The sequence below is a fragment of the Athene noctua genome, chromosome 1, assembly GCF_965140245.1.
Source record: "Athene noctua chromosome 1, bAthNoc1.hap1.1, whole genome shotgun sequence".
NCBI lineage: Eukaryota > Metazoa > Chordata > Aves > Strigiformes > Strigidae > Athene > Athene noctua.
Genome location: NC_134037.1, coordinates 6,755,541 through 6,891,819, shown reverse-complemented (window position 1 = coordinate 6,891,819; position 136,279 = coordinate 6,755,541). Strand labels below are relative to the sequence as shown.

At 40.1% G+C, this 136,279-nt stretch overlaps 4 protein-coding genes across 4 annotated transcripts; all 4 read right to left on the bottom strand.

The window, feature by feature from the left end:
* Positions 1-7,330: 7,330 nt before the first annotated feature.
* Positions 7,331-16,166, bottom strand: LOC141967627 (cytochrome P450 2K1-like). Its single transcript, XM_074921605.1, has 9 exons — positions 15,981-16,166; positions 14,008-14,170; positions 12,748-12,897; positions 12,304-12,464; positions 11,247-11,420; positions 10,504-10,645; positions 9,629-9,813; positions 9,298-9,439; positions 7,331-7,518 (listed from the first exon to the last, which is right to left on the bottom strand). Exons 1-9 carry the CDS (start codon positions 16,164-16,166, stop codon positions 7,331-7,333), a joined length of 1,491 nt encoding a protein of 496 aa, XP_074777706.1.
* A 7,434-nt stretch (positions 16,167-23,600) lies between these two features.
* RHAG (Rh associated glycoprotein) lies at positions 23,601-41,999 on the bottom strand. Its single transcript, XM_074895489.1, has 10 exons — positions 41,864-41,999; positions 35,183-35,366; positions 33,802-33,952; positions 33,462-33,609; positions 32,544-32,710; positions 31,492-31,629; positions 30,552-30,673; positions 29,826-29,911; positions 29,118-29,191; positions 23,601-28,313 (listed from the first exon to the last, which is right to left on the bottom strand). The coding sequence occupies exons 1-10, from the start codon at positions 41,997-41,999 to the stop codon at positions 28,236-28,238; spliced, it is 1,284 nt and encodes a 427-aa protein (XP_074751590.1). The 3' UTR covers positions 23,601-28,235.
* Positions 42,000-59,477: 17,478 nt separating this feature from the next.
* On the bottom strand, positions 59,478-107,773 carry CRISP2 (cysteine rich secretory protein 2). The gene is made up of 7 exons (XM_074933465.1): positions 107,573-107,773; positions 63,732-63,860; positions 62,396-62,486; positions 61,721-61,866; positions 61,059-61,153; positions 60,269-60,357; positions 59,478-59,605 (listed from the first exon to the last, which is right to left on the bottom strand). Exons 1-7 carry the CDS (start codon positions 107,771-107,773, stop codon positions 59,478-59,480), a joined length of 879 nt encoding a protein of 292 aa, XP_074789566.1.
* Positions 107,774-112,189: 4,416 nt separating this feature from the next.
* Positions 112,190-125,929, bottom strand: LOC141974132 (cysteine-rich venom protein TEL1-like). The gene is given in 9 exon segments (XM_074933450.1): positions 112,190-112,317; positions 116,204-116,292; positions 117,793-117,887; positions 118,616-118,761; positions 119,808-119,895; positions 120,374-120,493; positions 122,504-122,565; positions 125,756-125,905; positions 125,908-125,929. Coding segments are annotated over 9 exon segments (900 nt in total).
* Positions 125,930-136,279: the final 10,350 nt, after the last annotated feature.

The following is a 136,279-nucleotide window of genomic DNA, read 5'->3' as shown; positions in this document are numbered from 1 at the left end:
GTCATTAAATACTTAGCCTCATGTTTATCTACTGAACTGCAAGGGGGAATGATTACAGCACCTCATAGGAGTCAGGTCCAGAATAAAAGGAGTTCTATTTCCTTTTGACAAGGAGATAAACGAAAGCCTGAGTGAGAACCAGTTTTGGCAGTCCTGTCTGGCAAAGGAAGGAGAGCAGAATGGAGGACAGACAAAGGCAGAACAGAGTCCAGGTGGTGGAAGGGGACCCTATAAAGGTGTGCAGATTTGTTCCTGAATTTGTCTGGGGAACAGAGCAAAAGAGAGAAAGAGACAAGCCGTGGGGGGAACGGAAAGAATATTTGAGGGGCTAATCTGTTGGAGAAACAAGGTTAAGTCAGTCTCCCTACCTGAGAAAATGAACCGCGAGCTTCAGGGGAAGGACCTTAGAGAAGTAAGCCCACTGAAAGTTTCTTAAGTGTCTGGGGAGGAAATGTTGGCTTGTTCACTATATTTTCTACCTATATCTTCTGGTACTGACATAAGGGTGTCCTTAGTACTATATAAAAGTTGCTGTGAAGGTTTAATGCAGACAGCATACGCCCAGGAGGTGTATTATAGAAAGCAAGAGAGGAAAAAGTGCATCCTACACAGATTCAAGTATTGGTTAATACCGAAGAGGCTGTTGCTTCTTCCAAGGTTTGCCTGTCCTCTAAGCTACTGGCTTGATTTACGTCAACACTGTCACTCAGATCTCCCTTGTTTCAGATAATGTGGACTAGAAGCGTACCAGTGGCGCATCGCTGGCCAAAAAACTGCCAGGGAGACTCTGAACAACAGCTGTCAAGCTGCTAAAAATTCAAATAATATGAGTTCTGGCTTTATGCAGTTTCAAAGCTTCACATAGTACTCAACTGATTGGCCTGATAGTTTTCCTCCTTACATCTTTTGGCATCACTAACAGTGTGATCTAATGGGTTAACTAACAACTGCTCAGGTGAATGAGAAAGGTAAGTTTATGTACACAGACCTTTGCAAGGACCAGAGTGGTACAGGACTGGATGCCTGCCGGTTTTTGAGAAGATGATGCTGGACATATTCATGGGCTGACTCCAGGGTTACTTGACTTGCAGTGTGTACCTGACAGGATAGTACTAGTGGAAGGCACCGCCTCTTGCTAAATCTATGCCTGGAGCACAGGAGGCACGTAGCCTTTTAAGGCACAAAGGATTTTGAATTATCACCTGGACTTAAAAAAATGACACAATTTTCTAAAAGAAGGACAAAAAAGGTGGATTGAGGCATTTAATTTACTGATATTTAAAGATTCCATTATTGGTTTAGCTTTCTGAGGTTCATACTACAGTAAATATCAGAATGTCACTTGTATGTGCACTTCCATTTGAAACACGTGTATCTGAATCACTCACACAGGGCTGGCAGCTTTCATTTCAGAAAACCAAGCTATGATTCTACTTCACCAAATTTTAAAAACTGAATATATTTTTTGAGCAAAGCAAGGATTCCTGGCAGGAGGGGGTTATTAGCATGCAAAGAGAATGTCTGCAAGACCACAGAGAAGTGGGAATGCAGGAAATGATAGTGCTTTGTTAGTGTGTGAGCAGGGGCACAGATGGATACACTCCTGATTCAAACACCAATCTGGGTTTAAGGCAGCTCAGTATTTTAGAATAATGGAATATATCAAGATTATAATCCTTGTCTTTTTCAATTCCAGGTAAATTCTGCCATTGCCTTTGGTAGGGCCAGATGTCTACCTCTAGATTCTCTCTCATTCAGCCCAATTAGACCATTTTTACAAAAGCTGTGGAGATTCTATATTTATCAAGAGGGGGAATAATTTCCAGGTAACTACATCCAGTGGTTGTTTGACTTGAAGACACTAAATAACCATCTGATAAAACAGAGGTACCCCAGCACAGAGCCTGAGGTGGTCATGCTATGTAGGATCCTGCCATATGAAAGGCAGCATTTCAGGCTGCTGAGGCAAATAAGAGCAGGATCAGTTCAGACAAGACTGACTTTTTGGTTGAAAAGCCTCAATGTATAGTCAGTGGAGGGAACTCACTGAAGCACTAATACAAGTTCTGCTGCTTCTATCTTCTTGCCTTCAGAAAGATATTGATGAGAAGAACTTGAAATTCTCATGTAAGTGGATTTATCTTCACCTACTCCTAGAAGTATTCAGTTAATGGAAGAGCATGAGGAGCCCTCTGCCATGTGAAGAGAAGATGGCTTTCCATTCATCAAAGAAAAAGTGACATACTGGGGTCTATAGACTCAGTACTGGAGAAGGCCGTGGCCACAGTGTAGACATTTTAGACTGTCTATTAGGAAGCATTTCTTTCCAGAAGGGGTTGTTGGGTGTTGGAATGGGCTGCCCAGGGAGTTGGTGGAGTCCCCATCCCTGGAGGGGTTTAAGAGTAGAGTCGACACAGCGCTGAGGGATCTGGTGTAGCTGGGAACCGTCAATGTTAGGTTAATGGTTGGACTGGATAATCTTCAAGGTCTTTTCCAACCTATAGGATTTTGTGATTCTGCGATTTTGATGTACTTGCAACAGATTCTCACAGAGGCATACATGATCTTGTGCCTATCCATAACTCCTTCTTTTCTGGTCATACTTTGTATATTAGTCCCAAAATGATATGAATGCTTCATAGGTGATCCCTTTTAATTGCCAAAAATATTTTTTGAGAGAAATGAGAAATTATATGGTGGCTTGATAAAGGAATCTACAGGAAAGAGAATGAATAATGTAGTATCTGAAGTTTTCCTCCTATAGCACTTTTAGGTGGATATTGGTTTAATACATGCTATTCTGCACCTGGATTGAAGTTTAGACAGAGCACACCACAAATTATCATTGACTGCATGGTGGGACAGCAGGAAGAAATATAAGGTTTACACTAGCAATATCTAGGAGGGCCCCTTCTGATCTTTGATGAGCAGGTTTCCAGTGATGTGTAAAGACTTTTGTCTGGGGAAAATTCTCTCTGCAATGTCTATTCCAAACACTTTTTATTCTTCAGAGTCAATAGAAAAGTCAGGACAATCAATAAGTGCATAGAGAAGAGATGACCATCATCATGTTTTGTGAGGGAAGGGTCCCCTACGCACCCTGTCATGATTGCTCAGTAAACAATAATGTTCTTTGCTCCAGCACTTGGCCGATGAGCTGCGACGTCTCTGGGTGACTCCCCGAGGATGCTCTGGGCCTGAACCAGGAGTACCCCTCAACTCCCATGCTGCTTACAGGGAGAGAGCAGACACAGAGGCTTGAAGCAGTATTGTCCTCGGGCTATTTCAGCTCTGAGAAAATGTCAACTTCCTTTTACTGCTGCCAGGAGGTGGGAGCCCTCTGCCAGCTGGAATTTGCAGACAGTATTTATGCAATGTTTAAGAGCAAGACAAAAAGTTCATTACAAAAGCACCAGATATTTGCCGTGGGTGCATACTTTATTTACCGAGGTTATCCAGTTACGGAGTGTTCAGGAAAAATCTTAACGACCCTCTGGACTCAGGTCAACTTGGATTAAAGTTTTTCCTGAGGAGCAATCTGCTGTAACAAGTCCACAACAGTGTTTTTTTTTTGTTTGTTTTGTTTTTTTTGTTTTTTTTTTTTTTGCGTATGGTAGGCTGTGTCAGAAACATCTGTTTTAGTGAAATAAATTTCCAGAGCTGTTTGTCTTACTTGTAGCAGTATTGGCCTTTCATCACTGGAAGAAGGTCAGCAGAAAATACCAGGGAAATGAGAGAGAAATAATGATTAAAGAGGAAATGGCCACTTTACAGATACAATTGTCAGGTGATGTGGGGAGAGTTTCTGTTTCTCCTCAGGTTGGGAAGCACTCAGTCAGCTGGTGTGTCTGACACTAGTGTGTCCAAACTGTCCAAGGCAACTGGGCAGATCAACAGACTAAGTAAACTTGTGATTGTAACTGGATCTTTTGGGTGAATATTAGATGTGAATGAATGTTGTGTTTCTGGTACTATTGGGTTCTGCCTTCTTCTGAAGTGTGTGGGTCTTGCCTGGAGGAGTTACAGCCTCCGTGGCAGTGTTCATCCTGGTGATCCTGCAAACATCAAGCAGCTGTTCCATAACTCATGAGCAATCTGGCATTTTCCTCTTTCAGATGATGTCCACCTTCTTCTGAAGTAGTAAAGACCTAGAAATGGAGGTTTAGTCTTTTCAGGGCTGATGGTAGCTCCTGGCAAGAAGTAGTGTAAAGAATAGGAGTCTGTTTTGCTCATGAAAAAATCATTTATTTTCATCACTTTGTTTCCAACCCGCCAAGTGAAAAAACAGTGATTAAACTAGGTGGTTTTCTTCTGAAATGTTAAAGCTGAAAAAAGACTACAAAATCCATTTTGATCTGGTTCTATATTGGAAGGTAAGTCGATGGAACAGTCTCAGTAGGTTAGTGTGAATCAATATGTACAGAGATGGTTAGATAAGATTAGCTGATTTGTACATACAGAAACTCTCTCAGGAAAACACAGTGCAATTGTATCAGCTCTCTTCATACACTGCAATCATGCTTTCAATTATCACATTCTTATGGCTTCAGAATCTTTATTTATAGGATAAATTCCAAACTTCTTGTTCAGTTAGATGTCTTATATAATTGAGATAAATGTGTTTTGCTTAAAGGTCAACGGGAGCAAGAAATGCAAACACCTGGTCTGTTTTGAGTACTATGATGATACGAGAAGGAATAGCTTCAGAAAACGAAATGTGATCACCAACTTCTAATACCTTTCCTACAGTGATTCCCTTTTGAATGTCTTGCCTGCAGAGGAACTTCCTATATTTTCATAAATGATTTTAAGATTTAAAATTCAGGGGCAGATAATGAAAAAATAATTTTTATTCCCGGTAAAGCTAATTAAATAGTAATTTTCACAGACATTATCTAACTGATGAAAAGTGTCACTTTCTCCAAGTGCAAACCTAGCTCAGAAGACAGACATACATAAGATTGCAATGGAAACGTCCTGTAAGTTACATCAGGTTTTCTCACAGGATCCTTGGGCTAAATAGCAACAGAGGCTGTGAGTATCTACAACTTCCAGTGCAGCAGCTCTGATTTTTTAAAGTTGTTCCCCTCAAGATACAAAATGGTACCCAGTAATGAGATTGTACAGTTAGCAGAGTTGGTGCTTCAGGGGGGATAACACCATGAGGACAGACAGCTCAGTAAGCACCGTGAAGATATGTAGGAGTGTTCTGCTATTGTATCCAACAGATTTAACCATCATTTGGCATTGGTTTTCTGGTCTGTCCTCTACTAGAACTGGAAAAAAAATGTACTGTTTAAATTAGCCAGGCTGAAGGACTCATTTGGAGACATTTATAATTGTTTGCAAAAAGCAGAAAAAAAATAGACTCCTGTCACCATTACACCTGTACAATCCTCTGTGGTCACAGGAGTGTGTGGATGTATGTATTTGCAAAAAAAAAAAAAGACTTTCACACAGAATCACATAATCATCTAGTTTGGAAAGGACCCTGGAGATCATCTAGTCCAGCCGTTCACCTAGCACAGTTCCCACCTACTGCATATCCTTAAGCTCTAAATCGACCCAACTCTTCAACCCCTCCAGGGATGGGGACTCCACCACCTCCCTGGGCAGCCCATTCCAACACCCAACAGCCCCTTCTGGAAAGAAATGCTTCCTAATATCTAGTCTGAACTTTCCCTGGCGCAACTTGAGGCCATTTCCTCTTGTCCTGTCGCTTTCTACTAGGCTAAAGAGGCTCAAACCCTCAAGTCATAGGTCAGATCCTAAACCGCCTACTAAAAGGCTAGGGCTTCTTACTGTGTTCAGGCCTGAAATGGATGCTCCAGGGGAAGGAAAGAATATGAACTTTCTCAGGACTCTTGTAATGAACAGGAAAAGCTTCATCTTGCCAAGGTTTTCACCTGCACCTGCTCTGCCACCTGGATTGGAAGGTAGGAGAGACACAAATTTTATAAGTTTTTGCCTCCGGAATTTGGAAACAAAAATCTTTTTATCTAACACCTTTGTGAATCCAGAAACTGAAATAAACAGATCTAAATGAGAGTTTACTACTTCTTCGTGAAAATTTTCCTTAAAACTAAAAGGAAATTATTACATTAGAAGAGTTCAGGAGGAGGACAAACTTTCTCCTGAAAATAAAAATGATGCAACCGCTCATGTAATTTTTGGATTTTCATATTGATTTCACTTTTGAGTCTTTAATCATTGGTGTCTATCAGGCTATCTACATTTGAACACTCACAGATGTTTGAAGTATCTACATTACCTGAAATAGGCTCATGGGGCTTATATAGCACTGGACCTGTCCCCCTAGCCTGGCAGCTGAAGGCTAAGCAAAAGACCCCAGGGTATCTGAAATGGTGACAGAGGCTTGAGTTTCAAGCAATTGAATTGTGCTCTGTATATCAACTTTAAAGTGGATTGAATCCCCTTGTAATTATTCAATTATTTGCAGCCTAATGATCAGAATCTTATCTGGGTAGGGAGGCAAAGGCATATGGAGAAGCATTGATATGAAACCTCCCAAACCAAGGGAATGAGATCAAATGAAAGGGAATGTTCAGAGGAGTGTCTCCTTTCAGGAGAAGGAATGAGTTGCTTCTTCAACACCTACTCTTAGGAGAAATGGCAGGACAAGGAATATTGTCCTTCTAGTGCCAAGTAAAATAACCAATCTAAGAAAAGCTGAGCTTGAAGGCATACCACAGGGGGTCAGCACGGATCACTGCCCAGAGGCAGGGACTGAATGCTCCTGAAGATGGGAAGGATTAGGGAGAAGAGCCAAGGGGAGAAGCTGCAATGAGGTATCGGGGAACATTGGTACATCCAACCCAGCTTCAAACCTATCTATCATCCTGCCAACATCAAACAGCCCTTCTGTTCTGAAGGCCTGAAGCTCTGAATATTCTACCTTCACCACAGAGGCTCTGCAGTGCTTATCTTTAAGCAGGGTAGTAAAAGTTAGGCACAACTTCATGGTCCATATGTCTCTTTGGAGAAACCTGGACTTAAGCATGTTTCTGGAGGATGTGCTTTCAACAAAGAGGCGAAAATTGAAGTAAGACTGTGCAAGCTGAGAGTCTGTATTATTTAGCCCAGATTAGGTGATCTAATAGGTTAATCCATTAATCATCAACTAGTCCACACTTCTGATCTACTTCTGCCTTCTCCTGATTAATAATAAAAAGATAAACAACTCTGTTTTAGAAGTACTGAAAACTGTCATTGAGATGTAATGTTGTGAATTATTTTGGCTAAAGAATTAAGGCAGATATAATGGAAAATTAATATAGAAGTGGGGTTTTTTTTAATGCTGATTAGAGCTCTAGGAACGTGTTACAGCACATATTTTATAGGGTTTGGGGATGACGTTAAATGAAACAGCAGGGCTGAGGTCCAGGTCTGAGATAGAAACTCCAGGGGGAGGGTGGAAGGTGAACTTCTGCAGGAGACTGGTGAAGAAGAGGAAGAGCTCCATTTTGGCAAGAGTCTCACCGGCACAGATCCTCCGCCCTGGAACAAAATGCAGAATGGTCATAAGAGAGTCAGTGGGAACTGCTTCTTCAACAGTTGGAAGAAATAAAAAACCTCTGAGCAAGTAGCTTTGATTTAGAGGAAGATCAGTGAGAATCCAGAACACCTGAAATAACATATCCTAGATATGAATAAAGAACACAGTAGCTCTTAAAAGTGTATTGAGTTCAATAATCATCTGAGAGAGAGGATCCTTCATCTTCAGAGGTATGATAATAAAGTCACCTGGTGATTTTTTTTCTTTTTTCTTTGTCTAAATGCTTGCATTTGGGGAGAAATATATGGAAATGCAATCTGAATTCCTTAATGCCAGTTTTCAAGAAAATTTGTATTTCTCTTCATTTTCAGATTTTTCTGCTACTTGGTTCAATTTTTGGATCCCAGACCAATTTTGTTTAGTTTAGTCTAGACTTTGGCTTCATTAGTCTAGTCACAGGCACTTTTTTGTATTAAAACTTATCAGAAAAGACCCTGGAAACTCACAAATGCTGCCTGGAGTGGGACTGAGGAGAAAGGTGGTGGAGATATTCTGTGGAGCCCCCAATATAAGACTTTCTTCAAAAGTGCTGTGAATATAATTTTTTTTTTCAGTCATGGACAAATTCAGCAGCTTGTAAACTCCATTAATCAGAGCATGACAATTTGAGGCCAGAACTAACAGAAACCTGAACTAAGATTTGATTTTAACTCCCTTGTATGACAGAAAGTGGAAAATAAAGAGCTATGGTATGGCTGTGCTATGAAATAAGCCCTCCAGGGAATGCCCAGACCTGACATTCCCTGGATGTGCTTTCAGCAAGGACATCTAGACTTAAATCAGAAAAAGAAAGACCGTGAATCGGAAGTATCGTAAGTCCTTCTATGAAAAAAAAAAAAAAAAAGTTGCATGATGAGTATGACAGGAAAAAAACCTTATTCAAATATCATGCTGAATTGAAAATACACATATGGGGTCTATAAAAAAATGCGGTGTGTTGTGGATATGATAGACAAGTTAGACAGAGACTGAAGTATAGAACTTAACTGAGCAATGACAGAGCCCGCAAAGCAAGGAGAAATGCCAGAGAAGGAGAAGTCATCATGGCAGTCAGAATCTCCCATGCTTTGGCAAATGGTGCAGGTGTGTAAGCTTAGGTGAACGCCACGCTCTGTGGAAGCCTCAAAAGGCAACCCCTTTCTGTGATTTTACACATAATTTTGGGGGTTTATATAAGGCAGCTCCTCTCTATTGGTACAGTATATGAAGTTTTAATCCCAGCTGACGTTATTTGAGACTTTTTAAAAGGGATATGCAAAAATGAAACAGGAAAGACACAGAAGCCATCTCCCCTGTGTGCTCCGTGTGTGGTCATAGACAATGCAGCTGGGTATGGTAAGAGTCAGAGACAAAGAAACCCAGGCCATAGAGAAGTTGTGGGCTACAGATTATAATGCAGAAATGTGTTATCTAAACCATCATGGAATTGACTGAAAACTTCCCTTATATTTAAGAAGGCACTATAAATTCTCATTTATAATCACTGAATACTAACTGAGAAACCAACATCATCCAGAGGCTGGAGGAATTAGCAGACATTTGTGAGTGCTGTCTCGTATCAGAGGTGTGTCCCGAGAAATCTGGGAAATATGGGTTGTGAAATGGTCCCATGAAAAAAGAGCAGAGGTCAGTGTGGAGGCCAACAAAAAAGCCCACTGATACAAGCAGTTCTTTTCTAAGATCTGTATTTGCAACAGCAGTAAATAGGAAAGAGAAGGTACCTGCTGAGAAAGGCATGAAAGCATCTTTCTTCACAAATTTTCCATTGGCATCAAGAAAATGCTCAGGATAGAACGTGTCCGGTTTCTCCCACTGCGATTTGTCTTGCAGGACAGAGGTCAGTAAGGGGATGATGTAGGTTCCCTGCAAAATAAGGCCGTGGAACTAATCTGTGGGCAAACATTGTAGTGGCAGTAACGGCAATGAGACTTAAAGATTGTCAGCCTGGAGAAGGAGCTGTTATGTGACTTCACTAGAGGGTTCATGTCTGTCACATTAACCAGGTTTGAGAAAGAAGGAATGCAGAAAGAAATGATCCTGTAGGCATCTCACCTTGGGAATGAAATAGCCGTTGAGAGTGACATCGGCAGCAGTCTCATGAGGCAAATCCAATGGCAGGATATTAGCGAATCTCTGAACTTCATGGATGACAGCATCTGTATATGGCATCTGAGTCCGATGCTCAATCCGGGGGGGGTTTGACCCTATCACTTGCTCTATTTCTTCTTGGACCTTTCCTGAGGAAAGAATCAGCTATAAAAAAGAGACAAGGACTCATTCGTCCTTGAGACATACTGTGTTTTACTGATGTAAAGTATAAAAGACCTTGAGTGAAAACTGTAAATTCTCCCAAAATCTTTTTTCCTTTCAGAAATAATCAGAGGTGGACAGAGCTACAGTGATTATTTCTTAACCAATAAGAAACCAAAAGACTTGTATTTTTCTGCCCTGTCTTCTACCTGAAATTTCTTGCTCTGACCAAGAGATGTCTCAAAAACCCCACATGACTCCTAACAACCCTGTACTATAAACTGGAATAGAGATGTCAGACAAAGAGCAGTTCCCTGAATCTTCTCAGGTATTTAAAGCCTCAGTACAGTCCATTTAACATCTGCACAGGCCCTTGGTTTATCAACAGCTTGTTTTTGAGGGAAACCTGGAACAATTTAATTGGCCAGCAGAGGACAGCTTTCTTCTTTTTAATTACTGAGCAAAGGACCTGGCCCATATGAACTCTGTTTATAATCTACTGGTAGGTTGACTGGCGTTCCCCTCACTGGATCTGAGTCACAGGGCACAGTGATACTTAGACAATAATTAGCTGGAAATCTTGTTTTTTAGTGTATTAACAGATATGTTGACCCTCCAGGTTCCCCTTCAGTTCCCAATGCACTGGGTGTAACAACATCTGTCATAAACCCACTTACTCTGAATTTCAGGGTACTTCAGCATCAGCAGAAAGCTCCAGTTCAGTGTGGTGGAAATTGTCTCAACACCAGCGGTAAACAAATTGGTCACCAAGCCTATCAAGTTGCCATTATGGAAATACCCATTGGTAGTGGATTTCTCCTGAAAGAAGTGGTTGAAATAGAAGGATGAAAACTTAAAGCTTTGCGTGTGAAAATGCAAGTTACGCAGCTAAACATTTACTAAGGAATAACTCCTATATCTTTAAAAAAAGTGTGAAAGATAAAGAGCTTTAGACTTGTACCTGGAAAAGAGTGTTGACATAGGTTTTATGTTTTGCATGATCTCTGCATTTACTGGAGCCAGCTTCAGAGCTGGTTTCTCTGTGGAGAAGGTAACTCAGATATATTAGACCCCAAATAAGGATCCCAGTAAAGACCAGGGAACACTTTTGTTCTGTAATGCATTGTTTTTGAAAGAGCTAGAAGGGCTAGGACAACAGAGAGAGCAGATAAAAAGATGCAGCCTCTGTAAATATATTGATACAGTCTGAAAAGAAGCATAAATAAAGATAAATGTTTGCTAATTAAAAGGGTTTGCAGCAGGGTGAAATATCTGTTCAGCTCTACCAGTTCATTATATGTGTTTTGTCAAAGATAGATTCCCTAAAGAAACATAGCTGTAATTATAAGGATGGAAAGGAAATCGTAAATGTCTTCATATAACCATAAAAGTTGGAATAAATGAGAAAAGATTCAGTTACCTCCTGCTGTTTAACCAGGAAAGCATCAATAAAACTTCTTTGAAAATTTTTGTCTAGGGTGTTGAGATGTTCCACAAAAGTAACTTGTATATAATCAAGGAATTCTTTTCTGTTTCGGAGCAGATTCTTGTTAGCTCTTAGGAGGAATCCAAGGTATGGGAAGATGTTGTACAGCTACAAGAGCAAAAGACATTAAGGAGAATTCACCAGCTAGAGGTCTGAAAAGACTACAGAAACAAACTAATAAGATTGTGCCTGTTTTGCAGATACAAAGACTTAACTTTAATATCTTGTTCTTTAGAACATCAAAAACTGACTGGATGAATTTATGGTAGAATATCCATCAAGGACCACCGAATACATGGAAAACTCTCAGCCCCAAATTACTGTTTTGCAGGAGTAGTGTAGATGTCAGGCTCAAACACCTGCAACTTGCCACCAGGGAGATGAAAATGTTGGTCAGCAACTTTTTTAATGTTTTAGCCAGCTCTTCTGCTATTTTTTTTTTTTTTTTTTTTTTTTTTTTTCCGGTTTCAAAGCCTAAAGGAGTAGAAGTGAATCTGGTGTGCGGCACCATTGCATGTGAGTATCAGAGAGTATTTATTACTCACTGAGAGATTTCACTGCGCTAGAAGCATGGGAAAATAGATTTTGTATCAGGGCTCCTTGCACAGGTAGACCATATACTCTATAGCTTCTTCCTGCCCCTTGTTCTGAGCGTGCACTGTTTTGCCTGGTCACTTTATACCTGTGAACGATTTTTTTGGGTAATGCTGAGCTTGCTGTTCATGCACTCCATGGTCTGATTTTTTTCAGTCCAGATTTAGCACTCTTCAGACTAAATCTTAAGTATGTTTTTGAGAGACTGAGGGTTTGATTGTTGCTTTCGAGATTTTCAGACTGTCTCTCAAGCTTTGTTTTGCCCCAGAAAGTGCTTGTAAGCCTATTATCTCTCAGAGTCTCAGATTTTTCTGTTTAATAGAAACAATTGACTACCAGTATTATTACATTCCTATAGCATCCAGTGAAACAGCAACATAAAAACATTTATCATTACCGTAACCAAAGGTTTCCCGGCAAGCCTCATGTTTTCGTTGGTCAGCTGTATAAGTCTCACAAATCTGGAGTCTTTGTAGTCAAAACGGTTTCCAAGTAATATTGACACGATTATGTTAGCAACTGCTGCATTAATTATTTTACTAAGGTCAAAGGGCTTTCCTATACAACAAGCAAAAGAATACATTACATTGTGGCAAGTGATGTAATTTGTAAATGTAAATTTAATACTAATTATTGCTGTTTATTTGTTATGATTGCTTGCTATTATTATTATTCAATGTTAGAATACCATGCCAAGACGCAAAAATGCCAGAGGAGCCAAATTCATCCAATTGGTTCAGCCTGAAGTTCTTAAAAATGTCTGAACTTGACAAGGCTACTGGCAAGCTTCTGGATACTTGAACAAAACCCAAGAGGTTTGCAGAATGAATCATCTACCCACCTTCTTGTGACCCAATGATATCTGCCAGATACCTATACTCCTCCACAATGCGGTCCTCAATGGCCCTTTTCCCCATTCCGAAGTCCCGTAAGGTTGTGAGAGTAAATCTTCGCATCACTTTCCAGTTTTCCCCACGAGCAAAAACAACCCCTGGCACAAAGAGAACATTTCAAGGCGGCAGAAGATTTTAAATGTGTAGACAAATAATGTAGGTATCTAGTAGCAGTCAGTTTGAAAACAAGCTACATTACATCTGGTTGAGGGAAAAAAACCTTTCCATTAAGAATTTTCAGGCCTTAACAAAAGATTTATTGCACAAAAAAAGGAGGATAAACTATTGAAGAGTAATTTAGTCAAATCTTAAGAAGAATGTATATCTCTGAGAGACATTTGTCACTGAAAGAGGGCATTGGAAATTCAAGTTCAAACCACAGATCATCATAGTTTGGAAATGGAGTTGAACTGAGATCTCATGTCTCTGATGACTGCAAGAGAAACTTGACCATGCACAAATGTCTTTAAAATTTAAGCAGCATCTTAAATCCTCCTCAATCTTTTTTTTTTTTTTTTTCACTGAAATCGTTGCACCATGTAATTAATTACTTACTTTAGTTATATTGTTTTCAAGGAAAAATATAAGGTGTAAAGAAATTTTACATTCAATAATGTGATCAAAAGCGTCACAAATGTTCACAGAATTATTCCTGATTTTGTCCAAGGGTTCTTTGGAGATATAAATATGAAACTCTCATGGAAATTTAGAATGAAGTTTGGTTGTGAAATTCTCCTTTGGAAACCCAGCTCAGTCAGTATATAGTATTTCCCTTATTATAATAAATCCCAAATTCTGTCTGTGTTCCATTCTATTGTTGCATTCAGGTTTTAAAAGCACTATTCACCACTTGAAATGAGGAGCAGCAGTATAATAGTCATTTCAGGAAAAGAAGGTTTAATGATAAACCCAAACTAACAGAAGTTCAGAACTGTATCATGAGAGCTAGAAACACCTTCTCTGGAAGATCCTGAAAGTGTGACACTATCCATTATCTGTTGCTGTTCTTATTGCTGTTAGGGTTGTTTTGTTGTCACTGTCAGCAGTTTCAAATTTGAATAAATGCACTGAACTCAATTAGATTGCTCCCTATTTCCAATGCCTCATACGATCTCTGATTTAAAATGATGTGCCAGCTTCTGCTTTGTCTGTAGGGAAAAAAGTTTTTTAATAAGTCAAGCTGGTAAGGAAAAATAAAACAAACTTACCATTTCCTTTGGTCAAATCTTCAAAGATTGGGACTTTAGGTCTCTCTGCAAATGCATCTGCATGGTTTACAAGAGCTTCCTTCACTGTTTTATACCCAGAAATCACTACTATCTTCCTTTGCCCCATCTGCACACTGAAGACTGGACCATATACTTTTGACAGCTGCCAGAAGAAGAGAACAGTGATTTACATCTTTTACAGCTTACAAAGAAACTCACCACCTTTTCGGTGCTCCCTATTTTCATGTCCTACCTCCAAGTTACTAAAATGTTAAATATTTTCCTAAATAAAGAGAAAGGGAATTGATTTAAATAATGTGAATGTGCCAGACATTATGATGGTGAATGACTAAATGGCACATTCAGGAGTGGAGTCCCGTTGTGCTAAACTGAGCAGAAGTGTTAGCTGAAACCCCAAGTCAGGCAGGGATTGTGCTGACATCTCTGTCTTTCCCTCAGGAACCCCTGTAAATTCAGGTCTTGATTCATGCGTTCACACTGATCTCTCTCTCTATGCTATTGTGTTTCTTTTCTTTACAGGCTAAACCCGTTCAAACATTTGCTACCACTATTGCAAAAAACCCCAATTTGTTTCTGGGCCAGGATCAAGCATTAGGTAAATTCTAACTTTTAATAAATTGCTACATCCACCACGAATCTGTCTCAGAGACCATGTTTGGCCCAAGTTGGTACCTATTTAGCTTGTACAGACAGATTTATTTTCATGTAGCTAAATGTTCCTGATTCTCCTGAAAATAGGAGGGGTTTTTCCTGACTTATTTTCTAGTGTGTTTGCACAGGGAAACAGAAGCAACTCTTTGGCATCGATATGCAAAATGTTCAGCAATTGGTAAGTAAGTCCAGCCAACTATATGAAATAATGTAGCAGCAGTGACTTGCCTGGATTAAGAGTAGCTTCTTTGATGGTGATACTGTTATCCCAGGCTGCTGTAGCTGGGGCAGAATATGATTTTTTCAAAGGATGTTCTCCAATAGGGACTTTCCACTGCTTGCAGTGGTGATGCTCAGGATGAGCATATGATCTCCAGTTGCATTTACATGCTAAGTATGTGTGAATATTAAACTCTGAGCTAAGCTCAAGTCAGAGAACCAACCTCCTTCATTAGAATGGATTCACTGAATTACAGCAGAGATATGTTGGTTCTGTTAGCCTGAAAAGAGATGGAGCTTGCTTTTGCCAACACAATTAGTCTGCATTGGATAGCTGCACTGATTTTCCAGATCTGATCTTCCAGATCATTTCCATCTGAGCAGTCTTTTGATATGTAGATGTAACATATATACAGATATGTGCGTGCAAACATCCCTTTTAAAATGATCAGCAAGAAGGATGTGCAATTTCAATGTCTAAGTAGAAAAAACTCAAAGAAAAGAGCAGGTTCATAGAAGTCTTCTGACTCAAAATCAGGAAAGTCCTACAATAAACTAGGTAAAGAAAACACTAGAAGAAAATCGAGATATTTATTACTTTGATTTGCTTAGTTCTTTGGTTTGTATTCTGGCAACTGTTGGTCCTGAATATTAAGAGTATGTAGTTATCTTCAGCTTTTGGAGAAGACAGGAGGAAAGAGAGATGCTAAATCAGTCAGGGCAGGAAGCTGCAGCCACATTCCTGAACACATTAATCGGTGGAAGGTGGAGGGAGTTAGATCACATATCAGGATCCCTCCTTATTCAGTTACCTTATTCTAAAAATTGCTATAACAATAAAGTGAACACTTGTTATTAATTTGAGAGTTATTTAAGGCTGAAACCTAGATGCATGGAGGAAGTATTACAGTAAAAAACAAATCTTGCTACATTCAAAGATTCCTGCTCAAATAACCATCTCCTGTCCCCTGCTAAGGGTCACGCAACACATCAGGTGCATTAGGAGAAACTCTCTGAAATCGTGGACTATGGGGCTTGGTGATATGTGCAATTATGGCACCAATAGAAAAGATAATGACTACCTGTAGATAAGTCCTGTAGGGTCTCTTCAAATCAAACAAATGCAGATTTCCAATGATTGGTAATGCTCTTGGTCCTGGGGGAAAATTCTTTCTCCGGTGGTTGTTCCAGAAACCTCCTATTTTCAAAATGTATAGAAAAGCCAGGATGAACACTAAACCAATGGAGGTGCAGTTGCTCCAGTCCATCTCTATTCAGCCAAGTGTTTGCTGCAGAAAAGAGAAAATCTGGACTCTGAATCTCTGTCCTCCTGCAAAAATATTCTGAGAGACACTTGTACTAGTCCATAAACCCCTTTTCCAGTGAAGGGTGTGCTTTTATTGTGATTGGTGACTGGTTTTATTCTCTTCCTCTGTGCTTGCTAATGAATCCTCAGTATGGTACAGAGGCAAGTAAATGTTTGCTAGCTAAGAGTGTGTGACTGGGTGAGCATGTAGCTCACTGTCCAATCATGAAAGTCCAAGAATATGAAGAACAACAGGTCACCGACCTGGTATTTGGCATAAAAGTCATAAATTCTGCATGTTCTTCAGATTATTGAGTAGTTATATTTCATCATTAGTACAGGCACAGCCTTGATACACTGATAACTGAAATCAGACTATCAGTAACCAAGTTATTAGTGCACAAAGATTTGAGTTTTTTTAAACCACTTTAGGAATTGATATAGTTTTGCTTCCATTGAATTAATTGGGAATTTCAAGCCACAGAATCACAAAATGTTTGAGGTTGGAAATGACCTCTGGAAGTCATCTGGTCCAATCCACCTGCTCAAGCAGGGCCACTGAGAGCCAGTTGCCCTAGACTATGTCCAGATGGCTTTTGAATATCTCCAAGGAGGGAGACTCCACAACATCCCTGGGCAAGCTGTGCCAGTGCCTGGTCACTCTCACAGTAAGAAAGTGTTTCTTGATGTTCGGAAGGAACCTACTGTGTTTCCATTTGTGGCTGTTGCCTCTTGTCCTGTCACTGGGCACCACTGAAAAGAGTCTGACTGTCTTTGTACCTTTCCCCCAAGTGTTTATACATACTAAGATCCTCCTGAGCCTTCTCTCCTCTGGACTAAACAGTCACAGCTCTTTCAGTATTTCTTCATATAAGAGATGCTCCACCCCCTTTAGCATCTCTGAGGCCCTTTGATGGACTCTCTCCAGTATGTCCGTATCTCTTTTGTACTGGGGATCCCAGAACTGGACACAACACTCCAGGTGTGGCCTCACCAGTGTTGAGTTGAGGGGAAGGATCACCTCCCTTGACCTCCTGGCAACACTCCTCCTAATGCATTTCAGGATACCTATAGCTTTCTTTGCGGCAATGGCACATTGTTACCTCATATTGAACTTGATGTCCACTGAGACCACCAAGTCTTTTTCTGTCAAGCTGTTTTCCAGGTGGTGGCCCCTTAGCATGTGCTGGTGCCTGATGTTGTTCCTCCTGAGGTGCAGGACTTTCTTGTTAACTTCATGAGGTTCCTGTCAGTCCATTTATCTAACCTACTGAGGTACCTCTAGATGGTGTCACAACATTCTGGTTTATCAGCCACCCCTCCCAGTTTGGTGCCATCAGCAAACTTGTTGAGGGTAAATGCTGCCCCATGATCTAGATTATTAATGAAAACATTAAACAGGACTGGATCCAGTACTGACCCCTGGGGTATCCCACTAATTACTGGCCTCCAACTGGGCCTCACACAACTGATCATTAGCCTCTGGACCTGGCTTTTTAGCAAGTTTTCAACCCACTTCTGCTCATCCAGCCCATACATTAACAACTTGTCTATGAGGATCTTATGGTAGATAGTATCAAAAGCCTCACTGAAGTCTAAAAAGACTTATTCTTGTGACTAAGACAACTTTTCTTGTGACTAAGATGCTACATCAGAGATGTATGAGAAAGAAGTTGGGGAGGCCTAAGAGGTGGCACAGAAGGGCTCGTTTGCTCAGTTCCTGCTGGGAGCACAGCACTGGTTGTCAGTTCCAGGCAAAGGTGCATCCCCAGAAACTATTTCAGGTGTGGAAGAAGATCTTTCCAGCTTTGAAGACAATACTGACAACAGTTTGATTTGAAATGGAGAAGGACTTGTTATTTTTCTGTGCTTTTATCTTTATCATTAATATGCACATTATTCTGTAGTAAACTAAATTAATTTTAACTTCCAGACAGTGTATAACTACACATCATCACCTGAGAGCCCTCTATGCATCTGCACTGCAGTTCTGCACCAGCGAACAGCCTATGGATGTTGGCTGTGAGCCAAGGTGCTCTTGGGCTAAAAATCCCCGCTGGATTTAGAAGTACCAAACTTCATACGTGGGACTAGAGACACAGGTCTTTCATCCGGGTGTTTCAGGAAAAGGAGATGCCTAAGAAGAGCCCTAAGAACATGACGCTGTGAGTCACTGAGGGGAAGGTGATGTCGATGGAGGGAGAGAGATCCAGGTCTGAGATGGAAACTCCAGGGTGAGTGTGGAAGGTGAACCTCTGCAGGAGGCTGGTGATTATGTTTAAATTAACGTGTGCTTACGTGTACATTAAGAGTATCATCTCTCCTTATCCTTGATAAGTATCACCATACATTGTTTGATTTCCCCCTCATTTCCATTGCCTCACATGCTTAGCAAAACAAAGTGAGATGTTCTGCACTCTCCTCTCCATGGAAGAAGTTTCATTCTCCTTTGCAGTATGCAGGTGTATGGGGAATGGAACAGCACACTCACCTTTTCCTGTTTCTTCAACGACTGGTATTTTAGGTGTCCCTGCAAATTCACCTGGTTCACCAGAGCTTCCTTCACACTGTGTCATATCCTGATAGCACCACCATTGTCCTTAATCTCATCTGAATGCTGAAGACTGGGCCATACATTTTGGATAGCTAGTGGAATGAAAAGGGACGATAAAAGAAGATGATTTTCAGATTACTTCAGCAACCTCAGAACACTTGTTTTTCAACAAGTTTAATGTTCTCTTCCCTGCATGGCATTGGCTATTCATTCACTGTCCAAAATGTGGAGAATTTGCGATAGAAATGTTGAAGGTCTTATGAAGAAAAAGCATCACAATGGCATCTGTAATTAGGTATTTTAAAGTATTTTAATATTTATATATTTATATGATATATATATATAGAAATAGATATCTATATTATATTTATATTAGGTATTTTTAGAATTTTAGAGGGGCTAAAGCAAAGTCTGAAGAGCAGACAGGCTTGGCCCTGTGTTCCTTTGAAGATGCAAATGGGAAATGAATTTCTCAGTAATTGTGCCAAAACCTGTTCAGTTCCTGGTATACAAATCTGGAGAGGTACAAATCAGCTAGAATCATGAGAAACAACTCTTAAATAGTCTGGAGTTATGCCTTTAGGTGCATCTGGAGTTACTGTTTTTAGTGACAAGGTGCAAGAGCTGCAGCTATAATACAACCAGGCAGGAACAGACTGCATGGGTCATATGGGAACGAAACCCAGGAAAGCAGGTTAAGAATAGCTTCATTTTGAGTTACAAGGTAACTGCGTCCACCACACAGGCTCTGTAGGTAAATTTTAATTGACAAGCTGAGAACTCATAGAGGATATGTTGGAAATGTTCACCAAGCCACATAGAGACTGGTTTTCAAGCTGGTAATACACCAGGACACAGGAACTGTCTGAAACTCAGGTTTGCTGTTCATGGCCTTGAGGAGCAGTGCAGTGAGAGGACCCCAAAAGTCATATGCTATCTAACTATCACACACCATTTTCCCTGAAATCCTGGAGTCTACTGCCACCAGCTATGAAAGAATAAGCAGCGTTTGTTTGTTTCCTACTTTGCTTTGGGAAACCAGGAAAGTTCCTCCTTCATGGTGAGGATGAAGAGAGAGTGTTTTCTACCAGTTCCCTGATGTCTGACTCCACCAAACAGCCTCCAGAAAGTTCTGGTCTCCTCCCTAAATCTTTCCAGCAGCACCTGGTGGAAGTTCTATAGGACCTGTAGGGCCCTTCTCTTCTAGTTACCCTTGTCTAGAGAACTCCAGCATTTCTTGTGTTCCACAGAAATAGGTCAATCTTCCTGATGTGGCTGGAAGTCAGTTCACCTGCACTGACACAAGATCACATAATAGGAAGAGCAGTTACTGCAGATAATTAATTCTGCTGCATTTATGTCTACCTGTCTGGAGAAAAATGTATACCCCTTTTGGGGCATTAGAGGCTGTCTTAGACAAAGGGGTCTAAGAAAAGGATCAACAGAAGGCTAGCATTGTCAGGTAAGGTGTCTTCAGATCCGTAATGTGCAGATTTCCAGTGATGGGTAAAGGCCTGGGTCCTGGAGGGAATTCTCTTGCATGGCTCTTCTACACATGTCTTTTCAGAATCAGCAGGAGAATGAGTATAAACAGTAACCCTACAGGAGCAAGATTGACCCAGTCTATGGTCTTTCAGCAAAGGCTTAGCTGAGAAGATGAAAATTCAGGCAAAGATTGCAATCTCCTGTCAGAAGTTGTTTCAAGCATTAATGACACTTCTACACAGGCAGAGATATAAGCTTGATCTCTAAGAAATGGTAGAAATGCCTATCTGGGGATTTTACTCTTGCAGAATCCCTTCTAGGCACTCTCAAGACCATGTGCATTCCCTTTACCCTATGTTAGTTACTGTTTAATGGGTGATGTCTAAACTAGTCCTGTGAGTTGGTAAAGATTTCTGTGGGCATAAGTCCAATTTAGAAAGAGCAACTCAAACACTGCATTGAACTTTGAGACTGGGAAGAAGTGGGACAAGAAGGAAGAAGTTCCACTGGTTGCTCGGACATTCTCTTTTCTCTTTATGGAAGATGTTGCAGATGCCAAATCTTGATAAAAGCAGAAGCTCAGCTGACTAGGTATTTAAGACAATAGTGGAGATTCCTTTGTGTAGTCTAAGTGTGGGTTTATGGCCTTGATGTGTTGTGGGTCCTATAGTGGAAATCTGCATTGAACAGAGGTACTCAAAAGAAGAAGGAGTCAATGCCAAGCTCCTCTGAGCTAGCTGAATAATTTATTGTGGTACACATGTTTTTGTTCTAGTAGGAGTTCAAACAGGGTGCAATGTAGGGTCAGACTGTTCTGGCCAAATGGTGAGGTCTGTGCTGATCTGATAGCTTCAGATTCCTTTAAAGTGAATAGAGGGCAAGGGGCACCTTCTCCCTCAAAACCAGCAACTGAAACTGATCACATAATCCATGCCTTACATGTTCCTGATTTTCACATAATGGTTGAGGCTGGAAAGGAACTCTAGAGGTCATCTGATCAAATGCTACTGCTCAAGCAAGGCATCCTAGAGCCGGTTGTACAGTCAGGACTGTATCTTCAGCTGTGGCTATGCCTTAGTTATCCAGCTATAACCATTTCAGGAAGACAGAAGGAGAGAAGAGCTTGTATGATTATCTTTGAATGGGGAGCCAAAGCTGAGAGGAAAATTGAGAAAAGATGGCCTCTGTTGGTTGAGGAAAAAGGGCTGGGGTACAGTGTGTCTTAAAGGCTACGAGAGTGAACAGCAGAGGAGTTGTTAAAAAAAGAAGTTATGCAGGAGAAACCACCCAGGGCTCTCATTGACATTGATCAGAAAAGATGAATGCCAACCTTCAGAACAGTGTCTGGAAGAGCTTTGTAGCAGAAGTGTAGAGAACTAAATTATACATGACCTTGAGGCAAGAACACGAAGGCTGTGTGAGGTGAGGTGCCCAGGCTGAGCACCTTGTCCTTGACTCTTTAAAGCATCAGGATCCCTGCAGAGACATGACCAAAAGCATAGGAGATGAGACATCCCCTCAGGGGATGGGGGTGCAGATACCTTGGAGAAAAGAACACCAACATTTGGCCAGGAGCCTGGAACAGGAGCTAGAGCAAGCCTGTTCTTGTACTGGCTTGCCCCTGACTCTGCTGCTGCCCCTGGGGTCTCTGGAGGAAAGACATTTCACTTACCTGGAAAGTGTCCTGGAAAAAGTCCAGGGCCTATGTCCAGCTGTGTGTCAGTTGGCCTGTTCCTACTCCACCTCCCCAAAGGAGGTAAAAAGGCACTGAGAATGTAATTCTTTCCACATATATCTGGGATTTAATTATTAACAAAGCATGAGTCAGATACTGACTCCTGAGATATGAAAGGAAGGAGCTGAGTTGTTTCCCAAGAGATGAGCCCAGGGTTGGGTACCTACAGGTACAAGACCCTCCGTGTTATTGGAAAAACACTGTGGGAACTAGGGGACCTCCTGAAGTGCACTAGGAGAAGGAGGCAACCCCTCTCACCCCATTGCCCTTGCTTGCTCAGTCCTGCTGGTTTCCTCCAGCAGATCCTGCAATCCTGGAAGGTAGTGAGTGAGCCAAGCAGGGTGAGATTGTCACAGACACGAGTGACACGCTATGAATGTTTCTTCCCTGCTTGCACACGTTTCCACTTGGCCTTATTTTGAAGTGGAGATTCAAAATCCTGCTTTGGGACAATATTTGTGGCTCCTCCAAAGTCTGAAAGACAATGTCTAGACACATGTCTTGAACCCGATGCGTTGTTTCTAAAGCGTCTGTTACGTTTATTATAGTCAAATACTTCACTGGTCTATGGTGTTTTACACAATGCATGAGGAGAACTTGGCCAGGTCCTTTTAGGAACTGGAGAGAATTCTTGTGGTGCTTAGTCATCTCAGTGAGCAAAACTCAGTAGAACAAGAGACTTTTTTTTTTTTTTTTTTTTTTTCACTGTCCCAATTCTCCTCACCTAACATGAACCCAAGAAAAAAATTAGCCAAAATGGATGCAGACATAGGTGTCATTGGCCAAACTTGCTGGAAAATTGGGGAATCTAGTCATGTTAGCTATGTCAGTCATAATAAAGTCAGCAACTTTTAATCTTTGAAGACAATGCTGGACACATTGATTCTAAAGTAGGAAAGCTGTGGGTTTTTTGTTTTGTTTTTTTTTTTAAGAGTTCAGTGGATCTCATTCATAGGCATATTATTCTGAAGTAAATTAGTTCCAAGTATAGGATTTCCTCTAGTACCCTTCAACATGTTTGCACAGTGGTTCTGAACTAGGACTACATCTGTCATTTTCTCACAGGAGGTTATACTAGTGTTTGTATGCATCTCTGTGTATGTGTCTGTATTTGGAGTAATGTGTAAAGAACCAACATCTGCCTTGAAGGTCATGGAAAAGAAAGTTTTGTCTGGGTATCTGATCTGTGTAGGATCAGACTGGCCTCTTTGCTTGATGAGAAGATGCATAGGTGTAGGGATACATATGTGGCAGTGGACTGTTAATATATTTCATACTGAATGTATGTATTTTCAGTTTCTGTGTCAGAAATACATCTGAGAAAAGCTCTAGGAAGTTGGTATAGTGTAGATCTTATAAATCTTTGGGTGGATAGAAAACCCAGTGGAGGGGAAGAGGTCCAGGTCTAAAATGGAAACTCCTATGGGAGGGTGAAAGGTGAACTTCTGCAGGTTGCTTGTGAAGAAAAAGAAGAGCTCTCTTTTGGTAGGAGCTTCACCATACATTCTTTGTTAACAGGTTGATCCCAGTGAGAGAGAGAAAACTGTATGTCCCCCCAAAATATCAAGCAAATACTACTGATAATCTGATCATTTCATTTATGCATTTAATCAGCAGTAGGTTTGAATACAAATGTTAAAAGAAACTTTGTAAGTAAATGTTCAGTAAATGGCTTTAAAATAAATTCGCCTTTCAGTTATGAAATACAAAGATATTGGTCTGAAAGAGGTAGTACTGAAAATCTGTAACAGAGTCTTCGAAGTTATGATCATCCACTGGTGTTTTGGAAATGGGCTGAGTGTCAATATGCTTGATCTTTCGTTAGTTTAAATAAGAAATAATTGCTAATAAAGGGGAATAATAAAAATTTTTATTTAAGTCCCTTTATTTATTTATTTAAGTCCAACTCCTTTGTTCAACTTCAGTTAAATTTAATCTATCTGTATTTAATCTCTTAAAAAGAAAAAAAAAAAAAGAAAAAAGAAAAATAGAGATGCACTGCATTAGAAATATTAAATTTGAAGTTTTCACTTGGAAAACTGTGAATCCCAAGTGGGTTCTGTCAGTTTGACCCTTACAGAGAAATAGTCTTCTGATTAGGACTGGATGCAGAAAATACCTTTTAAAGGATGTTTGACCTAACCTCCAAAATGCTACTAATTTGAAAAATATGAACAGTCTCTTAAGGTTTCTTCTGAGAATGTCAGAAACCTAAGAAAGCACTTTCAGCATCCTGGTGGTGGAATCTAATTTCAAGTTGAAAGTTACACACAGTTGCTGCCATTTAACTCATCTTTTTCCGCTATTTGTATGCACAGTTTAATAAATGTCAATACTCAGTGAGTTTCTACACACTTTTTTTTTTTTTAAAAAAAGCACTTTTTTAAAGCTTTTTTATGTAAAAACAAGGTGAGAACAAAGATAAAACAGAAAGAGTGTTCAATGGTTATTGGAGAGGATAAAACATTGGCAGTCTTTTATGAGAAAGAAAAGAAATGCTAGTCATTGTGAATCTCAAATTTAAAGTAGCTGTAATCTAACTTTATTTTTCAGTCCCATCCTCAAAGCTCATCCTCCACCCTGTGTCTAGTTTAACTCCTTGCTTTCCTTTACTGCCACTGTTCCTCATTGACAAGCAAAATGGTTCGCAGCAAAACATTTTAAGTTTCTGTAAGGTTGAACACCACTCCATAGTGTCCAGTAACGTACTACACAGAAGTTGTAGCTATATACAAAAGAAGCCCTACTGACTCAGCATATTCAAAGCTTCACTTGGGAAATAACCAACTAAAGAAAATACCCCAAGACAGAGAACCAAATGCCACTGATACGTGAAGTATGGATATGAGTGATTAGGGTAAAGAACCTTAGCAGAAACAAATCATACACTTCAAGGGCACAGTTACATTGAAAATAAAGTAATGTTTAAAGCTCCGATTAAACAAATGTTATTTAGAAAGCCAGCAACTGCTGTATTTAATTTCCTGATGATACCATCACAGACATCATTGTGCACTGTCTGTTGCACAGAGAGAGTCTATTTGGGGTGAAAAGCAGGCTGAAACATGCTGCAAAAAGTCTGAAACGTGCTGGGCAAATTCCGTGTCCAATCTATTCATACAGGGTGATCAAGCTGTAAGGCCTGGATTCACTTGTCTTGAGCTGAGGCACTTGTCGAAGGGTTGTGACTAAAGCGAATGAATGAATTTTGGGTTGTGCGTGATCAGCAGCTCTTCACCATAGCAGGGTGGAGGCTACAGGAGGAAATCAACACTCATGGATGATCAAAACAAGAAATCTGTTTTACTGTCTTGTTTTGGGCTACAGTGATCTATCTCAGGACTGCTTGACAGATATCCCAGCAGCCCTCATTACAGGGTTTTTTTGGGTGCCTCATTGTCCCTTTTCCTATTTCTTTGCCTTCTCCATCTTTACCCACTCCCTAATTAAATTCTGGTCTCTGATTTTCTACATCTGTACCTGAGGTTGGTATTTCAGCTGTACTTACAGGGGAACTGCTGGCCTTTCAAAGTTATGCTCCTCAGGAGGTTTCCAATTCTCTCTCCCCTATAATTATCTGTGCTATTAGCCCATTTCTCATATAATCCACTTTTAACTTTCTGTAATTCTTGTCAGAGTGTTATATTCAGAGATACATTTGTAATCCCTCTTCTATTTGTTAAAGTCATATAATCCTCACGTGATTTTAGACATCTAAAATATAGTTTCCCAGGCTAAGCTAGACTTAGAATCACAGAATCATAGAATGGTTTGTGTTGGAAGGGACCTCTAAAGACCATCTAGTCCAACCCCCCTGCAATGAGCAGGGACATCTTCACCTACATCAGGTTGCTCAGAGCCCCGTCCAACCTGGCCTTGAATGTTTCCAGGGATGGGGCACCTACAGCCTCTCTGGGCAACTTGTTCCAGTGTTTCACCACACTCATCATAAAAATTTTCTTCCTAATATCTAGTCTGAATCTACCCTCTTTAAAACATTTTACCTTTTGTACTATCTCTACAGGCACTTTGAGCTATTGCTACAGGCCCTACTTCTAGAGTCCTTTGTCAAAAAGAAAACAAATAAATTCCTGAAAATGATAGCTAGGTTAGGTAGAATAAATATCCATGCAAAGGGGTTCATCTCCTTGCCTCTCTTTTTTTGAGAGAACCTGAAGGACTGATTTCTCTGGAGCAGTAATCTTCCAAAGAAAGGCAGAAGAAAAGAATGAGTACTTAGTGGATGAGGGTCTAGGTTATTATGGAAGGATTATAAGGAGAACTGGTGAACAAAACTTCATAGTTTATTTTCCCTCCTTTTGCTTTAAAGAACTAAAGATAACTACTGAGGGCATTCTGAAAGACTTACTCAAGTGAGTGGTACTTTCTGACTCAGGTGTTCCTTTGTGGTCAAGACTCACAATCAGTGAAATTACCTCGCAGCTGTAGGTGAATGAAAGACCCTCTGAATTCCCAAGGAGGATTTTGAAGGGTAAGCTCCATGTATTGAGGATAAGACTTGTACAGTCTGTCTACATATGGAATCTTTTTCAAGTACTTCAGTACTTTGTGTTTATATATTATGCACAAAATACTTCTAAAATGTTTACATATGCAATATTTACATTGTTAAACGCCTTCTTAGTTTTTACAGAAATGATTGTGTGAAGAATAAAAGATGTCTTCTAGCCAACAAGGTAGAAAAGTCATTCATTGCACATCTCCAAAAGAGCATATCTGAACTAAAGTGTGCTACAGTGTGCTACAACGAATGTATCATTCATAGGTAGAAATCTGACACATAGAGCAGTATAGAGTTGATATAATGTATGGGACAGCCTTGCCTAGTATCTTTCTGAAGTTTTTCAAGGAAAAATACATCAGCAGAACTGAAATTATCGGTGCTATTTTATATGGGAATTTCCCCTTTAAACCTGATAATTAAGACTCGAAAAAAGATGCTAAGGTAAAAAAGTCTTGAAGGTTTATCCACTGTAGCTTGACCTTCTGACACATGAGTGGTAGCTTTCTGCATCTGATTAACACCTAGAGGCATCTTTCTGTTCGATTTTCATCTCCCATCCATTGCCCCTCGATGGATTGCCCCCTGTAGGTAGGTACAGATGTGTGACTCTGCTCCCAGCTACCGTCATCTTGTAGGGTTCCTTCAGATACCTCATTTTTGGTGTCTGTTTTTGGCAGCCATTATCATCACTTCTCAGGTGGAGTTATTTTACCTTAATTTAGCTTCGGTATTTTTCTTTCTGCTTTCTGTTGTTTTAGGAAGCAGTGACTTCAAAGGTAGTGACTCACCACATGGAAGTTCTCCACTGAGTCTTCTGTAGCCTGAACATCGTTGCTCTCTGACCAGTTCCTAACAACTCACACTTTTCCTTGGAGCTAACATTTAGTTCAGTTTATATCTATTGACATTAACAGTGCTGCTAACCACTTATTACTGTTGGACATAAGAAGACATCTTATGTAATTACCTGTTTGTCATAGTTCCTACTCAATTCCCTTATTGTGTCCTTGAAACAGTCAACAGTCTAAAAAATCTATGCCAATAATTATTTTTTTCACTGTTATTTCACTTTACTCTCCCTTTCAATAAACCTATTAACAAAGAATCTTGATACTCATATTACCACTTAGTATGTATACCTCATCAATCACCATATTCTGTGCTTTGCCATGGAAATGATTTCAACTTTTATTTTCCTGTCATAACCAATCTTCAAAATACAGCGCATTTTCTCCCCCATCCAAAACTAGGACAACACACTTTCTTAAAAAGTTAATCTGGGATGCTCTGGTGAAAAGCTTGTTAGAATCCAAATAAACAGTATCACTCTATTTCTTCCTGATTACCTCTATGCAGTTGAAGAGTGTGATGGTAACTCAGAAATCTTGCAGTCGGGTATGGTATCTTGTAATAGGCTTGAAACACAAAGGTTGTTTCAATGGACATATCGACACAGTGATGACAAAAGGTAAAATACAGGTAATTTTGTAGATCAGTTTGTGGTGGGTTTTTATGACGAACAAATACATTAGAAGGATCTGAATAATTCACCTGAGCTTGGCATAATGACTATGTATTCTAAAATCAAGCTTGTTTTATGTTACAAAAATATATCTATCTACATTTCTTTCTTGAAAACCTAGTGTGGCTAAGACAATATCTTAATGTTGTGGGTTTTTTTGCTTTATAAACTGAAAAGAGCATTATTAGGACAAATATTACAATTATTTTTCTACATAGTGGCATCAGATCTGCTGTGTTCCTCAAACTTGTTGGAGTGAATTTCATGTGGATTCTCCTTTTCTGGAACCTGCCATAAAAATCAGAGAAGAGTTCAGCTGATGAGATCTAGACTTCCTTTGCCATTAATGGAGACTAAAGTACATTGAGAACGTCATTCTGTTTGTATATATTACGTGTCTACTTACTAACATTGACCCAGCCTGACATAAACCACCAATTATGAATTCTGAGGGATGAATTCAGGGTTTTCTAAATAACTGGAAGGATTCAAATGAACTGCAATATAGAGCCATCTCTTCACTGAGCGTAAAGGGAGCTTAGCAGGGCTATTTCAGATGTACTTGTTTCTCAGACCCACTGTTTTTGTCTTCATCCATAAAACAATAGTCCCAGAGGCCCATCTTCTTCTGATAACCTCAGTGGTCAGATCATTCAACCAGGGAGCAGAAGAGCTTCTGCTCACCCTAGGGAGACTCAACCCACAAATCCTGAAGAAGTGCTCTAAATTTAATTCAGTATGAAATTCTAGATGACACTGGGAAAGCACCATTTTGCTAAAAATGCAAATATCATGTGTATCAACTACATGAAGGAAGAGGATGCCTGACACAGCAAGCACTTAAAAGAGATAAAGAGCTCCACCAAGGTCTCAATTTGTTGGCTGTATTTCTGCTTTTTGTTCACGGTTCAATGTAAATGCATGACTAGCTAGCAAGTCCAGAAAAGATCCTGAAGGTGACTTTGATAAATTCACAGCCTGAGCCGAGCAACATTTCTGAAAGCTGTGCAAACGACAAACCCCAGGAGAGCAGGACTGCAGTGTGCTGTACATCTTGCAATACAACGAAAATAAAGTGAGGTGGTATCTTACCTCCCAATAAACAGAATCATCAAAGCAATTCTGGTCAGATACTTGTCCCAAGAAGGGCAGCTTTAGAACACCACCTAGAGAAAAAACAGCATCAGAGGTTAAAAAATGGACAAAATGCCCAAATAAGTGTTCCTCAGATGTGCTCTAGGGAGTCACCTAAGTTTTCTGACTTGTTTTCCTAGTCTACAGAAATGCCCAACCATCTAGGGACATCAGGTCACTTACGAGAGGTGATGCATGTTTCTTCATGTTGACATGAATAATATCTTGGTTTTAGTTGCTCAGGTTTTTCCTATATTTCAGCCTGGATTTTTCTATTTCAGCCTGAATTTTTGTTTGGAAAGTATCCACAATCACAAGGAAACTTGTGATACCTAAATGAATATGTCTTAATTTCAAACTAGCTTCTGTTCAGAATTTTTAGTGTCTCAATCTAGAGAACATAATCCAGAACAACATCTTACTATTTCTATATATACAACCCAGTATCTTTGAAGCATTCATTCAATAAGATATATAGTTTTCATTTGAAGACAAAATTATTGGAAAACTGTTTTTCCATATATAAGTTTCTTCCAGTGTGTCATCATGCATTATTTCAATTTTTCATTTTGTATTATTCACATAAAATTGTTGATACTTTGAAGTTCTCCATGGGTAAACCTCTAAATTCAGATATATTTCAGTTGCTATATGCACCATACTGACCTGTCAATGCTCCACCCACCAGTGCAATACCGATTGTACTGCCCAGGGCAGCAGCCTGCATGCCAGGAGTAAAGAGGACACCTTTCCTGAAAAAGAGAACAAACCATTGGCAAACAAAAAATTGTCATACTTTGAGACTGCTAACTGGTCTTACGACATCGTACTTGCCATCTGTTGGACAAGATGCCTCACAGGAAGATGTCCTGCCATTGCTGTGTACGACAGAAATCATGATTTGGTTTTGGTTTTGGGTTAGACTACAGATGAAAACAAGTCCTTTGAAAAGTTTATTAGTATCTTGTAAGACTTTAAAGAATGGTCTGTTTTGTCAAAAAGATCAACGTTTCATCTTCTTGGAGTCTTTAATATATTAGAAATAGCCCATTTTGCCAATTTTCTTGGAAATCTTACGGTTACCAGCAGTGTAATTGTAGAATCATAATAAAGATTCTTATAAGTTTGAATGGTTCTGCGTGCTGTTTTTTATGATGTTTTTAATTTGTTTATTTTTACTTGAGCTCTTAATTTGCAACAAGCCTGGCATGTAAACAGTGTGTTAAAGGCAGAATAACAAGAAGGCTCATATTTAAACCAGAACATGATGTCTGACATCAAATCAAAGATGCGTTTTCTAAAAAAACCCCCCATAATTTCATTCAAGGAAGGCAGAAAATTAGGGTAGACCTTCAAAAAGCAATAAATGCCTTTCTCATCTTTATAACTCACCTATTTTCCTGTTTTATTGCAGTTACTACGATGCCAGCGATACCTCCCAGTATTCCAGGTAAACCATGTAAATTATGAACTCCACAAGTGTCTTGAATGTTCAGCTTGGATGCCAGCAAAGGCTAAAATGAGGGGAAATACAAATTTTTATTGACTTTATAATCTTCCGTCACCTCTAGAATGAAATGCAAAAGAAAATATTGCAGAAATACAAGAAACAATTTAACTTATTTCATGTTTGCAAACTTTAGCTGTAAAACCTGCTATCTTTCCATTCAGGGTGAAATTGGTTATATGCAGAGAAAACCAAGTATATACATATAATGGTACAAATGTCCAAGCTACCATTGTATGGATAATGGTACAAAACAGCCCACTGATATTCCTAATCATTTCAGGCACTGCAGCAAATGTTGAAAGAGGTGGCTAAGTAACACATACACGCCTGTTCTGTGTCTGCTAGTCAAGTATTTTCTTTCAGAAAGTTTCTCCATCGATCAGAAAATGCCAGTTCAAACAGCTTTAGTCAGAATATTTTGTTACTACATTTTGAATATGAAGCAATTCCATTTTATAATTCAAAAATAATTTTTGATTATAGATTGACTTAGAAATTTTAAAAGATTGAGACATAATTAGTGTTATTTTACAGAAACATGGGCTTGAAGCAAAATTCTGGCAGGTCTTTGCACAGAAATCCCAACTGTAATGAACTCTTAATTTTGTGATCCTTCTCTATTTTTAGCTAGGTGATGGCCTGAAGTTAGTGCATAAGCATATATTTGAATCAAACTGATTTAAAAATAACCGTTATCTAGAGCTTACTCTTTATACTGTATCAGCTAGTTTCTAAACTCCCTTTCCAGCAAACAAAAAGAGCTCCAGTAAAGTCAATGAAGCAATAAATAAATGGGAGCAGAGGTGAGGCTTCAACACTCACAGTCAGAAAGTGGAACCCAAGCACAGAGATGATTCCAGCAATGCCCCCGATGCACATGGCAGCAAAAGGGTGGATGGACAGGTCAGCACAAGTACCCACTGCTACTCCTCCTGCCAGGGTGGCATTTTGAATGAGAACCTGTGAAGAGTATACAGAGGTGGAGAAGATATATGTGGAACAGAGCCTTGTTTTAGGGCTGAGTGACTTTGGAAGGCTTCTTTGCATACAGAATTTTTTCTTTTCTTCAGGTGGGATTTTTCCAATGAAAAATGAATAGATATTTAAAACAGGGTTCTCTGTTACATGTTCAGGCTGTTGGTTCAAAGCTGGTCTAAGCCAGTTTGACTGAGGCCAGTTTAACGGAGTCCAACTTTTGCAAAGTCACTAAACTCATCTGACCTCTTGAGAAGCCAGGCTGAGCCAGGGAGGACTGTCTCCTACAACTGCAGTAGATTCTGCAAGATCACTGATCTGTGCCAGCTCACGCAGGGCTTAAACACTGCAACTGCTGGAAAGAGGTGGGTGAAAACAGGGCTGGGTTTTAGGCCAAGTAGATGAAGGGTTGACAGTCTGGCAGTCAACCCAGTTTGGCTTTGCCTGTTGTGCAGCTGCACTGTAAGATTGCCAAGGAAGAGGTCATTGCCTTGAGAGAACTATTTTGGCTTTTGCAATAGAATAACTGACATAGGATCTTCTTTGGGAAGATCCGCATAAGACCCAAAAGTCTACCTGAATGTTGGACTAATGTCTCTCTGGTCCAGCAGGTTCTGTGGACAAGAGAGAACAAGGGAGCAGGACCACCTCCATAATGTCCAAGAGCTTTCCACTCTCCAGCTGCAGTGACCCCACTGAGGAACCACCACATATCTAAAGCAGGGTGGGTTGCCTCTGGGCCTAATCTTACATTATAGTTTTTAGAAGTATAATAGCTCTATTTTTGTCCACAATATGAGCAAAGGCTCCAGATAGCTCATGGGTATTGGGAATCTGCCCAATCATCCTTATTATAGGGAGGTTATTTGATTTAACAGAGGTTACAATGTGATTCTTACCATACTGAATTTGCCTCTTTGATCCACCAGGCTGGAGAGGGCAAATGTTACGACAGTACATGCAGCCAAGGAATAGTAAGTGTTGACAATTGCTTTAATCTGGTAAAATGGTTCAGAGGCAATGGCAGAGTTAAAACTGGGCCAAAAAAGCCAAAGGAACAGGGTACCTGGATGAATATAAGTCAAAACAAAACAAAGACTATTCAGTCACAAGGGATATTTCAACGTGAAAGATCCAACACAACGGAACAAGCTACAAGAAATGAAGAAGATGATCAATAAGAAAGATGAAACAGCCAAAATGCTGGAAGAAATAATAGATTATGCAGAACCTTCTGACACTGGCATGTGGGATTTTGACATATGGTCTCTGTCAAATCTTACTGGAAGACTTTAACATGTTAGGATTCCTTGTCATGCCCCACTCCCTGTCAGAGCTCACCCCCATGTGAAAACCATATCGAAATATGAGACATTAGCAAGACAGTTCACATGCAAATCCTTTATCAACTGTTGATATAATGATAGTTTTAGCTGGTAAATTGATCTATGAATAGATCTCATGGATAGATGTATTGTTTCTAGCATTCATTAGCAGGAGAGACACAGCTCAGTACTTTTAATTATGGCCAATTTCTATGGAAATGATGCTCATAACAGAAAGATTAACAAATAAGGAGTCACCACTAATGCACAGTGAAAATGCATCTTTAATTTGATCTTTCTTTTTTTTTTTTTTAACCAAGTAAAAACTGTAAAAGTATGTGTGTCACTGAAAGCATGCATGAATCAGACAAAAAAACCATGCTTCTAGAGTGTACTTAAGAAAATGGATGCAGCTTAATAATGGTAAACATTAAAACAGAGGGGTGAAAGAAGGATGAACAATTGATCAGAACTCATAATTATTTAACTTACCAATCATAGCAAACATGTCCGAATCATAGGTAGATTCTTCATTTTCATGTTTGTTTTTCAAACCAGGACGATACAAGACTAGTGTCACAGCCAGACCAAAGTAAGCTCCAAAAGCATGGATAGTCATTGAGGCTCCGACATCTGTGGCCTGTTACAGGGACCCAAAACAAGGCCACAGATTTTATAGGCATAAAGATGAGGAATTGATGAAGGAGAAGTCTGGATGACTTTAATGGTTTATTTTCTATGGTAAAAACTAGAATCAAGAATATGTAAACTGAAAGTATTACAAAGTGAAAACATTTGTTATAAGCAGAAAACACTTATTGCTAAGCAATACCTGAAGTATTTCTGTAACTAGATGTTCATTACATGCAAAGATTGTGACCTCCAGAATTGTCATGATCAGCATCTGAGCAGGACTTGTTTTCCCCAGGACTGCTCCAAATGAAATCAAAGCAGTTGCTGTACTGAAGTCTGCATTTATTATGCTGGAGTTAAGAAAACAAATAAAACCAGAACAAAGCAAAACAAAAACACAGGAAAAAAAAAATCAGTTTAAAGAGATCTGAAATAAGGCTGTAATATCAAACCTGTTGTATTATTAAAATGATGGAGCTTTAACTCTTCAGTTATCAATTATCAAGATAATCTTTGTGGATGAAAATTAAATCAGACCTTTCCAGATGGGTTTTCTAAAGATCTTGCCAGCTACTGAGGAAAAAGAGTGGGAAGACTGCCTCCTGCTTATATCATATATGTGCTTAGCTGGTTGAAATTATAGTGAAAAGTCAGATGAGATGTGTATTGCAGATGCGCAGGGATATTTCCACCTCTTGACTGTCATTTGAGCTCCAAAGATGACCAGGAACCCTTAGATTTGGTCAGGTGGTTCATCTCATTTCAAAAGCCTTGCATGCCTTTCTAACACTGTGCATCACGTTTGCACTAGTTGTCAGGAAGGACCAGTGCTAACTGGTTATGGGGAATGGCAAAGATAAATAAAACCACAAATTGGTCAAAAATTTGCAGCACAGAGGGGCACTAACTTATGGGTCCCTCTATAATTTCCTGTCTGTAAGCGTTAAAGAGATATTATTTCTGCTTGTTCCTCAGTAATGTGTGTATGCTGTTCCATTCAAAATTGTCTACAGGTTGTCTCAGAAAATAGAATTGGAGATGTAGAAAACACTCTGAGACTGGTAGAAGCAGGACAGTTGAATGGGACAGGGATTAAAAGTAACTGGAGACATTGCTCATGGGGTGCAAAACCTACTGTGCTATGGTTCTCATGCAAATCATTCCTTGAGAAGTAGGAGACAACCCCGTGAATGGAGGGACACACTGAGACAGCCTTTCTCCCGTGACCCTATGTGTCATGGAAGGACAGATCCTTTCATGCCTGTTGGATGCAGAAGGTGCTGAGTTACTGCTGGAAATCTTCCAGCTTCCGCAGCTCCAGAGATTCTAAGCAGTGTCTCCATACGACCTATGGCCCACATGTGACATAGCACCTCAAATTCCATCCTGCCCTTTGGTTCCCTTGGCACAGAGCACCAGGTGTTGCCCCTTTAGAAGCGAAGGGCAGATGGGTGTTGGGAGGTGGACAGGAAGGTTCAAAGTTTCAGTGAGTTTAGAAGTGTGACACCAGAGATGTAGTTTATGGCTTCTCCTGATGTCTTCAGGAATAGAAATGTCAGTTTTGGTAAATTCACATGTACCTTTTAATACCAACATGAATTTTCTCTCCTTTCGAGTGCCAAAATCCTTGCATCAGGGTTCCCCACTGGAGACCAAAGGCAGCAATGAGCATGTTGATACCAACACTGCTGAATCCGTATTTCTTCAGAAAGGTCATCAGAAAGCCAAATCCAACAAATATCATTACATGGACATCCTGAAAGACTGAAGGGAAAACATGTCTGTGTAGTGACTATGAAGGATGGAAAACTGGGGAAAAAATGAGGATTTAATAGAAAAGAGTTCCAAACTAATGTCATCAGTGTGATCCATCCTTCCCTACTTCATGACCAGTCCACTTGTTGAAGACTGAGTGTCTGGAAAATGCAACACCCAATTATTGATTTTATTCCTTGCTATATTGTTATGGAAAGAACGCTAGATCTCTATACTGGCAAATTTAATGTGTCTGGAACTGTTCTTCACATGTGAAGCTACCTGGAACATCACAGTTTTATTTCCTTACTGAAAAGTTCTCTTCCCCCTCAAATAAAGATTGTCACATCCACTGTGTTCTAGCTAACTCCAAAACTGTACGTGGGATTTGTCTGGTAGAGTGCTAGTTGGCCCAGTGCAAAGGTATGGTTGTGATCCTTAAAAATTACTGTACAAGAGATTGATTTCTTTACCTGTGTTGAATAACAAGGCATTAAACTAGTAAATTAATATCGCTAATCAGCATATACTTAGCTCTCCTTCAAATATGTTTTTTAAAAATATTATGTTAAAATATGGCTAAGACTTTTTCTGCTTTTTTTTTTTTAATTTCCTTTTTTAGGCTTTTTAATTCGAATTGTCATCAGAACATGGATATTTTACACTTTAAAATATTTTGTTATGCTGATGTGATTGGGTGATTTAATGGAGTCTATGCCAAACAGCTTGAGTCCTGTAATTACCGTTTTTTATCTGAGTTTTTTTGTAAGAATCAGTCTAGAGAAATGATTTCTTTCTATTTCAATGCCTCTTACATGCGAATATGTGGGAAAAACTTTGACCTGGTTAATATAATAATATGGCTTGAAGTTACATTTCCCAGTTACATACTTTCAACATTCCTTATTTTTGCTATATGCATTACCATGTTTTGCCAAAAGAGGGCCCAGAAGTACAATAAGTTACTGGAGATTCCTAATAAACTCTGTTATATTTGCACTGTCATATTCCAGGCCTGACCTAGCACTGAAATACATACATTCATGCAGTAACATCATTTGGGCTGCACGCATCAAGAAAGTGGTTTGTAAACATCCCCAAATCTTTTACTTCCTCTTTAGGCTGGACTTTTTCTCACTTATTTCCTGACTTCAACAGTCAGTGATAGGATTTTTGAGGCCCCTGCAGTCCTTTGGAAGTTTCCCATTTTCATCCATGTTACTTAATTTCCAGAACTACTATTAGAACTCTTGTGTTGTGCTTACTGCTTATTTTAAAAGATGCACCAATTAACAAAACTTCCCCATTTGGACTTCCGCTTTTGATATACTTGTGTATTTTGTATTGCAATGCTACATAAAAATAAGTCTTGCTTAGATAGAGGTCAACATATTCCCTTTCTTCAGAGGACCTGGCACGATGGAGAAGATCTGGGTGGGGACCATGCAAACCATGCTAATATGATGTTCCTGAGCCTACCAGCAGCAAAGTCTTTAGCGTCTTTGTGGATGCAGAGCACAAAACACAGCTTAGTTTGTTCATATTCCTATGTCAGAGGGAGTCAGCAGGGGGTGTTTAGGCAAAGGATATTAAAACACAAGATCATTTGATGGGTACATCTGTCTGTGCAGTCTCCCAGCTTGCAGCATCCTGTGCCTCAGGAACACAAAGCTGTATCTTCACACCTAACCCGACTGGTGGTGGACTGCAGAGCTAGAGCAACTCTCCTTCAAACGTCTTGGAAAACATGTAGCAGTGGTTAATGCCGGTAGGACTGAGAGTGGATAGCCTTCCCAGGGTTCCTCTAACATCAGCCTGATGGTTTCAGGTACAGGTGATCACCCACTGGTTTTTTGTTTGTTTTTTTTTTTTTTGACTGGGACAAAAATATGTTGGCAGGTCACATGAGAAGGCTCTTTTCAAATAAGGGAAGGAGTAACCCAAAATCTCTTTCCCTTTTTTTTGGAGGATAAGTGGAAACTGGATGATGAACAAGTCTTTTTCTCCCCTTTTAAAAATAATTTGCTATGAGTAATCATTCATCCAGTAAACTGTGGGACCAGCACCTGCACATGTGAGAAGTGGCCCATGTTATTTGTCTAGCTCTTATAAAACTATTTTGTAAAAGGCTTGTTGATGTTACAAAAAAAAAAAAAAAACCAACCAAAAAACAACCCCAAACCAGAGCTAGAGGGCAAATCCATAAAAGCTGCACAGCAGCATCTACAAAAGTAACTGTTGTTTTACAAGATGAAAAGGGAAACTTATTCAATAAATATATTTAATAAACACTTAGCATGACAAGTCAAAGTGATATATGACTTCAAAAGTTTTCAGTTTATATCTCACTTGAGTTTCATGCACAAAATGAAGGGTACATTTGAAAATTACCTACGTCTCCTCTTTTTATTATTTAATTAGCCTATATGATGGAATTTGCAAGAAAGATTTAGTTTTGCCCATTCGGTGTAGTCAGCTCCAGGTAAGAAAATTTTTCCAGTCTCCCAGAGGAAATTATGGTTTTTAGCATTAAGTGTACTACTTGCTCTTATTTGCAATCTTCTGGTTAAATCATTGCAGACAAAGCAAGTAAATTGATCTCATCAAAACAGTCCCATTCATGTATACAACAACTCAGTAAATCATATCTAGATTAGTAGAAGGTGCTTTACTGCTTAAGTAACGTCACTGCACGTGAGCAGAAGAACAGGTTTAAAAAACACGTTGGTGACTGAGTTTAATTCTCAGTGTCCACCAATAGGACTTCTGCATGCTCATGTCTCTTCTGAAAGTAACTTTTAGAAATCTTACCCCAGCCCCAAAGATTAGAAGCAATTCTGTTCGAAACAAGCAGCTGATTGACATTTAATCCTGGGTTGTCCTGAGGGCTATCCAGGATTCGTATAAATGTTTTAAAGCTGTCTGGATTTATTTACACAAGAGATTAAAAGTCCTGGTTCAATCTAGGTTAATTCATGGATGTTGAGGACATATTTCAACAAGTCTAGCCTATGACTTGTGCTTTAACTACTTTTTACACATCCTTTTAAAGAAAAGTAGCTCTGGAATGTTTTCAAATGATGAAGAAAGCAGCATGATTTAAAAGAGACTATTTCAGTAACTTACTGCGTTTAACAAAACGTAGTACTTCTATTCTGTGAGACAGGAACATAAAGATTAGGAAAAATACTCTAGCATATCCTGAACAAAACCACTGCTCGTGATTCTGTAAGGCTGCCCAGGACCAACATATTAATTCCACTACAAGGTCTCCACATGGTGGTTAGTCTCAACACAAAGATGCTTGTGTCATCTAGGTTTGTACTAAAACAGTGATTTTGCTCTGCCTAAAGGAGTAACCCATAGAACAAGAGGGGAACATAAGCTTTCCTAAACCATGAGTTATGGATCCATCACAGGACATTACATACAGGATACCAGTACTAAAGAAATCCTCGAGGAGTGCTTGAAAAGCCATCACATGCCCTTGACCTCCCATTCTAGTGACATGGCACACCTGAAGTTGTCCATCTGTACATGCCTGTACTTGCATCCACTAGAAATAAATATAATGCAAAACAGTGCTTTGGGATTGATCTCAGCTCAGCACTCCTGAGTGCAAACCTGTGGTGATCCTCAATTATTATTTTCATCTTTCCTCAGTCCAAAAATACCAAAAGGGTTTGGATTCATGGTGCCGAGGTGTTTAAGTCATATAAAATCAGCCCCTGCACTGATGTTCTGAGAATATAAATTGGCCCCGGGATGAAAAACTAGATCTATGAGGTACAGATGGGTTAACACCCCTGGGATAGCATGGGAAGCACTTTGAACCCATCATCTTGTGAACTCTGAGGAAATTCTGGCTCAAGATATGTCCTAACATACGTATCCAACCATAGTATTAACTTTCTGTCAGGTCCTCAGGCAGACTGTGCTCTTGTGTGCAATTTGTAGGCAGGGAAGTTTGAAAGTAAGAGGGCCTAAAAGTGAATGCACAGGTACGAGGAAATCCTGCCTTTATTCCACTTCTTTATTGTGAATGAGATCCATCAACTCTTAGGTCAGCATCTAAAAGTCCAACATTACACCTGCAATGTTTACTTAGTTTATGTCTCTACTGGTAAACTGAACAGCCTGGCCAACAGGCAAATGGCACAGGCTGACTCACATTTGCAAGAGCTACATGCTCTTCTCTCCCAAAATGCTGTTCCCACCTGTACTACTTATTGAGAGTAGGCCCTTATCTATGCTGTGCCTAAAGCCATACCTAGGAGGAGGTCAAGGTGCTGGTTTGCATGAGCCAAAACCAAGCCAGAAGCTTGCTAGCTGTTCAATAGTGTGGACGGCTAGGGGACAGTGTGCAGGTATAGCATAGTCGTACACTGCCTGTGCAGGAAGGCATGGGAGACAGGAGGCAACATCTCCCACGTATTTTAGACACTGATATTAGTGAAGAAATAACTACAGGTGACCCCCAACCAGACAGATTACATTTAAAGACCTATATTGTATTGTTAGCGTCTAGTGAGACGAATCCTTTTCTTTGTGATGTTGATGAGGCTCCTGCCCTCTCTCTGATGCCCTTTTAAAATGGAGATATTAAATTTAAAGAACCAGGGCTCCACACAGAGCTGGAAGAGGGTTTTGTTAAGTGCAAGAACAGCCTATGGCAGGAGCTCCCCAGAGAACACAGTACCCATGGTCATGCATGTGGCACAGGCAATCTCCATCCAGAAGACTTGAGGTTTACTATGAAATGCATCACTGTACTTACTTTAAGGGGCCACTGAAGACTATTCAATTACTGACATAAGCACGAGGATCCCATGAACCTTTCTTCATTTTCCTTGATAAGGGAACTCCAAGAAAATGCAGGTTAATTTAGTACCAGAGACAGCAGGTATGATATTCAGACTGGATAAGGTAATTACCTCTGTTCTTGCAGGGCAAACATTGCTTAATCTGAGTCTGAAGGACGCATGTCCTAGACAGCATCCTTGTGGCTTATACAAAGATGCCCAAAACACTATTGTTCTGTGTCTGTTGTTTTGGTATAGAGTCAGAGAAGACTTAGGTGGAGAGGTGTTTTAGGCAATAGCTATGTTAATAAAATATTGTAGTGACAGAGTAGAATATCTGTGCTATCAAATTATTAGTGTGGTCCCTCACATAGTTTTTGTCTAGGCCAACATCACCTTCTGGGTAACAGTGGACCGAGAGTCAAATTCCCAATATACCATCTAGATAAGACCACCTCATTTAGGAACTGGGATAGTTCAACATCATGCACATGGCCAAGTTGTGTCTTAGAAAGAGAACAGGCTCCGGCATAGTCTAAGTTACTATCTCTTGGGGATACTGCTGCAACTTGGTGGACTTAACCCAAATGTCAGTAATTAGCCCCTGCTGTTCATCAGCTGACTATGGCAGGTGCACCCACACTGACTTACATCTGGAGCTGAGTAATGCCATGCATTCACCCTTCTCTCAACCGCATGACGCTCTGTCTGAGAATACACGACAAAAGGCTATGAAGGAGTGAAGTGACCCTGAGACTGTATTGCCCTGTAACAGTCACTGAAAGGCCAGTTGGAATGAGAAAAAAGAAGGATACATTCAAAATTACATGGGTACTACATACAGGAAAGGAGTTCTGTGCTGTTATTACCATTATTAAGAGGATTGCAGTCAGGACTACAGGTCATTAAGACAGAGCCAAGAAAATGAACAACAAACCCTCAATACTGCCAACAAGACACAGGCTGCTCCTCTGCAGACTTATTTTCCTATTTACTTACAATAGTCTGATCTTTCCATCATGAGGAGGAGGAGGGAGGGAGAAGTCAGAAACTCAGGTCAAAAGCTTTCTCCCTGAACTTGATCAAGCATTTACAGAACAACATATCAACAGAAACGTTTGCAGGCTGAACCGTAACTGTCTACAGCTAAGCCACTGCTCTGAAAGATAGGAGGGGGTTATCCACCTTGTGACAAAGACTATTGCCCTTCGTGGAGTCCAATTTCTGCAAACGTATTCTGTAACGGTGATGAATACACTGGCCAATTTCCATGTTCTCATAAGACAACCCTTTGAGACTTGGATGATAATAATTAAATGTTCATTATTTGATACAGTAATCAAGACAGAAGGTCTGGCAAGAAGCACTACCATCCATCTCTGGAAAATGCTAGAATTGTTCAAAGCAATTCATATTTCTCTGAGTTTTAACCTGCTATGCAAACACTAGAACTATTTTCAGGACTCTTCTCTCCCAGAACAGCTAACTTCTCAGCAGTTAGGCACTTTCAGAATTTTATATGTGCTCAACTTGAGTTTGTCTTTGAAGCCTGCTGCTTTCACACCTCAGAAAAAGTTTGTTTGCCCCAAAGCATGCTTTTCTTTTCTAGCTATACCAGTAGGTCTCATAAGTTATTCAGAAATCTTGCTTTGGATTATTTTACAGAAATTCTAGCTTCTATAAGTCTTATACAGCAACACTTACATGGGTATAAAGTATGAGATTCAGCGCTGTTGTCATATTCCACAAATATCCCAAACAAAACAATGGTGATCACTTCCAGAACAAGAGCCACGATCGAGAACGAGAACCTCATGTTGGTGTCAAGGGCTGAAGGCATCTCAGGAGAGCAGGAGGCTGTCAGAGCCTGATAAAGGATGTTTGCCTTCGGCAGAGCTGCCTAATTCAGTGGATCTGGGTGACAGGCGAACACATTGTCACACCCACTGTGGGAGGGAAACAGTATGGGTTAATATAGTGATTTGTATTTCACAGGCTATTTCTGTGCACGAAATGCTGGCGTACATTTTTACAATTTGTAATGCAAACCAGCTCATTTAGCATAGATACGCTTCTCACTGTCTTATACATGTTTTGGAAAGGAAAAAGGCTAAAAGTAAATCTCACAGAGACTGGTTTGCTGCACATAGTAAGGAACACAGTGACAGTCAGTTGTGTTTCCTGTAGACAAGAATTTCTTCAAGTTGTAGCTTTCAGTTTTCATCTTATATGAAACATGGATAATCTCCTATCTCTTCATATAGGATATGGTAAGCAAAGAGAAACTTTCAGCAGGCAGAAGTACTTGTTCCTATTTCACAGTGAATGAAGTACTCAGAGCACAAGTTCTCATTGTGAACTCTTATTTAAAGAGAAAATAATTATACTTCTTCATAAAAAAAACGGTATTCCTAGTTGTTAAAAAATAAAGCTGCAGACTATTAAAAGAGGAGTTTCAAGAAACAGCTCATTTATTTTATTTCATGATCGCTTTTTGCATTTCCCGTAGTTCAGACAATGAAAATAGGTCTCAGATCAAATCTCTTAAAGGGTTTAAAAAAACTCAGGTTGTAAACTTTCTCATGAATGAAGGAGCAAATTAACTTTCACAGATTACTGTCGGATGATCACTTGTTCTTGAGACTCACATTTCTTGTCAAAATTTGTTTTGACTCTTAAAAGTCTTGTGGAGAAAATATTTTATTGATGTGATAATAACTTGACCTCTGCTAATCCAGTATTCAGAAGATAGCCCAAAATCGTAGGGTAGGAGCCTTTATTTAATGGAAAATGGTATCTGTTAAAAAAGGGATGATATTACAGTGGCAGACTAATTGGGCATGAAGTATTAGTGCTAGGATACAGCAATAAAATGCTGCGACAGTCCTTGGGTATAAAAATCAGCATAATCTATAGATGCTGGGAGGTGATGCTACATCGGGCTGCTGTCGTGGTGAGACTGCTGTTGGAGAATGGCTCACATGCTATGATTTAAAGAACATAGCTTTTTTTAGGGTACATCTATACTGGTGGACCAGGCAGTGCTATGGCCTTTTCTCTGGTCCTGAGGACAATTTACATATTTGTCAACCTTTAGCTTGACAAGCAGGGTGGCTGACACAAGGCACCTTTTAAGAATGATGCCCTGTTCACCGTAACTCCTGGACTAAGTCTGTTTGACACTGCTGTTGTGGGAGGATAAAAGCCCTGGCACTGTTCAGTTTTCTATTACAAAGGTAGGATTAGACCATTGTCCAAAATAAGATTAAACTTATTTTTTAGCTTTTTCTCCTTGAAAATGGTTCTATGGATTTGGAATGAAAATCAAATTATTTAGCAAGAGGAACATAACAGTCTGTCACAGACTCTAACTTGAAAGTGGCAAACCTAAAATAAGCATATACATATCTTTTCTTTGTAACAACTGTATTTCATTTGAACAGCTGAAAGAGAGGAAGCAGAGCTTTGTTAAAAAACTATTGTTCATCCTTGCTGTACCGCAGGATAAGACAGACGGCGATGTTTGATTGTAAGGACCTGTGAGCTCCTTCACTTGTGCAGGAAGTGATTAAAAAGAGCAAAATCACCAGTAAAGTTCATTGTTTTTCACCCATAGCTCAGCCATGAATATCTTGTGTTATTCATTGCACAATGTTTTCCCTAGCGAATATTCCACATAACATATGTGCAATCCTTACATTAAGTCCTTTCAGAGGTGCAGAAAAGGCTCCTTTTTGAAATCTTATTGGGGAAAATACCTTTCAATACCTTAAATTTTAAAATGGGTCAAGTCAAGTTTATTCAATCAGGACTTTCTCTGAGATTATTACTTTATATCTTAAATTGCATGCAGGTACATAAACACAGATGCACAGGCACAAAATATGTATTGAAAGAGTATTCATGCATATCTTAGTCACTTTAGTATTGCCTTTGTAGTTAATGTGAAATTATGTACATCTCAAGGAAATGATTAGTCTTAATTCTCTTATACAGTTGTCTTAGGAAAAGGTGCATAATACTTTAGAGATTCTCATTTCCCTTCATTGATTACAATGCAAGCCTTTGGTGAGTAGTTCAGATTTCAGCATCCAAACTCTAGAAATTTGTCTCAGGATGAGGCTTTTCACCCAAGATTTTCAAGAGCTTGTCAAATGTTCTTGTTTGATCTGCTCTAATTCTCATGGCCTGTGCAGTGCACGAGATGGGGATCTGTTACCTGAGAGTACAAACAAAATCTTCTGTGCTCCAGCACGTATGTGCCAGAAAGCTGATGCACCAGCATAGCTGGAATACACAGTCCTTAAGAATTACACTCAGCAAAGCTCACTTTGCCTTAGCAGACTGCCCAATGCCTAGCTTTCCCTCCTCTTGGCCCCCCCTTTTCTTCTCTTTCCTTTTTTTTTTTTTCCTTTTTTTTTTTTTTTTTTTTTTTTTCAGAAAGATCAACTTAGCTATTTTCCTGGTGAGGTGAACTAATATCCAACATCCACAGACAAATGGCTCCTATACACATACAGGTGATTTACATGGAAACAGGGACTTGGAAGAAATTATATTTCAATATTTATGTACTCCAATATTTGTTCTTCTAAATAAATTAAACATTCCTCTCTCACCATTAACAAGGCTTAATATGTCAACATTTAACTTCAGATATTACCAACATTAAGCAAAAGGGATTAACACTAGCTGCCAGGAGGAAGAAGATGCTTTATCCAGAAGGTGGAGCTGGGCTGCTTTGCTTGCTGGAGTTTCTGGGAAAACCCAGTTTGGCCTGTCTCCCTGCCTCACTTTTTGCCCATTGAGATGGACTTTGGCTTGTATCACATTTGGGTCTGGAAACAGCAGGTCGTTTAGACATTCTCCTCAAGCCTCTCCAAGGGAAGAAAGGTAAAAAGCCACAACGTGAGCCTGAAGCAGCAGTGACTAGGAGAAGAGTTTCAGCTTTCCTCTGCAAAATCTTGGATTGCTCTTTGTGACTGTGACAAGATGCTGCTCTACCCTGAGCCCTCAAAATGACAGTTTTAAACTCCTTGTGGCTCATCGAAACCTGCTCAGAATTTCAGAAGACAGGACAAAGGCATGTTTGCAGCATGCAGACTCCCCTGTCTGCCAGATCTGCTGCGCACAGGGCAGGTTTCTCAAGGAAAAGTGAAATGAAATCAGGTGAAACATTACGCACCGACAGTGATCCTTAAACGCAGTCCTCTGTATACACAGCTCAAAACAGAAACAGTTTAATTTTTCTAGAGGAAAAGAAATTATTCCCACCCTTTTATGTAATTTATGCATGAATGAAGTTCCCTATTAAATAGAAAAGCTTTTACAGATGGCATTGGGCTCGATCATACCACCTGTGGAGAGTACAACATGTTTATCCTGCTAAATCATGAAAACAAGGTCTTGATCCTGCAGCCCTGCATCACAGTGGAAACTTTGTGCATAGGAGAAAGTCAGTAGGTCCTGCATTTTGGCCTGATATATTTACCAGCTGAAGCAACTGCCATGTCAATGGCTGTCTGTCATTCCCATCTTTGTTCCTGATTGTCTTGTTTCTGACAAAAAAGCTTGCCAGGTGATGGGGAGCAGCCACCTGCAACATCTCATTTCAAAGGCCAGCAGCCTTTACATGCCCATGCAACTGCTGCATAGGGCAATCAAAAATGCACACATCTTGAGCTGCCAGACTTTAGTGCCTAGGAAATTCCCTTGTGTCTCCTTCTTAGCTTCAGCCCAATCATGATGGTTATAGATACAGTGGTAGAAGTGGTGTTCTTTGGTATATATTGTTGCACAGCTGGGTCTACTAATGAATTTGGGGTATTTGTCTTTTAAATGGCCGTCGAGTTTTTCATCCTACTTTTCCATCTGATGGAAAAATATGGTAGTGGTATGTAAACAGATGTGAAAAGTTATGGCAGACTTTCAAGTCTCCAGACAAATAAAAATAGGAGATAAAGGGGTAGTCTGAGTAGTATCCTTACCTAAAGAATGAGAAAGAAGCGCATTTAATAATCTAGGAGTGGCATTCACCTGACCAGACATATGCTATACATTTCTATATCTGATCTAAGCAGTAATGCTTCCCTTTTAAGTCAGAATAGAGAAATAAAAACTTCCAAGAGCAATTCTTTACATCTTAAAGGAAGAGACCTAAAACAGGCTAAATAGTCCAGGTGAGTGCAAGGGCCTGGCACTCTGCATTTTTCGTCATGTTTGTTGGCTGACACAGGCTCAAATGTGCATCAGGATGCCTCCTAGAAAAGACCCCATGTAGTCTGCTGAAGAGACTGATGCTATTGAAAACTCTGAGTTCAGTTGATTGAAGTCTGAGCTATGAATATCCCTCAGACAATGATGTGGATTTATGGAGCACGATCTGGGTGCACATCAATCTTTAAGATACTTCTTGGTGTGTGCTCTTATTGCGGACATAGCTACAGAGACCAGAAATGTAGGATAAGGTGCAGCTAGCCGGCACGCTGTGACAGAAATATTTCTTAGATGTCCTGAACTTTGAGCTGGAGAAGTTTTTTTGAGAACATTGACATTTATCCCATTTCTGTGGTGTCACGGTAGAAGAGTTTTTTCATTAAACATTAACACTTTGAGTCAGCAGACACCTACCTTGCTTCAAGTTGAAAGCTCAGCCAGGTAGACACAGTTTGTCCATGCAGCCCTTAAATATCTTCCTTCACCTTGAAGAGGGAAGTAACAATAAATGTGTTTTCTGACTCTGCACAGCAACAGTAAGATTGTCTTGACCTGATACATGTCACCCCCACAAGCCTCTTACATGTTTTCTTACAAATGTGGGGAAAATAAGGTCACTAGTGCACCACTAAAAATTTATTACAGGGAACACTAAGATGTCCATCAGAAGAGGGAGGAAACACGATGGACAAATAGCAATCACAGCTTAATAGATAGAGGATGGTTTAGTTTAATTTGTTATTACAGGGTCTATTGCTGAGATATTATTTTTATGTTTGATTTTTCCATTTGAAATCACACAGACTTTCTTCTCTATGGAAGGCCTTGCTTGATTACTATACAATGCTTTTCCTTTCTCCAGTACACAGAGAACTGATAGAGATTACGACTAGAAGGAATTACTCAATTTTTTTGTTCTCCTCTCTAAATAAAATAGGCCAGAGAACTACACCCAGTTAAATCGTGTTTGGCTAAAGCATACCTTGCTGAAGAGGAGCACGGTGGGCTTAAAAACTTCACCCTTTCATGTTCTGTTTTTATTGCATGAGTGTTGGAAAGAAGGAATAAAATTCAGAAGCAGCTTTTAGTTGAGGTGTATCCCGAAGTTGCAGGAAAGCTGTTTACAAGAGATAACGGGGTTCGTTCTCCCTTACTCAAGGGCCAGTTTGCACTGCTCTTGTGATAAAAAAGGGACTACTGCAGGGACTGCAGGGAAGACAGATGCTTCACATGTGCCTTAAAGCTCTACCTATTATTCTGAGAAATCAATAATAGTAGAAATGAGATGAATGCTTTAGGTTTCGGATGCTACTTGCAAAAGATGTTAGTGATAACTCATGTATGTCTCTTGTCCTTTCTTATATGTTTCTCTTGCTTCCCTTCAGTCCTCTGTCCTTAATTAAATGCCTCTGGGCATCTGAGGTGGCTCTCACAGAGATGCTGTTCCTGCCAGTGTGAAGTACCTTACTTAAGTCTTGCTTTTAAAGCAAGCAGGTAATTAACCTTCTGAAAAAGCACAAGGAGATGGCTTCAGACATGGCAATGTATCATCTCAGTTGTCTTTCCTTACTGAGGACAGTCTCTAGGTTTAAAAATCCAGTTTGGAGCTCTGGATACGCCTGTATTTTTGCTCACTGTTTACACTTTGCCAGAAGGGCACTTGTCAGGGAAATTGAGAAGTCTTCTGTTCCTCACTGACCTTTCATGATACAGCTTTCCTTACCGACATCAGCAAATGCAAGTGCACATCAATCCGAGCCATCTCCAAGTTTCTCTTGGGCTGCCGATACTCTGCAACATCGCTTGATTTAAGATTTGTTGCCTTCAATGTGTTATTGTCACATTCACATTAATCAGAGCAAAAATTTCCCCAAACATAGGAAAATATTTCAATGGAAACAGAAAGTTTTATTCTACCAAAGCAAAGGCTCTGGCAGAAGCTCAGTAGTGGGGATGCTGTTCAAAAAGAAAACTGGAAAGATGCACTTAAAAATAATTATTTTTCAATGTTGTTTACAGGGTTTCTTAGCTGTGCTAGCTATAGAGTTATTGGCATCATGGAGCTGAGATAAAATTTAAGTGGACTTTCAGCTCTGGGTAAAAGTTCTGATTATCTGTAGCACGTTGATTTCCCTTAAAATTTTCACACTTTCTAGCAAGTAATAAGAATATTTTCTACCGATTCTTTTCTTTCCTAACAATTTCATTTACACAGTGTTTTGTTTGTTTTTTTCTCTTTGCTTCCCTTGTTTCCAAACGCCACATTGTAGAAAGTATTTTCTAGACATATACAAGATATTTTTCTGGGCTTATGCACCGATCACAGGTACCATTTTAACAATTTAAACGATCTAACTTAGGTGCCTCAGTTTGCACATGGGTGGGGATCTGTTTCCCTGTGAGGAATAAGAGAAAAAAAAAAAGAGGTGCTTTTAAGCAATAGCGACTCTAGAGAGCTATGATATTAGGTGATGCAAGTGCAATGTTGTGTATTCATCTCTTTGTCTTGTCTGTGATCAGTTGATTTACGATCCCTGTCTTGTGGCCCAGGGACTTTTGTTCCTCATATCATGTTTTTTACCAGTTTACTGTGTTTCTGAGTTTTAAGGTGTCTGTTCCACTGCCTATAAATGTTGTGTATGATTTCTATTTTCCTGTTTGCTGAAAAGTACATAAACCCCTTTCAGCTTTATAAATCCTCTTTTTTTTTTTTTTTTTTTTTTTTTGTGCCACCGAATGTCTCTCCCAGTTACAATTTTGCCCAGTACAATGTTGTGCTATTCCCGCAAAGGTCCTGTGTGCTCCATTTGCTGTAAGGCAAGGCCACATCACTGGAGTCATGACTACAGGAAAATTGATGTGTTTTCTGTTTCATCAAGAGGGCCTCTTCCCATCCCTTCCACTTCATTGTGCCCTCCTGTTGAGAAGGTTAAGTACTTCTCTCTCCACTAAATCTTGCAAAGTACACAAATGGTACAGAAATACTAAGTGAGCTACATAATGCTAAGTTAGCTGCAATAATTGCAATGTATGCATGAAGAGTCAAAGAGGGTGGTTAGGGAATATTCCTCAATGAAAAGATGTGTTAGCTGACGTTTCCCTAGCTAATATAGCTCCTGGTGTTACTTTTATACAACAATCCATCCATACCAGACAGATCGGAGAGGGTGTCTTTAGACTGAGACTGCAGGAAATAGGCTCCAGGGAGCTGATCCCTGAAGACCTCCTGCTATGTGTGGCACTTCCATCATTTATATATATATATATATATATATACATCAGCTTCTCAGAGGCCAAGCTGTAATGTTCTTAGTGGCACAGTACCAAGGTGCCATTTAGTGGCAACGCATGAAATAATTGCTCGGATCTACATGAGGATTTGTCAAGACAGAGATGTTGTAAATATCTGATTTGGATGACTCAAGGAGTGCTGTAAACTCTGAGCCACACCACAAGTCAAAACCCAACATAAACTGTGCACTTTGTACATGTGTTAACACTGATCCACATGTTCCAACCTGTACAACCTCAGCACAAGTCACAAATGTAGGTGGAACAATCAGTACATAAAAAACTCCTACAAGAAGCTCCTATATTTGTTTTTTTCTGCGTACAACAAACGTCTCCTTCAGTCTGAATATTAGGGAAGTAGAGACTTCTGTGTTTGTAGCTTGCATGCTGACCGAATGGTACACATGATTTGTGACCTTCATAATTAATTTACATGACTGTTTTTTAGTTACCAGGATGTAGGTACTAAATCACTGAACACTCAGAAGTAGTCCTGTGCTATTGAACTGACAAGATGAATTTATTATTTCCTTGCAATGGGCCAAGCACAAATTCAATGAACAACTGCAACCCAACTTACTATCTAAAATAAAACACCCCTTCCGGGACAAGCCAGCTCTGGAGGTACTACAATGAATTGAGGGCAAATAAATATGGGCATATAAGGAAAAATAATTGAAGTGGAAAAGTCCAGTCTTTGAAGTGTTCATACCAACCTGTAAAAGATACAAGTTTTCATGCCGTAATTCACTAGATGTCACATTCTTAGACACTTTCTGGGTGGATCTTAACCAAATGCTTACCAACATTACAAAACATATAAAGCCGGATAAAAATATTTTACACAGGTTAGTTCAGCGGATCTGTCTAGGCAGATGTACAACGACTGTTAGTGTGAGGCTACTGGAGTAAGCTAAGCTTTAAAGATTTAAGCTTGGTTTATGACATACGGTCAGTATTATGTCAAAATGGTCTGGTTGTGTTTCAAAAGCACCCATCTTTATGTTTATTGGTTACATAATGGATGTTCTATGGCCTATCTAGGAGGCAGGGCAAAAACCAAGACTAGAGACAGGTACACTGAGATGAGACAGGGGGGCTCCTGAGGCCATGGCCAGGTGGTGGGAAAGGCTTCAAGGGAGGTTGGTAAGAGCTGTTAAAGCCTGTGAGTGTCCTCAATGCCCTAAAAACTCCTTGATGCCCGTTATTAAATACTAGGCTTATATGGTCATTCATTTTTTTGGTGATTTTTAGTTGTTCAGCAAACATTCTACATTCTTGGATGGCCTCTACCTTATCTCATGGTTTGTCTCCCTGCCTTCACATTCTACTGCTTGCTTTCATTTCACTTTTTGCTCCTGGTTCTTGATACTTTTTGTTGTTGTTGTTGTTGTTGTCTCCTTTCTCCTTTCCCATTTATAAGGTGATTTCCTCATGAACACTGAGATGCTATGATCTGTGGAAGAAGATTGGCTGCTTCCAACATGCTATTTGTTGTGATAGACATTTTTACCTCTTCTATCACCCAGCATTTGTCTGTTTAGAAACACAGGGGTTTTGGGTCATTGAGTTTTCCTGGAATTATAGGTAGGTTATCACATAATCCCTTCCATTTTGTAAAGTTTTTATGCCCTTCTTCATTCAGTTAGAAGGCTGTTGTTGACGTTTTCAGTTTTGACACTTAGAAACTGATTTCTTCACTAAATTTATTAATACAGCGTGTATATTTTGTTCTTGTGATAAAAATATCTGGTACCTTAAGCAGCTCATATTTTTTTTTAACCCTTCTGATGATTGTAGAGAGCAATCATATTTCCTTCCAGCTTTTTCTTTTTGTAATCAAGTGGGCTCTTTGCTTTTCTCTGATATTACAGACTGTTTGTTTTCCTGAATATGTTAATATATCTTCTTTTGGGGCTTAATTTCAGCTCACTTAATGACAAATAACTGGAACTGTAAACAAAGTTTCAAATTCTCAACAATATCATGTAAATTAGCATTAACTCTTCTGTTTCCTGGAATTGCGTGCTACATCCTAAGATGACATTTGATTACAACTTCACTTTCATAGTTAACAGTCATCCCACAATTAATACATTCAGGTTTTCCCTTGTTGAGTTGGTTCATGTTGACTGCCTCCCACATTATCACAGAAAACTGGGTAAAAGTTAAGCATCTGGTTGAAACTAATCATCACAACTCCCTTTATGGCCTGTGGCTTTTCCAGGTCTGTGCTTCATCCTACTAGTTTTGAGCTATTTTCTCCTCCTCCACATTGACCACAAAAACCCTCCAGACTGAGCTGCTTAGAATTGGATGAATAACTTATCATCATCTAAAGAAGGTACACTGCCCACCTGAAGCATATAAGCCTTTTACCCAATGACCCAGAAAGAACAATTGAAAGTTTTCTTTTTATTTAGAACAACAGAAGACAAAGAGGACATCTAACAGCACTCTTCAAAAATCCTTAATATTTTTGCGATAATACATTTCCTGTATTACTAAAAAGGAGAAAGAGGAATTCCTAGCTTTTAATTCCATGTGGCATCTGCAGAAATGGGTGTTTACATTGTAGATGTCTGCACGTATCCCAGTGAGCTGGTGTTCACTTTATTAGAGATAAAGGAGAAAGCTGCTTGAGGGGTGTAATTAAACATATCCTAACACAGATACGCAAATTAGGTAGAAATTACTTATTTCTCTAACAGTCTTTCATCCTCTTTCTACCTCTCTCTCAAATATAAAAAAGACTAACTCCACAGGCCTTTAAAGTTAGGTGAGATGAATCAAACCTGAAATTCTCACAGACTTTCATTTAGCTTCATAGCAGACTATTAATTTGAGAAAACATCATTTCTGTTTCAAGAATGAGGAACTGAAGCAAAGAATCCTCTGGAGTCTGAGGATCAGGCCCTGACTTATTCCAGCATCCTTTCCAGGGGAGATTCAAGAAGTTTGACACCAGGACTCCTGTCTGCTATGGTCCAGCACCAGTGCCTTAACCACAAACTTTGTCCTCAACAGTTGTCTGAGATGAGAGTGATATGAAAAGATGTCAAAGCATCACCCTGTCTTTTGAGAAGTATCCTTTGGGACTGCAGGACATCTGACACGGGTCAGGTAACTCTTATGTTCTCAAGGTCATGTACCATTCTTAAAATACTAAGGAGACTTATCAGAATATTCACTGTGAATGACAGGGAGAAGCTTGAGTGTATGTTTTGGTAAATGAAACACGTCCCATCTTTTGTGTCGATGAAAGCTGTCAACCAGATCCACTCATTCCATTGTCTCCAATGGGCTTTGGAAAAAGCTTTTTAGGCATGGATACTTCCAGCACATCCTGAAGATAAACACACGGTCCTGTGCCTCTTATTTATAGACTAAGATAAAGATATAATAAAAATAAACAGGTATCATAAACAAGGGCTGATTTAATTTCTCCTGGGAATAGGGTTAGCTGAGACAACAAAATACTAAATAGCACCATTTCTGTACGCAAACCATCCACTTAGTATAGGTGCCTGAGGAAGGAGAGAGGGTGAAGAGTTGAGCTTCCTCCTCTGGGTGCATAAAGTGGTAAATAAAACTGTTTAACCTGAAACAATAGTTCTCCAGACAGTCCCAAACCCACAGAATTCCAGGAAAGCCCGCCAGATAACCACCAAGTTGCAACAATAGCGCCTGCTTTGGAAAAAATAGCAGGGAGGAGACTCAAAACCTGATTTTGATCTGGAAAGGCTTGTGACTAAAATGTGCCCAGATTTACCAAACTTTCAGACATGAGATGTTTGCCTCATTTCCTGCCATTGTTCTGGTTACCCAGATTTTGTCTTGAACCAAGAGAAAGAATGCTCTCCTTACACTCCCAGAAGAGTTAGAGCATGTGCAAACTAGGTGCTCCCAGATCTTCATGTGAATCTTGATAGATATGAACTGACTTGCTCTGACATACGCTGTTGTCACAACCAGTTAGTAGGCTCTTCTACTTACTGGAACTGTTATGGCTGGAGTCTTGTATCATTAAACTTTCATTGCCTTAAGGATCAAGGTGGTGAAAACAGAACTTGACTTTGAGGTATTCTATCTGCAGAGAAGTTTGTATTCATATACCAGCGGAGCATCCTGCCAAGTCCTTCCTATCTGGATACACAGCTTCTAGTAACAAAAGAGCTTTTTTGATGACATTTCCAGTATTAAAAAAAGAACCTCTGATGAAAGACATGTTTTGCTGCTATAAGCTTCTGTGCAGTAAAACTTCTGCCAACACAGAAATGTTGGAAGGTGACAATTCTGCAGGCTTGTGAATTGACAGAAATAGTCCCATAAATAATTCTAACATTGCACTGTGCTTGAACAGTATTGTATTTTGTGGTCCTCATCAGGCTTAAATATGTATGCAGTCATTCATAGGAGTGAAAAAAAAATTCAAGGGGGCTTGCTTGTAAAGCCACAAATTGGGGCTGGATGCTGCAAAGGACATCTAGCACTTGTGGTTAAACTGAATTGATTAAACTGTTCCATGTGATATATTTCCAGGATATTAAATGTTCATGTGAAATCTCAATTCTCTTTCAATTTTTTTTCCTTTTAATGAAACACAGTTTTGCATTACTAATGCATTGTGCCCTGTACAATAAAAAAAGGAAGGAAAAAAGTTTTGTCACTTGTGGTAAAACCAGTTTCCTGAAGAACATCTGCCGTAAGAAATAGTGACACCTCCACAGGAACCACTCCTAAAAACAAAGCACTAACTTAGGAGTCTACTTCAGATAAATAGGAGATATATTCATGTTTTCTGATGCATTGTTGGGTGAAGGAGGAAAATCTCCTTCATCATGTGGTGAGAGTTGCACAACCACATCTACACAAGAGGTGGATCCATTCTTGCTTTGAAATTACTGGTTTTGTGTATCTTTTTTTTTTTTTTTTTTTTTTTTTGTCCCCTTCAGAAACAGTAGGGCTTAGAAACCCTCCCTTACACACCAGTGTTTCAATCCCATGCAAAAATCACAAGGGCTCCATTTCAACTTTTGCCAAAATAAACTGCTTTTGACCCTTCAGGAATCACTTTGCGGGAAATTTGAGTTATATGTGCCTACACAAAGAATGCTGTATATCACTAAATAAAAATAAGATGATTTAACGTATACTTCATTTGTTTTCTTCAGGATAGGTTTCTGGAATATCTTTACATTGGGAAAGACTTTTTAAATAAGACAGGTGAATGGTTATGCATGCCATAAAATAAACATTGGTGTTTTAAAGTCAATTAATAAAATAAAAAATCTTGTATTTCATCAGCAAAACAAATTTGTCAAAAAACAAATAAAAGCCTTAATTTGATTTTAGGTTGGTAGCTTGGGTTCTCCTCCTTTACTTTCATTACTTTATGTAGAAGTGGGCGAAGAGAAGAAAACAGAAGGATGTTAAGGATACAAAATAGAAAGAGAAAAATGCAATTTGATTTGACATGATCATTTTTGTTACTGTGGAATAAAACCCAAAATCTGATGATAAGCCTTTTAAAGAGTTATTTTCAGTTGCACTTTCTGAGAATTGGGTTGCCCATCAGTAACAAAATGAATACTTAATGTGAGCCATTTCCTCAATGTATTCAAGAGTATTTCCATGTCAATCTGTTACCTCAACTTTTCCTAAGAACTGCCTTTCTTCAAGACTTGTTATTGATGCGGGTGTCAGAGTATCTTTGTTACTCCTAGGGAACAGACCCATGTCTGCATTGCACAGACCCAAGACCAGACAACCGAGGCCGGTGACCAGCCTGTGAACCTTCCGACAGCACCAGAGGGTCAGAGCGGGAGGGAGTGGCATTTCCTCACTTGTATCTCCTGGAGCCCTCTGTCCCCTTGACTTGTGGTTGAACTGAGATATAATTATACTGGAGGTGTGGCTACCATATGTGATATTATAATTAACAGGTCTTAGTGCCTCATAGGCTCTTTCTCAGCATTCACTAATTAATCTTCCTTGCCCTGACTATGTCAGTTTATCTGTGTTGCAGTTGATGAGACTGAAGCATGGAGGTTAAGCATCTTGCTTGCAGACCGAAGCAGAGGCAGTATCTGTCAAGGAGCTTCTTAATGAGAAAGTCTGTCTCCTGTTTTTCACAATTTAACTCTGGCCCTTATACTTAGAGGAATCCAATTTTTGCAACCTGTCCTAGAATAGCCAGGAACAGCCCAGGGCCCTCATCCTGGCCCTACTCTGATGGCCCTTTGCTGTTCAGTCTTGCTTAAGCATCTTGATATAGTTTTGTATCTTGGGCATTAATTATTCTGACAACAGAGATTTCTCATGGCATGTCAAGGTTTCCAAGCCTTGCTTTACATTTAGTATGAAGCCTTAGCCTTGACGGCTTAACCTGATGTTATTGTAGGTGTGATATGTTAAGGACACAAGTGAGGCAAGATTCATGGAAGAGTTGTGCTTCTATCATACCGATAGATGAAGAAAAAACAAGAAGATTTAGGTCCATGACTCTCAGAAAAAAATTGTGATATTAAAAGTGAAAGACCTTCCATTTTGCTTACCCCAGAGGATGATTCTCAGATGGTCAAATTAGATAACATAACTACTGCAGCTGGTGCATTTTAAATAACAAAAATATTCTTTCTTCACAAGTCATTAGACTGTTGAAGTTACTCCGTAATATTTGTTCAACACCCTGCGTTTAAAGCCCATGTTATGTAAGTTAACTGCTGAAGAGCTCTTACATCATTCTCCACTGATAAGACATAGACTTGTACCATGGTAGTTGCACTTATCATCTCTCAGCATATGTGCTTATGTGAGTGTATCTGCAGCCAGAACAGAAATTGTAAGAAATTCTAGGCATTACTAGCTTCTTGCCCTAACTACATCTAAAAATCCTATAAATGTAACTTCAGCACATACCAAAAAGCATATGCTAGTGCCACAAAGAAACCAACTCTCAGGGCATCAGTATCAAAAATAAGTTTTTTTTGAAAAAAGTTATTTGTCATGCTGGATCTCAGTGAATGTCATACTGCTTTGACCTTGCTGTATATGGGAAATTCATATTCAGAAGCATCTCAGCCTTTCCAGGGACATGAACAACTAAGTGAAATGACCCAAGCTCTCCTTGAAGTCTGTATTGAGAAATAAGATCATCCAGGTAGCATTTTACCTCACCTGATATTTTTTCTATTCCACATCAATAGAGAAGCAGAATCTTTTGAAAAGCCCTATGAAAATAAGAAGATCAACACCTGGATACCCTGCAGTAGGGATGCAGGACACTACAGGGTTGCACTTCGTGATGCAGATCTCTTCCAGCTCCTGCTGCTGCCATGCTCACACACCATCAAACACTGGATATCCAGAGCACAAGAGCTGGCTCTTTGGAGAGGAAGCTCTCTCAGAAATCTCTGATAATTAAATCATGCCCCTTTAAATATTCATTGTCCCAGAGAGAGAGGGAGGAAAGTGTATGTGTGGAAGGAGTGTCAACACCCATCTCCTTGCTTACAAGCAGGAATTAAATATTGGAAAATATCCCCAAAACCACTTGAGAGTTCTGCCAAAAGTTCTGTCTCTGTCAAGAGTTCTCCCTGTAAGAGAACTGAGGTTTTATAGCATAGTATTTTCTGAGGAAAACATAGGTTTATCAGGAAATTTTCACCCAGCTTTGGTTAGAATTACAGTTTCTACAAATATTGCTATGATTGTAGGAGCCTTGAATAGTGGCACACAGTCATGATGTTGAAAGTGAGCTTCAGGAAGGTAGATAATCAAGGCTACCAGACTTAGACATTGATATCCTGGAAATCATAAATTGCCTTAATTTGATGGAATAAATTGCTTTAATATAATAGGAATTTGGCCAACAGTGACAGGATGAAACAAAGGAGGAGAAGAAACTGCTACTAAATCACTTCTATATAGAGTGATTATTTATTCATCCAGTACTACCTAAGAAATTCTGTGCAAGAAAGTGTTAAAAGCAGGCCAGGGTAGGCCCAAAACTTTAATTTCTAGTAGGAATATCCCTTTATACAGGTAGTAAAATGAAAAACTGATGCAGCTGAATGTCTGGGTATGGTTCACCCTCTTGTGTTTTTAACCAGAATTGCAATCTTATTGAGAAAATTATTTCTACTGGTTTAAAATAGGAAGGGAAAGTAGTGAGTTGGATCAGTCCTGCTAAGGGCTGGTATATGTGACTCAAAACCTATGGGAGGCCAGCACCCATTTGAGGAGCAGCTGGAGGTCACCCTAATACATCCTGGATGGCACCAGGACGTATCACTGGGGAGATGTGCCGGGAGGAAGGGTAGTGGAAGAACGTCCCTATTCATAGAGAAGCTGCTGTTCCAGGTGTCTGCTAATTTTTTACCATTATAAAAGTTTATAAATTGTAGGTAAAGATCTATATACTCTCTATCTATCTTTTTATTAAAGTTAGAAATATAAAGATTAGGTAAAAGCTATGACATGTAAAAAATAAAAGCTGTAAAATGATTCTGAAATATTGTCTTATCAATGTAATAATGTTGTCAGTAACTAAAGAGGAATAATTGTGATAATGCCCCTCACTAAATGGGTCAGAAAGTTCCTCCAAGTAACCAATGCCACAGACAAGTAACAAATCTAAGTCCTCAGTTCTGGGTCAGTACAGATACACAGCCCTTTGAAGTGATGACCTGCATTTCAAAGGGCCTGGAAAGATGTGAAATTAAAAAATTTCCTCGATGAAATGCAGCAATAGAACCAATACACAAATTAACATGCTGCTGTGAGCATGTGCGGCAGATCCAGCTAAACTTTCCCCTAGGCAGGAGATAGTGGCCTGCCTGGAAACAGATGGGAGAAGGCACATCTATGGCCTTCAGCTGAACTTTATCCCCTTGGAGACATCCTGAAGACGTGCACTGCTAGGAACTGGCACAGAGATGGTACCTGGGAAGTTCTATAAATCAGATATTTTGATGGCGTTTTTTGGGAACTTGGATCTACTGCTTATTCAAGGGGTTGTTTTGGCAGCAGCATTCATTTCTACATGCTGTAATATGAATTCCTAGTGAATGTGGGAGATATCTACTCATAGAGAGGATGGGAAGGGATATATATACCTTTTTCTTTTTATGAATGTTTTTAAAAAGCTTCATATTTCTCAACTGTTGGTGCCATATGAAAAAAAAATACCATTTCTCACCTGCATACACAGATGTATCACAAGCTTTGCGTTTAGGTCACGGAGTAAAATTTGGCAGATTCAACACATGCCTCTTATTTTGGCAGTGCAAAAAACCCCCACATCACTTCTTACATTGTCTTTCTTTTCCTGTCTCATTCCCACTTACATGAAGTATCAAAGAGCCTTGAAATATCTGTAAGGAATTTTCCAAATAAAAAAAATCTGATTTATAAATTACTTCAATGAAGTGCTCTGTTTGTGAACCAGTGGTAAATCATGTATTTATTTAGCAGGAATACATTCCATTGATAATCAAAGAAAAAGTAACAGAAGAAAGTTAAGTGGCATTTAACACATTTTGCAAAAAAACCTAAAGTGTGTTAAAAGTGTTTCTCCCATTAAAAAGAAATGCATCAGTGGAAGATCCACCGCAAGAAAAAAACCACAAAATAACACATTAGTAGGTTAAGCATGATTTTTACAAAGATGAGTAATGGTGAGATTTCAGAAAAAAATGTTACCTATAGGTCAATCTGAGCTGCTGCACTGAAAGTGAATACACTTAACAGTGAGTTCTACTCTTTCCTAACAAGTCTCACAGCAGCTATAATGACATCCACCAGGACATTACATGATTTGAGTGGTGCATGTGCAGGTAGCAGGACAATTCTTCTTCATCTGTGGATGGCCACAGCCAAACAAGCTTTTCAGATTCCCGCAGTTTTCAGCTAAATCTTGATACTTGCAAGGATTGGCTAAAAATACAAAAGATAGACACAAAACCATGAAATATTATTTAGAAAACAAGTCCCGGTCTGATACTTCTTCATTTTCCAAAAATTCTGAATTTTCATGTCTGTATAATCTTTGTACTCTTGCTCTAGTGTTAAAATTGTTTGAATATTATAGAAAAGGGAGAAAGGTGGCATCTTGCGGTTCTCATCTATTTGTATGCTTTGACTTGCTCCACATGGGAGTCTGAAGAATCCAGAGGCCTGTTCAGATCCTCACGTACATACAGATGTGTGAAGCCTGACGATCTGTTCGTGCCCTTAGATAGAGATGTACAACAAGACATTTTTTCTTGAGATTTCCAGGAGAGGGAAGAAGCAGATTGTTGGTGTGATAATGCACCTATTGCTCAACAGCAACACAATTTACTTCTTCTCACAGGAAGGTTGAGGTTGGAAGAGACCTCTGAAGGTCATCTGGTCCAAACCCCCTACTCAAGATTGTGCCTGTTCTGGTGGAATATCTAACCACTATCATTTCTGGGGGGAAATGAAAGAGGCACTTCTGGGATCTTTCATCCAGATTAGCAAGAAGTAACTATGCAAAGACACAATGCTACAGAGGAACAAAATTATTATCGGAGGTGATGCAATGTTTGTTGCAAGGAGAAGAACACATTCACTTACTGCAAAGCCCTTTGTCGCAGTGGCCGGGACAGTCTGCACATTTCGGTCCACTTTTGTAAGGTGTAGCTATTTGCGATGCCCTATTTCCTCTGAAATTTGAAAGAAATACAAAACGAAACACGATCAAAGTGCAGCTCTGGGCCATTAACAGGAATTTATGTTATTTATCACAACGAAAGGCATCTGGAAGTTTTGGGATAAAATTATTTTCATAGACAGTCACATTTTCTTTTCAGATATTCATAGAATACAATAACTTTGATTTTAAATAAGAAGAATAAGGTTTAGAGAAAGAAAATCGATTATTTGAATTTGTATAGCACTATCAGTTAAAAAAAAATCTTACGTGCTTCTCAGTTCTGCTTTTCTAATGGCTTTCAAGTGATTGTGGCTTATAAGGAAATAATCTCAGCAGATGCCTTCTGGCATGCAGCTGTTTCAGATGTTCTCTTTACCTCTGTGAATATTCATTTGCTGTTGGCTTTTATTTTGCATTGGACTTTCTTGTCTGTTTGTGGTCAAAGTTATAGGATGATTCGTGCATGATGCCTGATTCTGACAGAGATAGACCTTCCTTTGTTCATATGCTAAAATTTCCCTAATATCTGTTTCAATGTGAAATAAAATAAATAATTAACCTGATGTTAAACCCACAATTCACACTGGTATTTTCAAAATCATAAATAGTTGAAATAAACTGGAATCATTTTATCCTACACATGACCGCAGGAGTTTTTGAAAACATATCCATGATTATCGCATCTTAAAAGAGTAAAAAGGCAGTACGTACGAAGGACAGTATTGGCACACATAGAAGTACTTGAACTGTTTCTTAGGACAGTAGGCAACTGCACATCCAATCTGGTAACTGTTGTACCAGATTAGCTGTAGAATAAAAATAAACACATTATTTCAGAGTCATGTTTTACTGAATTCTCATCAAACGGCTCACAAAATAGCAGAACCAGAATTTTATTTTGTTTTGTCTATTCAGCTTTAAGTTTACAGTTTACCGGTCAGAAAGAATAAATAAAAAAATGAGTTAACTGTCCTCCAGTTTCCAAATGTTTTTGTACAGTTTCTGGCAGGACACTAATGTTTAAATTCAAATATTTTCATCATAAACATTTTGCTTTGACGTTTCTTAATCAGGCATCTCATTCCCTATACAGAAAATATTTATTTCTAAATTAAAGATATCCATTTTATTTTTCCTACAGAATAATATTTATCTTATGGGCAGATCTTCCAAAATCCTGGTTCCATTGCCTCAGAATTAGATGTAAAAGAGTTTTAACTTATCATTCATCTTTGGATCAGAGTGTGAATGATAGATAATGATTTGATGACCGTGATAATTTTTTTTTTTCTGCTGATAAATATCTCCCAGCTCCCCTAAGTGTACTCCAGTAATTACAGAGTATTATTGCAGTTTGTTTCAATTCTCCATACCTGAGTATAGTTCTCAATATTGACATTTTTCGCAGTTGCTCCAAATCCGTACTTGAAATTGGAGGACTGACTGCGCCAGACTTGAATTGCTTCAGCCCATGTTTTTGGGTAAGATGATAGTAACACATTCTCACCGCAGGTGACACCTGAAATAGAAGTAAATCTATTACTTAAGAGAGAAGCAAACTGTAGGGTGGGAGGTAGGACAGAGGGGTTGTAGCTACATCCTAAAAACATTTCTATGATGCCAACCTATTTGGCCTGTGATTTTAAGAAAAGGGCAACACACCTGATTCTATGAAAGACAGGAAATGTTATAGTGATTTTGGTGAGCTTTCAGTCACAGATACTTATTTGACTACAAACTGTTACATGAAAATGGCTGTACTTAGTCATACCAACAGTCACCTACTGTGCTGTCTTGTCTCCAGCAGGAGACAGAAGCGGACACTTTAAGAAAGGTACAAATACAGGGCAAGTACATAGCACGCCTCTCCCAATTTCCAAAAATTTGTCTTTCAGTCTATTTATCTGACAAAGATGTTTTCCTGTTTAATAACCCTAAAACGATTCTACAACAGATTAAAAGTTTTCCTTATTTCTAGCTCACATGCACAGGGCTCATCTGCAAACTGATATTAACCCATCAGCTTAGTCTCTATATTTGTCATATACCATTAATGACTCTCTGATCTCTTGGACTGATTTTCATTCCACAATTTTTTGCCCATTTCTCAGCATTTTTGGCAGCTTTGTCACTCCACACCTGAAAGACACAAAGGAAGAAGTATCCAGGTCACAGAAAAGTTAGTGAAGTCCATGAGGATTAAAAATATGGGGAGTGACTTGGATGTTGTGCACTGAATGTTGCCACGGTCCTCAACAGAAAGAAGAAGAGTCATACCAGTTTACACTACTGGGGCATGAGCACCACATTACTTCAGCTCTTAAAGGTTGTAGAGCAGGTTATTCTGTACAGTATCACACAGTCCCGATCTCCAGATGGTCCTGAAGATTAGGAATTTTACAACCTACTGTTGCTTTCTTTTGGCTTTGTGTCTAAGTTAACATTGCAGGGTGCAGCGTACTAAATGATATAAAAACTCATTTTCAGCCCAGGTGCAGCTGAGACGTAGGGATAGACACCAGCTGGACTTTGAACCTAGGGAAAGTTTGCGAGTTTCACCATGCAGACTTAAACATAAAGCACTCACCAGCTCACCTTCTCATGGGATAGGGATAACAAAGAGCATCAGGGGTGACAGGGGTGGGAGCAGTGATGGGCAAAGCAAACTCAGCTGAGGACAGATGGTTACGCAGATCTAGGTCTTTTTTTTTTTTTCCCCCTGACAGTGCATGATTCACCAGCATGCTGCTGCTCGTGCTCCTGCTCCACCTTCGCTTTAGAAACTCTTTCCTTCACCCAGGACATGTGTTTCTCTTCTAAGGCAGCTGCTTATCCCACAGACTAAAGAATGGGATCCATAACCTGAGAACCATCACCGCATTTTCTACCCTACTCCCAGTTTAAATGTTTTCCTTGAAAAGGCTTGCAGTTGCTGTCTGTTGCAATGAACAAACATAAAGTACCAATTTATGGCTCACCGTGCAGGCTACATGTTGGTTTGACAGCAATAAATAGATGTGGCTGGGGCAAACCTGTATTCAAGATTCCTGTAGACAAAAACCCTCAGGAACTATGAGTTCCTATGTTGCTCAGTTGAGTTTTTCTGAGTGGAGAAACTAAGATGTGTTGGTTAGGAGAGAGGTTTTGAATAATAGTTGTGACTATCCTGTAACCTTTGCGATGATTTCACAAGTGCTTGCATCTTCAAGGTGTGCAAAATTAAGCATGAAGCCTGCAGAAGCAAAGGGATAAAATTCTGATTTCTTCATCTCAGTCCCAGAGCACCTTTCCTGCCCTCCCTGTTCAGTGAGTGCGTGTTATTTAGAAGGCTAAAATCTTCTGCTAACGGTGTGGGAAGTAGATTAGTTGCAATGCATAGCTTACCATCTTCAGCATGTTGCTGGCGGTGGGAACTACAGATCTCCGTATTTCATTGTGCAGGTCAAGGATCTGCTTTTGGTTTTGCAACTTAAAATGAGGAGAGGAAGTGTCCAATTGTTTATACTGAAAACCCTGGAAAACAATGATGATGAAGGTTTCAGATATCAGAATTTTAATAAGCAAGATAAATGATGAGATTCCTGTCAAAGTAAAGCTTCTTGGAAATTCCCAATTTTCCTTTACTATTTCTTCTATTCCTATAATTGCTGGGTTTTTTTTTCTTCTTTCTTTCTTTCACTTGAACTGCACATTTCACTAGGAAACATGGTCCTAAATTAATTTTTTAGATAGGAATTCTACCTTCAGATGCCTCCACATCAAATATGGAGAAAGATTAGCTCTGGAACCAAATCTCAAGTCTTTCTTTGACATCTTGTGTGAACTAAAAAAGTCCCTAGCTCTTGTCACTTGTAAGCTTTGGAAGTATGTGAAGTTAGATGAGAATTTAGGGCTGTTTGCAGACTATCTTTTGAAATACCTAAGGTCAAGAAAGCAATGAATGATTTAGATTGCATTTTACATAGTGATGTCAGGTTATGAGCCCTTGTGGAGAGAAAGAGTTGCAATGCTTATGTTGAAATTTTCAGAGTAAAACATCACCCAGGAAAAGATTTTTCACACTTAATGTCTGAAAATGAGACATCTCAGTCTAAGATAGACACCTTGACTCTCTTTGTGGCAGAAGACAGAGGTAGTTCATCCCAGAATATTTGAATTCCTTTTTTAGGACTGGAAAAATAATTCTCTACAAGTACCTCTTTCTCCTTCCTTTGTTTGTAGAGAGAAGAGATCTCTCTGACAGAGATCTGGACAACTAATACATTGATGCTTAAATCAGTGAGATGAGCTCTGCCATTGGTGTGATGGTGTCTTTTTTAGGCACTCGTTCATTTTATTTAATTTTAGATATGTATACCATAGATATAAATATCTAAAAGTCAGTTTGCCTTTACAGTCAATCCGAAAAGCATAAAATGAGAGTGGCTAAATTCTGGAATGTCCAAGTAATATGGATGAATCTTACTGCTTTGCCTTCAGAACTCAATTCTGGGTGTTAAAGGCTCTAGCCTGTGGTTTAAACTGGCATCTAATGCCATTTTAAATGCCCAGAGAGCCATACCTAGCCTCAGACTGTTGCTCCAGAAAAGGATAGCTGTCTGTGCAGCTGTCCAGGAACGGCTCAGATACTCTGGAGAGTCTCAAGGTGCATTAGGACTCTTCTGTTTGAGCAACTGAACCTACCCCAAAAAGTGTCGTACATCTTGTTTAACTTCAGAGATTTAGAATGGTAGAAATAATGTCTCAGCCATTTATTTTAAGATGCTGCTATACTTGGGTAAAAGAAACAAGCAATTTAGGACATGGTTCACCCAAAATTTATTGAGGAAAGAGATGACTGGCATCCCCAAAATACTTATTTCTTTTCATTCATTATTTAGTAGATCTTGATAAACAGCTCATAGTCAAATGTCTACATAGCAGATACCTACATCTTACGAGATTAATTCTCTCTAAGTTGAGGTGAATACTAGATTTCTGATACTTAGCTAAACTACTTTAGAATAGCCTTTGTTCATATTTTTGGGGAAAAAGTATTATTAAAATTATTCTTATGAAGAGAAGACTATTTTGATAGGCAGAAGAAATATTTTAATGCAAAAACCTGAGAAAATCAAGAATTCATCTTATTGTGTTATGTTAAAACGCTAACATTAATTTTAACCCTGGCTTGTTAAGCTCTAGAGATCACTAGACCAGAGTATGCCGTGTCACATACTATACAATGTGCTCAGATATGACTCTTTTGCATAGATGAATGCTCCTACCTGTCCATCAGTCTGGTGTAACAAAGCAGCCAGGAAAATAACTGCAGTTAGTAGATCCATTTCTACAGAGAAAAAACAAACAAACAAACAAACAAAACCAAACACAAAATCCATTAATCTCTGCTGCATAAAGTTTGTGGTGTAATGTGGTACGTGAGCAAGATACAAAACTGTTGCAAAGTCAAGCCTGCCACACAGATTATTTTAACTGCTATCTAATACAGTTGAATGTGCTGAAACTGTGCAAATTAGTGTATGGTGGTGCATGGGCATCACTATCCTGTACAGAGATGACTCCACCTGGTGTTGAAGCAGGGGCTGTAAGTAGCATAAAGTTCTGTGTTTCTTTAACAGATCAATCAGCCCCCTCTTGAATTTGCAACATTTCTTTCATCTTTGCCTCCTTGTAGAACAAAAAAGCTCATTAATTTGTTCAGTAGGGTCACAACAGCGTCCTACTCAAGCAAGCATCATCCATATTGGGAACTGATGTTTTGGAGTGGAGCACTGAACACATAAGCGGTTGTCTCCATTCCTTTCCTGCTCACTGTTTCTTCATTAAATCAGCATCATAATGGCTCAAGCAAATGGTGGTGATCACCCACAAGTTACATCTGACACCTAGACATAAACAAAACCTTCAGGAAGTAATATTGGCTATTGCCCTTTGGCTGCTAAGATACCTTATAGAAGCAAATGCCACAGTACGTACACAGACAGTGTGAAACCCACTCGTATTCATGGGATATTTTTTCTACATGTCGGAAGAAGTAGAGGTTACTTATCTTTGTACTGTTAAGCATATACCAGAGATCATGTCTTTTTAGTTGGCAAAGAGCAAAATCCCAAGGAAAAGTAACTTTGAGCTCAGTGGGTTATCTTAAAGCAGACTGAAGCTAGCAAGGAAAAAAGATGTAATAAAAAAATGTCAAACATAATAAATCTTGCAGCTGACTTCTGAGAAAAATCCACAGCGTGAGCAGTACAGGTCAGTGGTAGAGATCCAGGAAATTCTACTTGACAGGGAAACTATTGGGATAACACCTGTTAAAACCGTAAATATATAATGAAAATATAAACAACCCACCAATCCATCTCTGCTAAGTGATTAAAGAAACATGTTGATGTTAGGTGAGAAGAATGAGTTAAGAGTTTTTACTTCTGGCAGGAACTGAAGCATAGATTCACATCTCAGAGAATTAACAGCAAGTTACCAGGGTCCTGGAAATGCAACTTATTTTTAATTCTTCTTTCATTGAGTAAAACGAACATTTCTTGTTCCTAGAATAGTGACTTGGAAGAAATGGCATTTGTAACATTATTCATATCCTGTTCATTGTTTAACATCTGGAATTGCCTCTGGATTTTTGATCTGATCTGTTTTTCATTTATGTTGTGTTTATGTTACCGATGTCAGTGGATTTACTTGCTATTGAGTCCTGTGTGAGTGAGTCAGCCTACAGCTGTGGTGTCAGAGATTTCTGCTTATTATAGGGATAATAATATCAACAACAACAACAACTACAATAATAATAATAGTAATAATAGCAATAACAATAATGATGGGGCTCCATAAAGTGTGTTAGTTTTCTTCTCAGGTGCTTTAGTGTGACTCTTTCATTTATAAATAGTGCAGCATCTCCAATACTATGAGAAAATTCTATACATTGTGATCGCTGGGCACAAGCAGGTCCACTTATAACCCTTGTCTGGGGCTAAATTTCCAACTAAACCAACTCTGGGCAGAGGGCTTGGGAAAGGCCTATGAGAACACTAGAGAATAAATTAAGAAAAAGTTTAAAAAAATTTGTTATCAAACATCTTTCTTTGTGTGTGAGCCCCCTTCTATGTTTACATTTTATGAGTATTCCACACTAGTTTGCAGTAAGAGTATTCCAACATAACTGTCACAGTGTATAACGTCACGGTAAAGGGCTTGATGCAGGGATGCTCTTGCCAGCATTTGGCTTTGCAGTTGAGAGTGACTCCCACTGAATTTAGATGCCAATAACTATAGGCACAGCTAGAAATATTCCTCATTTTTACACAGGGAAGACTTTCCACTAAGATTGGAGGTCAATCAACCAGGGAATATAAATTTACCATGTGACTTTTACACCCGGGAAAAAAATCTTAGGGCTAATATTCACAGCAAAGCATTCATGAACAAATGTAAAGCATGAATCCATATATCAGAATAAGGCCATCAAGCCGCTATTGGAACAAGATGAATTCTTTATTTTTAAATTCCCACCTATGCAGAGTTTCAACCTACCTCTAAGGAACTTAAAGAAGAAAAGCGAAAACACGTCTCTCTTCTCTTGCATGGTAGCAATGCAAGACCAAGATGTCTGAGTTCAGACCAAAATCTCCACACATTGTTGAATTATTCCACGCAATGTGCTGTATTCTTTCATGAGCTCACAAGGTAATGAGCTTGGTGTATCAATTCCCAAACTGGTATTAACAAAAATGGTAGGACACCACTGCCATATGGGCTTCAAAAATGGTAGGACACCACTGTCCAGTGGGCTTCATAGTTACACTATGATGGCATTGTGCTTGGGCTAACTAACCTGAACTCTTAGGTCTATTCAGCCTATGAAAACACCAAGATAATGTGGTTTGGTGACTACAGTTCTCCTCGTACAAGCTAGGTTGCAGCTAGATTGATCATTTATTTCAGTACTATATTCTGTTGCATGATATAAATCAGCAAGACATATCCTATCACACCAAACACTTCATATCATTCAGACATTCAGTCTTTAGCTTGTTCGCCCATAATTGCATAAGGAAATCACTTTCATGAGGCAGAGTCAGGTTCTCATATTAATGAGGAATAAATTCTTAAACTGAAGGGATATCTTTGGTCACTGAGGGGTTGTCTTGTCCTTACAAGCAGAAACAAGATCTGGGATTCGCCAGGTAAGTGCTGCAAATGGAAACAAAACATTTCTAGCTCCAGAATTAAACTCGATTAAAACATCACTGCACATCTTCAATTGTCAGACTGTACAATCAAATCTATGCCTTGGAGTAAATGTATTTGGCATTACTTTCAAAGACAAAAGACAACAGTTCCCATATACAATTATCCTTCCATGTCAATAGTGTTGAATCCACTAAATCGCTTTTCATGCTTCTGAAAAGACAAATGCTAGAGATGCATTTTTAGATAGCTCTGCTTGAAAACTGGACATTTCATGCAAATTTGATTGAATGCAAAAAAAATAATAATAAAAAAAATCTATAGTTAGAAACAAAGGTCTGTTTGAAAAATACAGTCCAGCCTTTTCATGTTTAGTCCTGGTGTTCCACTCTTCAGCAGAGTCTTTTTCCTGCCAACTGATAAATCTTTCAGGGCATAGCAGGTTTGAAAGTTTGTAAGAGTGGGAATATTTGTCTTTTCAGTTACTTTGATATAAGTTTTTTCTACCTTCTCTGAGTCTACATCTTTCACTCTCATTTTGTAAAATTTTCACGCTGCATTAGAAAATACAATCCGTTTACTGCATACTGTCAGATAGACATTTTAATAGCATATATATCTGAAAGTTTGGACAGATAGTTAACATTTCTAGACGGCAAAATTCTGAGTTCAGCTGTACTGGTATATCCCAATACTCAAGTGAAATAAATTCAACATAAAAATAATTCAGATGGCATTAGAAAAGCATTTTCCATGATTGACCACCCTCTGCAAAATGGATTAATTTATGTTCACGTTTGAAGAATGAAACAAGTGAGTCAGTGTTACCTTTTGATCTCAAGAAATATGGAATTAGACTTCACTGAAGCCGTTTCTTACCCACACGGGTTGAAGGTGAAGAGAAGATATAATTTATTTTTAAATTCTTCCTCTGTGAAGAAGATCTTTTCTTTTAATTATCACATCTGGTACAACTTAGATTTTAAATACATTAGTCTTTGTAGCACAGTGCCCAATCAATACTGACCAGGTTACTGTATGGATAAAATCTCTAATACAGAAATTCAATTCTGCATACATTACCTTTGTCCAGCCAGAATCCTTCTGTTTCTTCGGAAGGGTGGCAGGAGTGAGAGGCCCTCCTCACCCACTCTAGGGTTGTGTATATATATATGCGTTCCCTTCTCTTTCCTTATCAATATTTATTGCTCATAAATGACATCAGCTGTGGGGCTTCACATTTCAGAAGAAAGAATTTTTCTTAATGAACAGGTGACTGAAAATGAACCAATCCAATTGCACTGGTTTGGTATTTTTTTTTGTCTCCAGGGTAAGGAAAGCGATAAGATAAGATAAGATGCTTGTCCTTTTGCAGCACTTTGACTTTGCCAAGATACTTGTGGTCTGATCAGCAAGCTACAGTGCTAATGTTGTGTTCACAAAATGAAAGCTCAAGTTGAGGGATGGTTGTTTTGCAATTGTCTGTCCTCTCTCTGGCAAAAGAATGGAATATGAATTTTGAGGCAGAGACATAAGTCAATAACTCACTTCATAGCCATGCACAGAATGACCTGCACTCTGGGCAACACAATGATATTTTCTTCCAAGTGGTTCCTAAACTTTCATGTGCTAAATAAAATTTATATCGTATTAGCTCACTGAGGCCAAAAGGCTGTGGCACTAGGCATTATTTTACACACATTTCGCCCCATGTGTTGCTCAAGAGTAACCTATTTGCGGAATGGCTACAGACTTCTACATCTTCCCCTTTTAGTCTGGAGAGATGTGTGGCATGTGTTCGCTTTTTTTGCTCTGGTGCAGCATCACTCAGCTCACCTTTCTTTTTGCAGAATATTTCCTTCCATTTATTTATAAGGTAATACCACAAAGTCAGCTTTGACAGGTCCTAAGTGCTCAACTCTATTTAAGCACAATATGACTGGCTTCCTTCCACGCTGCCTGTCGGCTTTCAGAATGCATAAAGCATCTGCACATCTCACAGAATCACAGAATCGTAAAATGGTTTGGGTTGGAAAGGACCTTAAAGATCATCTAGGTCCAATCCTCTCATTCTTTTCTTGCAGATCCCTTTCTCATCCTTGCCTTTGCTGTGGTGCCTTGCATGCTGAGCCCCGTTTTCGTTATGCTGGGTTGAGGTTGCTGCCCATAGTGTGACTCAATATTGTTTTATTGTTTCTTGTTTTCTGCAGTATTCCTGTTGCACATATGCTGTGGTCAGAATTTTAATACTGAATTATGATTCCTTTCTAACACAGCTGCTTTTGTTCTTTACCTGTATAGCAGGCAGCACTACAGGAAGCCACTCATGATAAGGTCTCCCGAATCCTCCCATGTTCTGAGATAAGGGAAAGGATGCTTTTTATCTGAAGTGTTTGTGACAACTTCGATGAGACCAAGGTTGTCATCATCAGAAAGACTAATAAACTGCCTACTGTAGTTATTAAGACTACATCTCTATCACCTCTGACACTTCCATATACTCACTGTCCTGGGAGATAGTTCCATTTTACCCCATTCACTGCATTCAGTAATTTTCATTAATTTGCTACAGTCACCTGAGCTTTATTTGTATTGTTAAAATGAAATGATACCACTGCAAGTATTTCTTTAAAGCACGCCACACCTGTTTAAATAGTGAAATCCATTTGTTCCGTAAAGAACGTCTGTCAGATATGCTACAATTCATGGTCTATGGGTAAGATAATTGGGAAGAAAACAAAGATTAATAAAATTGACATCCGGAACCATGGTACAAAGAGCGATTTAGCATATCAATTCTCACTTCCTCATGTGGAGTACCAGAAGGGGTAGAGTAATTCAGTTTAAAAAAAAAAATAAAATTCCACAGGGTTCTGCAAATGTATATATTTATTTTAAAGATAAAAATATGGAAAGTTCTTAAAAAAAAAAAAAAATCAGCTTGAGAGATTTGACTGTGGAAGTTCTTATACTGAACTATAAGAATCTCATTTGACCTCAAGTAATGAAGGCAAAAATTCCAGTTTCTTCAATTCTTCAGTTCCACTGAAGCTAATGACAGCTTAACTAGTACTTTTGATTAAAATTCATGCCGTTTAGTGTGGTTCAGGCTTTGCATAGATCTTAGCTATACAAAACACCTTGCAGACCTGATACTTTTAGCTAACTCTGTTTTGCAAAAAGGAGCATTCATTTCTTCCACACAACCCAACTCACCTTCCACTCTAGATGATTATTAGGGAGATAACCAACAGGGTAATAATTCAAACAGTTATTCTCATATGGGGTTAGATGCTACACAAAAGGCTAGCCCAGGCAAAGGGCAAAATAGTAAGGAAATGTTTCTGAATTTCCTGATCTCTTGCTTTGAAATTAAGAGGGAGATTTTTAACTTTTTGTGTGTTGTAAACAGGAGTTCATTACTCTTACATCCTCCCTTACAGAAATCAGCACCCTAGAAACAGAGCACAGGAGAGGAAAATGTAAAGAGCATATGAAGGAGGAGCTAAGCGCACTAACACGGAGTCCCACCATGTCCCTTTTACATGCTTCCCCTTTGTGGGAGGGGACAAGATACTTCTGGATGTTTTGAGCACAGAGATGTCTTTTTTGAACTCTCCTGCTTCTGCAGAGCCCCAGATCTCCCAAGCAAATGGAAACAACACTGTCTGCAATGCACGAATTGTAGTCATGGCTGCTAACCTACTGCTGGTACCAGCCTTTGGACTGCAGATAAGTTATGAAAGTATTCATCCTGAAGCAAAAAATACGGGTCTAGATCCTCCATAAAGGATTTTCCCTATTAAAGGAATTCCAATTTTTGCAGTGCCCAGATGATACAGTTATTTCCCTAGTGATTGTGATGTCTCCTTTCATGACACTGGGAAACTTGAAACTACTGCCCATGTGACTATTCATAACCAAGGAAAAAATCCCCCCCCAAATAAATGAACCAATAGTAACTGTGCATAAGCACAGTATAATGGAATAGCTTTAAAAAACTGTCAACCAGAAACTTTGAGAGGCCTGTTCCCTCCCTTCTAGTGTTCTAGTCCCTAGAACAATATCTGGTATAAATAGGCTGTGCCTTATAGATGTTTTTCTACATGGTTCTTAAAAGTTTGCAGTGAGGAGAATTCGTGGCTTCCTTGGGGAATAAACTTCATTCCTTTCTAGTCTTACTATTCAAAAACTGCTTGTAAAGTCTAATGTGCGCTCTTAAATTCTAAAGTCTGAAATTACAGAAGAAAATTTTTTTGCTGAGTGGAAGTCAGTTACATAAAGTCCAAATTGATTAACAAACGATTCAGTTACTAAAATCATAGACTTTTCATATCAAAGCTCAATATGTGCACGTGTTCATGGTCTTTTCAATCTTCTCTATTTAAATGTGGCAAAGCTGAGCAATGTAAAAATGTATCATTGCTCTTTATTAACTGTATGCAGATTGGCATTTGAGCTGCAGTTCAGATCTAATAATTCATTAGAAACATTTCTAAATCTATACTACAAATCTATGTAGTCTAAATCTATACTACACGACATTAAGGATCTGGTTCCAGAAAAGAACTCTGGAGTAAAATACATTCCAAATCTTGGGACAACTCAATCGTGAAAGCACTTGCATTTGAGCTAGTCTTTTTCATCTCCCTTTCTTGTAAATAGCTGAAAACCAGTTCTAACACCGTAGAATTATAGAATGGTTTGGGTTGGAAGGGACCTTCAAATATCACCTAGTTCCACGCCCCTGCCCCGGGCAGGGCCACCTTCCACTAGCCCAGGTTGCCCAAAGCCCCGTCCAACCTGGCCTTGAACCCTTCCAGGGAGGGGGCAGCCACAGCTTCTCTGGGCAACCTGTGCCAGGGCCTCACCCCCCTCACAGGGAGTGTTGTCTTACATCTAATCTAAATCTACCTTCTGTCAGTTTAAAAACGTTACCTCTTGTCCTATCACTACACCCCTGATCAAGAGTCCCTCCCCATTTTTCCTGTAGGCCCCCATTAAGTACTGGAAGGCCACTGTAAGGTCTCCCTGGAGCCCTCTCTTCTCCAGGCTGAACAACCCTATCTCTCTCAGCCTTTCTGCGTAGGGGAGGGGTTTTAGCCTTCTGTCCATCTTTGTGGCCTCCTCTGGACCCACTCCAATAGGTCCATGTCCTTCTTGTCCTGGGAGCCCCAGAGCTGGGCACAGCACTGCAGGTGGGATCTCACAAGAGTAGAGTAGAAGGGGGGAATCCTCTCCCTCAACCTGCTGCCCACACTGCTCTGGACGCAGCCCAGGACACGGTTGGCTCTCTGGGCTGTGAGCACAAACTGCTGGCTCACAGTCAGTTTTCCATCCACTTACACCCCCAAGTGCCTCTCCGCAGGGCTGCTCTCCATCCACTCATCCCCCAGCCCGTGTTTGTGCTTGGGATTGCCCTGACCCACGGGCAGGACCTTGCAATTGTCCTTGTTGAACTTCACGAGGTTCACACAGTCCCACATCTCCAGCCTGTCCAGATCCCCCTGATGGCACATCCCTTCCCTCCAGCATCTCGAAGGCAGCACACAGCCTGGTGCTGTCAGTGAACTTGCTGAGGGCGCACTCAGTCCCACTCCCGGTGTCTCCAACCAAGATGTTAAACAGCACCTGTTCCAACACCGACCCCTGAGGAATGACACTTGTCACCACTCTCCACTTGGACATCGAGCCACTGAGTGAGACCATCCAGCCAACAATGTTCCAGGAAGCAACATATCTAATGCCTTTAAAATGTTAGATTAGAATAGGAGAAACTGGTAGATACAGGTCAGTGAGAAAGATAAACTCTATCCCTTCAATCACATTTCTCCCATAAAACAAACAAACCAACGCCTGTTAGTGAACGTTAACAATATGGAAGGATACAAAGAAAGTGAACATGGAAGACTTCTGTAGAGAAACCTCATGTGGAACAACACTTTTTTTCAGATATGTCTTCCCCTGTTAGAGTCTGACGTAACCAAACAAAACATAGTTCTGCTCATCTGATGTTTTAGAACAAATCTGTTATTTGAAATAAAATCGGTCAAGCAAACAACAATATTTCTCAGAATGCAAGTTGTGTTTTGATAAAAATGATTCATTGAATGATTTTTTTTAAGAAAAAGGAAGTGGAAACTACAACCTTTTCTTTCTAATAGGGAAAGATACAAAGCCATACAGACTCCAAACTATCACAGATATCTCAAAGGTGACGACGATTTGGAGATATTTGTTTCTTACTCATGGATAAAAATGGTTTTAAGGCCTCAGCTTCAGTTTATATGGTTAGTGACTTAAGCCATAACTATCTCTGTGTAAAACATGCTAATGAATTTTTCATTAATTCTTTTTGCTACATATATTTGCTGAGAAAAGGTGTTTCTTTAATCTAACAACAATACGGGGACTTTTGCCATGAATTCCTTACAAAAATGTCAGCTCTAAATTCATTCCATATGTAAGCATTTCAGCCTTCTCATGCATTTGATATGAGTAAGCCAGAGGTATTGTAGATGGCACAGAAAGAAGGCTGGTCTTCTTGTAACAGTGTTGAGTTGGTAAAAAATATCTTGAACTTGCTGAGACTGAAAAGCTTGTTAAAATGTAGAAGAAAACAGGAAAATCAGATTTGCAAGTCAGTGAGACCTGGATAGACCATTCTATTAGACTGGTTGCAGTAAGAAAACGAGAAACATGTGGAGCAATGAAAAGAAGTGTTAAGATAATCTCCATTTAAAATCACAATATCCTAGCACGAAGAGTCATTTGGCAACGATATTGCTGATTAATTGCAGTTTGGCCCATAATAATTACTGAAATAACTTCATTTGGCCACAGCCAAACTTGTTTGTGGACGGGGTTCTCACCCTTTTTTGTAATAGCGTAAAGGTTATAACACTCTGAAATGGGAAACTACTTGATAAAAGATGAATCTAAGCTATATAACCAGTGGACATATTACATTTCCATTCACAGCATACCTTGACTGAAAAGGCTTTCATACATCTCACTGAAGCTCAGCCATTCCATAGTCTGATGTGCAGGAACCATAGAGCTAGGTGGAAAAAAAAGCAAGAGGGAGTATTTAGTTGCATGAAAAAGACCCTGAGATAAAACACTGTAAAGAAGGCATAGTTTTCTGGTTTCTGCATCCTGTAATTTTCTTCCCTTTTAGAGAGACATGATCTGATAGAAAATGAATGTACAGTCCAGGAAGCAGAACCTGGGACGCGCTGTTCTGTAATGAACTGCAGAAAAGTAATTGTAAGAAAAAAAGATTTCCTGGCTGAAAGTGATACTTGTCTTTTACAAGTTTCTACTATTGGAAAGTATCCAGTTATTCACACTAGTGTCAACAACATCTAAGCACATGTGCTTACATTAGTGTTTTTCTATGATCAAGGTGGGGAAAAGCAAATACATACATCTCTTCATAAATTAGTGTATAAAATTTTCTGAAAGAAGTCATAAAATATAGTTGTGTCTTACTAAAAGAGGGTATCTAAAATGTAAGTTTCTACATCTGAGCTAGTTATCCCAACAGAAGGAAGGAGATCTTCTGGGTTGGTGGAGATTGAAGACTAAATGCAGCAGCCTATATGGAGGTGCTTGGAACCGTTTTTTATGAAACAGGATGTCCAAAACACCCTTTCAGTGTTAAAGATATTACAAAGGACATATGGAAGACCTGCACCCTTCCGAATTGTAGCTGGACTCCTGGCAAGATACTCCGGTGCATCTCAGGATGTTGTGGGCTCCCAACTGAATCAAACACTTAAATGAGACAATGAGGAGTGTTTTGGGAGAGACTTCTCTCATGTTAAGATGTGTCTACATTTTAGCAGATTTATGGTGCATCAAGCTCTGTTGTCTTCACTGATCTAGCTCCACCAAGGAGAGGAACCCAGAACAGTTTTCTGGAAAAGCTGACCTTGTAGAACCAGGTGAATCTCCAGGTGAAAGGCAGATGAGCTCTGTAGCGCTGAGAGCATCCCTGTTTTCTAAGTGTGCATTCATGTCTTGAAATTCAGGTGTTATGATTCCATGTACCCATCATAGTCTTTTAATAACTAGGGTAGAATTCAGCTTAAATTCAAACCGTATATATCTACAGTATAGCTGCCCTCATCTAAATGCAGTTTACATCAGTCACTTCTGAGATACAACGTGCATTGACCTGAATGTCTCAACCTAAAACAGACCACATGAAACTGGGATTAAAAACATGTATTTTTCATAATTCACAATAAAAGTAATTTGGAGCAGTTAGTCTGCATTAATAATATTTCAGTCCAGGAGAACAGTCTCTAACCTCCCACTCTTCAGCAACGGAGTGAAATGAACTGGAAGTGTATGTTATCTATGAGGAAGTTTAGTTTGGACCAGATAACCCAAAATGAATCTGCAGAGAGAAAAAAAATCATGCAAAACTGAACTTGCAGCAGCCAGGAATTGTTTTAGAAACTTGGTAAATAAATACTCCCAGTCTTCTGTTTTCTTGGCGTGACTGATGTTTCATGAATTATGTTTAACCTAAGAAATTAATCTTGCTCAGAACAATTGAGTTCAGAGATGTGGGACTGATGGCTTTATTTCACCTACTGTTCTAAATTCAAGTGCATTTACTGACTATGTCTGTTTTAAATTGCCATCTTTGTCCCATGTTATGATGTTCTTTTGTATTTTATTTGTATAAAAACCGGAAGATTGATTTTCTGTTCAGTTTGCCTGGTACATGTTGGGGCACGGTAGAACCTTCACACAAAATATAGTAATCACGAATTAGTGAAGAGGAGGGGAAAGAAATGGGATGTAAAAAGAGAACCATGCAAAAGTAAGATACAGGTATACTCAAAGCAATGCCAGCTAAAAAATGGGGCCGTTGTAGGGCATCACAACTGTTGAATTCCTACCCACCTGCAGTTATGGTTTGTGGAGAAAGCCTGACAGTGAGCTGCTCAGGTGGTCAGAGCTAGCTTCTGCTCTATTGTACCCACTGACCACACAATCAGCAGCTGAACAAACAATTTAACAGTCAGCTAAAGCACATACGTTTTTCTCCTCACGTCCACTGCTGGCAATGCAAAGTCACTGCAAAAAGTTCCTCAATATACAACCTGCAGGTGCAAAAAGAAATAGGTACTAACTTTCTTTTCCCGTCCTCAGCTCTTAACAGCTTAATGCCTTTGGCTAGTGTCTTGCTTACATTTAGGATTTTGGGGATGGGAATCCTGTTCCTCACTGCTTCAGTACGGCTGCAGAGCACCAGGAGAGATCAGTTTTGTGGTAACAGCTGTGGATGTGGATTTGCAGAGGCTGCAGCTGCGTGCAGAGAGGAAATGGGTAGGGTAAGAAATGTAAGGCTAACAGCTCATAAAACCCAAAGCATGAGGGCAGAAGTCTGTGATCAGTGCTATGCGAACAGTGCAGCAACAGCCTAGGGCCATTCATTGCAGGTTGAAGCTCTTCCAGGTTTGGTTTCTTATCCATCCAGCTCAAACTAAGCAGTCAAATGTGTTTGCCAGACAAATAGCAAAACTGTGGCCTAGAAGGGGAGAACAAGCCAGCTGGGAGCCAACACAGAGCTGAAAAAAACTCTGACGTGAGCAGCAGATCTTTCACATCCTACATCTGACACTGAAGTTGAAGAGGAGATACTGGGAGTATGCCACTTCTTAATGTCAGCTTGGGCTGTGAAGTCAGCTAGGCACCACAACTGACCCTTAGGAGAATAGAGCCTACAGAAAAAGCGTAGATAGTGGTGTTGACATGATGCTCACTTTAATCTTTCTCTGAAAGCCCTAACAACCTGTCCCTCAAACTAGATGACTCATGAACTACATACTAGCCTCTTCTGAGGAAAAGGAATGCCTTATCTGAATGCTCTAACCTAAAGAAGTTGCTGCGCTGGTATGTGACTGGATTGCTTTTAATTTGTGAGTTTTTAGTCCTGTGAAAATTTAGTCCTGTCAAGACGATTTTGCACTCAGAGAAGTGTAGTTTGGCTGAGGACATAGCTACAAACCAGTTTCTCAGAGTGGGAAGGCTCCATTGGATCCACAACCCTTTTTGGTTCTGGCCCAGAATGTTCAACTGTAGAAGTAAGAGAGGGTTTCTTTTGTATTCTAGTTTGGAAAATTATGAGCTAGCTGAAGAGCACCATTTTAATTATCTTAAAACTATTGGGGGTTTGGGTCACATCAGCCAGTAAGTTTTTTCTGGAAGTAATTTTTCAGAGTTGGATAAACACTGTTCCTTTATCCTGCTGGCATGGGATTAGAACACCCAGGCAGGCTACATGAAATCCAGTTTAATTCTCTGTTTTAACAGAGAAGACGTAACACCTCTTAGCAGAGCTCCCCAAAAGGGGTTTATACATTATTCTGAGGAGGCTGTTCTCCGCTGCTGATATCACCTCTGCAGCCTCATGGTTAAGACGTTCCCCTAGGAAGCAGCCTACATGTATTCCAGCATTGCTTTAGAAATTGCAAACCCTGCACAGATATAGGTGCCCAGGGTGGCTGTGAACGCCATGTAGATCTTTCCTGGCATCTTCTTTCTAGTCCAGAAGATTAGGCATCTCTCACAAACCATCTGCCAGCCCCACACAGAGATACTGTAGGCACCAGGTCATCTAATATGGCACCAGACACTTATATTTGGGCATCTTGACCACTTCCAGAAGTCATTGGGAAAAGACAGAAGAGGAGATAAAGCAGGCATGCATATGCATGAGTGCCAGCCACTCCAAATCCCTGGTGACGTGAGGAGTAGGACACTCCTCCAGGAGGGATGTGTGCTTCAGTACAAACAGGAGAGGAGTCCATCAAAATTTCCTACACGCTGGGTGAAGTCTTTTATTAATGTAACTACTAATTGTGAAGGAGCTGGAGATCCAAGAACTACTTGTATTTTCCTTTGTCTCTGATTTTGCCATAAATGTCCTGAATTAAGCACCTTGTTCCCAGCTGAATGGAGTGATACAGTCTGATTTTTTTTTTTCCTAATGTGTTGGAGAAAATGGGAAAGAAAATGTTGTATTTATTTATTGCAAATTAAATTCCACCCCTAGGTCCCTGATTAAGCTGCAGGAAAAGAACACCAGAAGGGTAACAATTATTTTAATCATCTTTACAGGATCAAACACTTCATCTCCAAAGTCCAAACCTTAATTTTAAACTTGTCTCTCTTAAAGAGAATCTTCAATGGACATTTATGTGTTTTATTTGGTTTTTACAGTCACTGTTTAATGCCACAATTAATAGTTTAGTGTATTGCCTGATTATAGATCCTCATGTTCTTTTTCAATGGTGTTTCACATTCATATTTCTCTTTGAGAATACTTTATTCAGTATCCAGTAAAACCCTGGACAGCTTTCAATTCATCTGTGGTGAGAGAAGTTTGGGAATAGGATTGATGTAAAAATGTGTAAAGGTTTGGTAAGAGAAAGCAACAGCCTCTATCTAGATCCAAAAAATAACTGTCAAAGAACCACTTCATAATCTAGGGGAAACAATGCAATGGATGCAAAATATAGAAAATATATGGCTGTTTTCTGGGAGCACTGAAAAGCAGCTACGGGGTCCCAGCATGGTGACCTTTTCAGGCTTCTTGTTTCAAGTGCAATTAAAATTTTAACACTGTCATTTAAAACATTTTCGTGAAACCTTAAAGCTTTGGGTGCAGCTTTCTGCCACAGATGCTTATTGAATTTTTCCCTTTTTCTTATTTGTCTTGTCATTTTTTAAAGGATTGTTACCTTACAAAGAAGAAATATTGATTTATACGTCATCTTTTTTTGAAATATGCCCTCCAGTGTACGGTCCACCCAGAAGTCTGTCTTTGATTATTATTATATTGCATGTTTGTATTTTATTCTGACCATCTACTCATGTTGGTCTGGTTACTCCTTCTCCCTCAAAAAGGAATAATAAATAAATCTCTTAGTCCTGGTTACTCAGACTGCTTCCTACTATCTTTTTGTATGAACATTGTCAGTCTTACAATCACCTTGAGAAACTGAGGAAGGTCTTGATGTGGGCCAAATACATCCTCACTAAAATCCCATTGCCTGAGGGCAGTGTTGCTCTAGTTGGAGAAATGATGCTACTGGAATTATTAGAGCTGTAAACTTCTAGTAGGAAAAAAACGCTGAAAATTTCAAATATCTGCGAAAATTTCAAATATCTGCAAGAAGGAAGCAGCTTTCTTGTTTACTGCAGCCATATGCTATTTTCAGTTATCGTGTGAATGACTTAGCCCAGCACAAAGTTGAACTCACACATCCCTGTTCTAAAAAACTGTGCTAGGACTTTCCAGAAAGCTCAGTATAGTTGTTATGTACTGAGTCATCTCTGTACTAATATTTCATAACAATATATCATAAATTTCTTCGGAATATTATTATATCAACCTATGACTTACTGATAGTGAACAGAATGAAATAATAACTTGTAGGTCTTACTAACAGGAAAGTGGGGAATACATCTCAGAACAAGACATGCCCTTTTTGATGTTTTAAGTTTTACCATTTTAAGGTTTGCTGTCCTCCAATTCACATTCACATAGTTATTCTGTTGTCTCATCTTTTATTAGCCCAAATAACATTTCCAATTTATTGGGCTCTTTTTTGAATTCCAGTCCCATCCCCTACACTATGTGGAACATCAACCAGGTTCAGTTCTAAAAAAGTTTTTAGGATTGAACTCCCTGTTCAACTGCACAAGTAAACAATTACAACAGAGACTGGCTCACACAGCACGGAAGCCCTCAGAGCCCTTACCTGATATCAACTCATCATGTCAAAGTAAGATGTGAATTGAAACTTATTCTGAGTTTCAAATAAATGTGTGTTTCCTTCACAGACATGTAATCTAAACCACATTTTCTTTCTTTATATGTAATGGCATACAAGTCAATATCGAAAGTCTTATTAAAGTCAAAGTTTCTCTCCTCTATTGCTTTCAGTTTACTTGTTTTGCCAGTTATCCGTCTGTTACAGCTGAGGGTTGGTACTCCCCCTTTGGATCAGGCACCTGAGATGTAACATGCAAACTAATCAAGGTGTTTATTGATTAGTGAACACACTTTGAGGCAATAAGCAAAGCAGCCAGTAATCTCAATTAGTAACCTAAAGAACTAAAAAAATCCATAATCCCATTAATAGCAAGCTACTGATATTGAGAGTTGTATAGCTATGTAGTTTTTTATGTGCAACTATGAAACAATCACAGCTCTTAAATATAATTTAAGATCTAAATCCACTATTAAATTATAATTCTATAAATAGTGCAACCCAATTTCCCACCACCACCAGATGTTGACCTGATACAAAGTACAATGAGTTGTCCTGTGGAGAACTCTCAACTGTCCTGGTGGACTCTGGTCCACAGGTCGACATCACTGAGGTCTGTAGGTGTCCACGCTCTTGCTGCCAAAAGATGCACTTACTATTATTTTTTTGATTTTATTCTTCATTTTCCATTTTTCTGAGTTTGAACCTACATTTTCACTGCCTTTGCACCCCATTTTCCCTTCTCAAATTCCTCTCGAATAAACAGTCCTTTCCTAATGACATTTTCTACTTTGATCCTAGTTTTGCTTTTAGTGTATCTAAACCATGGTATTTCTGATAGCACTCCCTAGGCAATCTTGCCCTTTTAAGATATTGCTGATACAGTAAGTGTTGAGTGCCACTGCAACCCAAAACACCCCTGTCATTTTCCAATTCATACTGGTTGTATTTACCATAACCAATCACTTGACATAATTATACTAGTTTAGCTTTGATTCTTCTGCCTAGCTCTAGTTGAACAAGTAGGTTCTTGTCTTATGTGCCAGTAGTTTTCATGCTGGAGCAGCAGAGTAACTCATTTCACATTTCTGCTTTGTGTCATAAAGGGAAATGTGAAAGTTCCTTTTTAAGGACTTAGCTACCATGAGACCTCTTCACCTTGCAGACCTGCTTGATGGAAATGTGAAATATTAGATGTGTTCTGTTATCAAGAAAGCTTTTATGGATTTATACATTGCTTTTTCAATAATTTTATCCAGAATTTTTGCCTGGATCAAGCCAGACCAACGATTCAAATACTCTTTTAATTATCTTTTTAGGCAGAAGTTCCGTAGTCATCCTCCCAAATCAATTCTCTGAAGTGATTGCCTTCGTGAAGTTGGTTGTTCATGTTTCAAAGATTTGTTCAATTAGTTTCTTAAGTACTGGTAGTGAATTTCATCAGACTTGGCTACACTTCTGCCATCTCACTGCTATCTTTAATCTTGCAGATGGATTTGTCCCGTCTTCTATTGTAGTGAAGACAATTTACATAGAGATTTATTGCATTTCCCCTGTGTATGAATAGATGTTTGTATTTCACTACCTGGGTCATCCCCATATCTGTGTAACGTTAGGAGAAAAATAGAAAAAAATCTCTTACATCGTGACATTCTCATATGACAGAACTGCAGATTGCAGTCTCAGGGACTTTTGTCTTGCTTGTCATTTGCTCTGTGGAAAGCAAACACTTTGCGTCAGTGAATTACCACTCCCACAGAACCAGAAAGTGTTTACCAGGAAACCTTCTGTTTGACAGAGTAATTTTTCTGTAATATTCCATGTTGTACAACCAGGGCATTTTTTCATACGCTCCAAGAATACTTTTAGTGCCAAGCAACAAATCACAAATTCCGTTCAGCTTATCAAATAAACAAGTTAATGTATATTTACCTTAAAACGTCATCTGAAAGCCTAAGTTTAAGAGCAAATTACAACTCCTTCCCTCGATTTTCCTTCCTAAACCTTTTACTTTCTTTGTCCCTTACTCCTGCCTGAGCAAACACAGGGAAAACCATGCATAGTGCCAAGAATAATGGTCAAATGTCTGGACCAGGGTGAGGGTCAGGTAGTTTGGAGGGAGGTTCAGTGGATGCCTCCAGCTTCCCTGTTCTTTGTTGGGTCACCTCTCGTATTACAACCTCTCTCTTGGGTCTGTTTGCTCTGGCATCTTTAGTCAGGCACAAACTGTTCAAGCAAGAGATACAAAATATAAAGCAATTATTTATTGCTTTATATGTGATTTTTATCTAATGCAATGGTGGCTATGGTCTGACAAGCTTCGAGGCTAATAGGTTCACAGCCGTGCAGAATCTTTGCTGGTGGAGCAGGCACCAAGGGGGCAGGTTGGCCTCCCTAGCTCCTTGGAGTGCATCCCCAGGGGTGCTGAGATACCAATTTCCACCAGCTCTGTGGACGCTGAAGGCACTGATGACTCATGCAAAAGCCTGGTGTTTCTCAACTAGCCCCTGACTTGCCCCCCTAGGTTTTTTTCCCTCTTTTTTTTTTTTTTTTTCTTTTTCTTTTTCTTTCTTTTAGGACTTTATAAATTTCCAAGTTCATGTTTTCCTTTTTGAATATTGAGCTACTAACAACTCTATCTCAACAGTACTCTCTTTCCATTTTTACTTTGCTGTCTTTCTAGAAACTTTCCCTCTGCTCTTTCCCTGCAGCAGGAGCAAAAGTTACACACTTGGGCCATGGATATTGGGAACACAGGCAGCTGAACCCTGTCACGTGTCTGGAGAGAGCTCACAGCTGGGGTTGCAGAATGACAGGATTACTCTCATTCTCAGTGTAAAATTCAAATCTCAAACTATCTGCACATATATTTGTATGTGTACTTTCCTATTGCAAACCTGCTAAGCCGTTTTAATTCAGTGACATCCAGTGGCAATAATTTTGACAGATGAATGAAGCTTTATACATTGGTTTGCTCTTGCCGTCATCTCCACACCTGCAGCAGAAACAATTCATTGGGGAGGGTGAGGATGCTCAGCCAGCTATCAAACTGTGCATCAAGTCAGACTATGCAAGTACAGTTAAGCCATCTGAAGTCTCTTGTGAAGGGAGGAGATGGCTGATTTGGTAAAAATATACAGTCCAAATATTGGTTTAAGGTCTTCATTTTATTTTGCTCTTCTTCAAATCAAAGGGGCAAATGAGATGGGATATTCACATCACCTCCACCTAACACACCCAGTGAGCCATCTCAGACTCCACCTGCAGGGAGACTCCACTCTGCAGGGCACTGTGGGCAACACATCAGAAACCCTGTCCAAAGTGCAGCCAGCTGTGATATATGCTTCAGTTCCATGTGGCGGAACCCCCAGAAGGGTTTAGGGGAGCACTTCCAGTCCAAGTGGAGGTTTAGCACTGACCATTAGTTGTAGCACAGGTGGGATGTTACCACTGGGCAGCTGACACAGAGAAGCGCTTCGCACTCACAGCTTCCCCTCCAGCCCACAGGAATGACCAAGCACACAGGGTTCAACCTTCTAGCACGGAGCCACCAAATGAACTGTTGAATATTCCCACTCATAAGCATCTCCAGACAGTAATTTTCCCGTGAGCGTGGTGTTCTCTTGCTGTCTGATAGACAGCAACCACCCATCCCCTTCCTGGGCAGAGTGGGATGGCTACAGACACACTCTGCACACAGCAATTTGCTGGGCACTCGTTAAAATGGCTAATCTGGGCATACAACTACACGGGTGTCATGACAGGGGCTTACCCACCTCTTTGCAAGCCCAAGGCTGCAAATTTTTGTATGAGTACAGTAGAGTTGCCCAGGGTATGATATCTCATTGCAGTTTCAAATCACCATGCAATGAGATGCAGACAGAAAAGATTTATACTGACAAAGATTTCCTATATTAATACAGACCTGTAGGGACAGCTGTACCACTATAGGACAGTTTTGTGTCAGTGCAACTGGAATTACAGTCTTGGCTTGTGCTGCTTTAATATTTCAAGGAGTGATGACAGTATCTCTAGGAGCCCCCTGGAGATTTGTCATTTTAATTTGAAGTATACTGCTTAGTATTTTTTCCTTATAGAAGATGCTTTTATTTTTTCTTTTAAGGCTTATAAACAAATGGTGAGCAATGAAAAGTAACTTACACTTCACTTTGAAGGTACTTGCTTAAATAAAAAATAGAGTTGGAAGAAACTTTGAAAAGCCCAGTTGCAGAATCCACAGACCTAAAGCATTCCAGACAGCTGTTTGACTAAACTGGCTTCACTTCTGTTGAATTCAGTTTCTGCTGAATTATCTCTGGGAGCCAATTGCATGTCCCACTCAATCCCCTCCAAAGAGATTCGTCTCTCAGAGTAAATAATAAAATAACATAAAATCAAATTTTAAACACAGTACTATGTATTAAATAAACCACAATGCCATTCCAGTCATTCATGCATTACAGTATGATGAACTATATGATATTTTCTTTCTCATTATCTGTGCAACCTTAAATAAACAGTGAAGAAAAGACATTTAACATTATGTTCTTTCAGAGACAAAATTTCAAAATTTTGTGGAGTGTGGAGGAAAGGAAATCTCTGCCTTAGTGCCAGTAAAAAAGTCCTATCAAAAAATATTTTACAGTTTTATCACTAATTAAAAAATTTCTTCCTATGTGGAAGTTGATTGGATATCGTTAATACTACATGTTGTTTGTTGATAATACACAGTTCTCATATTCTATACAAACAGAGATTGGCTTGTATCTGGTTTGCATTTCTCAAGAAAAACCTTGACTCATTTCTTCCTTTTGAATTCTCTTATGTCTGATTTCTTCTTATATTATTCTCTATAAATATTATAAAAGCTGCACTGAATATGTACTGCCTGCAGTTGTTGCTTATACTTACTTGTCTGCTATTTATAACGTCAAAGCTATTTATTATATGATAAAACACATAGACCCACTCTGAGAGTTAGGATTAAATGACACCTGCCTTCCTGTCCCATTCTCTGAAGGTGAAGGGTCTGAAATTTCCCCAAACCTCTTGTCTCCCTCAGGATCCTGGCCACAGGGAAAGCTCTGTTGTAACCTCAAACTGGTTTTGAGCTTTGTCAATCTGCAAAGAAGTCTTCAGAGCCCAGATGCTAAAGATAAACAACAATTTTGCTCTACAAGGCAGAATTGACATGTTATTTTTGCATGTAGTTATTCCAGGGTTGTAGCACAGTCCTAGTGAGTTCAAGCTTAAATAGATAAATAAATAAGAATATGAAAATGGCACCAGTGGGTCACACAAAAAGTTGGTCTAACCACAATGTCTTTCTTCAGGAAAGGCCAAAACCAAAGTCCTAGGAAGGACTAGAGGTTAAAGATGTGATGCTTTCAAGACTATCTCCCAGCCTCTGTTGGATTCCTTGAAGTAGAGATGATATATTTGTATTTCACAGAATAGTCTAGGCTGGAAAAGACCTTGAAGATCATCCAGTCCAACCATTAACCTCACACTGACAGATCCCAATTACACCAGATCCCTCAGTGCTGTGTTGACCCTACTCTTAAACCCCTCCAGGGATGGGGACTCCACCACCTCCCTGGGCAGCCCATTCCAACGCCCAACAACCCCTTCTGGAAAGAAATGCTTCCTAATAGCCAGTCTAACCCTGCCCTGGTGCAACTTGAGGCCATTCCCTCTTGTCCTATCACTTCTTACTTGGCTCAAGAGACTCATCCCCCCTCTCTGCACCCTCCTGTCAGGGAGCTGTAGAGGGCCATGAGGTCTCCCCTCAGCCTCCTCTTCTCCAGACTAAACCCCCCCAGTTCCCCCAGCTGCTCCCCAGCAGACCTGTGCTCCAGACCCTGCCCCAGCTCCGTTGCCCTTCTCTGGACACGCTCGAGTCATTCAATGGCCTTTTTGGGGTGAGGGGCCCAAAACTGAACACAGGAATCGAGGGGCGGCCTCACCAGTGCTGAGTACAGGGCTCAGATCCCTTCCCTGTCCCTGCTGGCCACGCCAGTGCTGACACAAGCCAGGATGCCATTGGCCTTCTTGGCCACCTGGGCACACTGCTGGCTCCTGTTCAGCCGGCTGTCAATCACCCCCCAGGTCCCTCTCTGACTGGCAGCTCTCCCGCCACTCCTCCCCAGGCCTGTAGCGCTGCTGGGGGTTGTTGTGGCCCAAGGGCAGCCCCCGGCATTTGGCCTCATTGAAACTCCCCCAGCTGGGCTCAGCCCATGGCTCCAGCCTGTCCAGGTCTCTCTGCAGAGCCTCCCTGCCCTCGAGCAGACCAACACTCCCACCCAACTGGGTGTCAGCTGCAAACTGACTGAGGGTGCACTCGATCCCCTCGTCTAGATCATCAATAAAGATGTTAAGCAGGAGTGGCCCCAACACCCAGCCCTGGGGGACACCACTCGTGACCGGCCCCCAACTGGATTTAACTCCGTTCCCCACAGCTCCTTGGGCCCGGCCATCCAGACAGTTTTTTACCCAGCAAAGCGTGTGCCCATCCAAGCCATGAGCAGCCACTTTCACCAGGAGAATGCTGTGGGAAATGGTGTCAAAGGCCTTACTAAAGTCAAGGTAAACAATATCCACAGCCTTTCCCTCATCCAATAAGCAGGTCGCCCTGTCGTAGAAGGAGATCAGATTTGTTAAGCAGGACCTGCCTTTCATAACCCCACACTGACTGGGCCTGATCCCCTGGTTGTCCATTATATGACTTTTAATGGCACTCAAGATGACCTGCTCCATGACCTTCCCTGGCACCGAGGGCAGACTGACAGGTCTATAGTTTCCTGGATTGTCCTTCCTGCCTTTCTTCTAGATGGGTGTCACATTTGCCACCCTCCAGTCCAACGGGACCTCCCCAGTTAGCCATGATTTCAGGTAAATCATGGAAAGATTCTTGGCGAGCACATCTGCCAGCTCCCTCAGCACCCTTGGGTGTCACCCCTCCGCTCCCCCAGCCTTGTGTGCATCCAAGGGGTGCAGCAGGTCTCTGACCACCTCCTCTTCAACTGTGCTGCCCTCAATCTGCTTCCCCTCCCCATCTCCCAGCTCCGGAGGCTGGGTGTGCAGGGAACAGCCAGTTCCACTGCTAAAGACTGAGGCAAAGTAGGCACTGAGCACCTCAGCCTTTTCCTCATCCTTTGTTGCCATGTTTCCCTCTGCATCCAGTAAAGGAGGGAGATTTTCCCTAATCCTCCTTTTGCTGTTAAATTTATAGAAACATTTTTTATTATCCTTAACAGCTGTGGCCAAACTGAGCTCTAGCTGTGCTTTGGCTCTCCTACCATTCTCCCTCCATAACTTCACTACATCTTTATAGTCTTCATGAGAGACCTGGCCCCTCTTCCAAAGGCAATAGATTCTCCTTTTGTTCTTGAGATCCAGCCAGAGGTCCCTGTTTAGCCAGGCCGGTCTCCTTCCCCACCTGCATTTTTTTCAGCACACAGGAACAGCCTGCTCCTGTGCCTTTAAGACTTCTCTCTTGAAGTATGTCCAGCCTTCCTGGACTCCCATTTCCTTCCAGACAGCCTCCCAAGGGGATTTGTTAATCAGTCTTTAATACTTCTGACAGATTTTTCTTTTATGAGTTGATCTAATAACCACAACATTTTTCAAAAACATCGTGCAATGAGTTTTAAGAAGAAAATTACATATGACAGTAAGACAAGGTGAACTATTGTTAAAATAGTGCTGTAGTTGTCAACAGCAGCCTCAGAAAGTACCAACCCCTTACCGAACATAGAATACAGGTTTTACAATCTTTTTGATTTTGAGACCAATAATTGTGCTTTTGCATGTAACCCCACCACCTTTCTTTTCAGTAGAAATTAGCACAAAAAATAACTCAGTTTTATTAAACTTGACAAATTGGAACTGAGTTCCCGATTCACTCTATTTTGTGCTTCATTTTTCTAAGCATCCTAAGATACATTTTATATATATAACTTATATATATATTTATAAAATATATCTTAGGCTACATAAAGCTCTGCTCCATATACTTATGGGATATTCAGACATGGGTGTTATTTCTTTTCTGGAATGACCCCATTCTGGGTACACTAGCAGTATATTTATTAGCTATGTTGCACTCTGTGATACCATGCATTTGAGTACTTTGCTCTGCTGTGGTAATGATGACTAAGTCTGAGGGAAGAACCATAAATGTTCAAAACTCTTCAGCATATCTGAACTAGCATCTGAGTACAACTTCGACAGAAGAAATAGTTGGTAGCATTGGGACCTGAGCCAGACAAATACTTAAGCATACATGTAAGCTAAGGCACAGGAGTTTTCACACTCAAGCCAAAAGACTGAGTGTCTTGGAGAATCAAACTCTGCATGTATGATTGTAAGCTTTCAATAATTTTAACACAGAGGGATGCTGCTAGATGGAAACCATTTCTCAATCACAAAGCTAAATTGTCGATATTCTAGTGTTGGGGTGAGCAGAGGGTTTTTTTTGTTCTTTCTGGTTTCTCCCTTGAGTATGAGGAGTTTGTAGCCATTAAAGACACACAGACTTTCCCCTGTCACCAACAGGGAAGATTCTACTCTGACATGGAGGTCTGAATGTTGTATTATTTAGGTTTAGTCCTCCTTTATGATTATAGGCATACCTGCACAGGTTGTTCACCAAAGTAAAAAAAAACCAAAACAAAACTTGGAGATGAGACAGAAGAAATCTTCCTTCCTTCAAGAGTACTTTCTGTGGTATACTGACAATAAAGGATGCCCTCGTGGCAGTGCCTAACTCTCCCATACCTATGAAGTTTAATCATATAAAATAGAGGGTCATACATTACAATCTCACTAAAATTATATATTCAGGAAAAAAAAAATCTGTTATGCCTGGTAACTCTTAGGCAGATGATAGTCTTTTTAAGTTTCAGATGAAACATCAGTCCCTAGTGCACCAAGTTGAGCTGTGTCCCAATGCTTTTATTAAAGTAGGAAAGAAGGTGAAATCTTTTTAAGAACAAAAAGACATCTCCAGGTTGCCTAACCAGTGGCAATGGTTAGGTGAAAATATCCAGTGATGTAACTGAGAATTGATCTGGGTGTTGCAGTTTCTTTTGGTTTACAAGCAGCAAACTGTATCTATTTGCAGTTGAGGAAAAAGGTAATTTTTAGCAACACTGAAACTTCAGCTTCCGATGTTCAGTTTTCCACCAGAGGGCACTCCTATATTTTTAATGAAGGCAAGTTTCTGAGCGACGCTGGACAGGTTTGCATAGCTTGGTGTGTATCGTACAATTCTAGCTGCGACGTGGGAAGCAGAAAATTGCAGGATCAGATTCACCTTGTCACACATCTGTCAACATTATGCATCATCTGGCACCCTCCACTACCAGCCAGTTTTGCACAGTAAGTCTTCAGCGTGCCAGATGTGTCAGGCTTATGCACGTAAATTAAATAATTGGTTCATACACACAGTGTCTGATGTGGCCAGGATATGACCCGGTTTAACCCAGAATTGAAGGGATCTCTGTCTTCCTCCTGAGGAGGAATGAGGCACCTGTGTCACCAGTGTTGGTACTGGTTTTCAGCATTTTCCAAAATATTCTATCCCCCACACTGTCCAGTGATTTTATCTTAGTTATCTATGTAAATACTCACACAAATTATATCACTTTGGGAGTTGATGCAGATTGGGTTGATTTTGTAGCTTTGATGCTTGAGAATTTGTATCAGTACACAATAAAAACCAAATATCTGCAGTCCAATCTATAAAGACTGAATAACCTTATCAGAAGTCATATATTATAGGGTTTTTTTGAGCCTCTTTCAGCTTTTTTACTTGTTTTTAGAATGCTGCTATGGTAGTTAAGGTGATACACTTAGATGAAGAAAATCTGGGTAGTTTGTTTTTTGATGACAGACTGTTTTTAGGGCATCCACATGAGATAGTCAAAGCTTTTTGAAGAAAAATACTGGAGAAAATTAGGAGTTTGTTTTATCTAGACATACAAGACTGAAATTCATTTCTTGACAGGCTCTGTCAAAGCTGAATTACCTCCTAAGGATTTATTAAAGCTAGTCTCATTCTTTAGTTACTGAAATAGTTGGCAAAGGCAGTTTAAGGAGAAAATAAACTCTTCTGGTAATTTGATCAAAATATATATGAACAGAGTCATCAGAGACTGGAAGTATGACACACCAAATGGTTTACATATTCTGGCACCATGTCAAAAGTGACAGATTTTCACAGGAACTCTCAAACTGAACAGGTAAATACTTTTCCCTTCCTTTAAAGCCAGTGAGCAGGAATAGCTTGAAGCCAGACTGTTAGGCTCAGCTCTACACCAAAAGAGCATCTATGTTACCCTGAACCTGGTTGAGACAAGACGGGAGAGCCAGGTTGAGCTAACACAGGTGTAAACATGGATTTTTTTCTTTCAATCCTTTCCTCTCAGTTGTGTTTTTCCTATGGACATCTTTGGCATGTGTTTTCTGTCACAGTTTTTTCCCCCAGCTGGTTACAGCTCTGCAAGAGGTGCTTACAAAATCACCGGTCTGCACTGGACATACAGATGTCACATGCTGTGACCTTCTGGTCTAGTCAGAAGCAGAGAAAATCACGGAGGAAACCTGGGCAGCTTTTGGTTGCAAATGTACTTTGTAATAAGATGGCTTCCTTGACTGCACTGTTTTGTGATGACATCGCTCCACCTTGCTACCTCCTTTTCTTCACATAATGCATCAGCCACTGTCTGCTCTGGGCCAAACTCATCATCTGTAATGCAATCAAAAGAAAGTCAAAAGTATGGGTTCCCCTACGAACCTGTGATGTTGCCCTTCAGGAGGAGACAGATGACCTCTGTGCTTTCAGGATTCAGATATGGGAAATCTCTAGCTAGGTTATCTGATAGGACCAGTTGCTTCACTTCTGAGGTGTTTGACTATTTATTTTAATGTGCTTCTTAAACTTCTTTTGACCCACTGCAGAAATTCTCTCAGTGTTTAACTGCCTATCAGTATCCCCTCTATTCAGTCTCTTGTTTTTCAGCCAGAACTCTTAATCTCTGCAGATACCCTCCTCGCAGCCCCACCACAGCCAAGCTCGATGTTATTAAAGATAACCTCAGTATAGCTAGCTTCCACACAAATCTCTGGAGTTTGCAGTTGATGGTGAAGATCTGTCCTGCAAGATCATGACCTAGACCGCTGTGGTGGTATTCATCTCATCCAGCTCTAGAAGCTAGAGGTCTAATTCAGAGTCATTCTCATTATGCTGCTGCCTTTAGAGATAATGAATGCACTTCAGGTCTGCATTTCATCTCCTCTTCTTACAGCAGATGTCTGAGATAGGCTGGATGAGCAGCTAAGTTAAATGACTGCCTTGACATCACCAAGACTAAAAAAAATGTATATATGGGTCAAGTAATTCACTATATCTCTTTGAGGACAAGGTTGGGGAAAACAGTTGTTTCAGGAAGAGATGTAGGGGAATCTGTTAGAATATAAATGCTGTCTCCATGGTACTCTGTGTAAAGCATAGCTTTTTAGGCCTTAAGGCCAGCTGGTTTGGCTCTGGACAGTCTATGTGAACTCTAACTCTTGAACAACTATGACATCTCCTAAGCTGCTGGTAATGAAGGGCCCTTGACATTTCTAACCTCTCAGAGAAGTCAAAGCTTTTCTGGAGGGTAATGCTAGTTGGTCTAAGCCAAAATAATGTCAAGGACTAAGATTATAAAGGTAGAGAAAAACATGTTAGTACTCAAGCCTGTGTTCTGTCTCTCTGTAACCTATCAGTATAGATAGGAATGCAAAAAAGAATGGGTGGAAAGTGTTTGGAGGAAGATCTAGGAAAAGGTCTAAAGCTAAGAGTATATTCAGGTCATGCTATGGAGGCAGCATTTATTCTTCCTAGTGCAGAATGCTATCAGTGTTTGACCAACAGTGTGTATGTATCCTCTAAAATACACAGGAAATGTCTTAGACTGAAATAGGCACATGTAAGGAATCATGGAATCACACAATCAAAGAATCATCTAGGTTGGAAAAGACCTTGAAGACCATCCAGTCCAACCATTAACCTCACACTGACCTTTCCCAACTACACCAGATCCCTCAGCGCTGGTTTGGCCCGACTCTTAAGCCCCTCCAGGGATGGGGACTCCACCACCTCCCTGGGCAGCTCATTCCAACGCCCAACAACCCCTTCTGCAAAGAAATGCTTCCTAATAGCCAGTCTAAACCTTCCCTGGTGCAACTTGAGGCCATTCCCTCTTGTCCCGTTGCTTATTAATTGGTTAAAGGGACTCATCCCCCCTCTCTGCAACCTCCTTTCAGGGAGCTGTAGAGGGCCATGAGGTCTCCTCAGCCTTCCCCAGACTAAACCCCCCCAGTTCCCTCAGCCGCTCCCCAGCAGACCTGTGCTCCAGACCCTGCCCCAGCTCCGTTGCCCTTCTCTGGACACGCTCAAGTCATTCAATGGTCTTTTTGGAGTGAGGGCCCCAAAACTGAACACAGGAATCGAGGGGCGGCCTCACCAGTGCTGAGTACAGTGCTCAGATCCCTTCCCTGTCCCTGCTGGCCACGCCAGTGCTGACACAAGCAAGGATGCCATTGGCCTTCTTGGCCACCTGGGCACACTGCTGGCTCCTGTTCAGCCGGCTGTCAATCACCCCCCAGATCCCTCTCTGACTGACAGCTCTCCAGCCACTCCTCCCCAAGCCTGTAGCCCTGCTGGGGGTTGTTGTGGCCCAAGGACAGCCCCCGGCATTTGCCCTCAGTGAAACTCCTCCTGTTGGGCTCAGCCCATGGCTCCAGCCTGTCCAGGTCTCTCTGCAGAGCCTCCCTGCCCTTGAGCAGATCAACACTCCCACCCAACTGGGTGTCAGCTGCAAACTGACTGAGGGTGCACTCGATCCCCTCGTCTGGATCATCAATAAAGATGTTAAGCAAGAGTTCAAGGATTGAAAACTCAATCATCTCATGATCACTGCACCCTAGACGGCCTCCAGCCTTTACTTCCCCCACAAGCTCTTCCCTGTTCACAAGAAGCAGGTCCAGGAGGGTGCGGGAGGGATGAACACGCATACGACCAATGTGATCAAGCAATGCCCATTTATTGTAGCTAAGAAAGCCCTTTTATAATGTTCACCTACACACGGGAATAACATGCAATACAACTCCTCAAGATTGGACAGTTAACTTAGCCCGCGCTTTAAACCTTCATACCATTGGATAATAAGTGCCACATCAGCCTTGCTTGACTTCCTGCCTTGTGTAACTTCCTTTTACATCCAGACCCACTTCCAGGAATTGTTTGTCTTCATCGAGTTCCTCCTCCCCCATTTAGAGTCACGTCCTTATCGCATTCTTGCTCAGGCTGAGGCTCTTACCAGTCTTGTTCACACGCAGGATTGCTCACATGGCCATTACCTTGCAGAAAGTCCTCTAGAGTCCCAGCAGGAGGGCACCTTCCCTGGTCGGCTCGCTCACCAGCACATTCCAGAAACCTCTTAGATTTTTCCCTCTCTGCTGTGCTGTGATTCCAGCAGATACCTGGTAGGTTAAAGTCCCCCACATGAACAACAGCAAGTGACCGCGAGATTTCTCCCAACTGTTTGTAGAAAGCCTCATCCACCTCTCTGCTTTGGTTGGGGGTCTATAGCAGACTCCTACAGCAAGATCTGCTTTATTGGTCCTTAATCTAATCCACACACTCTCCACCCCGTTATCACTATACTTGATTTCTTAGCTGTCATAGCATTCTCTTACATACAGGGCCACTCCACCACCTCTCCTTCCCTGTCTATCTTTCCTGAAGAGCTTGTAGCCATTGATTGCGGCACTCCAGTCATGTGAGGCATCCCACCATGTTTCCGTTATAGCTACTATGTCAGAGTTCTCGTGCTGCATCATGGCTTCAAGCTCCCCCTGTTTGTTGCTCATACTGCGTGCATTGGTATAGATGCACTTGAGAGGAGCTCATGAATCCAACACCCTTTTGTGAGTGTGGGCCCCATTCCCTACCAGATCCTTCTCAGGTGCTTCCACGGTTCCTAAACACCTTTCCCTTCTTCCAAATGAAGTGGCGGAGGGTGAGGCCTCACCAGTCCACCATCCTTCAAGCTTTGGCATGCTTCCCTTGAGCTTGTTCCTACCAGGCCCAGTTATCTCCCCGTCCCCCCTCATATCTAGTTTAAAGCCCTGTCAATAAGCCCTGCTAACTCCTGCCCCAGAAACCTTTTCCCCCTCTGGGACAGCTGCATCCCACCTGTACCATTTGTCACCAGCAGAGCAGGTGCCTTATAAACCTTGCCATGATCTAAGGACCCAAAATTTCGACAGTGGCACCAGTCTCAGCCATGTATTAATCAGATATGTTTTCTACCCTCGTTCAGTGATTTTCCTTCCACTTGAGGGATTGATGAGGACATGACCTGAGCTCCTGAGCTTTCAATTAGCCACCCCAGTGCCTTCAAATCCTTTTTGAGTGACTTAAGACTTCTCTCTACCACCTCATGGTTACCTGCCTGGATAACGAACAAGGGGTAGTAATCAGAGGGCTGTACCAAAGCAGTGACCTTCCTTTTAATATCTCTAACTCAAGCCCAAGGGAGGCAGCAGACGTCTCCATGGTATGGGTCTGGTTGACATATGGGCCCCTCTGTACCCCTCAGAACAGAGTCACCCACTACAATTACCCTCTTTTCCTTCTTACTTGAAGAAGTCACAAGTCATGGGGCTGAGGGACAAGCTGTGGATGACTCACCAGATGGGTTCTCGTTTCCATCTGAAGACCCATCTGAACTAGTTCATGTTTATTGGAAAGCACAAAGTCAAAAGGAGAAAAAAAATTACTCCTAAATGATTCATCCTCTCGTCTCTGTGTTACCTTTGGAGCCTGCTTGATGGTGTCTGTAGGAATGATTAAAATGTGCTGTGAGAAGCAATGCAAAACTGCAGCTCTCCACTTCTTCAGCTGCTTAGCTAATCACAACTACATGTCACCCACCCATTCCTGCCCTAGATCTGGGGGCTGGATTTAGGGCACAGTATGGTTGTTGATGTTTCCCAGTTGCACAGTAACACAACACCTCTTCATGAGGATGGACAATACTACACATACTGTTGTCCTGGTTTCATCTGGGATAGAGTTAATTTTCCTCCTAGTAGCTGGTACAGTGCTGTGTTTTGGATTTAGTGTGAGAATAATGATGATCACACACTGATGTTTTAGTTGTTGCTAAGTAGCACTTAAGGATTTTTCAGTTTCCCATGCTCTGCCAGCAAGCAGGTGGACAAGAAGCTGGGAGGGAGCATGGCCAGGACAGCTGACCTGAACTAGCCAAAGGGCTGTTCCATACCATAGACGGTCATGCTCAGCGTATTAACTGGGGGGAGTTGTCTGGGAGGCAGATCACTGTTCAGGCATCGGGCAGCAGCTGGTAAGCAACTGCATTGTACAGAATTGTATTTTTTGGCGGGTTATTTCTCTCCTTTTTCTTATATTCCTTTTCATTAACTTTATTTTATTTTATTTTATTTTTAAAATTTTATTTTTTTTTAATTTTATTTTATTTTTAAAATTTTATTTTATTTTATTTTTAAATTTTTTATTTTTTTTTTCATTTTATTCTAGTTATTAAGCCATTCTTATCTCAACACACGTGTTTGAGTTTTTACTTTTTTTTCCAATTCTTCTCCCTCTGGGAGGGGGGAGGATTGAGCAAGCAGCTGCGTGGTGCTTAGTTGCTGGCTGGAGTTAAACCACGACAACCATTTGTATTCCATATACATGGAATGTCCAGGCGTGCTGCACACCTGCTATTTTGTCTTTGAAACACAACTGCTGCTTCCCCAGAATTGAGCTCATACACTTGTTAACCTGCACGGTGCACTTATGTGACACACTTGCTGCTTTTCATGTGGAACAGTGTATCTCGGAGTCACAGAATGGTTTGGGTTGGAAGGGACCTTTAAAGATCATCGAGTTCCAACCCTTCTACCATGGGCAGGAACATCAAGAAAAATGTCAAGGTTTTTATGGCTGTTGTGGTTTAGTCCCAGTAGGGAGCTAAACTCCACTCAGCCACTTGCCCTCAGTGGGATGGGGAGGACAATCAGAATGGTAAAGGTTCAAAAACTTGTGGGTTGAGATAAAGACTGTTGAATGGGTAAAGCAAAAGCTGCATGCACAAACAAAGAAAAATAAGGCATTAATTCACTACTTCCCATTGGCTGGAACCTGTTCAGCCATCTCCAGGAAAGCAGGGGTCATTCATGTATAACAGTTACTTGGGAAGACAAACGCCATCACTGCAGATGTTCCTCCTTTCATCCTTCTTTCCCACAGCTTTTATTGCTGAGCATGACATCATATGGTGTAGGATATCCCTCCGGCCAGTTGGGGTCAGCTGTCTCAGCTGTCTCCCCTTTCGGCTTCTTGTGCACACCTGTCATGACCAGGATTGGAAGGCCAGAGAGTTGCAAAGGTTCTGTGACCCCCTTGGGTTAAATGAAAGTGAAACCACACCAAACAACTGGTTAAAATGTGGTAGACAACAAAAGGATAATAATCAAATGGTATCTTATAAATCTATAAGAAATAAAAGAAAGGAAAGAAAAGGAAAAGAGAGAGAGAGTCAAAGAAATCTGGATCACCACCCTTGGATCCAGCATTGTCTCAGGACCATTAATTCTGGGTGGTTGGTGCACCCACAGCAAAGCTTTCTGTCACTTTTAACATTCATTTTATCAGCTGATTAGCATTTGTTTTTTTTAACTTGTTACCAGAATTTTGTTGACTTCATGCTTCTTGAGCAGTCATCTGGCTCCTGGGGCAGAAATGATCACCCTTTATCAGCTCTTGTCACCTCATCAACGGTGAAGGCGTGAAGTCATTAGCAAGGCATGTATGGTGTCTGGTTTACACAATAGAGCCACATAGTATCGGGCTTACACAATGGACCAGTGGTTAGCCGTACTTCTGTTTGACGGGAAACATCTGTTTTCACTCAGCCCAGCTTCCCCCCTTTGAGGTTTATCTTAAGAGTCTGTCAATACAGCTGCAAGGGAGTGGGAGGTACATCCTTCAATACACTCCCCCTTCCTTGGGTGACATTCCTTAGACTAATCCAGTTTGTCCGTGAGGTTTTCTGTGTCGATCAATGCTTAAGGCATTACTTCCTCCAGTTCCTTACAACCCCCAGACTACTCATTGGTGGGGCAGTGTGAGAAGCAGAGAAGACCTTGACGCTGTAAGCACTGCTCAGTAATAGCTAAAATACCAGCAGTTTAGATGTAGATGGCTAAAGTAACTCAAGATGGATCCCACCCCCCATACTGATATTCCTGACGTTTCATTGGGTAAGCTCATTTGCTTTGGTTGGTACCTCTTGGCTAACAGTTGTCTTCAGTGCCTAACCTGTGTAATCTTGTTTAACTGGCAATGGGTGGACTGCCTGGCAGTTATGGCACATTAGGTGATGGGTTAACCTGAATGGCCTTGTTATTTGTTGTTAGTTCCTTAAACACAGCCAAAAGGTAACCTAAATATTGTGTATCACCTCCTGGCAGGATGAGCCTCCTGCTACCGCCCACTAACAGCAAAGCAGGTCCGAGGCTGCAGTTCATAAAGTGAACAAAGACAGCTTGGGCTCAAGGGAGATGCTTTATGCAGCAAATGAGATCAGGCTCAGACATCGAGCTGCTTGGGGCGATGTATTATTAAATGCTATCTACTGATACACTACTTTTGTAGGAGCTGATTAATGACATCCTACTTTATTATTCCTTATCTTTTATCTTCACCTTGTTTCGCAGATGTAGCTGGCAGTACACGGCACTAACCAAAGACCCGTGGCACTCATTAGATGGTGGCTGCTCCTCACAAGTGCCATCAGGCATGCAATTCCTATTCACAATTTTGCTAACGATGCTGGTTAACATGTTGCTGTGTTGCTGTTCAAGCAACCTAGACAACATGGTCTTGTCAGTCTCAAACTAACTTATCTTTTACTTATCATTTTCTTTGACACAATCCTCTGATAAGCTGAGAGATAAATACATGACAGACTCTGCAATGTATTCCTCCGGCACTAAAATCTTAGCAGTAACACTGTAGAGGGGTTTCATCTAACGAGTGCTTCTTTCGACCTGTTTTCTATTTTGTTAGAATGTTGCAGCTGCAGATCTTAAAGCACATTTAAACTAGAAACAAATTCCTGTTTAGCCGTTCCCCATGCCTCGGGAAGTTTTCTGTCTTTGTGTGAATGTGGGTGTTTAATGCTAGCAGCTCAGGACAGGTATAGGATACAGGCAAGTCAAACAGATTCAATTGCTTAAGGTCCTGTTTTGCATTAGCTTTGATGCTGTGATTAGAGGAGAGGTGTGATCCCCTCTAAGAGAAAACTAACCAGAGGAAAAAGTTTCTGCTGGATTAGTGTGCTGATTTATCTCAGTAAGGATTAATCAGGCATCAGGACACTTTTGCTGAAGACAGCTAAAACTCTCTTGGTTACTTCTTACGGGAACCAGCTGTGGGTATGGTGAGGAAGGAGAAGTGGAGGTATTGGGGAAATGCGGCTCCTTGTTAGTTCTGGCTCATCAGATGGTAACAGGGTGAGTCTGTTGTGTGACCACACAGTCAGTTTCTCCTTCACCCTAAGGCTGTGCCTGATCCTGGGGGGCAGCCCAGAGATCTTGCACAGGCTACAAAACCCATGTAGGTCAGGGGCTAAAGAGCAGGGCAACTGCACTCCATGGAGCTCTGAAGACTGCTGGTATTACCTGACACACAGCGGTGCAAAATCAGTTCCAAAAAGCCACTTAGAGCCACGTGGAGTTCAGCCATTAAATTAACAGCAGCATGGATAACTGTAGAGATAGCTTCTGCCCAGAGAACATGTCACGGAAAGGGATGCTGTGGTGCAAAAGAAAAAAGAGACAGCAGCAGTTAACAGCCACGGTGTCACCACAGGCGAGAGCATGGGATTCCCCACACCTTGCCTGGTGCTTTATTGCCCACTCTTAAAGCTGGCTAGGTGAGTAGTTGAGTTAAAGATCATGGTACTAGGACACATGGTATGTTTTCATTGGCATACCATTGTGAAAATATGGCTCTGTTTATTTTATTTCACTGGTGCATAAGAAGTTTGATAACGATGCTGAACTAAATTGCTGTAATATGTTCACCTCCTCTTTAAATCAGGACATTTTTATACTTGTCTGCACATTTTCAAGAGTTTTCTGAAATATAAAGAATGGAAAATTTGAAAGAAAACGTGATAGATTAATTTGCTTTCAAGCCATACTTAATACTACTGATTTCCAATCACTGCAATTCCATTCTGGTGCATGTCTTCATCCTGGCTGATTTCCAATGGGAAGAAGACTGATTTAATGACGTAGATGAAGCTTTCTTAATGTGCTATCTCTTTCCTATAATTTTCCAAGTCAGAAGGGTAAAACCTTCAGTCACGTCATACGTCTCACCAATCTAAGCTGGGCAAAGGGTTCAAGTCTCTGCCAGTCAGTCTCACAAGAAATGTTTCCCAAAGTCAGCATCCTGGGAAGGCGCTAACAAAAAAGCTTGTATTTCATAAATTTTCTTTTTGACAAAAGCCTTTCAGAAGCTTTTCTCCTTCTATTAAAAACTGTGCTATGAATTGAAACCTTTCAAAATACGCATCTACCTGATTTCAACAGCAGAGAGTGAGGGATTACTCTTTTGTAGCTCTTGCCTTTACACCTTTGTGCTCTTTAACACACGGCTATGAGGCACTTAGTGTCTTTTTCTACTCTCCAGCTCACACAACCCCTTGGTTAGAAAGGAACCATAACTTTTGTTTTGCTTCTGATCTGTGCAGTTCTGATGAAATCCTGAAAGACCTTGAGAAGGCCAGATTAGAGAGAGAGAAATAAACCCCCTTGTGTTTATTACTTTTCCAAAGTCATGATTTAAAAGTAAATCTGAACTATGACTCATGAGTTCTGACCTTGTAAAGGGTCACAGAAGGCCTCATTAATGGGAATAATGGCCACCAGCCAGAATGAACCATGGTTGACAATGAAAATCTCTTCACCATGAGACATAGCTATAGAAAAGTCAAAAGGATAAAGTCCTCCCAAAATAATTTTTAAAAGTCTAGGTCCTGAGTGTGCAAGCATCTGAATCGAGTTATTCCAGGATAAGCTAGAGCTGGCAATGAATAGTTACGCACTATGACTCCTCAAGTGTCTTCTCTTTCTCCACATGCACAGTAAAAATTAGGAGATAATATGTCTTCTTTTCATCTTGGGTTTTGATACCTCATGTTTATTACAGGATAAGAGCACGCACATGGGCAATTGTTATAGAATACTTAATGTCTCAAGACTGTTTCAACAAGTTTCCCTTACCTCTGTTTGCTCAGGTCTTTATTCACACCAAGAAGTACCTTTATTTGTGAGTATGAGATACCATGAGAAATGGCTCTCAAAAAGCAAAGAGAGACTAGGGAATGAGATAATTTCCGTGAAATATTTTCAACTGTCTTCCAGAATTGACACATCTAAGCATTTATATTTAAGTCTTTAGAGGATACTTTCCACCAGATTGTTTTAAACTTCTTTCTAAAGGGTCTGATTTTCTGTAGGTTACGAACCTGATTTTTAGACTATGAGACATACAGAAAATGAAGAGCAGATCTGATTTGTATACAACTGGTGTAAAGAACCTCATTGAGAGGATGGTAATCCAGTTTAGAGTTTGACCCTAAAGGTAATACATACATTCCTGTCTACTGTCCAGAGAATTATTATGTCTTGACTAAGTGGAGCAAACAGTGCAACCAAGCAAAGAATATACACTCTATATAGAAGATACATAGATTCACAGAATTTATTATATAGCTGACTGAGGCAGAATGGGGTTAAGCACCTGATTTTCACACCCGTATGTGAAACACTTAACCACTCTGCAGGTAATAAATAGCAGTTATTCAAAGACGAAAGTTTTCTCTCTGAAGTGAGTCTGATTTCAAGTGGAAGCAAGAGTGCAGGTATAGGGGTATGGATGTTGGTAAGAGTCTCCAGAATGAAGTGTGGTACATAAGTGTATGTAAAGGGAGGAAGCCTGGAAAACCCAGTGAATTTTTTCAATGCAGCACTGAGACCACCTATAGATGGACTATCCCAACTCTTTCTCTTGTTTTCCTTCACTGATGAGGACTGTGGGATTAAATGCGCTGATTTGTGCAGTGTTGGGTATTTCCTGCAGCAGCAAGACTGCATTCCATCAAGAAATAAGAAACGTTGGATACGTCCCTCTCTCTGAGCTGCATACAGACTGAGTTAACAGTAGATGAGCTAGATCCTGCACAGCTGTCAGCAAAGATGCCCCAGCCCTGGGGCAGCTGAAAGACTCACATTGCCATCTCGCTTTGTACATCCTCCATGTTAGAGATCCAGGCACTGACACTCCCAGTAATCTGGTTCTCCCGTGGGAAGTGTTTAATCCCTTTTTATAGTCACAGAGAGTCGAATTAAGTTTTCAGAAAACATAGATGCTAAATGGCTTTTTCTTTGCTTAGGTGTGAGGGGGTGTATGAAAGATAAGGAGGAAGTAGTTTGATGCACAGTAAAAGTTTGTGTTTTCACTGAGTGATCTTTACTGATCAAGGTTTGAGTGACAAAACCCTGCTGGGTTCTGCCTTGTCTAACACCCAGAAAGGTCACAGAAGAATAGACAGGAAAATCTTCCTACCCAGCGATGATATCTGGTCTGTACCATAGCCCAGCCCCAGGTGGACAAAGCTCAGCTGTTGAGGCACTGACTTCTCTTCCTCATACTGGGGATTTATCATCAGGTGTTTCTGTTACATCAGTCGGGTGATTTTCCCCTTTCTTCACAGTTAGATATTTAGACATGAAGACCTTAACATTTTCAAAGAAAGTGCAGGGACAAGATATTGCTTCCACTCATGCAGAAAGCTGGAGTGAGCTCAAAGGTACCTTCCACCAAAAGCAGCTCTTGCAGTGGAGGTGAGTGTGTTGGAACTCCTCCCACCCACAGCCCTGCCTTCCTTATCATTTCCTTTTAATTCTTTCCCTTCAGAGCACATCTATTTGATAAGGACTACAAGCACATCAACTTTCTGTTGATGAGGAGAGACCATGCTGGCAGATGAAGTGGGGAAACAGATGAAAGGAGAGAAAGGGGGAGCTCAGCCATCTCTTCTAAATACACTCCTGGGATGCAGCTGATTTGGAATCATCTATTTGTTTCCCACTGTTGTTGGGGGAGATTCTATTCCTTTCTGTGTCTGCATGTCTCAGTACCGGCCAGACTGTGGATAGTTTTCTGCCAGGTTAGGAAATGGAATCAATTCTAATAAGGAAGAAACATAATGGTGGCACTGGGGATGCTCTTCCTCTTCTGATGGTGGTAACCTGTGTAAGCCATCCCAGGTAGCTTCACTTCCATGACTTCACTGTCAGATGAGACAGATGTTCTGTTCTAGTGATTTTTTGCTGCTTCCCCATCCCTCTATTCCACACCTACAAACTCTGTCTCTGAGTTTTAACAGATTATGTCTGAAAACCTATCCATGAGGTCTGCATGAAGTAATAGCATAGTTTAACATTCCCCCTCCCACAAAGGAAATTTCTGCCTTTTTACAGCACCTCAGTTGTAAAAAAGGACTTGATGTTGGGCCTTATGTAAAATTGTGCTGAGGAGCTTACCCAAATTAAAAATAACAGATTTTTTAATATTTTTTATCATAGACCAGCTCCTTGAAAACCAGCTCCCCACAAAACATCCAGAACAGCATTAGCAGCAAAATTTATGGAAAATTGACATAAATTTTTTGATACAGCACTGCTACTAAATGGTAAAGTCAGCAAACTATGACCATTATAGGCAGAGGGATAAATATACTCACAGCCTTGGACAGTCGCTGCCACTTAAAGCTGAAAAAGTAAGAGGCTTTTTCTTGACATATTACAGCGAGTGCTGGTTTGTGGACAGGCTGAGACTCAGATTAAAAGATCCCTACACACAGCTCTGGGAGAAATACAGCTGCTTGAATCCATATGTGTGGTCCTAACCGCCTCTGATAGATGTCTGCCATGCCAAGGGAAATCTGTAAGCCTTATGCATGCCACGGCATGGAGGGAGTGGGAGGATTAAAACCTTGTTTCCTATTAAATTGAAATAGGCTACTCCTTGCTCAGTCTTTTGTTGCTATTTGCATCTAATTTGGAGGCACCTCTTGGGTAAGGTGCTGTGTGGGTGTTGGGGTGCAAACAGAAGATTGTGGGTGCCATGACTGGATTTCAATGTGTAAAACATCAGGTTCTGGAGCATTTCCTGGACCAACTGAGGGCACAGATATTCTGTGGCAATCATAAGATCTTAACATGTTGCCCTGTTGTTTGCTTTTATGGCTGCAATATGATAAAATTATAATCTACAAATACATAAAACTATCTGTAGAATATTTATTTTCTTTAAAGTTTGTCTTATCTTTCTTACTGTCCAGCAAGCTGATGCAGCAGAGCAGGTGGACACAGATATAAAGCCAGGAAATCCATCTGAAAATGGCATAGAAAGAGTTAGAAAAATGTTAATTACTTTGCCGTATAACACATCTAAAAAGCTTATCTGTGGCTGTTAACAGAGAAAATTAATGAAGATTATCTCCATACAGGTAGAAAAGGTACCTTTCTGCTCAGATGATTAATATTTGAAGTATAATCACCCCAAATTTTTTTAAGGCCATTTTAAAGTCCGTTGTATTTTTAAGACATTTTTACCATTGCAGAACAGAATAAAAACCCGGCTGATGCAGACTGTGGACAGTCTGGTACTAGGTATAACGTGGTATGTAGCAGATGATGACTCAGCCTCAGAGGAAGTCTGTTTGATGAAACCACTTTTACATATGACAGGTTAAAAGTTAAGCAAACATTACGGAAAGATGAACCAGCACTTGCAGTAATTAACTGGATGGGAGAAATCCTCCAAATATTTATTGGTCTTGTGTAAACTTACAATTCCAATTACTTTATCAGGGTTTACATGATTATGTGAGAGAGGACTAAGTCAAAGGTACATGCTCCTGCAAGAAGACAGAAAGAAATATAGTAAAATTCAATGCATTTGTCCAGTGTAGCAATCAAAATTAGAAGTGTGAAAAGTGTAAGTGCAGATTCATTATGCTACTGTCATGGATGCTGAATTTTTCATTGACAATCAAGTTGAGACAGGTGGGCTTTCACTGAGAAGCAAGTATTATCAAAATCTTCAACAGCAGTAAGACAATGTTTCTTATTTTCATCCTGGAGGAAGCTTCAAGACAAAAAGGTAAAATAGACTGGTCTCGGGGGGGGGGGGTTCTGGACAGATTACCCTGTTGGAAAAAAGGAAAAATCCACTATGCACTAATTCTATGTTTTGTCCCACTGCTCTCGATAGCCTTCCAGGCAAGAGTGCCACGAGGTTTAGTTAGAGTCATTGACACAGAACCAATGGATGGTAGATTGACCGTTAGAGGTTGTTCTGCTGTAGTGCCGTTGTTGGATGTTCCTTTTTCCCAGAAGGTGGAGTGTTAAGCTTCATTTTTGCAGTGAATGCTTAGTTTATGAGGCTTCCAGTGGGTCCATACAGATTATTCAATTGATGGTGTATTTTGGAAAGTCCACTGTCCCACTGGGCCTCAGGTGGCTACGGCTCTTTTTCAATAGGCCATTAGCCCTTTCTACCATTCCATTTGATTGAGGATAATAGGACATATGAAATACCCATTGAATTTCTTCCTACTGTGCCCACTCTTACACCTCTTTACATGAGAAGTGTGAGCCATTAGCACTTTGGATGACATCAGGAGTAGCAGACTCGAGAACCAAGTCCTACAGTATTTTGCCCATCTGAGCTCTGACAGTTGCTGTAAGCAAGCCAGAGACTACGTCCACTCCTGTGAGGATATATCAATGTCCTGCAGAGGATCTGAATAGCCCGAGATATCCAATTTGCCATGTATACCACAAAGTTTTCCCTTCATTGATGTGTAGAGGTGGTGCTTTATCAGGGTGATCTGTTTGCAATTTCAACTTACATTGGGAGCATTCTGTAAGGACGTTTCCTCCAAGTGCTTCCTCCAAGTACCCTGAAGTACCCATGAGCTGTTGTAATTCTTTCTTATATTGGGCTATCTGCAATTGTTCTATTTTACTTCGGGTGGAATTGATGCATTACCTGCAATCCAATAAGTGCCTAAAAATTTTACTTCTTTACTTGATTCTTGACATTTCTCAGGTGGAATCTCAGCTTTTGCTTTGTGTAGAGCTTGGCGCAATGCTGCTGCCACTTTCTCCACTCTCTGGTGAAGTGCCTCTAATCAGAATATCATCTATATATGGGTACAGTATCATATCTTGGGTGAACGAGACTGTAAATGTCCAGTAAGTGCAACATGAGCAATTGTAGGAGAAAGTTTATATCCCTGTGGGAGTCTGTTAAAGGTTTATTGTACACCTTTTCAGGTAAAAGCAAAATTCTCTTTATCCTTTTCATGTAAGAGAATCATAAAGAATGTATCTTCCACATCTAAAATTGCCACTCATAGGTGTGCAGCTGCTTGGAAAGTAGCTGTTAAGTTTGCAATGTTTGGGACAGAAGCTGTTAGCCCGGTTGTATTGGCTTTCAAGCATTGATAATCAATTTTTAAACACCATCTCCCATGTGATTTCTGAACCGGCCAGACAGGTGAGTTATACGGGGAGCTGTTTCTGGAGATAATTCGTCATTTTTCCAAATCTGCTATTACCTCAGAAAATCTGTTTCATGCTGCAGCAGAAATTGGGTATTGTGGTACATTAGTAATCTTTGAATCAGGAAGTGTGGGGGCTGTGTGGAGTATATGCACTGTAGTCTCCTGATTTTTATCAGGGTTAGGGTCAATATTTGAAGCCAAGGACCACACACTGCCGTCTGGTAGGCACCAGGTTAGGCCGTTCAAAACATCGAAATGAAAATATTTTCATTACGATCTTTAACTGCAAAGCGAGTAGATGATATGCATTTCTTGCCCGGAAGCCATAAATTAATTTTTGCGGTTTGGCACATAACACTTTCTCCGTTTACTCCAGTGACTTTAACTCTCTGCTGTCTGGGTCATATGCCCAGGTTCTCAGCGTCTTGCTTTGTAGGGTTGAACTCTGTGCTCCCATATCTCTTAGGAATTTTACCAGTTGTCATCAAGGACCAACTCGAACCAGCAGAATGTGTTCTGCTTTAATGGTGGGTTGAGCCTCATATTCAGAGGAATATGAGGGGAAAAAAGGGTCATCATTTCCCTCATCATAGTCATCAGGATCGCCCCAAATATCACCATCCCAGTTCTCTGGGGACACTATTAATTTCCTAATTTGCATGGGGTTGGATGGGTGCGAGGCCTGCATGAATATCATCGTTATATTTTCTTACAACTTTTCTATTTTCTCCTTTTATTCCTGTAACAGGTCAATTTGCTGGGACAGTGATAACTCATGTGCCTTTCTGCTATTTCCTCTTACAGATCAGGTTTCTCTCAATTTTGTTTTTTCCTGTCCTGACAGGTGGTTTCTGAGCAGGTGTGTAACATCGTACAAATAATTATTTTTCTTTTTCCATCCTTCATATGGTCTCTGGCCACATTTAGTTGTTCTTCCACAGTTTTCCAATCATGCCAGTTATCATGAACCCATTCACCTGAAAAATCAGAGTTTGGATTAATACTGTGCGTTTGTAAGTAATCGATACTACTTGCCATCCTGCCCGCTATGCCACTTTGTCACAGATGTTGATTTAAGATCCTACACAACTTTGAGGTAGCAGCACTTTAAGATTTATTAACACTGTTATGGTAAACCAAAAGATTAGTTTGAATGATTTTAAACAATATTTAATTATCAGCCAATTCTCAGAGTGATTTAATAAAATTTGTTATAATCAACATACTGACTCAATTAAAGATTTTATAATGGCAAGGCTCACCCAAGACTTACAACAAAATATTAAATTAAACAACACACACACTAACACACACACACACACACAGAGACATAGAGGATAACCTATGATCAATATTTTTATCTCTTTGCTATTGTAGTAAGTTACTGGTTTTAAATGATCTTTAAAACTTCACAAAATCTAACTGTAGCGAGTTACTCACTATTCTCCTTCAGCATTTGTAAGCAGATGATTTTTGAAGCCTTTTTCTTAATCGGCATCTATCAGAGAGCAATCTTGGAAATCCTCCTGAAATCTGTTCTTTGAAATCCTCTCAAAATCTACCCTGAGAGGCATCCCAGCTCAGGGGGAGATACTGGGTCACAGCTGCTGTCATCCCGGAGAGCAAAAAGGGTCTCACTTAGAATCACTATTTATAGGATTGTGACATGACTAGATCTGGTCACTACTTTTTTTTCTTCATTTTGGCCATAATTCTTGTCAGGTAATTCTAGTATCTTCCAGATCAGGTTACGATCCAGGCAGCAGGAGTTTTAGATATTGTTCCCCGGCAGCAGAAATTTTGGGTACGGTTAGGGAGCACCTAATCATCTCAACTCACTACTCCTGTAGCCAAGACAGAGAAGTGACAGATCGTCCCAGCCTGCTGTACTTGTAACCAAGACAAGAAGGCAGTGTTGGCTGATCCTGACACTGCAATGTGGCCCAGGGCGTCTGCACCACCACAGGTACTATATTACCAATTTTTATGGGCTCACTGTAGCTTCTCTTTTTTTAGTTATCATCTAATTATGTTTAGCTGAGGAATGGAAAGTTTATTCTCCCGTGCAATTTCAGCTACTTGTGACATGTATTTCAAAAAGTCAAGCTGTCCTCCTCTTCAATGCTCAGGACTTTCTTCAAGACTGTGTTTGAATACTATGGAATTCTCCATATTTTGATCAATGCATTCATGTATGTTTTCATAGCAGGATGTTGGTAGTTATTGCAGAGCCTACATTACTTGGCTTCCTCAAATGTTAATAACTTATGTTTAGTGTGAAAAAAGAAAAAAAAGTTGATAGATACATTAAAAATAGTGTGCAGGATGTTAAATTTAATTAGCATATTTTAAAACATTAATACTTGTGAACTGTATTATCTAATGATGATGTCTTTTGCAGTAAGTACATTTTTGCCTATGTGATATATGCCAGGCAGAGCTTTGCTGAAAGCTGTCAGGCAGATTAAAAAAATAGAGCTTCGTCTTCTTGAGAAGGTATAGAAAGAAATTCACTGAAGACATTATATTATCAAATGTTAGTTTTCAACCTTTTAGATTAATTTATGAGATGTGTTGATTTGTTGTGCCTGCTCTCAAAGATGTCTTTGTATTAATTCCACATGATTGTCTTGTTGCTAGCTCTGTCTTTTAAAATGTGAGGTTTGCTCCTTGGACACTATTTGGAAAAAAAAATAATAAAAAGATACAAGCAAAATGAAGTTAAAAAAAGAGCACGTATTCATGGGAAAATAGTTTTGAAAAAAGACAACATGAGGTCGTTTTTCTCTTGCTGTTGCTCACACCGTATAAAATTTGATAGTAAGTCTCACTGACCTTTGGAATACATTGCCATTTACTTAAAATTTACTTCTCTCATAAAGCCTATTGGATGTACAGATATATTATTAAACGGTATTGTCCTGTCACATGCCAATGAATGCAAAACATTTTAAGGAAAGTTATCTAGCTCTGTGATGTGGGTGTTATTTAAAAAAAGAAATCCTTCTTTCAGTTATTCAGATGGACACACACTATTTCTTTCAACTCCCTTTCACAGAGAACAAGCGTAACTTTAAATCACGTGCAATATCTTTGAGTTTTGGGAAAGGTCTGTTGCATCGTGCAGCCAGGAGACAGTCTAAGTGAGAGGCAATCCACAGTTTCAGGAGGGACTTTTCAAACCCGCCACACATAACAAGACTTCACCGTTTTTCCATCCTCACCGCTGAAACATTGTTGTAACACTTTAAAGTGTCAAATCAATCAAGGCTCTAGGCACACATTTAAAAGTGTACTGTGTGTTTTTGCTTTGCAGGTTTCAAGAACACTTCTTCAAATTCTGAAAAGTGAATCAAGGCTTACAGCACGAGAGGTGTAAAATACATCCGTCTTTCAGATTTCACAGGGCTGCATACATTCTAGGAATATCCAGAAGTTTCATAACTAATGATGATACATTTTCAAAATGACATTGAAGAGTCTGTTTCAGCGCTAAAAGGATGTCATGACTGTTGGATATCAAATCTGGAGAAAGAGCAAATTCAGCTTTGCCTATCCCAGAATTTTTCTACCTGCCATTAAAGGACATTATTTCTGTAATGGCGAGAGACAGAATACTGCCTTAGCTGAACTCTGAGTATCATCAAGTTTCCACCCTCAGTCAGTTTGCAGCTGACACCCAGTTGGGTGGGAGTGTTGATCTGCTCGAGGGTAGGGAGGCTCTGCAGAGAGACCTGGACAGGCTGGAGCCATGGGCTGAGCCCAACTGGGGGAGTTTCAATGAGGCCAAATGCCGGGGGCTGCCCTTGGGCCACAACAACCCCCAGCAGCACTACAGGCCTGGGGAGGAGTGGCGGGAGAGCTGCCAGTCAGAGAGGGACTGGGGGGGTGATTGACAGCCGGCTGAACAGGAGCCAGCAGTGTGCCCAGGTGGCCAAGAAGGCCAATGGCATCCTGGCTTGTGTCAGCACTGGCGTGGCCAGCAGGGACAGGGAAGGGACCTGAGCCCTGTACTCAGCACTGGTGAGGCCGCCCCTCGCTGAGGGGGTTCAGTTTTGGGCCCCTCACTCCAAAAAGGCCATTGGATGACTCGAGCGTGGCCAGAGAAGGGCAACGGAGCTGGGGCAGGGTCTGGAGCACAGGTCTGCTGGGGAGCGGCTGGGGGAACTGGGGGTGTTTAGTCTGGAGAAGAGGAGGCTAAGGGGAGACCTCCTGGCCCTCTGCAACTCCCTGCCAGGAGGGGGCAGAGAGGGGGGATGAGTCTCTGGAGCCAAGGCCCCAGCGCCAGGCCCAGAGGGAATGGCCTCAAGCTGCCCAGGGCAGGGTCAGGCTGGCTCTGAGGAAGGATTTCTTTCCAGAAGGGGCTGTTGGGCGTTGGAATGGGCTGCCCAGGGCAGGGGGGGAGTCCCCATCCCTGGAAGGGTTGAAAAGTAGAGTCAACATAGCGCTGAGGGATCTGGTGTAGTTGGGAATGGTCAGTGTTAGGTTAATGGTTGGAGTGGAGGATGTTCAAAGTCTTTTCCAACCGAGATGATTCTGTGATTCTGTGATCTGTTATACCATTGCACAAGTGAGAGAATTCCTGCAGTTTAGAGAGAGGAACTAGTTCTAAGCTATTTTGTGGTCAGGCAGTGGGACTAAGTAGGTCCCTTTCAACTATTCTATTCTATTCTATTCTATTCTATTCTATTCTATTCTATTCTATTCTATTCTATTCTATTCTATTCTATTCCTATTCTGTTCTACTGTGTACTTTTCCATAGTGAACAAGGGGCCCATGATATGGGACATAATACAGGCACTGCCCTAGAGCAGCCAGCTATCTGCAGGGAGTTACATCAGATGTAGGTGAGAAGGAGGAATGTGAAATGACTCTGTTCCATGGATCCTCTCATGGACGCTCTTTGTCTGGTCCGGATCCTTCGTAAAGGCAGAAAGAGTTTCAAGGGTTTCACCTTGAAAGGTGAACGACCCAGGAACAAGATGAAGTAGGAAGAATCCATACTCTGATGTGGGGACCCCAGTGACCACAGGGAGATATCAGAGACAAGGCACACTGCGTAGCAATACATTATGAAATATATATTATAATGGCTTTTAAGTTTTTTTATGATCACTGCCTGGTTGCAACATTATCATTTGGTCCTGAGTCAATTACTAAACCTTTCTCATGCCGTAGAGACACCCATAGCTGTACCTCACGTAAAGCAGTGATCATAACCATCTTCCTTCCAAAATATGCTTAAATGAAAAAAAAGAGGTTAGTGAAGGCATACTTTTTACCTGTCCACTTTGTAGTGAGAAAGTGTGTCAAGGGAATAGGACACCTGATATGATGACGGTCTGCAATACGGCCAAAATTTGTGAGGACATACTGTAAGCACGAAGTTAAATGCTTAATTTGGTATAGGTGAGGAAAACATTCTGTGTTCCACCCATCAAAGGTATCTCCCTTTGGAGAGAAAAAAAATATAAAATTCCTTGAAGCAAACAGGAACAGATTAATGTCTCTAGCACAGCACAGAATATCTTGGGTTTCCTGCTCCAAAGGTTGTTTATAGCATCCTCAACCTATTAGTTGTTACTACCTCTCCAGATCTTGTCTCCCCTATGTAATTATTCATTTTATACTAAACTGTAATAGATTAAAATTCTGGCATATTTCTTAGAGTGGTATCAGTTCTTAATGTTCACTGGAAGTAATCTGTGAACCTAGAACTTGGTTTTGTCCAAGTGAATGACCTAAATATGCTTGTGGCAAACAGGAATGTGGATCCGACCCTCCTTCACCCAAGAAAAACATTCAGTGAAGGTTTTTCCATATGTTGACAAAAGCTGTCTTCAGCTCTGATTGTGACCTGTGGCTGGGGAGGGTTATGGACATCACAAGCGAGAACTGTGCAATTAGTTCTGGGTGTGGGCACTGTCCATCTGTGCCAACACCTGAGCACATCACCAGAGGCCTCCATCTTTGCCCCCTGCACTAGAGCATCACGGATGTGTGTGTTCAACAGCATGCACAGGCCTTGTCTTATTATTTTTTCTTCTGAACTGCATCTCCCTAGTTTGCAAATGTCTTTTGTGACTTTGTCAAACACGCTACCAAAGCCAAGCCACCATCCACTTGTCCAAGTTGCTCGCTGAAGAATGTTTGGTTTGGCAAGATCAGCTCATGATGAATCCATATTGGTACTTTATAGTCCACTGTAGAAAATGGCAGGCAAACAATTTGCTCCATTCTCTTCCTGGATATCTAAATTAGGCTTATTGACCTTTAGTTCCCTGGATCCTCAAGGGTAAGATATATGAGGGCTGACTTTTACCTCCTTACACTACTTCTTTCCTCTTGTGAGTGACTGAGAAATCAGTTCTTGTAGTATGGGTTACGGTGGAAGGGAATAGTTTTCTTATTCATAGTAAATTCATAGTTCATGTTCAATATTCATTATCCATTCAATAATTCATTATTCATAGTAAATGGACTTTTCTAGGAGTGGGGGTAATGGGTCTACCCATTCCCTCAATGGTAAGAACACTGGATTAGCTATTACATTACCATCATTCTTACTTGGACTTGTGCTAATTATTTAAGTGTGCACTAAGTCATGTTCCAACCCTCACATCTATGTCTCCAAATTGCTTCATTTACTAGTAGAGATGTACCCAAATGTGACAACAGTATACCATGGAGGGAAAAAGTGGTGGAGATGAACGAGAAAAAAACCAACCCAAACAACAAGCACTTTGAATTGTGAAACCAGGCTTTTAACTTAATGCTCATCTTTCATACGAGAAGAAATGCGACTGAAATGAACAAGCTAGGAATGTGTGTTGAAATTGTCACTGAAATGAATGAGTCAGAAATGTGTTTTGAAATTGTTTTGTGCCAAATAATTCCTGAGACTTGGAATATTAATTATGACAGCAGCTTCTTTACTAAAAGAGGACTGGAATGTGAAACTATTGTGAGACTAAAATAATATTTAGTCCCACAGTTGACTGCACACCTACTTCCCAAAGGTCACAGAAGTGGGTACTGCATGTTATTTATGCTAATGGTCATTTCTCTCCGAAAGAGAGTCTAGAGGAAATTTTTTGCCCGACTTCTGTTTTTGCCTTGGAAATCTTCAGTTTCTCACATAAAGTGTTTCTGCTGCTAAAGTATCAGGCTCCTTTCAAGACCTAATGCTAATAAAGTCACAAAGATTGTAGAAGTTTAGTGAACTGTATTTCATAGTAATACACAAGAATGAAAATTACAATGAGCTGGTCAGTGAAGAAGGAGTTATTTAATGATTGATACAGCAAAAGCAGATATTAAAAAAAAATAATTTGAAAGACACCTCTGGTTGTTATTAAAAGCAAAGTTTCCAAATGCAGGGACATTCCCCCTTGGCTGTCTGTTACTCTGTTACTTTGAAGTCAGGTTTTGTTACCTGTATTTATGCTAAGTGCAATATTATACTATAAGCAGGATCATTAATTTAAATGAACAACACTTTTTTTTTTTTTTTTTTTTTTTTTTACGACGGAGCATTTTACAATAGAATGTATGTCAGCAAATGACCCAGATTCTAAACTAGAATAGTTCTAATGGAGACTGCTCTGCTCTTCTAATTCCTTTTGAGAACTACATATTTCCAGCAATCCTGTTTATCTTCAGATCCTGTTAACAGTACAATTGTTTAAATTGTTGATCAAGTTAAGACTAGTTGCATGACAAAGGACCATCCATCTATACTGAGAACATACAAAATATATGGAACCACAGAACTTTAAACAATGCTTCTTAAATAACATTTTTGGAAAATAAAGATGTGATAAGATAGTCATTAAATATATCTGGTACCCAAATTTCCATTAAGATCTCCTCTATGTGAAAGACCATTACACTAATAGAATGTATACATCCTCCTACAGCTTTTTCTGTGTGAGTCTCTGGATTGAAGTTAGTCCTGTGTATGTGGGAGAGGAAGGATGGAATCTGTTTCTGTGAAAGAAGTCACTAAGGAGCTAGATGTCCAGGAAGGGAAAAGTTGAGCCTGTTATTTTATTTCAGTTTTGCATTGGTAGGAAGCAGAGCAGTGAACTTGATGAAGCTATGGGTATATCTGTGAAACGTTGCCAAAGCAGTTGGAATAAACATCTTCAAACTTTCAAAGACTGGCTGAAAATTAATTGAAACACAAAATTAATCATAAATGGAAAATCAAAACCTTCAACATTTCCTTTCAGAATAATTTTTCATCAATATTTCTTTCCTCTGTATTTTTTTCCCCTTTGTTGCCATTTACTCCACAGCAGCATCCAAGACCTTTGACCACACATACATAGTTTTTTAGCTCTTTCAAGGAGATTTCTCAGTGAACTTGCAAGGTTTTGGAGAGTTTCTTCCTCTGTACTGCAGCCCATGATGAGAATTAGGTTAATTCCATAAGAGAAGATTGAAATTAAATCTTGCATTATGAGAAGCAGCCCATAAGCTTTTATTTTCTGTTAGAATTCTTAAAACTCAGATCTGCTACTTGCTCTTACCAAGTGTGCTGCTACGGCTACTTGATCAGCCACCATGGTTCAAAGGAAGAAGAAGAAAAAAAGATAAAGAAGTCCACCCCTTCCCTGGCATTTCCTAGATTCAAAAATGAGAATTGCCTCTCCCGTTTATGGAAAAGCATATAGACTGCAACTGGAAGTCTAGGGCTCAGACTTCTGCGCTATCACTGGTATAAACTTATGTTTGACCTCACTTGCAGTCGATACGTCTTCTTACATTAGGGAGAATTCATGAAAGTTTCCATATAGAGACCCAGACATTGTCATCTTGAATGAAGGTATCTAGGCCATATGAATATCTGATCCATGAGGTGGAGGGTATCTGTGTCACAGTGTAAACCAACCACTGGTTAACATTTGCCCACCCTTATCACAGACTCCTTCTTTGGTTTCACTCAACAAGTCATCCCACCTAGGTAAAGCAGCTACCATGGTGAAGTGCCGGTTTGTAATAATGCCTTTGGCTTTGTATTTGAACAAATAATTTCAAAAACTTTACATTTGCATAAATTAATTGGTATTTTTCTAAAGCACCAATCATCCCCAAGACACAATTAAAATGCTTAAAACTTACTGCATAATCCGTCCTCACAAGCATCAGGGCAATCACCACAGGGTTTTCCTGCTTTGTAAGGTGTGTTAATTGAACTTCTTAGATTCCCTCTGAAACATCAACATTGCCAACGTAAGCTGTAAAGTCACTATAGCATATCTGAGAATGAAACTTAATTATATGGATGCATACCTATATTAACTTTCACTCAGTTGTTGGTTACATGTCACACAATTTTTATATATGTGTTGGGTTTATCCAGAAAGGTTTTGGTAGTGGGATGGAGGGGGAATTTGCAGGGGTGGTATCTGTGAGGAGACTAGAAGCTGCCCCTCTTTCAGACAGTGCCAGCCAGCTCCAGGTTGAACCTGCTGCTGCCTGAGCCAACCTGTGACGGTGGTCGTGCCTCTGATACCATATTTAAGAAACGGTACAAACTGCACCCAGTGAGTGGAGTGGGAATATGTGAGAGGAACAACTCTGCAGACACCAAGGTTAGTGAAGGAGGAGGGTGAGGAGGTGCTCCAGGCGCCGGAGCAGAGATTCCCCCACACCCGTGGTGCAGCCCATGGGGAGGCAGCTGTGCCCTGCGCCCAGGGAGGGGAACGGTGGGGCAGACACACACCTGCAGCCCGTGGGGGACCCCACGCCGGAGCGGGTGGATGCCCAAAGGAGGCTGTGACCCCGTGGGAAGCCCACGCTGGAGCAGCTCCTGGCAGGACTTGTGACCCCGCGGGGGACCCAGGCCGGAGCAGTTCACAAAGAACTGCAGCCTGTGGGAAGGACCCACGCCGACATGAAGGACTCTCCTGTGAGTGGGACCCCACACTGGAGCAGGAGAAGAGAGCGAGGAGGAAGGAGTGGCAGAGATAACATGTGATGAACTGACTTCAACCCCCATTCCCATCACCCCCACTGCTCGGGAGGAGGAGATAGAGAAATCGGGAGTGAAGATAAGCTCGGGAAGAAAGGAGGGGTGGGCAGAAGATGTTTTTTATTGCTCATTATCCTACTCTAACTGGAAATAAATTAATTCTCCGAGTTGAGTCTGTTTTGCCTGTGTCGGTAACTGGTGAGCGATTTCCCTGCCCTTATCTTGAGCTATGACCTTTTTGTCATATTTTTTCTCCCTCTGTCCTGTTGAGGAGAGGGATTGATAGAGTGGTCAGCCAAGGTCAACCCACCACAATATATTACAATGGGAATGTGAAAATTAATTTTAGACCGTTTATGAAATCATCACTCTGCCTTAAAATTCCCACTAAATTTTTTCGTAATAATTATAGTCTTCACTGTAGTGTACATATTGATATGCCTTTCTGGACCAAGATTTCAAGTAAAATGTGGAAAATATTTGTCATTTAGTATGATGACATTTAGGATTTTTAGGCAAATTAAATTTAACCTGAAAATCAGTGTCACATTTATGAGTTTTATCCTTTTGCTTGTTTGACACTTCTTTTGATGAGTATGTTTCTGTCTTTTCATATTCCTGGTGCACTCTTCAAACCTGTTCCTCAGCTATAGGTGATGTGCCCTATCACAAATTTTACGATCTCCTGACTAATTATGATAACATAATAAATTCCAGAATCAGAATCAATACATACGAGGGGCAGTACTGGCAGACATAAAAGTATTTAAATATACTGTTGGGACAGAAAGCGACAGCACATCCAGTTTGATAAGAATTGTACCAAACCATCTGTAGGTATAAGAAGAAAAATCATGGGAGAATGAAAATTATACATTTGAAAATAGTTTAAGTACAATATGCATTACAGAAACATCTGTAACCAAGTTAAATCACTTTATTTACCCTTTATAGTAAAATATAAATCCCACCTTGCTGGAAAAATTTTTTTTCCCGCATTTTCACCCCTGAACCAAAACCCAATTAGGATGTACATTTGTGTAAAAAGTTTGAGTTAAACTGTCTCAATTATATGTGTTTTCATTCAATTAAAATTGTTGAAGAAGATGTAAGAGTCATGATGTAAAATTTCTAAACTCTGTTTCATGTAGGTGAACAGAGGAGATTATCATAAGCCATTATCCAACTAGAAAATCTCTGCAGTCAATGGCACTCTGTAGACTATAACAAACCTATTTGTTTTTCCTTCCTGATACTTTAATAACCATGTTCTTCCACTGTCTGAGCAATTTTCGGATGCTAGTGTCTGAGCAATTTTCTGATGTTAAACAAACAAGTTTCTTCCCTTTGTTTTTTCCTGAAGTTTGGAAATACCTCTGTAAAGACACTTAGCCTATTATGTTCATTTTAATTCTGTTACTTTGAAAGATTTAATCTTGTTTTGTCAGAATAACTCTCATGTCTCCATCATACTTACTCTCTTTAGAGAGGGTAAAAGTTGCTTAGATAACATATAGATATTGATTTATTCAGCCTGAAATATAAAAAGTTGCATTTACCTGAGTGTAGTGCCCAATCACAGCATCTTGTGTTTTTGCTCCAGTTCCATATTCAAAATTTTTCTCCTCACTGTGCCAGGCCTGAATAACGTCTGACCATGAGTAAGGGGCAGATGACATGAAGAGATTTTCACCACATTGTACAGCTGAAAAGAGAAAGGTACTGAGAAATACATAAAAGATACACCTGTGAGAAAAAGACAGCAAAAGGTGATATGATTTCCATGGAAGTTCTCATCCCAGATGGGACAGCCGGGTGCTGGGGTTTTTTCCAGTTCAGTGACATCACCCTTTGTCAATACTGAAGCTGTCACTGGACCAGTTTGCAGCATCACTAGCCTGTTTGGCTGATAGTCTGGTTGTTGACAGACCTTCTGCATGTCTGTAGATACACCTGCATATGTACACGACAGTTTCATGACTGTAATTTTGCTATTTGAAAGTCAGCAACCGAGTCATTATTTAGGTCACAGCTCAGTAATCTTGGAAAAATCCTAATAATTCAAAACTTACTTCTGGTACACATCCTCATACTGTTTTTCTTTTTTTTTCAGGTACAACCCTACTGTGTATGCATTAGTTCTCACCTGGGATTCACTTTAGGAAGAACCAGAGGATTTGATTTTTAGGCAAAAAGTATGGGGACTGAAGGACAGTCCACATCTTACATACAGTATAGACAGAAGTCAGCCAACCCACATTGCACGTTAACCATGGCTATCAGCAAAGTATAGCTGTTACTTCAATATCCAGTTATTGAAGTGTTTATATGAGCCTCCAAGATAGTTACAGGTTGAAAGCTGCCATGGGATTTAAAAGCTATGAGTCTTGTCTTAGAATTTATTCTTAGCACTACCAGCCAGTTTTGGTCCTTCACCCTTTGCCTCTTCCTCCCCAGACAGTTTCATCCAGCACATGCAAGCTTGAGAGAATATGTTTTTTCATAATGATTATTTTTTTACCTACTGAAGAAAATGGGATATACCTATGTAAAACAGATGCAATTAGGATGAGAATGGGCTTTTCTCACCAGACACATTTATATCTAGAATTTTGCCTTTGTCCCATGCACAAACAAAATCACACTGAATATAAATGGTACCTCAAACCTCCACCCCACCAAACAAAACCCCAACCCGTCACATCAATAACATGTATGACATTATTCAGCTAGCACTCATGCTTCACTTACTGGTTCTCCTCAGCGTAGCGGGACTGTGTCTTAAAGTACATTGATTGGCCCAGTTTTGGGCATTTTTTGCAGCCGGAGGACACCATAGCTTAATGAAAGAAGAAAATATTAGTCATTCAGACATGTACCAATTAATAACCTCTCATGAAGGAACAACATGTGGAAATTATACTTCACATCAGAAAAATACCGTATACAAAGTCATTTTCTTTCCAGTTTTTGGGGGTAGGGTGGTTAGGAACAATCTTATACACCCAGTAGAATAGAAACTGTGAAGACTGATGAAGAAGGCATCAGAAAGAAATTAACAATGCCATGCGTCATCCTTTTCCTCTTCTTTTTCCTCCAAAAGAAATAGACATTATTGCTGATGCACCATAAAATTTTCCAGACTTTTATTCCACCTGCCCAGCTTTATGTTTCTCTTGGTGCTGGCCATGCTCAATCCTTAGGAAAGGTCTGGAGAGTGAATTTGTGGTTAAATAAAACAATGTGACTTTTCATACCATCCTGCATCTCTCAAAGGGTCTATTATTCATTAAAAATAGATATACAGCATAACTTACCATCTTCAACATGTTGCTGGCAGTTGGTTTTACTCCTCTCCTGAGGGTATTATGTGTGTCAATAATCAGCTTTTGCTGATCTGCGTTGCTAGTTGACAGAGCATCGAAACCTTCAGGTTCCTAAGTTGAAAAACATGTTATATTTCTTTTTTTATTTGAATGTAACTAAATCATTAATCCTGTCTAGGAAATATTAAAATACCAAAATATTAATATCAACCGAAGGGATGATCTTTGTGATGGAGGAGGTACTGTGATATGCTTTTTCTCCTAAGTATCTCTAGGGGTGCTTCCCTGTGGAGTAGCACTTTCAGTATTTCCACAGCATAGAGCTTAGCAGTAATAACACTTGTTCCTGTGTCATATCTGCCAACCCTCTGCTGAGTTATCCTGGAATGCCTTGTGTGCCTGGAGATTCTTAAATTTAGTAAAGTAAATTAGATTTATTTTAGTATTATTGTACTTTCCTTCATGAGGTTTTGAGTAAACAGGATCTAAAAATCAGCTGAAGACATGAATGTGCTTATGACACGTTCCCCTTCTTCAGTATTTTATACATGCCTATTAATGCTTTTATCCTGAAGGAACCTCTTGTTTTATCACAGGATCATCACAGACATCTTGTGGTACTTCGACAGGACATCCCACTGAACAAAAATTGTGCCTATTTTTATTTTCATGCTATAGATTTTCTTCCAATCCTGTCATAACAGATAGTATTTCTCAAAATTTTCACCTGTTTTCTAATTAAAAAATAGCCACGTGAAGAACTCAGCCTTCTCTTTGCAACCATTCTCACTAGTCTTCTAGATGGCAGCATGAAGAACAGAAATTGAAGAACTAGGGGGGAATGTAGTCAAGCCTTTAGTCACATTAGTGTTTCTGAAGCAGAAGTAGCAAACTTCAAACTTCACACTAAGTATGGGTTGGGAGGAACCACTTTAAGTGTGCGTTGAGGATGTTAGTTTGTTTAGCTCTTTGGGGAAATCAGTGATATGTGTGCGTTGAGGATGGGGCTGAATAAAGGGAGAGGCACATATCTCAGCAGCTGTAGGATGAGAAAGGGAGAGAGTTGGGTAACTGCTGCCTGTAAAACTGTGGGGAAATAACAGGAATAGGGCTGGATCTTTGGGAGATCTAGATCACAGGGTCTATGTACAGGAGCTTCTGGAAAATACAGTTATCTCTGACCCAGCTCATAAATAACACTGTGTCTGTAGAAGGTTTCATGTGCAAGTGTGGAACCAGTCTGCTGGTTTGAATTTAAACAGACTTCAATGATAAATGTTTTCCAGTTCCTAGATATCTAATCAGGCTCTTTCTGCATATGAGTGGATGATGAGTGGATTGAGAGCAGCCCTGTGGAGAAGGGCTTGGGGGTATTAGTAGATGGAAAACTGACTTTGAGCCATCAACATGCATTTGCAGCCCAGAAAGTCAACCCTGTCCTGGGCTGTATCCAGAGCAGTGTGCCCAGCAGGTCAAGGGAGGGGATTCTCCCCCTCTATTCTGCTCTCGTGAGCCCCCCCTGCAGTGCTGTGTCCAGCTCTGGGGCCACCAATAGCAGAAGGACACGGACCTGCTTGAGCGGGGCCAGAGGAGGCCACAAAGATGATCAAGAGGGTGGAGCACCTCCCCTGTGAGGACAGGCTGAGAGTTGGAGCTGTTTATCATCAGAAGAGAAGGCTCCGGGGAGACCTTATAGCTGCCTCACAGTACTTAAAGGGGCTACAGGAAACCTGGGGAGGGACTCTTATCAGGGGGTGTAGTGATAGGATGAGGAGAAACAGTTTTAAACTGAAAGAGGGAAGATTTAGATTTGTTATAAGGCAGAAATTCTTCCCTGTGAGGGGGGTGAGGCCCTGGCACAGGTTGCCCAGAGAAGCTGTGGCTGCCCCCTCCCTGGAAGGGTTCAAGGCCAGGTTGGACGGGGCTTTGGGCAACCTGGGCTGGTGGAAGGTGTCCCTGCCCATGAGAGGGGGGTTGGAACTGGGTGATCTTTAAGATCCCTTCCAACCCAAACCATTCCACAATTCTGTAATCGGTGTGCATAGGAAAAGCCATATTCAGTCAGACCACAAATGCCTCAGGTCCCATCCAGATTTTCTGATTACAAAGTTTGCATCCTACCTCGCCAGTGGACAGATGTAACATAGCTGTGAGACACAGGAACAACACAGGCAGAATCATCTCTGAAAACAGAAGAGTGAGGATTTAATTAATCTTTTAAGGAGCTTTCATTTCTCTGAATACATAATGCACCTTTCTCTTGTGTGTTTCCTGTTTTTTTCTCAAGTAGCAAAGTAACGTTTTCTTTCTTTCTTTCTTTCTTTCTTTCTTTCTTTCTTTCTTTCTTTCTTTCTTTCTTTCTTTCTTTCTTTCTTTCTTTCTTTCTTTCTTTCTTTCTTTCTTTCTTTCTTTCTTTCTTTCTTTCTTTCTTTCTTTCTCTCTTTCTCTCTTTCTCTCTTTCTCTCTTTCTCTCTTTCTCTCTTTCTCTCTTTCTCTCTTTCTCTCTTTCTCTCTTTCTCTCTTTCTCTCTTTCTCTCTTTTCCTCATCCATTTTCAGAAGTTAAAAAGTAGAATTCATTCTCCTCTGCACTTCCAAATTTCTATGAATCAACTACTTTGTACATCTCATTCTTCCTATTGTAATCCTGGACAAACACCTTCACCAGAATTCCCGGTACAGGAGGACATTCATGGTACCCTTCCTGTAGGAGGCCTTCTGCTCATCGCCACACTGTGGAACAGCTGGCATGGGATGCAGCTTTTACCTTGTTTCTGTGTCTGTTACTATGATACTTTCCCTGCTCCCCATTGCCTGCTTTGACTGGACTGTGTTGGTTGAAAGGGGAATTAGACACTCAGCCCATGTGCAGATGTCTACACTTAGGTGTCTGAGTCAGGATTCAAACCCCTTACTTAACGACCAGCACGTGAACCATGAAGCCTTGCACGCGAGCTGGGGCAGAACTGGTTGGCACAAAAATGAATCAGTGCTGGTCCTGGGAAAGACTTGTTTCAGAAAGTTTTGTTTGTTTGTTTGTTTTATTTTTTTTAAAGAAGACTCTTGATTATATTACAGGTAACATGGAATGGCAACAGAAATAAGAGCCTCCTTTAACTGAAGAAGCAACCACCAGACCCTGGACTCCATTCAAGACTCTACTTGCTTAGGAGGCTCAAAGAACCATACCATCCCAACACAGTGATCCAGGAGGTAATGTGGGTCACTTCCAAGTTCAGGTATCTGATTGCAATCAGTTATAGGAGTTACATACATCTTGGTTTTGCTTAGCTACCTAGAGCAGGCTGCAGGTGACTAGAGTGGAATTTACTTATTTTGGCATTTGTCCCAGCCTCCTACTCCAAGGGAATTTATGGACATGTTGCCACAGAGATATGTTATTAGCTTAACTTCTTATCTGGTTTTGAGGGGCTGCTGGTTTTGGTTTTAATTTATTCTTGGGGAAAGGCCAATAGGGTTTGTTAATCTTTTCATATTCAGCAAAGCCCTTTTACCTCAAGGCAACCAATTTATATAAAACACAAGGTGCTTCAGCTCGTGGAAAACACGTGGATAAGAAAAAAAAATAAAATACCCTTTTCTAAACAGTACAGCAATGCCCATTTTCCTCACCAGCTTGCTTACATTGCACTGGAGGCAATGCACAGTCCCCAGCCTGTAGGCAGGGATGCTGCTCCAGCTCTACTAAAGAGCAAAGCCTGATGAAGTGGACCGTGACTATGGGTAGCTGTAGCTCAGAGGCCAAAAATCTGGACAGACTGGCCACATCTGTACAATTAAACTCTCACAGCCTTCAAAATACTGTGGCTCATTCCAAGCACTTGTAGTTGAGGAAAGATCTGGCTGATCCAGGCGAAAAACATTCTGGTAATTAACAGTATAAGTCATTGATTTCCTGTTCTTGTTATTGCCTTATGTCACATGTTTCATTTTGACATCACCTACGCTTCCTTGAAGTGCTTTAGGATCACAGAAGTTCTTTCTTACTAACTTTTCCATCACTTACTACTTAGAGTCATTACAAAACTTTGCAGCGTATAAGACCTAGATGTTTAGCAATTAAAAATTATGCCCCAAATAACATGAAAAATTATTCTTTTTACTTAATTTCTAACTAGAAAGTAAATAGAGGTGGGGGTTATTTTTAGTGTACTCAAGTTACAAGCAAAAATATGTCTTTTGAGTGCAAAATGTGATGATATGCAAATAGAAAACAACTCTTTTTGCACCTAAAACATGTAAAAAAAAATTTCTTTGTTTCAAAGGAAAAATAACTCTTCATTGAAATTGTGAAGTTTTCTATTTTGCAAACCAAACTGAAGAAGTTAACTTAAAGGCATGGGCAAAGTATTCATTCACTGTAATATCTTCTGTGAATTAACTTACAATTAAATATAATTGGTAATTTAATACATGATACAAATTTCAAAATGCCATTGGAATGCTTTTTAAGACCCAGTGGATTTCCTGCTCCAAGATATTAACATACTTTTGGCAATCCCACTGATTTCAACCAAATGCTTATAGTTTATGAGATGTAAATTTAATTGCTCTGCATTAATTTCTAGGCACTGGTCCTAAAATCAGTCTCTCTGTCCCCCTCCCCTGTTCCCCCTCAATCAAACATAAATCAGGACATGTGCCAAGTCTTACTGACTTTCCTGCAACTCCATCTGTGTACAGGGATCTGCCACTGAAAGATGGTGCTTTAGCATCCCTAGTTTGTATGAGTTTAGCAAACTTGTGTGAATATGTTTTTCCCGTGTCATCTTGTAAAAAAAAAAAAAAAAAAAAAAAAGGTGTATCCTAAATTATTCATACAATTGAATATCTATCACAAAAAAAAATCGCCATTATTTTTTACTATCGTTGAAAAAGACCTGAAATGGAGTAACACAAATTGTCATTTAACTTGTAGTGCATTGTTGCACAAAGTCCTACTTAGCAGCCCCCTTGCACAAGAGTGGCAAATTGCACAAGGTGGTAATTTCCCCGCTCTGAAAATAAGTGGTGATAGCTACATATAGCAATATAATAGACAGAACTGAATATATATCCAATTCAATATGTTCCGTCTGTCTCCGTCTCTTCCTCTATGTAGATATAATCTACCAATATACTTGCTTTCTTGCACGCAGGTGGCTCTTCATCTGTTTTTGATCACTCATCCATTTTCTCTCCCTTTTTTTCAGCTTGTGTTACACTATTGTCTATGAAGTCCTTATTTTTCACCAAATAAAATCCTCTTTCTGTGATTGCCCTAAATGTTCAGGAAGTCTTCTGACAATGGGTTGCATTTTAATACATGAAAAACATTGCAATTCTTTAAGCAAACAAAGCAATATAAATTCTACCTTTTGTTTCCAGGAAGATCAGAAGTTTCTTTTGTCCTTCTTCAGGTGGTTGTGGAAATGAACAGAGTTCTTCACTGGAGGGTGATATATAGCTCTTCTGTTTCCTGATAGGACAAGGTGACTCAGCGTCACAGGTATTATAAAATTCAATAGTGACCAGATAGAACAACACATTTATCAAGTGAGCATTCTTCTAAGAAGGAGGTTGGTTGTTTGTGTTCCATTTTTATTTCCTCTTACTTCTTGTACCGGAAGAGATGAAATACCCTGAAATGAGTTTTGTGTGTATTGCTTCTCACGAGTGAAATCAGCACTCAGTGGGAATGAATGCCAGGTACAAAGGCTCTCTGGTAATGATTGACACATCCAGTTGTAGTAAGACTTGATTTTAATCTCCAGAAATGCAAATCAACTCAGCTGGCTCTTGAGGTGTCTCCAGACTGACATTGTTGTAACCAAGACAGAATCTTGCCTATTGATATTTCCATGGGGGTAAAAAGAGTCATGGGTCAAGTCCCTGTTCATGCTATGGCTTCTTTACATCAGTCCTACAGGGTAAAAGTCAAAGAGGGGGACAAGAATATTTCTGTAACTTTTATCGAGTATTGGGTAAAGATTAAAAGATTATTGAGTGCACTAACATTAAAGCACATACCTGTTTCAACATTTCCAGGTACACGGAATAAGATGAGAATGGGTGGAAACACTGCCAGATCAGAAGGGTATTTGTGTGTATATTGACTCTTTCAGTCCACATTCAGTCTCAGGTAAATGCTGACCAGAGCAACTGTCATTATCTGCTTTTATAGAAAGTTATTCTCCTATTTAAATTCAGATCTTTCTTCCTCATAGTTAGTAACTCCTGCCTTAATCCCTTGTGAGGTGTGCCTTCAGAACGATCTTACATTTTTCATTACCTGGGAAACCAGTATATTGGCTCTACTAGACAAAATGGTAGTGGTGTGATTTGTTTATTTGTAATTATATAGAAAGAAACACCCTGCTAGTAAGTTTGGGGTTGACACCAAATTACAGGGAGCAGTCAGTGTGCTGCATAATAAGGCTGTTGTTCAGATGAATCTTGAAAAGTTGAAGAAGTCATCTAACAGAAATCATCAAATGCAGAACCGGGAGAGACCAATTGTCTTAGAGAGCGGGTCTAACAAGAAACATTTAAGGGTTGTTGTTGGACGGCAAGTTTCATCGGAGTAAATAGTGGTCCCTTGCAACAGTGAGGGCTAACCATGTTCTGTGCTGCATAGCCACGACGTGGCGAGAGTACTAACAACGATTATACCCACTTTATCAGCACCTCCGAAACTGTGTCTGGATTATTGTATCCAGTTTTGGAGTCCCCAGTAAAAGAAAGACATTAACTGGAGTAAGCCCAGCAAAGGGCCACTATGCCAGAAAGGGGAAAGGCAGAGATGGACTCTTTTGCAAGATGGACATGAGGTAAGGTCCACAGATTGCAACCCTAACTAGATATAAGGAAAAAAATAATTTACAATGGGGATTGTTAAGCACTGAAGCAGATTGACTAGTGAGGGGGTGGTTTTTGCATGTTTGAAGATATTCAAAACTCGACAAGGTGCTAAGCAACCTAATCTAACTTTCAAGTTGGCAATGCTCTGAACATGGTGTTAGACCAGATGAGCTTCAGAGGTCCTGTACAACCAAAACTGTTCTAAGGTTGTGTGATTTTTATATTGTTTACACTGGAAAGACACCAAATGAGCCTTGTCTTATTTTACTTGGTGACAGATATGACATTTTAATTACAGTGGGAACCTCTCATTATTATACGAGAAAGCAAGTGTTACTAGCATAATTGTTGTAATCATTAATAATGAAATATGTTTTATTCAGATGATCAGTGAACCGTGGATCCCAAGGTAAAGACTATATCCCACTACGCGCATGTTACTCATCTCTCTGCCTAATACACACTGAGACCCCTTGAATCAAACTCCTTTTCAAGTGTAAGAGCTCTCTGTAAACCCAAGTGAATGATTCAGAACATCCTATTCCATAATAACATTTCTGTAAATAGACATTCTGTCATGGCACTTCATAAAATGCTCCTATAGTTTATTATCATAGAATCGTAGAACAGCCCAGGTTGGAAGGGACCTCAAAAGATCATCTGATTCAAACTTCTGTGGGAAAGGGAACCTAGATGAGATTATCTAGCATCCTGTCCAACCAGATCTGTGATGGTGACTCTACCATGTCCCTGGGCAGGTTGTTCCACTGAATGATAGTTCTCACTGTGAAAAATTTATATTTTATGTTGAAGTGAAACCTCTCCCAGTGTAACTTGCACCCATTGCCCTCTGTCTTTTCTGCATGACTCCTTGTGGAAAGACAGCCTCTGTCTTCTTTGTATCTGCCCTTTAAGTCCTGGAACACTGTGATGAAGTCCCTCCTGAGGCATTCTCTTCTCCAGGGAGAAAAGACCAAACTTCTTCAATCTTTCCTTAGAGGACAGGTTCTCCAGCCCTTTGACCGTCTTTGTAACCTTCCTCTGGATGCTCTCCAGTCTGTCTGCATCTTTCTTGAACTGTGAGTACCAGAACTGAACACTGTACTCCATGTGTGTACTGACAAGCAGCGAGTAAACTGGGATGATGATGTCTTTATCTCCACTAGTTTCTGAGGATGCAGCCCAGGATCCAATTTGCCTTCATTGCTGCAGCAACACACTGCTGGCTCATGTTCATCTTACTAGCCACCAGGACTCTCACATCCCTTTCAGCAAGGTGGCTCCCAGCCACACAGATCCTAGAATGTACCGAGCTTTTTGGTTATGATATGATGTCATAACTCTCACACCGGTCATGGAGCTCCAGTTCCTTCTCATTGTTGGCTCTAATTTATATAAAAAGGACTTCTGCTAAAGCTTTTCTAGTGGAAGAACCACTGCCTCCCTGTGCCCAGGGGACTTAACACCACATGCCCAGCCAATATTATGAAGCAAAACTAACTGCCAGGATGTGTATCAGGGATGATAAAAGGTGGCTGTATCAGTTGGTTTTATCTTGACTGTCAAAAACATGCATTGCAGAAACACAGGGTTAGAAATGGCCTCTCTGTCTCTAGAGTCCAATCTCCTATTAGAGACTGGTGATGCTGTACATTTATTTTCATAAAGCCCTTCTAGTTTGTATTTCCATGCCTTCCATTTCTAGACTTTAGATCTCATTTATCTTCACTTTAAATTTTACCTCTCACGGAATTCTGTTCTTTCTGGAGGCTTTAGTTATCGTAGAATCATAGAACATCAGGTTGGAAGGGACCTCAAGGATCATCTGGTCAAACCTTTCTTGGCAAAAGCACGGTCTAGACAAGATGGCCCAGCACTCTGTCCAGATGAATCTTCAGAGTGTCCAATGTTGGGCAATCCACCACTTTCCTGGGGAGATTATTCCAGTGGCTGATCATTCTCATTGGGAACATTATGTTGATCTCAGGATCACAGAATAGCTGAGGTTCAAATGGGACCTCCGGAGATCATCTAGTTCAATCTTCCTGCTCAGAGCAGGGTCACTTAGAACAGGCTGCTCAGGGATGAGTCCAGTTGGGTTTTGAATGTCTCTGAAGATGGAGACTCCATAACCTGTTCAGTGTTTGACCACCCTTACTGTAAAAAAGTTTTTTCTCAAGTTTAAATAGAATTCCTTGTATTTCAGTTTGTGGCCACTGTCTCTCATTCTTTCCCTGGGTACCACTGAGAGGAGTCCGGTTCCATTGTCTTTACACACTCCCATCAGATATTTATACATACTGATAGAATCCACCCTGAGCCTTCTCTTCTCTAGGCTGAACAGACCCAGCTCTCTCAGCCTTCCTTCATGAGAGAGATGCTCCAATCTCTTAGTCATCTTAGTAGCTCTTCTCTGGACTTTCTCCAGTATGTTCATTTCTCTCCTGTACTGGGGAGCCTAGAACTGGGCGCAGCACTCCAGTTAGTGCTTAGTAGAGGGAGAAGGACCACCTCCTTTGACTTGCTGGCAATGCTCTGTCTGTAACCCAGGATGCAACAGGCCACCTTTGCCATAGCTCGTAGTCAACTTGTTATCCAGCAGGACCCCCAGGTCTTTCTCTGCAAAGCTCCTTTCCAGCCAGTCGGCCCCTGGCATGTACTAATGTATGGGGCTGTTCTTCCTCAAGGACACGACTTGGTGTTTCTTTAACTTAATGAGGTTCCTGTTGGTTCATTTCTCCATTCTGTTGAGGTCCCTTTGAATGGCAGCACAACCACCTGGTGTATGAGTCACTCCTCTCAGTTTTGCATCATGTGCAAACTTGCTGAGGGTGTATTCTGCCTCATCACCTGGGTGATTAATGAAGATGTTGCCTATTATTGGGCCCAGTATTGAACACTGAGAGGAAACAACTGTTTTTCTGGTGAGCTCTCCTCAATTTAATCTGTCTTGTTTTGTTCTCAAATTCATTTTAGTATTACTCTGAACTGAAATACCTTGTTATCTTGAATCAAAAAAATTGAGTATTAGGCTTACTGTTAAAATAAGATCTGAGAAAGAAATGTAAATTCTTGAATGTTTAGTGAAAGTTGATCTACTAGCCTCCCCCACACACACACTCCAAAAAAGTCTTCTTTTTATGCCTGGCTGGTCATTTTCATTAAATTTGAGAAATTAACTTCTTTGATGTCATTGAAGCTAGTAAGGCACATCTCCGTTGATAGCATATGGAGAAAAATGGACATTTCAAGGATGTGAATCATTTCATCCTGTATTACTTATCTCAAATAGATTTTATTCACAAAAGCCTACAAATGTCTGATTTACTTCATTTTCTCTAAATAAAGCCTAAAGCAACTAACTCAGCTGTAGACTTCTATACTGAAGATGTCTAAAGGTTGATGAAATAAATCACATCCACTGAGGAAGCAAAGTGGTCACGCATACAGAAAACATGATTATCTGAACCGCACTTCTCTAGTAAATCACATTAAGTCTCGGACATTTATAATGTGTCTGTATGCCTGGCATTGTTAATATAAATACAATTCCTTATATTTCTTAAAATTTTCATGACAGTTCCATCTAATCAGTCATAAGCTACTTGTTTCTGCTTTTCAGATATGTAGAACCTCTTTCTGTCTCCTGACATTCATCTTTCACCCACTCTTCAGATTCTGACGATGACTTTGTCAGCCCCTTGTTTTAGTTAGTAAATTTTCAACGTCTTTAGTTTTGTTATGGGAAAGTGGTCAGTAAACATTGAAAGAGCTATCTCAGGATCTTCTTTGCTTTGATGCCTACAAAATATTTCAGTTCAGTAAGCTAGTTCTACTCTGTGGATACTGTCTTACAGATAGGTCAAACCCATTTTATTTTGTCCATATTAACTCCATTTATTATCCCTGTTTATCTATACCACTCTTTTATCTTGTCTGGTAGCTAGCTGTACCCCATCCAGGAGGAAAAGCATTCATTTGTTGTCATTAGTACAGCATCTTCTAAAACGTTTTCTTAGCACAGAACAGGGTCCCAGAGGCTATCACAGTAAGACTGTGATATAGATTATAGATTACAGATATATTATAGATTATAGATATATTATAGATTATAGATATAGATTATAGATTCCCCTCACCTGCCTTTAGATGTCCAGACAATGCACATGTAGCATGAAATAGATGTCTAGTCTCTCAAAAATCAACAGAGAGTAAGAGACACCTCTCTCTTTTCCTATCTTAGACACCTGTCTTAAGTAAATTACCTTCTGAAAGTATTGTTCTGTTCTTGTTGGCTACAAAGAGAGCCTAACCTAGTCTAGATGCCACAAAAACCTACAAAGCCCCACTCTGCTGAAATATTCCTGTATGTGGGAGGCAATCTCCAAATATCTAGATGTTCCTGGTTCCTGATCTTGTTCCACTTCATGATTGTAGGAAGAATTAGATGAGAATTAGATATGGAAAGAATTAGATTTTTACTAGTGGAGGAAAAAAATAATTGTTATCATAGATTAGGATTAATCTCAGTTAAATTTACCGTTCTAAAAATTCATTTTCAGTCTGTGACGGGTAACCTCCAGGTTCATTCTACTTAGAGACAAACCTTGGGTGACATCCCTGTTCACTGATTAAAACAGAGACCTGAATTAGAGATGTTAAACATCTGAAAGAGAAATTTCACCTTCCCATATAATCACTTCTGTTCAGCAGTCCTGCATTATAAATGAGCAGAGCTGTCTCTTTTTCTGCCTGCCACAAACCAAAAGCCCAAACACTCATCTGGAGTTTCATGTCTGTTACACAAATGAAACAGTCCAACACATTGCTCTCAAAGGCCAAAGAGGCCTTCTGGCAGCTTTCTCACTGGTATTTTAGACATAATCAGCCACATTGTTTTCTCATGCTTCATATGACGAAAATGTTCTCAATTATTCGAGCATATCTTTTTTTTATTACCCTGAACAAGCATGGTTTTTTTCTATATATCATCTGCATTTATCTCAGGAAGGTAATTCCTTTGTGAACAGTGTAACCTCAAATCTTGATAAATATACTCAGATACTTGATAAATATTTTGAGTCCATTATTGAAATTATTGATATTTGAGTCCATTATTGAGATTCCAAAGTATATTATGAATCGTGAAAGAAACTCGATGCCTCAGCTTTTATTTCTACCGCACCTTTGTTTTTTTCCAAGATCTGTTTAGCAGTAAACTGATGGAAATATTGTGTTGCAAATAAATAAAGCACAACCTTTAAAACAGAGGCCTAAAGGCTCCATTAGGTATCTCTAGGAATAAACTGGTTGCAGAGTCAATTACTGAAGCACAGTGTTTTCAACATAAAGACTATAATGGTTCTTTCAAGAGTCTATGGCTCTATCTTCCCTCTCCATCATCCTTAACTTCTGCACACAGAGCACAAAACCCAGGCTCTACTGTAGCTCTTCCCAGAGTACTAAAGCCAGCGACTCTAAGCAAGCGTGACTTAGAAGGTTAAACAACTTCTTTATTTAGTAACTTCAGACTTCTGCCATAGCAAATACATTTAGCAACAGTGCATTTATTTAGGAGGATTATGTTTCAAGGATCCACTCTATTAGGCAGTCACACAGAAAAATGCAACTAAAAGTGAAATTAAATTTCCATAGCTTATCTGAAAGAAGTGTTTCTATGTTTAGGGTGAGATGATACTTGCCACTATTTTAACAGTATAGTAAGTTTGTATATCAATATTATTGTACCATATCATGCTTTTCTATAAGGCCTCATTTAGATCTGTGGTGCAGTTAATTCCCAGCATACCTGCTGTTATCAATCTGATTTAAAAAAATAAGAAGAACGAGATAAATGTCACAGAAGGGAACATCTGTGATGATAACCATTTTGAACCTGGAAAAGATGATAAAAAAGGAGCATTCTGTGGATTTTTATAAGTTTCTGATACATATTTCTTGCCATTTGTTGAACATGGATCATTTAAAGAAAGAGTATGTCCATAGGTATGTTCCAAAATTTGATATCTTCACTGAATGCTGCACTGGACTAGTGGAGCTCTCATTTCTCTTCAACCTGAAAGGATTTTTCAGGCACGGGCTTGCCTTTAGCTTGATCTAACCCTGAGATGATCTAAAGCAAGAGTCCATTACAGAAATAGCAAAGTCTTGTGTTTAAGACTAGTAATGTATTTCATTAAGAAAGTAAACTCAGAATTAAACATTAATTCCATCAAGGAACCTGAGTGGAAGAAAATTTTATTGCAAAACTGTATTTGTGTATTTCTATATCTCTGTTTGTGTTTATTTACCTCTCAGTTACTCAGCACAGAGAAGAAAGTTCACTGGGAAAGGAGGATTGTGTTCACAGTGCAAATGTATTTTGCTCCAGCACCTGTGGTCCCCCGAGTACTGCATACAGAACAAATCTTCAGGTCTTTTGAGCTTATGCAAGGCAACTTGGTTGGAAATCCAGTCATTGTTTCACTAGGTGTGGTGGTATACATGTTGAAAGGACTTGAGAACCGAAGTGTCACATCCCCTCTTATGGCCAAAGCCAGGGTGTCCACTCAAACCTGAATCCTAATATCTTATTTGCTCTTTATTACGTCCTTCATCAATGTGTAGGAGAAAAAAGAGGTTTCCAAGAGCCAAAAGAGTTTCTGTGGACCTTTTCAACATCGCTATGAACACATGTAGGCTGTTGTAATGGCACAATTACACCTTGTGGTCTGTCACAGAAAGAGAAAAACCCAATATCTTTTTGAACTGCCTCCCACAAAAAGGCCTTGTCTTAATATACATACATTAAATGTTCAGGCATAAATTTACCAGAGTTGTAGACATTAATAATTGTTTCTATGAATAATGTTCTTCCAGTTTTACTGAGAAACCTCAAAATCTTTCACAGTAATTTTTTTTCCTTCTACAGGTTAAAACCATCTTGCTGTCAAGTACGTGGACATGATTCCAAATGGCTTCTGAAGTGATACATCATCACACTAAGTCCTATGCATATACAGGTAGTAAAACCTGAATTGGTTTTGGGGTTTTTTTGGGGTTTTTTTGTTTGTTTGTTTTTGTTTTTTTTTCCAGGTATTCTGTGTTAATAGATATATGCAATAAAGGGAAACTTGATCTATTGACCTGCATATCTAAAGAATTCCTGTGCCAAAATTAAGTCAAGTGTGATTACAAGATAAGAAATAAATACAGACAATGCTATTGAATCGTGGATTTAATTTCCTTTTAAGAAGTAAGTATTTGCATTCTATATAATATTGTAACTGTGGTCCTCTCCTGCATTAATGGCTTATATAGTCACACCCCTTTGGAATTCACTTAAAACCAAGGTTTACTAGGAAAGATGATGAACAGTTCTGAAGAAAAGAATATTATAAAGACCATTAAGACCACATTCTTCAAGTTATTCAGGTAGCTGAGATGGAATTAAGTTAATTAAACACAGGCATCTCCATTTGAGCAAGTCTCATTTCATAGACTTTGGAACTAACAGGTATCTTTGGGACATGTTTCATTTCATCCTGAACACCTAAATAAAATCATACTGTGTCTTAGAAGTACCTGTTTGTCTTATGACTACTGAATGGCCATTAAAGTTTCTTTTTTTTTTTTTAATTCTTCCTTTTTTAAAAAAAATATTTTTCTTTAACTAATGAAAGAGATAATAAAATTAGCCTTGTTAGGATAAACAAATGTAGCAGAAGTTGAGAGAAATAGCATATTTGAATAGCATATTCAAAGATGGTGCTTACTCCTGGTGAGTTAGTCTTTTCTGTTCTTTTCTTCTCTTCACAGGGAATTTCTGTATCTTCTTCCTGGTTTTTGTGCAATTTTCTCTGGTTTCACATGCTGAGGAAAGACACACTTGTGAAGACAGACTGAGAAAAGGTAGAATCCAGTCAAGGTCAGGGCAAGGGAAAGAGAATGTCAAATGCTAACGTGTGGAAGAGAAAGTGTACTCTGTAATTAGATGAGGGCTGAATTTGTGGAGGTTAAGAGCAGCTTTTTGGTTCTCATCAAAAACAGAAAAAAAAAAGAAAAAAAAAGAAAAGAACCAGAGAGGTGGAAGAGAAGTGAAATATTTCAGTATTTTAGGAGGTGACAGTGATCGTTATCTCTCTGGCAGAAACCCCTGAGGATTCTAAAAATTTCAGTGATAAAGGTATTTCTGGATGTATTTGACAAACATTAATGAATGTGTTCATCCAAGTTATCTCAGAAAAGGGAGAGAATGCTATAGGAGGAAACAAGAGGAAAACAGTTGCTTGTCAAATGCAGGAAGTTTGTGGCTCAGTCACAGATGGAACTTAAATTTCTGTACACAAAGCCAGCCTTTCCTTTTTCCTTCTCTTACAAAAAAAAAAAAAAAAAAGTCATTAAAAGAGATCCTCCTGATGCAGATTTTAACTTCGATGCTGTACATCCACCAAAAAGGTCTGAGCATCCTCCTCTTTGGGTATGTCCTCAGTAGTTAAATGCAGAGAAAGCTGCACGAGCTGAGCATTCATGGAGCCATGAACACTGCCTGGGGATGAGGATTATGTGCCTTGGGTTACACACCATACTGCACTGTACTGCTCTGTGCCTTAGCTGGCTGACACTTGCAGTTCTGTGTTATATGGGTAACAACTTGGAAAGTTGGATCTCCACATGCTCAGGGAAGTTTGAAGTGCAGACATATAAGAGAGGATTTTGTTGCTGAAACATGAATGGCTGTTGCCAATTTTGCTGTAGCATATTTGAGACATATGCATGGTATTGACAGGTATTACACAGCACTTATGGGAGACTACCCTTCTGGAGTGTCAGATGGAGGCTAGGTAAGACATCCTGCGGTACTTAAAATAACCCTAAATGTCTATATGTAGGCAAATGAATCACATCCCTATTGTTTCAGGCAGCGTGAGTTATCTTGCCTGGCCTCAGCTATGCTTCAAAACTCCAGGGATTTCCCAGAAGTTGTCTGTCATATCTGCTTGTCTTCTAAAATGACACTAAATACCAAAGCTTGGGCA

What these genes read in the sequence shown, in the direction of transcription:
- RHAG (XM_074895489.1), bottom strand. Translation starts at nt 41,999, where the DNA reads ATGCCTTCAGCCCTTGACACCAACATGAGGTTCTCGTTCTCGATCGTG. An exon ending in TAGTTACAGAAATACTTCAG is followed by an intron (nt 33,610 to 33,801) that starts GTATTGCTTAGC and finishes TCCCTGTAACAG; the next exon opens with GCCACAGATGTCGGAGCCTC. An exon ending in GGACATGTTTGCTATGATTG is followed by an intron (nt 32,711 to 33,461) that starts GTAAGTTAAATA and finishes ATATTCATCCAG; the next exon opens with GTACCCTGTTCCTTTGGCTT.
- LOC141967627 (XM_074921605.1), bottom strand. Translation starts at nt 16,166, where the DNA reads ATGGACTGGAGCAACTGCACCTCCATTGGTTTAGTGTTCATCCTGGCT. An exon ending in TCCTGGTTAAACAGCAGGAG is followed by an intron (nt 10,646 to 11,246) that starts GTAACTGAATCT and finishes CACTTCTTTCAG; the next exon opens with GAGAAATCCACTACCAATGG. An exon ending in TTTCATGCCTTTCTCAGCAG is followed by an intron (nt 7,519 to 9,297) that starts GTACCTTCTCTT and finishes ATTTTGTTCCAG; the next exon opens with GGCGGAGGATCTGTGCCGGT.
- CRISP2 (XM_074933465.1), bottom strand. Translation starts at nt 107,773, where the DNA reads ATGATATTCATGCAGGCCTCGCACCCATCCAACCCCATGCAAATTAGG. An exon ending in AACACATTCTGCTGGTTCGA is followed by an intron (nt 63,861 to 107,572) that starts GTTGGTCCTTGA and finishes ATTGTTTTCCAG; the next exon opens with GGTTTTCAGTATAAACAATT. An exon ending in CTGCGACAAAGGGCTTTGCA is followed by an intron (nt 59,606 to 60,268) that starts GTAAGTGAATGT and finishes TTGTATTTTTAG; the next exon opens with CCAATCCTTGCAAGTATCAA.